We start from the raw sequence: 132,045 nt of genomic DNA on the forward strand, positions 1-132,045 counted from the left end.
CTGAACGGGCCACGTTGGCGATCCGCTTGAGCGCGATCGGATGGCCCAGATCAATCGCGCGATCGGACGGCCCAGATTTAATCGCACGGACGGCCCAGATTTAATAAAAAACGGACGGCCCATATTAAAACAGAATGGACGGCTGAGATCAAAGGGCAAGGGGTTATAAATAGAACCCCCACACCAGACCACAAACCCTAGCCGCCTGCCGCTCGCCGGAGAAGACGAACCAGAAGCCGACCGCCGCCACCCGCCGCCGCATCGGGGAAATTTCCGACCGCCGATCGAGGTAAATTTCATACCCCCGACTCGTTTTTCCACGCTGATTCCTCCTATGGCCAAATCGAAGCCAAAATCCTGGCCAAACGGCCGGAATACGCGGCCGAAGACCAGCGGCGCCGCCGCGCCCCCCTCTCGGTTTTTGCCTCCGACGAGGCCCTTCCCGGCCTCCGTTTGATGCAATTTTTATATCACCGTGATCACCATTCTTTTCTCTACAGGTTGACTGGAGCCGAATCACCAAAAGACGAACCTCGCCGGAGAGCCGCCGCACCCGAGAGCGCCGCCGCCGGTAAGCTCCGTTTTTCCGTATTTTTTGGCCCCCCGAGGGCCTTAGGGTTGTTTTCTCACAGGGACCGATGCGAGTGTGGCCGAAAACAGCCAACCCGAGGCGACTCGCCGCCGCCAGCGGCGGCACCGTCGCCGAAGCACGGCGGAGCCGCCGTGCCGGAGTTGCGATTTGGGCCGAAAGAGGCCCTGGGCCTAATTTGGGTTTTTTTTTGGAACACGTGCAGGTACCGTTAGTGTGTTTCAGTTCCCCGGGAAAAATTCAGGGAAAATTAGGGACGGCCTGTAGGCGCACTGTGAATCGTATTCGGATCCCGAAAACAAGTAATGACTCCTCACCCTATTTCCTATCACGGTATTAAAGTTCAAAATGATAAAACGGTATTTCTTGAATTAACGCATGTGTGAAATTGCTTAAGGTTGCTAATGGAGCCCGAGTCTAGTGTGATTTATGATTTACTGTTATTTGGCCTGTTTTACAGCTTTAGATGCATTATGAGGTTTGATGTGTTCATTTTATAGTTTCGAGTGCATATATTACTGTTTTATTTATTTATGGGTTGAAAGACTGAAGAACTGATACTGTATGTTGTCTGTTTGGCATGAATTACGATTTGCTTTCTTAAATGTGAATTGATGATGCTTATTGAGGAAAAAGGAAAATGAAAGATTGTGTAGACTGATAATTGTATGATGGGGTTAGCCTGACTAGATATCCTGGGAGATGGTGGACGGACCGGGTCCGTAGGGAACCCTACCGGGATTGTGGTCTCACATGCCGGACGGGATATGGAGATTTTATGGTTTTGGCGCCCATACCGGACGGGGTATGGGGACGGCCCGTTTCACCCTTATACCGGACGGGGTATTGAGGTTTATGGTTTTGGCGCCCATACCGGACGGGGTATGGGGACGGCCCGTTTCACCCTCATACCGGACGGGGTATTGAGCTTTATGGTTTTGGCGCCCATACCGGACGGGGTATGGGGACGGCCCTGGAAACTGATTATGAATGTTAAAGGTTAACGGGTAGCGGGACCCCTATGGACCCCCACGGATACTAGTAGGCTAGTAAATGAGAAAATGATATGTTGTATAATGATTGAATTACAAAATGCGTGATAAGTGCTATGTTTTACAGCTTATATTATTCTATGATTGTGATAATGTTATTGTTTTCTTATATTGTTTCATGAATTCCACCGAGGTAAGTGGATGGTAAAGGTTTTATCATAAATAAAAAGGATTTGTTATAAATCATGCTCCATTGGTCTTTTGTGTTTTTCTACCCACCTTTACCTCTGTGACGGTGAGATATCGTGATGTTCTTACTGGGGTAGTGTAGCTCACTCCTTATTTAACCATTTCAGATCAGAAAGACAGGTTTCCCGAACCCGTTCCGCAAGAGGATGACGAAGGGGATGCCTAGAGACTCTGTAGTCATACTCATAGTTTTATTTTCGAGTTTCTCTCTTAGTTAGTTTAATCTTTTATACTTTAAGTACGTTTTTGGTTTTCGTGTAAGGGATGTTAACTGAAATTTTGTCTTCGCTTCCGCATTTAATAATTATAATATAATTTCCATTTTAAATTTCTGGGGCTGCTACAGTTGGTATCAGAGCCACGTTTCCTCGGACCCATCCCTTACACAATAGTGTCTTAGATAAATACTCACCGATATATCGTTACTCAATCATTCCTTATGAATGCAGGTACACGGGAATGAGGAGAGGAAGGCCCCCACTAAACCGAGCGGCTCAGGATAATTCGCTTCGGGAGGATCTTGACAGACTGTATGAGATGGTGGAGGCTCTCATAGCTGCCCAGTGAAGGCAAGAGGAGAGAAGGGAGTTACCCGGACCTCCTCCGCTAGTGCAGGTTGAGCCCCCACTACAGCAGGCTGATCCCGTACCACCCCGGCAGGAGCCTGTTCCTCCACAGTACCAACCGGCACCACAGCCGCGGTACGACCCGGTACCACAGCCACAGTACCAGCAGGCGCCGCCACAGCACTTTCCAGTGCCCCCACCACATCAGCAGGTTCCACCACAAGGTCCCCCAGTTCACCCTCAGCCGGTCCCAGTCCCTCTACCCCGGGACCCTGCTCCTTCCTTGATCGACCCCGACTTCATAGAGAGGTACAGGAGACTGAACCCTTCTACCTTCTCAGGGGGATCCTCGTTCGAAGAAGCCCAATACTGGCTGGCAGAGACTGAGAGAGCTTTCGAGACCTTGGGAGTAATTCCTAAGCAGAGGACTGCCATTGCCTCCTACATGCTGGTAGGGGAAGCGGTACGCTGGTGGGAGCTCAAGCGGGCCACCCTGCCTGTACCAGTTACTTGGGAGCAGTTCCTAGCGGCCTTCGATGCGGAGTATCTCCCTAAACACATCCAACATTTAAAGGAATTGGAATTTGCTCAATTGGTCCAGGGTAATATGACAGTGTCGGAGTATGCCCACAAGTTCCTGGAGCTGGGCCGACATGCCCCGGAGACATTGTTAGATGAGGGCCGAAAGGCCAGGAAATTCCAGTGGGGCCTCCGCCCGGCGATCAGACAGCACTTATTGGTGATGGAGCTCGAGACATATTCGGCAGTCCTAGCAAAGGCGCAGATCATAGAAAGGAGCTTCGACACCCGCCCTCAGCTAGCGGGAAGTTCCCGACCCTCAGCCCCGCTCCGCAGGCTAGCACCTACCATGCCTGTCCAACCCAGCAAGAGGATCTCAACATGCGTCAGAGAAGGTGGATGGAACTCCTCAAGGACTATGATTGTGACATCCTATACCATCCAGGTAAGGGCAACGTAGTAGCCGATGCCCTCAGCAGGAAAAGTGCAGGCACCCTGGCCCATCTGATGGTTTCAGAATGCAGGTCCATTGGGGCCACGCAGCAGGTTCGACTGCGAGATCTGAAGAGGGCCACATGTTTGAGCCATCTAGCAATCCAACCCGAGTTAATCCAAAGAATAAAGGAAGCCCAGTCAATCGACCCCGCCCTAGTAACCCGCAAGAAGGATGCAGAACAGGGAGTGAACTCAGAATTTCAGATCTCTGCCGACGGATTGATTCGTTTCAGGGACAGAGTGTGTGTCCCAGACGACAGTGAGTTAAGAAGAGACATCATGACAGAGTCCCATAGTTCAAGGTTCGCCATGCATCCAGGAAGTACGAAAATGTACCAAACTATGCGACCTCGGTTCTGGTGAAATGGGATGAAGAGAGATATAGCCGACTTTGTATCTAAATGTTTGGTATGTCAGCAGGTCAAAGCAGAACATCAACGCCCGGGCGGGTTACTTCAGCCCTTACCGATTCCGGAGTGGAAGTGGGAACATATCACCATGGACTTCGTATCGGGACTACCCAAGGCACGATCGGGACATGATGCTATATGGGTAATTGTTGACCGACTCACTAAGTCTTCCCACTTCCTGGCCATCAAAATGACTGATCTCTTGGACAAGTTGGCAAGGATGTATATCCGGGAGGTAGTTAGACTACATGGAGTTCCAGTAACAGTGGTATCCGACAGGGATCCCAGATTCACTTCTCGGTTTTGGAATAGTTTCCAGCAAGCTATGGGAACAAAGCTGTCTCTTAGTACTGCCTTCCACCCCCAAACCGATGGACAATCAGAGAGGACAATTCGTACTCTGGAGGATATGCTCCGAGCTTGTGTCCTTGACTCCGGGGGCCATTGGGACGACCACCTACCCCTGATAGAGTTTGTTTACAACAACAGCTACCAAGCAAGCATCGGCATGGCCCCATACGAGGCGTTATACGGGCGTCCGTGCAGGTCGCCGATCTGTTGGGAGGAAGTGGGCGATAGAAGATTGTTTGGCCCGGATTTGGTAGAAGAAACCACGTCCAAGATAGTTAAGATCAAGAAGAACATCCAGACAGCTCAGAGTAGGCAGAAGAGTTATGCCGATACCCGGAGAAGGGACCTGGCCTTTGAGAAAGGCGACCGGGTGTTCCTTAAAGTCACCCTCTTCAAGGGAATTAGTAGGTTCGGCAGGAGGGGAAAATTAAACCCCAGATATATTGGACCCTTTGAAATCTTAGACAAGATTGATACCACTGCCTACAGACTTGCACTGCCTCCTGAGCTCTCCCGGGTTCATAATGTGTTTCATGTATCTATGCTACGTAAGTACAATCCGGACCCTTCTCATGTATTGGTTCACGAACCGCTTCCACTCCGAGATGACTTGTCTTATGAAGAAATACTGGTCAGTATCACGGACCGAGAAAGCAGAATACTCCGCAACCGGGAAATATCATTTGTAAAAGTCATGTGGCAGAACCACACGCCTAGGGAGGCGACTTGGGAATTGGAATCAGAATTTAGGGCCCAATATCCCCATCTGTTTGATCAAGAGTAATGAGGCAAATTTGGGGACCAAATTTCTTTATGGGGGGGAGAGTTGTAGCGCCCGGATCGAGGAGAGAAGAAAAAAAAAAAGCCACGTCGGCAGCCACGTCAGCAGGCCCGGTCAGCAGTCCAGGCCAACCGGGGCCTGCCACGTGGCAAGACCACGTCGCTCCTGAACGGGCCACGTTGGCGATCCGCGTGGGCGCGATCGGACGGCCCAGATCAATCGCGCGATCGGACGGCCCAGATTTAATCGCACGGACGCCCCAGATTTAATCAAAAACGGATGGCCCAGATTAAAACAAAATGGACGGCTGAGATCAAAGGGCAAGGGGTTATAAATAGAACCCCCACACCAGACCACAAACCCTAGCCGCCTGCCGCTCGCCGGAGAAGACGAACCAGAGGCCGACCGCCGCCACCCGCCGCCGCACCGGGGAAATTTCCGACCACCGATCGAGGTAAATTTCATACCCCCGACTCGTTTTTCCATGCTGATTCCTCCTATGGCCAAATCGAAGCCAAAATCCTAGCCAAACGGCCGGAATACGCGACCGAAGACCAGCGGCGCCGCCGCGCCCCCCTCTCGGTTTTTACCTCCGACGAGGCCCTTCCCGGCCTCCGTTTGATGCAATTTTTATATCACCGTGATCACCATTCTTTTCTCTACAGGTTGACTGGAGCCGAATCACCAAAACACGAACCTCGCCGGAGAGCCGCTGCACCCGAGAGCGCCGTCGCCGGTAAGCTCCGTTTTTCCGTGATTTTTTGGCCCCCCGAGGGCCTTAGGGTTGTTTTTCTCACAGGGACCGATGCGAGTGTGGCCGAAAACGGCCGAAAACAGCCAAACCGAGGCGACTCGCCGCCGCCAGCGGCGGCGCCGTCGCCGGAGCACGGCGGAGCCGCCGTGCCGGAGTTGCGATTTGGGCCGAAAGAGGCCCTGGGCCTAATTTGGGTTTTTTTTTTTGGAACACGTGCAGGTACCGTTAGTGTGTTTCAGTTCCCCGGGAAAAATTCAGGGAAAATTAGGGACGGCCTGTAGGCGCACTGTGAATCGTATTCGGATCCCGAAAACAAGTAATGACTCCTCACCCTATTTCCTATCACGGTATTAAAGTTCAAAATGATAAAACGGTATTTCTTGAATTAACGCATGTGTGAAATTGCTTAAGGTTGCTAATGGAGCCCGAGTCTAGTGTGATTTATGATTTACTGTTATTTGGCCTGTTTTACAGCTTTAGATGCATTATGAGGTTTGATGTGTTCATTTTATAGTTTCGAGTGCATATATTACTGTATTATTTATTTATGGGTTGAAAGACTGAAGAACTGATACTGTATGTTGTCTGTTTGGCATGAATTACGATTTGCTTTCTTAAATGTGAATTGATGATGCTTATTGAGGAAAAAGGAAAATGAAAGATTGTGTAGACTGATAATTGTATGATGGGGTTAGCCTGACTAGATATCCTGGGAGATGGTGGACGGACCGGGTCCGTAGGGAACCCTACCGAGATTGTGGTCTCACATGCCGGACGGGGTATGGAGATTTTATGGTTTTGGCGCCCATACCGGACGGGGTATGGGGACGGCCCGTTTCACCCTCATACCGGATGGGGTATTGAGGTTTATGGTTTTGGCGCCCATACCGGACGGGGTATGGGGACGGCCCTGGAAACTAATTATGAATGTTAAAGGTTAACGGGTAGCGGGACCCCTATGGACCCCTATGGATACTAGTAGGCTGGTAAATGAGAAAAGGATATGTTGTATAATGATTAAATTACAAAATACGTGATAAGTGCTATGTTTTACAGCTTATATTATTTTATGATTGTGATAATGTTATTGTTTTCTTATATTGTTTCATGAATTCCACCGAGGTAAGTGGATGGTAAAGGTTTTATCATAAATAAAAAGGATTTGTTATAAATCATGCTCCATTGGTCTTTTGTGTTTTTCTACCCACCTTTACCTCCGTGACGGTGAGATATCGTGATGTTCTTACTGGGCTAGTGTAGCTCACTCTTTATTTAACCATTTCAGATCAGGAATTCAGGTTTCCCGAACCCGTTCCGCAGGAGGATGACGAAGGGGATGCCTAGAGACTCTGTAGTCATACTCATAGTTTTATTTTCGAGTTTCTCTCTTAGTTAGTTTAATCTTTTATACTTTAAGTACGTTTTTGGTTTTCGTGTAAGGGATGTTAACTGAAATTTTGTCTTCGCTTCCGCATTTAATAATTATAATATAATTTCCATTTTAAATTTCCGGGGCTGCTACAGACAGCCCAGATAAAAATTGAATTGGTATAAATAACCTCATCCGCACCCAAACTCTAACCCTAGCCGCCAGAACCCCTCGCCGGAGAAGACAACCCAGTCGTCGGGGAGGCAACTGCTGCCGCCCCCCGCCGCACCGGAACCCTTTCTGACAGCCAAAAAAGGTAAAAAAAAAAATTATTTTGCACGAAATTCAATTTTAAGCTCACCCATGGCTAAATCAGAGTAAAAGAACTAGCTAATTGACCGAAAAACACCGATAAAGTCTGGCAGCACCGCCGCAGGAAATTTCACAAACTGCCTCCGATGAGACCATTTCAAATTCCCATTTCTGTAATTTTTCTACCGTTTTCTTCTCTACAGGTTGACCGAAGGGAAACACCAACCGCAACGTGTGTCAGAGGAGCCGCCGCACTAAAGAGCTCCCCGCTAGTGAGTTTTTATTTTTCCTATTTTTTCGGCCTATCAAGGCCCTTTAGCATGTGTGTTCGCAGGAATCGATGCAAAATCGGTCGAATTCGGCTAAAAAGGTCGAAAACAGTCAACACGAGGCAGACCGTCGCCACGGACGGCAGCACCGTCGTTGGAGCACGGCGGAGCCACCATGTAGCGCCCGGGGAAATTGAAGAAGGAAAAAAAAAGGTGCGTGCCACGTCAGCAGGCCCAGTCAGCAGGCCTGACCAACTAGGACCTGCCACGTGGCAAAACCACGTCGACTGGGGACGGGCCACATTGGCGATCCGCGTGCGCGCGATCGGACAGCCCAGATTAAAACAAAATGGACGCCTGAGATCAAAAGGCAAAAGGGTATAAATAAGACCCCCACACCAGACCCCAAACCATAGCCGCTTGCCCTCGCCGGAGAAGACGAACCAGAAGCCGGCCGCCGCCGCCCGCCGCCGCACCGGAGGGATTTCCGACCGCCGATCGAGGTAAATTTCATACCCCCGACTCGTTTTTCCACGCTGATTTCCCCAGTGGCCAAATCGGAGCCAAAATCCCGGCCAAACGGCCGAAAAATACGGCCGAAAGCCAGCGGTGCCGCCGCGTCCCTTCTCGGTTTTTACCTCCGATGAGGCCCTTCCCGGCCTCCATTTAATGCAATTTTTATATCACAGTGATCATCATTCTTTTCTCTACAGGTTGATCGAAACCGAATCATCAAAACACGAACTTCACCGGAGAGTCGCTGCACCCGAGAGCACCGCTGCCGGTAAGCTTCGGTTTTCCGTAAATTTTCGGCCCCCCGAGGGCCGTAGTGTTGTTTTATCGCAGGAACCAATGCGAGTGTGGCCGAATTCGGCTAGAAACGGCCGAAAACGGCCAACCCGAGGTGAACCGCCGCCGCTTGCGGCGGCGCCGTCCCCGGAGCACGGCGGAGCCGCCATGACGAAGTTGCGATATTGGCCGAAAGGGGCCCTGGGCCTAATTTGGGATTTTTTGGAACATGTGCAGGTACCAGTAGTGCGTTTCAGTTCCCCGGGAAAAATTCAAGGAAAATTAGGGACAGCCTGCAAGCGCACTGTGAACCCGTGTTCGGACCCCGAAACGAGTAAGGACCCCTCACCCTATTTCCTATCACGATTTTAAAGTTCAATAAATGATAAAACGGTATTTCATGAATCAACGAATGTGTGAAATTGCTTAAGGTCGCTAATGGAGCCCGAGTCTAGTGTGTTTGTCGGTTAATTGTTATTTGGCCTGTTTTACAGTTTTAAATGCAGTATGAGGTTTGATGTTTTCATTTTATAGTTTCGTGTGCATATTGTACTGTTTTATTGATTATGGGTTGAATGACTGGGATATTGATACTGTATGTTGTCTGTTTGGCATAAATTACTGTTTTGCTTGTTTGTATGTGGATTAATGATGCTGACTGAGGAAAAAGAGAATGAAAAATTATGTAAATGGGTAATGGTATAATGTGGTCAGCCTGACTAGATATCCTGGGAGATGGTGGACGGACCGGGTCCGTAGGGAACCCTACCGGGATTGTGGTCTCCCATATCGGACGGGGTATGGAGATCTTATGTGTTTTGGCGCCCATACCGGACGGGGTATGGGGACGACCCGTTTCACCATCATACCGGACGGGGTAATGAGGTCTATGTTTTGGCGCCCATACCGGACGGGGTATGGGGACGGCCCTAGAATATGATTTCAGGTGTTAAGGGTTAACGGGTAGCAGGACCCCTATGGATCCCCATGGATACTAGTGGGCTGGTAAATGAGGAAAATATGTTGTGTAATGATTGAATTACGAAAAGTTTGATAAATATTATGTTATACAGTTTATATATATGGTTTCATGATGATGATAATGTTATTGCTTTCGTATATTGTTTTATAAATTTCACCGAGGTAAGTGAATGGTAAAGGTTTTATTATCGATAAAAGGATTTGTTGTAAACTATGTTCCATTGGTCTTTTTGTGTTTTCTACCCACCTTTACCTCCGTGACGGTGAGATATCGTGATGTCTTTACTGGGCTAGTGTAGCTCATTCCTTATTTAATCATTTCAGATCAAGAGGACATCGTTCCCGAGCCGTTTCCGCAGGAGGACGACGAAGGGGACGCCTAAAGACTCCATAGTCACATTCGTAGCTTTTACTTTCAAGTTTCTCCTTTAGGTAGTTTGATCTTTTATATTTTGTGAGCACGTTTTTTGTTTTAGTGTAAGGGATGTTATTCAAATTTTGACTTCGCTTCCGCATTTGATATTTTTAATATACATTTCATTATGAATTTCCGGGGCTGTTACACACTATGCCAGATTTTTTAAATTGGCCGAGTGGGCTCTAGGACTGATTTTTAGTTTATTTAGAACATTTGTAGGTACTATAAGCGCGTTTCAGTTCCTAGAGAAAAATTCAGGAAACTCAGGGACTACTCGTAGGCGCAGTAAAGCGTTTAGCTTTTCGGTGTCAAATCGAGTAAGAACTCCTCACCATATTCCTTATCATAGAATTAAAGTTTAAATAAATAATAATACGGTATTTTGTACAAATTAAATAGATGTGCATAACTAATTACGGATTGCTCATGGAGCCCGAAACAGAAATTGTTCTCTGTTGATTTATTTTACAATCTAAAAGTATGATAGTATCTAATTTATTTATTTTATGGTTTAAATGCATGTATTACTACCTTACCTGACTACTGTTTAATTTGATATTTGAGACATGATTGCATTACCGGATGCATGTTTATTTATTTGTGTGATTATGTTTGATTTGGTAATTGTGACTAAAGGAAAATAGAAGATGGGTGTGATCAAACAAACAGATAGAATAACAGCCTTACTAGATATTTTGGGAGATGGTGGTGAAATGATAAACAGTTATGATTTAGTTTATTGTTAATAGATATGAATTTATGATATGTTCTATGTTGCTGGGTATTCATGAAGTTGTTATCTGTATGGTATTATTGTCTCTATGGGTTATTTTCATAAATTCCACTACGGTAAGTAAACGGTAAATGATTTTGTGATTAATAAACGAATTTATTAAATTTAGTGCTCCATTAGTTATTTTAATTTTATACCAACCTTTACTTATGTGTCGGTGATATAGTGTGATATCCTTATTGGGTTAGTGTAGTTCATCCTTTATTTAACCATCGTGTTCACTGTTCTTTTCTGGTGCAAGTTAACCGAAAGAGAATTTCAGCTGTGAAAGAGGACGGGCAGAGCCACCGTACTTGGAGACCTTCTGCCGGTAAGGTTTCAGTTTTTTGCCTTTTCCGGCAACCGATGCCTCATAACTCATTTTTTTTGCAATTTGTGTGTAAAATTAGCCAAAATAAACCAGGCTGAGGCAAACTATCAATGTGGGGGACGAAGTCGACACCGAAGCACGGCGGTGGCGCCGTGCTAGGACCCTAAAATTGGCTGAAAAAGTTTCAATGCCTATTTTGGCATTTTGGAGTATTTTTAAGATATGTGACGGGTGTTTTAATTTCTACAGGAAAATTCAGGAAACTCGGTACCTAGCGACGCGGTAGAAATTACGGTATTTCGGATACCGATCTAGGGTAAGAATTCATCACCATTTTTTCTATTACGATAAATTTAAGCCTAATAATCAATAATACTGTGTTTTGTGAAAATTAAAAAACCTTAAAAATAATTATAAGTCATTAATAGAGCCAAAATCGGTTAATGCATATTTTACCTGGTTTATTGTTTACTTCCTGTACTGTTTAAAATGCTTACTATTATATTGTGTGCATTACATTACTAGTTTAAATTATTTTCTCAGTTAATTTACCTAACTGCATAGCCCTAATTTATTAATGTGTTTTGCAATAAATGTCTCAATCACATTTCTTGATGTACGTGTCGCCTATTTGCATAACTTACATTTGATATGTAAATATGAAATATTGGTATGTGGCTGGTAATTAGTTAATGGTGTGAATCTATGAATGAAACACTTACTAGGTACCCTGGGAAATAGTAGACGGACCGGGTACATAGAAAACCCTAATGTGAAGTCCTATACCGAAAAGAGTTTTGGAGATATGGTTCACCCTCATACTGGACGGGGTATCGATGCGATGGTGTTTGACATTCATTATAGGACAAAGTGTGGGGATAATCGGTTAATTGACAAATTTGGATATTAGGTTCACGCATATGGAAACATCCATATGGACCCCAAGTAGTACCAGTAAGCAGGTAAAAAATAAAGTTATCGTTCTTATTTATTTGTATTTAAAATTATAATATTATTTGAGTTATTGTCTTTATAGGTCGATTTTAGAAATTCGTAACGGTAAGTGTTGAATAAATGGTTTTGTATTAAATAAATTTATCGGAATTAAGGGTTTTATTAGTTGTTTTATAATTTTTACCAACATTCAATTTTCCGCATTAGTGATTAGTGTGATATTTTTACTGAGTTAATCTAGCTCATCCCCCTATTTAACCATTTCAAATTAAGAAGATCATGATCTAGATCTTGAACAACATGAGGGTTGTAAATAAATGTTACCTCTCAGATCCCATTAGAGTTGTCAACGGAGATTAACTCCATATGATTTTAGTCTTATTTATGTTTATAATATTTTAACTCTTTTCTTAACATTTTCGTAACCCTATTGAGCATATCAAATTAATGTGTAATAAAGGTAAACCACAAATATTATTTGTTTCCGTTATTTTAATATACATTCATTTTTTTAAAGGTTTTAGGTATTTACAGTTGGTATCAGAGTTGCATTCTTCGCATTCATTCTTTACACAAATATTTTATAATAACTAAATGTACCAGTAAATTAGAATTTTTATATTTATAGACACTTAGTGAAGAATATGAATAATTTTAGAGAATTATGAACTCAAAAGTAAATTACTAATAATCTAAATAAAATTTCATGATTTTTTTATTATTGATTTGGCTTTATAGGTTTTCTTACTTATCGTCATCATAAATTTTATTTTATTTTTTTTTTTATTTTTTTCTATTAATTATTCTATTCCATGTCTAATTATTATCCGATATATATTGAATTAATTATTATCAAATTTTTAAATAGTATTATTTGTATTAAATCAAAATATTACTTAATAGTCTAGTAAAAAGTATTTTAGTTGTCACTTCAAAACTAACTATTTAAGATTAAAGTTAATATTTGTAGTCTTATATTAATTTTAATTTTAATTAATTGTCCATATAAGGAGGCCAAAGTGTAGTGAATTAATCTCATAAATAGTTGTTCCGTTACATTGCAAAATTATTTAATTAATATTTATTTTTTTGGACCTTAATTATTCAATATAATTAGGCACAATCTAAATTATTTTTCTCTCACCAATTAAAATAAAGACAAAATTCAAAAATAAGTGTACTATTTAAAATTATTCAAATCGATCATTATGCTATTTTTCCGTTGAAATATAATATATATTCTTAAATTTAGGTCGAATATGCTCTTACTATTGCTATTTAATTAATATTTATTTTTTTGGACCTTAATTATTCAATATAATTAGGCACAATCTAAGTTATTTTTCTCTCACTAATTAAAATAAAGACAAAATTCAAAAACATGTGTACTATTTAAAATTGTTCAATTTTATCATTATACTATTTTTCCGTTGAAATATAACATATATTCTTAAATTTATATCGTATATGCTCTTACTATTAACAAAGTATGTAGCACCACTAGAGATATGTTCATATGGCAAACAATGTGTCCATATACATGTCAAAACACGTGACTTTCTTATTTCTTTCTTCTCCCCGACGTGCATCCTAATCCTTTATTCTTCCGTTCGTATATTAATAATAATATTAAAGTCTGCATCTAATTTAGTTTTTTTATCATTAACTTATAAATAATGTTTCAAGCTTAAACTAAAATTTTTATTTTAGTACTCTAGTCCCCATTTTTGTTTTAATTTTTCATCTTTTTTGATCCAATTTGAAGTTCTAATATTTTAATTACTCTTTCTTTTCATAAAACGTATTATTTTTTTAGTTTTATTTTTCAAAATTTAAGCTTGTTATCTAGTCTGCAAAGTAAAAATCTAAATAAAATATTTAATATTATTGAACCTTAAATAAAAAAATTTAGACTTTTTAACCATGAAATCAATAACAGAAGCTTCAAAGTGGCAATAGTGGTAGGGTCACAATGATTGAATCAAATACTCTATCCAAGGACCACATAGCTCATAGGTCCAACAAGCTGAACCTAACAATTAGATTCATGCAACCTCGTTTGCTATAATTAGTGGCTCAATGAGGCAATTCGCAGATGTTATCTCTACCAATAGTATTAGTTTAATCGATTCATTGATAAAAAAAAAATAAAAAAGAATGATAAAGTATGATTTTGAAAGTTCGATAACAATAATTTTTTACACAGAGTCGATATCATCAAAGATGTCACCTCCTATAATTGACTTCTTGTTAAAAAATGTGGTAAAGTAAAACTAAAAACTCGTTTAAGAAAACAAAGTACGAATAACTTAGATGAATGAAACTTTCACTCTATACACACACACACACACTTAATGAGTGATGTAACAAATTAAATGATTTATAATATTGCTCTCTTTACGTGTAAGGTATCAATATATAACATATATTTATGTTAAATATTCAAATAGTTTATAACGTATATAACATTTTTTTTAATTACTGTAATATGTAATGAAGAATATGGATGCAAAAAAGACAAAAAAAAAGAGAAAATGTGTAAAAAAGTCATGTAAATATATCATATGTTATGAGAAAATTATTTTAATTATGCTATACATATTATTAGTAGTAATTATTTATTTAGATAAACTTTAAAATATCAATTTTTTAGAGATTAATTTAAAAATTTATTTTTAACTTTATCAATATACTGAAAATGTGGTTAATTGAAAATGTAATATATATATTTTTATATTTGTATTTGGTTATAGTAATAAAAAACCAGTCTCATGTAACTTATCTTATTGTTTTTGAAGTTCATGAACTATTTGATATTGTGTTACCAATAACATAATATTTAATATGAAATCTAGTGAATAATATATCAAAGAAATATATTTCTTTTAAAAAATTAAAATAAAAATACATTTTATTTATCTATATAATTCATAATTATGAAATTTAGTAATAAAAAAATAAATAATTATAGTAAGAAAATTATCAGTAATAATCAAATTCATAGATTAAAAAGTTAAAAAAAATTAAAGACTTAATATTTATATCTAAATAATAAAAATAACCATAAATATTGACACAGTCAATTTATCTAAGTTAAAATATAATATAAAATTAAAATCAACATTGTTTTGTACAATTTGGCATGTCCATATTTGCTATCTTGAAAGTCCAATTAATTTATGGTTTGGTTAGAAAAGAAAAATAAAAATTTAATATAAATAATAATAAAATTAATCAAATTAATGGAAATAAAAAATAAAAATATTTAATACAACATAATATAAAAAAATATATTTAGTTTATGGGCCGAGACGTGATGGCCCAAGCCCAAAGCCCGACATAAAGTCGGCTGGTCACGGATATCCATTTATTTCCTAATTGGTGGCAAACTGGTAATTTCCTAAACAACCTCATCCATTATATTCGCCAGTCGCCTTCCTTTCGAAACCCTAGCTCTTCCTTTCACCCTTCCTCTCTCGTATTCTCTCAAATTCCTCTCAAACCATAGTTTCTGTTCCTCTATACTTTCATTAGCTTTCTCAGGAAAATCTCGAGCGAAGCAGAAGCTCCAGTAAAAGAAGCGAACAGGCGGTATGGGCTCCAAATCGAAGAATGAAAACCCTCATTCTGGAGATGGCGCTAGCCCCGGGTTCGTTTCTTTGTATATCTCGTTTGACTTTTGATGGAAATTTAAGGGGGCGGGAAAAGTTGGATCTTTAGGTTTTATAGCTCAACTCGTGTTGTTTGTCGTTTTTGTTGTTACATCTTCCTCCCTCCCTCCCTCCCTCCCTCCCCTCGTTTGGCAAGGTGTATGTTTGTGTGTTCTAATATGTTTTGCTAAAATGGTTTTGCTATCTTCTGTTTATTTTTTTTGCAGTAAGATTTTTATTGGAGGGTTGGCAAAGGATACCTCATATGGTAAGTTCTTATTTACTTTTTTTTTAATCCAATTTTGTGGTACCTTTTTATGTACTTTTCGTCTTATACGTTGAAGGATTGTCATAGGAATATCAAAGTTCAGTTATGAACAGATTTTTAGTCTGTACATTTCCGCGGAGGATCGATTGAGAGTACTTACATTCTATGGCTTATGCTGGTAGCTAATATACATGTTAATGTTAACTTGAGCTTTTTGTTTATTTAAATTTATTGTGTGCAGTTACATTTAATAAGCACTTCGGTAAGTATGGGGAGATAACGGATTCCGTGATTATGAAAGATCGATACACTGGACAGCCCAGAGGTTTTGGATTTATTACATACGCAGATCCATCCGTCGTAGATAAGGTTTTAGAGGATACCCATGTCATCAATGGGAAAGAGGTAATTATTTCTGCGATCTTGAGTTTGACTATCTACATATTTAACGAATAATCTGTCAACGCTGGGAACAGGAATGTGTTAAACTGTGACATCATGTATTTGTTGCTAATTGTAAAGAGCCTAAACTTTTTCAGCATAATTGAGATGGTAGATCAAATTGGAACTTTTCAGGAACTTAGCTTGTTCCTCTATCTTGGTCTCCGCACATGCCTTGTCATGTACTTAGAAGTTGAGAGAGCTTATAAGTTTATTCATTAGGGATAGGAAGCATTATTGTTAGACATGCAGTTGTTTTGTTTTATACTTGATGGTTTTGATCTTTTTTTTTCATAAGAGATTGGTTCTGATCTATGAATTTGATTAAATATTTTTGTTTTTTTATACTTAACTATTATGTATCACTGGAACCTGGAATCTTGGAGCAGGTTGAGATTAAAAGAACTATTCCAAAAGGTGCTAGTCAGTCCAAGGATTTCAAGACGAAGAAGATATTTGTTGGCGGTATACCTTCATCAGTTACTGAAGGTCTGTTGTTAAACAATACTATGCCTTTTTTCAAGAGAACATTAACTCCTGTAAATAGTTCAGAATATATTCTTATTAATTTATGTTTCCTATTGTTCAGAGGAATTCAGGAATTTCTTCTCCAAATATGGGGAAGTTGTGGAACACCAGATAATACGTGACCATGAAACAAACCGTTCGCGAGGTTTTGGTTTTATAATTTTTGACAGTGAAGAAGTTGTGGATGAAATGTTATCAAAGGGAAATATGATTGATATGTCGGGTACCCAGGTGAGCTTATTAAAATGGCGTCCAAGAAGTAATAGTGCCAACAGATTTAGATTTATGTTTGGGTTTGAAGATGGGATATTGCATTTCTTTAAGTTTAGTAGTATGCATGTAATTGACTGCCCATATAGTTGCTTACTAATCAGATGAACTTCTTTAGTGCCTTTTGTATCTAATATTAGGTGGAGGCTGTTACAGGTAGAGCTTCTCAGGAGAGGACTATCATTATAGTTTTCATGGAGCATAACCTAGGTTAACTAAGTTGCTTTGTTGTAGGTGGAGATCAAGAAAGCCGAACCAAAGAAATCCTCCAACCCACCACCTGCTTCTGCATATGGTAGCAACTCTAGGGCTCGTTCTTACAATGATGGCTATGGTGGATTTGGCGGACCCTATGGGGGCTTTGATGGAGGGTTTGGTCCAGGGCCTTATAGGACACCAGGAGGTCTTGGCAATAGGCTTGGCAGTGGTTATGGGTATGGCAGTGGTGGAAGCGAATTCAGTAGTGGTTATGGGGGATTTGGAGGCAGTAGCCTAGGAAGCTACCGAGGTGAATCTTCTATTGGTTATTCCGGTCGATTTGGACCATATAGCAGTGGGTTTGGTGGGGGTTATGGTGGCAGTGGCTTAGGTGGATATGGTCGAGGAGGGGAAGGTTATGGAGGTTATGGAAGTTCAGGCTATGGTGGTGGTTATGATTCTGGTCCAGGTGCTAGTTATGGCGGAGCAGGTGGGCTGTATGGAAGGGGCTATAGTGGCAATAGTCGGTATCATCCATATGCAAGATAGTGTGGAAGCATTTTGATGCAGTTCCATAACATTTCCATAGAAGTTCCAGACAGGTTCCTCTAGATTGTATCATGCACCGTTAGGCACTTCCTCACGAGAACTAGAAGTCTTCTATTATTAGCACGTGGGGAAGCTTTTCAAGATTGGAAGGGCTGTTATATTGTATTTGGTGGACACTAGAATTCTTCAAATTAGTGATTGGCTATCTCCTAGTTTGTTTTTCAATTTAGCTTGTTATGTAGACTATAGTACCTTGGCTGAAGTTTGTTGCTATCTTCTCTAGTTTGATCTAGATAGACATTTTAATGCTTTTAATTTATATTTAGTTTGTCATATGTACATTTTCGGCATGTGGGTCTATTGGTTTAGTTTGATGTAGAGGCAAATGATTTATGATTTAGTGTTACTTTATGAGTGCTTGTTACATAGGCAAATACTTTAGATTTAAAAATTAGAAGTAGGAAGTAATCTAGTTTGTGGAGGGAAAGCTTGGATGCTTATCCTAGTTTTGGTAAGAATTTTTTCACCTTGGCAAAACACTTACATCCCATTTGCATAGGGATAGATCATAAGTTTGCTTTTCTAAGGTTTGATTATCAAATAGTTTTGAAGTGTTGTGCTAGGGGTTAGCTTAGAGCGGTATTGCCCTCTAACCACCCCGATAAGCTTACTCTTGGCCTTTGAATACCTGATTAAGCAGAAGAGTCGTGGTTGTACTTGTTCCTCAAACTGTAACATTATGTCAGTGGTGATTGGATCTTATTGTCAACCATTCTTCAGGGCATATTGTTTTATGTGTTTTTTCTGTTGGATGGCTTCTGCTGTGACAGAAGTTTGCATGAAGCATTTGGGAGCAATTGGGCCCTTTCAAATGGTTGGTTCTTTTTGTAGTCATCTGTGTTGTAAATTTTACTAATAATAATAAAGGTTAAACAAGAATGTCGTTTTCGGGCGCTGTGGAGTTTCTCCTTGTGTTCTTAAGTCGTTTGTACTGTCAAAATTTTCAGCATGGTTAACTCAAATAACATGATATTTGGTTGGAATGAAAGGAAGAAAAAGTCTAGGTGTTGTGTGGAATCGTTGCTTCACTTTCGACCCTTGAATTATAATTTAATTTTTTTAATATTCGTATGTGAGAAAAATTTATTTTGGAAATTTTTGAAGATTATAATGTTATAATGGATTTTCAAAAAATTCAAGTAGAGTGAGGTTAACCCTTCAGCTTTTCAAGTACTATTGGCCTGTTCTTGAGCTTGTGGTTGAGCTAATTTGGGTTCCAATTCTTTGTAGGAGTTTCTGTGTTTCATCATGGAGAAGTAATTTTAGCGATGATTGAACTTTAATTATAAACTCATCGAAACAGAACTATTAATTGAGCAAGGATAGTGATCACAAATTTGACTGTAGGAGAGGAAATGTAATGCAAAATGATTTAAATTGGAAGGTTTCGAGCGTGCGAAGACATTGGTGTGTTTTGTGAATTCGACTTAGTGCGAAGACATTGGTATGTTTTGTGAATTCGACTTCATTTCCAAGAAAAGGAAGAATCATTATTTCTACCCAATGAGTCCAATGGTTCAATTGACAACTTACATTTGATAATGAAACTTCACTCCAAGTGTTAATAGGTTTTTTAGACTAATAACTTTGCTCTCCACAACTACGAACTATTGTCACTAAATTAAGATTCTCTATTTCATACATTTGCAATTATGTTCGTAGACGGTAATTATGCCGTCAAATTCGGCCTACTCAAGCCAAGCAATTATATTTTTCTTGTTCTTTATCTCTTTATTTTACTTATCGTAACTAATAAAAGAAGCATAAATTACTATTTGCCTTCTATTATATAAATTATAAAAGTGTAAATTACTAATATTAAAAAGTAAATTATGCTCCTTTGTCATACAAATTATTTTTATTATTTTTCAAAATTTGCAATTTCTTACCTTTTTTATTATAAGTAAAAGTTCTAATAGAGATGATAAACGACCTATTAATTTCTCCTAAACTCAATTTGGATAGGGTACATAAAAATATATCATTTACAAATTACAAGAAGGTGTAGATAAGAATTTATAAATTCAAAATGGGTGTACAAAGAGTCTAGATTTAATAATTTGTTCATTCTAATTCAGTTTTACCTCATCTCATTATATACATGTATAATTAATAATTGAAGTGGAAACATGCTCACACTTGCTCTTTCGTTGCCCCTTTTCTCAATTTCTCTAGTCACTAGTTTTAAACATAATGAATTTATTTTAAGTTATTATCGGTTCTGTTAATAATGAATTTGTTGTTTGAAAAGTTAATCATAAAATTATTATTTTAATTATCTTTTGAATTATTTGAAAAGAAAGGAATATCAGAGCTTTCGAGCATAAGAAATCAAATTTTTTCGCTATCAATAATAAATGGTTGAATCTTTTTGGGTTTATTGTTATTAGGTATAACTTTAATAGTATTGTTGATTTTACTTCTATTGTAGATATTCTTACTAATCTGTAAATTTTTTATACACGAGTGACATTCATTTGATATTTATTTTTAATATATTTATTTATTTTTATTTTAAAAAATTAAATAAATTTTTTTTATTTACTTTAAATATTAATAAATATAAAATTATATTTTTATTAATAGAGGCAACATGTCCTCCCATGATCATCCCTAATTGCTAAAATTAGTTTGGAAATTGACATTTTGTATTTTAATTACCATTATTATGTAAGTCTTAATTTAGATAATCATTACTCTATTATTTGTTTTTTTCAGTAAATTTAATTAATATTATTCCAACTTAAAAGGAAAATAAATAATATTTATGATTTTTTTAAGTATCTTAAAATTGATTGAGAAAAAAAAAAATAAAAAAAAACAGCATAAAAGATGAAAGAAAAATAATAGAGTTCAAAACTACGACGTTTCGTCGGTCAACCGTAACACGGCAACGAACCAAACTGGCAAACTAGTTCTCTATAAACGATCCGCAGAGAGAACAAAAGCAACCTCAGATTTATCGCCCTCTCTCTTTCTTCTCCGCTCTACTGACTGGTCTGGTTAACCTGGAAAACCAACTCAGTGAGTCAACTCGCACGAACTCCAATCATGGGTGCAGGAAACGGCGATATAAGATATGAGATTTCCCAAAACGCTTATATAAAACTAGTCCTCCACGCACTCAATCATAAGACCAAGGCCGTTAATGGCGTCCTTCTCGGCCGTCTCAACCCTCAAAACGACGCCGTCCTCGAGATCGTCGATTCTGTCCCTCTCTTCCACTCCAACCTCGCTCTCCTCCCTCCTCTCGAGATCTCTCTCATCATGGTCCAGTCTCTCTCTCTCTCTCTCTCTCTCTCTCTCTCACTGTATATGTGCATTTACATATGTTAATTCAATGTTTTTATGGTGTTCGGTTGCTTGATTCGATTAGGTGGAGGAGCATTATGCTTCTCAGGGTCTAGGGATTGTGGGTTACTTTCATGCTAATGAGAGATTTGATGATGTTGAACTCGGCAACGTGGCGAAGAATATCGGCGATCATATTTATCGCTACTTCCCCCAAGCTCCCATTCTCTTGGTTTGTATTGTATTACTTGTTTATTTCAGGTTCCAGGTTCTGTTTGATGATATATATGTGTGTATATATATTGTATTTTATGCCATCTTTGCTTGTTTTTACTGTATTAAAGAAAAACCTAAGCAAACTTCCTTCTTCCATGTGTAGTTAGATCATAAAAAGCTTGAAGCTTTACCCAAGGGGAAAGACCGGAGCCCCGTAATGCAGGTTGGTATTTATTGAAGTTTTTTTACATTTTTCTGTTAATTGCTGAGAAGTTAAGTAATCTTTTGTTTCAATCTTGAATTAATAAACTTCTTAGTACAATTCCATCTGTTGAAAGCTGCTATAAAGGTATATGTAAATCACGAGTAATTCCCCAAATTTATGCTGAAATTTGTTTTGTAGTTTGCATTAGGTTATGGGACTAAGTCGAGTAGATGGTTGGTCTGTAGGGATATGATTATGGACTCAATACCTGTAAGTTAAAACTTTTTAAGTTAACTCAATCGTGTTCAACCCTGAGATCATACCTCTGGTTCCTACTTTCCTTTTCTGGAATTATATGAAAAAATGTAAATTGGTGATTTACATGTAAGGATATAGTCCTTACATCTTCATCCACTAATTCCTCCTCCTTGCCGTCAACCATCTCCCTTCCTCTTGTACCTCCTCCATTATCATCATTGTTATTTTTGCAAGTTCTAGGAAGTATCTGTCCCCACAATGGAAACAATGATTTCAGGAATGTTTAGGTTTTATGGGTTGAGGCTGGGTGTTTTCATAATTTTTGTTTTAATTCAATGGCAATGCGGCTTTAGTAGTCGTGGGATGGTTTATACTTGGAGTTGTGGTAAGAATATGCGGGTTTGTTGGTAGTAGTAGGGTTAAGATTGGCTGTTGGTTTAGGTGTTTGAGCAGAAAACTTCTGATGTGGCATATAGCATTGCAGCATGATCTCAATTTCTTGTTCTTGGAAGACAACTTATTCAAAAGACTTGGTTCAAGCCGCTTATGAAGGTTAAGGTGAAATATTGTATGAAAAGGTTGGGATTCATTTAGGTCATGATAGATTTAAAATCTCAAATTTTATCACTGAGGACATAACCTATCCAAGATGATTTGGGATAGAAAAATCTCAAATTACCAAGGGATCACCAAATTGTCTACATTCATCTAAAAGATGCTCCCATGATATCAGTTCCCTCTAGGTTTGCAACCCTTGAAATCAAGTATTGGCCTTATCTTCTTAGAACAGTGTTGTTAACTCCACCGTTTAATCATTATGAGTGGAATACACTGGGAAATATTTTCGACTGACGCACCCATCCTCCACCAAAGGGGCATATTTTAGTATTAGGGGCATTAGCACCCATGAGATTCCTTCCTGACCCGGAGTGTTACTACCTCCTCCTTATCTCTGGATCTAGGTGCAGGCAATATGCCCTTTCAGGAAGGAATAACAATAGGTGAAGAAATTACATTCAGCATTGGCCCATGGCCACATTATGCTCTGCTATCTCTCCGCCAGAGCTTTGGAACGCTGTATGATACTGGACTGATGCTATTCGTTAAATTCAGTCCGCAGCTTGGTCATTGTAGTGCTCATGACTTCTTATATTTCTGTCATAAACTCTTTACATAATTGGTCCATGCCTTCTGTAGAACCTTCAAGCTGCTGTATCTGTTGATGATCATTAATGGACGCTTCCATTTGCTTTTTAGTCATCACAACCATGGAAGCAAGATTTTCTTCTGAATCGGATGGGTCTGTAACGAGTTGTTAGGGACCTTGGACATTAAGTGAGAAGAGGTGAGAGGCAAATGCGAGGATAGATAGAGTCCAGAATGGAAGAAAAGAAGAAGAAGAAGAAGAAGAAGAGAGAATTGAGAGAGAAATTAAGGTAGTCGATAGACTATTCTTTCAATAATTGCATTAAAATATTCTTGATTGCCCATACATTCCTCACTGTGTAACTAATATCACTATTCATGCTTAAAGAAATGCTGACTATGCTGCAATGTAACTGATAACTAACAAACTCATCGGGATAACCGGTAGAATAGCAAATAGAGAATCTTCAGTTATTAGCAGTAAACTAATAAAACCAAGCATCTGCATTGTGACCTCTGGCTGCTGCTTTTACCCTTCCTGGTCCTGGCATGAGGCACAACAGCAGACCTCTCCGTCTGGTGGGCAACAATAAGGAAACTAATGTTGCATAAGTTTATGCAACAATCTTTCTTATCGGCAATTGCTTTACCATTGTTGATCAAAGCTGTTCCTAGTATATCATTGTTTTCTGTACCATATTAGATTCGTGTACCCTGGGAGTTGGGGAAACATCACCTTCAGTAGCTACACAGACTTCTAATTTCAAACTTGATTAGGTTTAAGTACTTTTGGAAGTAAATTTTCGATGCCACATCCCCTTTTTCATTGTAGCTGTTTCCCTTTTTATTTTTATTTTTTTTAAATGGCTAATATAAGATGGATGGTCTTGTTATCTTGAAGCCAGTTGCGAGTTGGCTGTCAAATGCATATCAGCTTTCTGACAATTTTTCTTGCATTATGCCATGTCATGTCTTTTCGTGGATTAGCTTTACACTAGGGATGCTTCCAAGAACTGGCGACTAGTTGGACCTGGTGGAGGCAGCCAATTAACGATCAAGGAGCCATCAGCTAGTGTTGTTTTGTTGGATTATATTTCAACTGAGAAGTGGCAGAATTTAGTAGATTTCGATGATCACCTTGACGACGTTACCAAGTAAGTATCGTACATCAACAGCATCTTCTTCTCCTGGACCCAAAACCATGCTTGCAGAAATACTCGGAGATGCAGAAGCAGTAATTTTTATGGGTATGGAAATACATTAAGTAACTGAATAAATGTTATGTAATTTCAGGGACTGGCTGAACCCGGGACTCTTCAATTAAGAAGGATTGACCAGGGATGGCTGTCACAGCACTTCTGCATCTGTTTATCAGTGCAGGTGGCTGATATTCTTCTTCCAAAATGTTACTTATTTCCAGGAGAATGGCAAGAAAGGACAAACAGAGGGCTTCTCTTCTTTGGTTATGAAATTTTTGTAGTAATATATTTAAACTATATATGTATTTCATCTTTAAACTCAAGTGTTTTTTATCTGCAGAACACTTTAGTTAATGTGTATTGTTCTTGAAGTCGTGAAAAGCCATTTGGTTTTGATACTTCCTGTTCTAATATTCTCCTTTCTTGATATCTCTAATTCTTCATTGCTTCCATAAGAACTTATACTGAAAAGTAGTTCTGAATCTCTGAATTGAGTGAGAAAAAATCTCAATTATTGTAAATAAATTAATAATATTGTGGAAAAAATAATTTATCCATCACAATGCATCTATAGTTTCCTGTATAAAAGTATGAAGGGCGGGTTTTTAAAGCCACAAAAGAACTGTCGGATTGTAAAAAGCCAAACTTTTGACAAATGCTTTCTTCTACCTCCCACTTCCCCCACTCACTGTCACAGTCACCCACTTCCCATATCTCCATTCCTGATCTTCTCCACAACTTCAACACCCCATTTGAGCTCAAACAAGTTCATGCCCACATCGCCAAAACCAATACTTCTCTCTCAATCCTCCCTCTAACTCGCGTTGGCTTAGTTTGCGCTCTCTCCCCCAGTCTCCCTTACGCCCACAAGATCTTTCAACACATTGGCAAACCCATCACTGTCCTGTGGAATTCTTGCTTGAAAGCCTTAGCCGAAAGCGATTCTCCTGCTTGTGCCATCTTATTGTTCTCGCGGCTGCGCGAATTTGATGTTTTGCCGGATACTTTCACCTGTTCCTTCATGCTGAAAGCGTGTCTCGCCGAGTTGAATGTTTCATGCGGTAGGATTATTCATGGGTATGTCGAGAAACTTGGGTTCAAATGGAATTTGTTTCTGCAAAACATGATCTTGAATCTGTATGCAGAGTGTGGGGAGATGGGTGATGCGCTTTTGTTGTTCGATAAAATGGCGCAACGAGATGTTGTAACTTGGAATACAGTGATGACCCAGTTGGTGAAGAGGGGAGATATTGATCAGGCGTACAGTTTGTTCTTGGAGATGCCGGAGAGAAATGTTAGGTCGTGGACAGCAATGATTTCTGGCTTTGTTCAGTGCAGGAGGCCAGAGGAGGCTGTACGTCTATTCTGCGAGATGGAGGAGGCGGGTTTGAGGGCAAATGAGGTGACTGTAGTGGGTGTTCTCGCAGCTTGTGCGGATCTAGGTTCAATGAATTTGGGAAGGCAGGTTCACGAGTACTCGAAACAAAGTGGGTTTATGAGTAGTGCTCATGTTTGTAATACTTTGATTGATATGTACGTGAAATGTGGGTGCTTGGAGGATGCTAGGAGGGTTTTTGATGAGATGGAGGAAAGAACAGTTGTGTCATGGTCAGCCATGATTGCAGGGCTTGCAATTCATGGACAAGCTGAAAACGCTCTGGAATTCTTCTATAGGATGATTGGGGTAGGTATAGAGCCTAATGGGATAACCTTCATTGGCATATTAAATGCTTGTAGCCATATGTGTTTGATTGATGAAGGACAAAACTATTTCGCTAGTATGACTAGAGATTATGGGATAATTCCTCAAATTGAGCACTATGGTTGTATGGTTGATCTTTTCAGCAGAGCAGGACTTCTTCAGGAGGCTCGGGAGTTTATTGAGAACATTCCAATAGAGGTAAATGGGGTTGTGTGGGGAACTCTCCTTGGTGGCTGCAAAGTTCACAAGAACATTGAATTGGCCGAAGAAGCTACCAAACACTTAGCTGAATTAGATCCTCTAAATGATGGATACTACGTGGTTTTGTCGAATATCTATGCGGAAGCAGAAAGATGGGAAGATGCAGCGAGGGTGAGGAGATTGATGAGAAATCGAGGGATTAAGAAAACACCCGGTTGCAGCTCTATCGAGGTTGATGGAATTATTCATACTTTTGTTGCTGGGGATGACAGCCATCCTCAAAGTCCGAAGATGTTTCAACTGTGGGAAAAACTGCTGGGAGAAATGAAGCAGCGGGGATATGCACCTAACCTATCAGTTGTTCTTCTGGACACAGATGAGGAAAGCAAGGAGAAATTTCTGTACCGTCATAGCGAGAAACTAGCACTTTGTTTTGGACTTCTAAACATTTCACCTAAAACACCAATCAGAATAATGAAGAACCTTCGAGTCTGTGAGGATTGTCATGTTGCTTTCAAATGTATCTCAGCAATTGCGAACCGAGAGATAATTGTTCGCGATAGGAACAGGTTCCATTGTTTTAAAGACGGATTATGTTCTTGCCAGGACTACTGGTGAATATACATTTTATGCGTTAATACATATAGTTTATGTATGTTCTTTTTGCCTCAGGATGAAATTGTTGTTTGTTATTTGTAACACCCACAAAAAAAAAAATAGAAAAAATAAAAAATTTGTGTGTAATTAAATAATTAATAAATATAATTTTTTATTAATTTATTATATTTAATTTAGGATAAAAATGAAGTAAAAATTGAATGAAGATGAAATTGGAAACAATTTTGAAAAAAATGGGTAAAAATTTAGATTTTGGGGGTATTTTTGAAAGAAAAATCGGAAATCAATGGTTAAAGTGCAATTTGGAGAAGTTCTACTGCGTGAGACGTTTGGTCAGCAGTCTCGACGAATCAGGACGCGCTACGTGGCAACGGACGCTGACGTGGTGCCACGTGGGTAATCTGCGTGCCTGTGATCGAACGACCCAGGTCCGTTCCTGCGTGCACGGACGGCCTGGATGCGCTTTCTCTCAAACGCGATCGAATGACTAGATTCAAACGTAATTGGACGGTCCAGATTGGATCTCGATGAACAGTTCAGATTTACTCCCTATTTAATCGCGATCGGATAGTTCAGATCAAATGCAATGGATGGTATAGATCAAAAGCGTACGGATATAAATAACTCCCATTCGAACTCTAGCCACCATACCCCATCGCCGGAGAAGATGACCTAGCCGCCGGGAAGCAGACCGTCGCCACCCGCCGCAGCAACAGAACCCTTTCCGACCGCCAAAAAAGGTAAAAACTTCTCATTTTGTACAAAATTTAATTTTAAGCTCACTTATGATCAAATCGGAGCAAAAAGACCGGCCAATTGGCCGAAAAACGCCGATGAAGCTCGGCACCGCAGCTGCGGGGTATTTAACAAAATCCCTTCAATGAGACCCTTCCCGATTCCTGTTCTGTGTAGTCTTTCCACCGTTGCGATCATTGTGTCTTTTTCTACAGGTTGATCGAAGAAAACACCCAACTGCAACGTGAGTCGGAGGAGCCGTTGCATCGGAGAGACTCGTCGCCGGTGAGTTTTGGTTTTTTGTATTTTTTCGGCCAACTGATATCCTTTAACGTATTTTCTCGCAGGAATTGATGCAAAATCGGCTGAATTAGGCCGCAAATGGTCGAAAATAGCTGACTTGAGGCAGACCGCCGCTGGCGCGCGGTGGAGACGCAGTGCTGGGATTCCGAAATTGGCCAAATGGGCCCTGAAACTGATTTTGGGTTTGTTTGGAACATTTATAAGTACTATTAGCGCATTTCGATTCTCGAAGAAAAATTTAGGGAACCCATGGATCGTCCGTAGGTGCAGTAAACAATTTACTTTTTCGGTCGTCAAATCGGATAAGGATCCCTCACCATATTCTCTATTATAGAATTGAAGTATAAATAAATAATAATATGATATTTGTACAAATTAAATAAATGTGCATAATTAATTATGGATTGCTAATGGAGCCCGAACAAAAAATTGTTCTCTGTTAATTTCTGTTGATTTATTTTACAGTTTAAAAGTATGATGATATTTGATTTATCAATTTTATGATATGAATGCATGAATTGTTGACTTACGTGACTATTGTTTGATTGGAAAATTGAGATATGATTGCATTCCTTGATGAATGTTTGTTTACTTATGTGATCATGGTTGATTTGGAAAATGGAGACTAAAGAAAAACGGAAAAGTTGTGTGATTAAATAAACAGATGGAATGACAGCTTAACTGGATATCCTGAGAGATGGTGGACGGACTGGGTACATAGGGAACCCTACCGTGAACGTTGTCTCATACTGGATGGGGTATGGAGACTTGATAATTTGGCGTTCATATTGGATGAGGTATGGGTACGGCCCGCTTCACCTTCATACCGCACGTGGTATTAAGGTTTAATAATTTGGCGCTCATACCTGACGGGGTATGAGGACGGCTCGTAATTAAGATTGTTAAAGGAAAGGGGTCACATGCAGCGGAGACATCTCTATGAACCCCCATGGATACTAGTAGACTGGTAAAAAGGTGACAGTTATTGTTTAGTTATTTAACGGTGTGTATAGATTTATGATATGTGTAATGTTGCTGATCCTACATGAAATTATAATCCGTATGATATTATTGTCTGCATAGATTGGTTTCATAAATCTCATTGCGGTAAGTGAACGATAAATAATTTTATGATTGATAAATGAATTTACTAAATTTAGTGCTATATTAGTTGTTTTTGTTTTATACCTATCTTTATTTCTGTGTCGGTGATATAGTGTGATATTTTTATTAGAATAGTATAACTCATTTCTTAGTTAATTATTTCATATCAAGAGAACCAGGTTTCAGACCCGATCCGCAATAAGATTGCGAGCAGATGCTATATATTTTATCTTCTCCGTTTATTTCTTGTGTTTTTTTTAAAAGAGTGAATTTTGTAATGTTGTTTAGTACTTTTAAGTTATTGTGTAAGGAATGTAAATTTTAACCCTTTTATTTCGTTTCCGCACTTAAAGTTATTATTTATTTCCTTTGAATTTTCAGAATCGTTACATTATCTTTTATCATTTTCCTTTTTCTTGTTGTCTAGTCTTCTTGAGCATTTATGTAAAAATACAGGATATACAAATTCAAACAAATAGTTTTACTACCAAACAATCAATTTGAAATACATGTATCTGAAAATTCCTGGTCACCTTGAAACAAACTGACGTTATCCATTTTGACATTGATTAGATAATTTCATAAGAAACCTGTCCTACAAATTACAACCGTACATCTTCATAGGCGAAGCTATTAGATTATGCTGTTGTGTAATCGTAATCAGTCTTCTCCATTATTTTATTGACAGGTACAATGCTTCGATAATGAAATCTGAAATCCCTGCGCAGAATATGCTACATCTTACAGAAAACCAATGTCTTTAGCATCTTGATGAAGCAGATCATTTATCATTTGCCACATGTAGACCCAGGTGCAGTAGGACATGCTGCCAAGTCACAGTGGTCAGTGTAGGACATACCCCACCACTCTGGGAAACTGGTATTTTGGAGGGCAAAGAAGATGAGGATTCCCAAGAAGGCAACACCAGCATCAAGAGCAGCAGATAAAATATAGTTGTGCCTAGCCCACCATCCCTTGTACCTTCTGAAGATATAATAGTTGAAGAGTATTCCCACAATTCCCCAAGACCAATAGTGCACTGCTCTAGCTGGTGGCATGCTAATTGTAGCTCCTAAGAGCATGGGCATATGGATGGATTTGATCCATTTTTTCTCAGGATATTTGCGTGACAGCCACCAAAAGGGAACAGGAGCAAGAAGGCCAATAAGGAAGAACCAGTTCATTTCCGGGTAGATGCCTTGCTTTGTGAACATTTTGGCAGGACCAATGACACCCCAGATGACTGAGGCACTGTAGAAAACCGCATCGTTGGGGCATGTCCATGGACTGTCTGGGGGTAACAAAGATGTATCGCATATGTTCTCTACAGTTGAAAGAAGCCACCATGCGGTGCAAAAGTGGATGGTGGTTCCAACAAGGGTTCCAACTAACTGAATGCAACATGAATTCATATGGTCATGAATTTACTCACTGTAGAAAAGCGTCAAAAGTTAGTCATGAAACTTACCTGGACAATGAACATGGATCTTGGAGGGATCTTCATGTAGTGTCCCAATTTGAAGTCCTGAATAAAATTAAGTGCCTGTGACATACTGATATAGCCATAGGTCTTGAAAGTCACGTTGGCGAGAGGCTTCCCTGGGTACATATACCCAATGATCAACTCTGTGATCACATTTAACCCTGGTTGCTGCATATTAGATCCTCATTATGTTTAGTCATCTGTGGAAATAATTTAAAAAATAGAGAGATCTTTCTGTTATTCTTCGCTATGTATCATACCATGTTTGTTGTGGCTTGAATTATCCCTATAGGCAGGGTGAAGAAAAAAGCAATGGCACAAGATAGTAGAACTCCCCACCATGGAAGCTGCAACTGCTTGCCAAAACCTTCACAAGCAAAGATAGCAAGGCCTACGGACAAGATTAAAACTGAATGAAACCACCACATGGGAACGGTTGGATAGTTCTTCTTCATCAGTCTTGTGTGCACATCGTTGAATTTGTTCTTTGCTGTGGTTGATGTTTTTTTCCATGTACTCCAAATCATTCTATACATTGATTATTTTTAGAAAGGAGAGCAAAACTTCCGTCAGAACTGAAAAGGGCACAAAAATTAGAATCTGAAGTAAAAGTCTGTAAATGAATAACTTACTTTCCATCAAAAAGTGCAACATGGGAAATAGTTGATGTCAGAGTGGCGAAACTCAATCCATAAACGAAGGCAAATATAATACTGAGGTAGAGTTTGCTATAATTTTCATAGCCGACTAGATCAAGATCAAAACTGGTTTCATTGAGAACTCGGGTTATATTATATCTGTGACCATCAATGTCATATGTTTTTGATGAATAGATGGGAAATCGCTTGGCTTCGTACATGTTGTTCCAATAAGCAATGGGGACGAGAATGTAGACGAAGACGAAAAACCCAATCATTACATTGGCAATTACAAAGAAAGGCGTAGCAAGAGGGCTACCGAGGTAGCCGGCAATTGAAGCCCAGTCCAGACCAAACGAGAAAAGACCTAGACCATTGACTCCGGAACCAATTTGTTGCATTGTGATGTTCTTCTTCCATATCCAGCAAATAACAGAAAGTGCCGATATGGCTTGAAAGAAGTAAGCTGGAATCACGTAATAAGCAAAACTTGCTATGAACACAATAAGAAAGAATTGCAGTCTGGTTTGTCCTCCCTTAGGTCTCTCCTCTTTCTCATGCAATGCCCTGCAACAAGTTTTCTACACATTGCTCAAGCTTTTGCCACTACACATTTTTAATCTACAAAAAATTGTCATAAAACAAATTGAAAGTACCTGAACAGAGAAACCTGCACCAAGTTTGCTGGCCACCACATATAAGGTGAGTCAACAAGGTATGTCCTGAATACACCCGCCCATCCATAACCTAGCAGCTGAATTTCAACGAGAAAACCGATCAAATCAAGCACAGTCCATTTGAAAATATCTTCTCAGTATTATTTGAGTAGTTTGTGCAAATACCTGAGTAGTTTGTGCAAGCAACAAAGCTGCAATTGCATTCAGTCCGCGATGATAGAAGACCCTGACGATTGAGATAATATGGACGGCATATACACCGAGCGAACCACAACTAGCAAATATGGTGATGAGTACATGTTCTTTTAAAGTGAAGGGTCCAGGATTCAGAGAAAATGTCTTCTTCGTAAAAGGACAACGAAATTTCTTCGTCGGAAGTGTTGCCGCCATGAATTTTCCGATTGGAAGACCAACAATTTGAATGGTAACTGAAGAAATTCCAAGCGGATTGGTTCGATAATTTAAAAATCTGTTTGCAAAAGCAAGAATCACGCACGACACCAGGCCGATGACCCATGTTCTAAACGTCAATGCCGATTCCGTCGGATCGTCGGCGATCGAAACGGTCAGTCTTACCTCCTCTATTGGATTATCATCCACTTCATCCTCTACATGATCATCACCACAACATAAATATATATATGTTTATCTGAAATTTCTGATAAAAACGGTGATTGTCTAATGTAAAATTTAAATTTACAGAATACGAATGATAATCTAATAAAAATTCACACTCGTAAATTTTTATTTTTACTATTTTTAATATATAATCAGAGATAATTTTCAATTAGCGTTCCTATTGCAAAACATATATGTGATATATATATACACATATATATATATATATAGAGAGAGAGATATATATATATATATATAAATACATACACATACATTTCACGCACAAATACATGAATATGTGCAATAAGTTTTCAAAAATCCAAACTCACGTTGATCATCAATTGGAATATTGACCTCATACTGACAGAGATTTCCACTAAATCACCATAGTAGGTGAAATTAGCGTTCCTGTTGCACTGTGATATATATATATATATAGAGAGAGAGAGAGATATATATATATATACATATACATATATAGACATACATAAACATACATTTCAGACACAAATAGACGAACATTTGCAGTAAGTTTTCAAAAAATCCAAACTACGTTGATCATCAAACATGAGAGGTCATCTCCATTCAACAACTGTTAATTGCACGATGAACAAAGATAGATATACGTATACATCTACATATTTCGAGATGATACATAAACTAATACATGTCTGTATCTGAACGTGAAAGATTTGTACCAGGGTCTTTCTGGTTTGCAGGGGGATTGTACTGAGGGATTTCCTGGTCCAAGGAGGTTGCCATTTCCTCCCTCTGTAAAATTTGCCAAAGAAAAACAATGCCCGCAGCAAAGAGAAATACTATCACTACTGAATTTATAGTAATCCTCTCCGCACCATTTCTCAAAATATATTTTACAGTCTGTACACAGGTAACTTCCGTCTAATATTTTTCTACCAAAAAATACTCAAAAACAGAATCCCGATTTTATTTCATACCTAAAAAAAGCAAATTTTAAGCGATAAGAAGTTTGGTCAAATCTAATTCAAACAATAGCAAGTAAATAAAACTGAATATTCATGACTAATGAAATGGACCAGGAAGTTTAATTACTTGTTATTATACAGTTATAATGGAGTGAATATGGACAATATAGTGCAGTAAATTCAACATTCATGTGTCCGCCATGAATTTCGGTTTAGAAAGGGAAAACAAAAGGAAAGACGATATATGCCTAATTTGATAGATACATATAAATATCCTATATATGGACTCATATTCTAAGAATCTCATATAATTAAAATTATCATACTCATAAAAATTTATATGGTGAGATTCATTTCAAGTTTGAAATAGCAAAACTATTTTTCTAGTCTTCGTTGCAGGGATCAGAATACTCACATTTACTTCTGCCTGTATATAGTATACGTACTGACTGTCCATATATATATATATATATATATAAAGGAAAGCCGAACTCCAATGGTTGTAAAGACTCGTTACAATGATATTAGAGAAATTAACAATAACTGACAGTCTATGTTCTTCATACAGAATCATCTTATATGAACTTGGATATAGAGTCTGTAGAACAAAATTTAAGGTGACATGTTTATTCATTTTTGTTCGTTTCCCGTATTAGCTATTTGTTGGCTGAAATAGTTTTATCCCGTTCTTCTTGAATTATTAATAACATCATATATTATTATTTAATTATTTTAATTAGTAAATTACCATTAATAATTTGATTATCGTTGAAAATTGATATAAAAATTATAATTTATTTTATTTATTAATTTAAATTCAAATAAAATTTTATTTTAATTGAATTTAGACTATATTTAAATTTTAAAATATTATGTAATAATAAAAATTTATCTTTTAAGATATTTAATTTATATTTATCTCTTAAATAGTTGTACATTATTTTTTTAAAAAATTAATTTTGATGTAAACTTAGTTAATGATACTTTAAATTTTTAATTTTTGAGTTAGTGAATAGTTTTTTTTAATTATATTTAATTTATGTTTATTTTTTAAATATTATGTAATTAATGAGAGATTATTTTTTAAAATATTTGATTTATATTTATTTCTTGAATAATGATATATTATTTTTAATAAATTTAATTTTAATATAAACATATTAAAAGTATTTTAAGTTATTAATTTTTAAATAAGTAAAATTAATAAAAATTTAAATTTTATATACTTATAAATCCCAACAATTATTTACTATATATGCAATAATATTTTTTTTAGCATACATAACATTATCACAAAGATATGTATGAAATAATCCTTTTCAATTAAATGTAATTTATAACTTATCAAACAAAAAAAAAAAAAAACTTATCACGTGTATATGCCTTATAACTTTTTCTAAAAAGGATGACATACATCTTTATATATGTATATATATAATGACGCACAAACTAATAGGTTTACAAATTTTAGGTAAAAATTAATTAGTATGGGTGAGAGAGTTGAATTTTAAGGGGAGGTTGAGATAGAATCTATTATTAATAATTCTCTATATAATGTATTCGGTATAAGATTAAAATACGAAAACAAACATCAGAAAAAAAAAAACGATCGATAACGTTGTTTAGAGTACGAGATTTTCGTATTAATTGATAAATTATTATAATTTATTTATATTTAAAAGAATAATACCTATTAAATTTATATAATTATTATTTTTTTTATCAATGACATATAAATATTATATATAAGGTATGATACTAAAGAGATTAATAGGTAGGGATTTGTAATTGTTGGTATTGGAAGGACTTATCATAATTTTTGAAATATATATATCCCTATTATATTACACATAAATTATATCATATTCGATGGATATATATTGCTATGGTATTATGTTACTATTTATTTAAATTGTATTTATCAAATTAGGCTTCTAGTAAGTTGCTAATATAAATTTAGTATGTAAGAATTATTGAAAGTAAATTATATGGCATTAATTAATTGTTCTTAATACGCAAATTAGTAATAATAAAAATAATTCAACCCAAGCCCATTGTAAAGCCTGAATTTTCAGCCCAAAAGTAATTTCCTCTCTCTCTAAAACCTCAGCCAACCGTAAAAAGCCACCCTAAAACCCTTCCTCTTTTTCCTCTGTTTCTCCCGTTTGAAATCCCTAAAGTCACAGTCGGCTTCCTCCAGGTTTGAGCGCTTGGAGGTGTTCGTGTCACTTCGTTCGGGCAGAAGCTCAGTATATAGCTGTTCTTGGAAGCCGAGGCTACATCAACTCAAGCTGCTGCTATTTGCGGTTTCTTTAAGCTATTATTCAAACAGGTAAAGTTTCTTTCCATTGTCAGCGTATTGTATGTATATGTGTTTGTGTGTGTGTTTGTTCGGTCACCGGTTAAAGGATTGGACCTCTTGAAGTCATATTATGTTTGAAGTTATGATGCTACTTTTTTTTTATTTAAGTATAGTTGTAACTTGCGGTTTTTTGCTTGTGTAGTTTATCATCTGGACTTTCATGTTCTGGTTTCTAACTGAAAATTTTTCTTAAAAAAACGAGTTCTGGATTTCCGAGAAAAATTTGAAGGGTCTTGTCTGCTAATTCTTTGATATATGCTTGCTTAGCCGTTTTGATTGGGAGAATTTCGAAGATATTTGAACTTGACACAATCAGCTTATTGCTAGGTTCTTTTTTTTTTTTTTTATAGAATTACTTGTCATTTTGTATGTTCTTCTTGATGGTAGAGTCAACGATTTCAGTTCTTTGATTGATTGAAAAAATTGGTGTTGGATATGGGGGGTTGGCATTGGAATAAACCTTTATGATGTTACTGGATATATAATTTGTTCTTTAGGTGATTTTGCTTGTGCTGCATAAAGAGGTAATGTGTCGTCATCCTTATGTGGGTTCTTTGAGGGGTTTATTCGGTCTAACACTAATCAGATGCTTTGGATAGGAATATGATCAGTTTTTTCAATGCTGCAATTTTTTTTCCATTTTTCTAATATGTTATTCCTTGGTTATTATGTATGTTTGCTTTGTCAAAACTAGAGATTATGTGATACAGAAAAAAAGACTGATTTATACTTCTGTCAAGTCTACAATTTATTGAATATTATGGATAAGATTAGTCTATTAGCATTAGGATCTTATTCTTTTGAGTAAGTTAGTTTTCCTTTTATTTTAATATTTCCTATTTGTATTAGAATTATTATTCTTATTATTTTTAGTGTTACTATTCTGATGTTAGTAAGGGTAGTGTTCCTAAATTAGTTTTAGTATTTCCTAATCTAGTTAAGAAAGACATAGTTAGTACTCCTTGGATATGGTTGTAACCTCTTAAGAGGATTCATTCAAGTATTCAATAATATATTTTGAGAGTTTTTTAATTTTCTAAGTCTGTGATACAATTAAGTTCTTGAGTGAGATGCTTAAGATTTCTTAGATGTGATATCTAAGAAACTCTAGTTGTGATGTCTAGGTTTTTATCCTCAAATCCTTAATTGGACAAATCAGTCTTATTTGTTCTACATGAATTTGTATCAAAGCTAAAACAATCCTACATCCAAAATATCACAACCATTCACCTAAACAACCCAGGCTCATTTGTAAAAAGAAAAAAAAAAGAAAATTGCCAAAAAGAATCCCAAAACCCTAAACATTCCAAACGGCTTCCACTCAGTTCACCAATTACTACTCATAGGTGGTTGACACTGCCTCTACCACTGACTTCAGAAGGTCCATTTGGCGTTTCCCAAAAGCCCAACTGCGGAACTCCACCAAAAACTTTGCCACTCACCGATGTAAGCTCTCGCAGCTGCTGCCTTTGAGGATCCTGTACTTCTACTCAACCATCTCTCAGACCGACCTTTGATGTACAATTGCCTCCTTCATTCAAGTTGATCAATTGAAGATAGTCGTATGGTGATCGGAAGCTGGAACATGGACCCCACGCGCACACTCTTGCGAGTGGGAATTTTAATGTTGTGCTTTGTTTTGACTTATAGAACCTTGTTTGACCAAATCGGTTCACCTAGACTAATTTATTCTCTTTTAGACCAATTTACAGTAGTTTAAAATGAGGTATTATTGTCCATTTTTCTTATGTGGCAGTCTCTTTTTCAAAATTTTGTGTAATGGAAAAGGTTTAAACATGTGGAATTATAACGAAGAGAATGAGCCATTAGTCGAGGATAATAAAACAAGTCTTTTTTACAATAGTTAAGCACAACTATGCAGTTCAATCAAAAAGAGATCCAAAATGTTCTTCAATTTCCAAACTATGGAACCCGTGGTGGAAATAAATATAAGAAATTTATCATTAGTGTCGCAAAAATCTTGTTTCAACATTTACAGTGGAATGTCTCAATCTTTAAACACAATCATATCGGCAACCTTGAGGACTAGCTTGGATGGAGAATTCGAGCGTTTTGGTCACTCAGCAAAATTTTGTCTCCATTGTTCATGGTACCTGCAGTGATCCAATCTTGTTTGATGTGGTTCCTTCGATGTTCACACATATTTTTCTAGGTCAACCTTGACTTTATGATTAAAAGGCTCAGCATGATGAGACTACCAATACTTATCAGTTTATGTTCGGCATAATGATTTAGTTTCAAAATCTCTGACTACAGAAACCATGAATGATATAAACGTCCAAAAGGACCTGTAGTCAATGAAAAAGATAAAGAGAAGGAGTTCGTGGAAGTTGAGAACTGAGAAAAACTCTCATGTTTTCCTAAGAGTAAAGATGCTGAGTTTATTCAAGATCTTTCACTGCTAAAGAGAGTTCTATGGAAGTTCAATGCAAGGAGGAACCTAAATCAATAAATGGGTTTATTGATCTTCAACTCAAGGATGAGTTGAGGCATAAATTCGCTATATGTTGATTTCATTTTCCCATCATGATTTCTTACTCATCAACAATTCTGTGTTTCATACCCATCAACTTAAGGATGAAAGTTTTAGTTTTTCATTGACTAGGTGTAGGATTTCCTAATATAGTTAGGAAAAACCTACTTAGCGCTCTTTAAATATAATTTTGGTAATTTTAGGATTTTATTCTTTTTAGTAGTAAATTTAGGATTTCATTCTTTTTAGTAGTAAATTTAGGATTTTATTCTTTTTAGTAGTTAGTTTTTATACTTGTTTTAATATTTCTATTTGTATTGGGTTAGTATTCCTGAGTTTTTAGTATTAGTATTTCTATTTTATTAAGAGTAGTATTCCAAAATTAGGTTTGATATTTCCTAATATAGTTAGGAAAGATGTTTTTAACACTCTTTATATATAGTTGTAACCTTTTGAGAAGATTCATTCAAATAGTCAATAGTATATTTTCTCAATTTTCTAATTGTGTGATACAAATCAAACCTTTAAGCGTAGTGCTTAATATTTCCTAAATGAAATGTTTAAGAAATCATAGGTGTGATCTCTAGATTTTTTATTTCCAAATCCTTAATTGGACGAAGAGGAATCTGATGCACTGGTTGACTGTATCAGTGTTCAATGCGAATTTGGCACACTAGTTTTTTGATTTTGTTGGTCTTCTCCTATTTGCAGGTTTTCACCTAAGCACTTGTGTTTTTCGATTAATTTTTCTATTAAAAAGGATGATCAATTGTGAAGTTTGCCAAAATTTTGGAATGTTTAATGATCAAGTTTCTTGATTCTGCACTTCAGAACTCATGGCTGAGTTTTCTCCTACCAAGGGAGAACAGATGATGTTTGGCAATTCTAAACAAATCAGGACTTGTATTTCTCTCCAATCTACAATTTATTATAATAGTATGGAAAGGATTAGGACTTTGCTAGGATTAGAATTTCATTTATACTCTAAATTCTTGAAAGTATAAGGGGTCATTTGGTTTAGCTTATATTTTTTTCCCTTTTTTTGAATAAAAATGTGTGACTATTAACAAAGCAGTGAAGGGATGCAACCCATATACAAAGATGTACATGTTCAACAAAAAATCAATAAGGTCTCCAAATTCTCACTTAAATGCAGAGGTTGATCCTTAATCGAAATACTTAGGGCCTAAATCAAGAATCCTAATATTATCAAATCTGCCTTCAAAAGCTACTTATCTCTTTCCAAATGGCCTAAAAGGTAGCCAAAAGGATAAGTATAATTGTCTGTTTATTTCTCTGGATGCCTCTCCATGTCAAAAGCTCCTCTCACTGTGCCTACAATGACCCAATTCAGACCAAAAAAGCTATAAACCAGGGACCATAGTTGACATGGTAGCGGATACCAAATTCTTTTACCTTATAAGCTATCAGAAGATAAGTGAAATATATGTTTGGTTATTGTACTTCTATGTGACTTTAAGTTTTGTATAATAATAAGTACTGTTAAAAGAGTGACTATAAGTTGAAAAGTCGATAAAATGACTGAAAGGACCTGTGAAAAAATTTTGGTGTACATTTCCTTGAAAATCATAAAAGACGAAATAGGTCTAATTGCATGGCCTATAAAAGGTAGCCAAAGCGATAAGTATAATTGTCTGTTTATTTCTCTGGATGCCTCTCCATGTCGAAAGCTTCTCTCTCACTGTGCCTACAATGACCCAATTCAGACCAAAAAAGCTATAAACTAGAGACTATAGTTCACATGCTAACAGACACCAAATCTCTTTTAGCTTATCAGTGGACAATGCTTAAAGGTTCATGAACTATAAGCTATCAGAAGATAAGTGAAATATATGTTTGGTTTTTGTACTTCTATTTGACTTTAAGTTTTGCATAATAATCAGTACTGGTAAAAGAGTGATTATAAGTTGAAAAGTTGGTAAAATGACTAAAAGAACCTGTGTCAAAATTTTGGTGTATTTCCTTGAAAATCATAAAGACGAAATAGGCCTAATTGCATGGCTCATAAGTAAAAAGGAAGCAAATTTTGATAGGTTTTTATTTGGGATTATTAGCTAATTCTGGACCAAGCAAATGTTCTTCTGCGTTTTTAACTTTTATTAGGGTTCTCTAGTTATAGTTGGATTAGGGTTTTATACTTGAGCACTACAATGACCTTTTTAATATCCCTTTTAATATCAATCCTTGTTTGAATAATTATTTATAAGAAAATTCTAAATATTGGGTTGTATATGCAATTAAATCTTAAATGTGATACTTAAGAACTTCTCAGGTATGACATGACGTTTTCGAAACTTTATGTGGTGGCTTTAATTTTTCCTACATCATTACCCTGTTTTGAATTATCTATGTCCTTTGCTAGGATGAAGAATGATTTGTTTTTTTTTTTAATTTTTATATTCTAACTCCTTTATTTGACGCTGCAGCTGTGATGGTTGCTGCTGCACTTAATAAGAAAAAGAGCGGCAAGCCACATAAGGCACCATCGAAAAAGAAGCAGAAAACTGATATTTTCACAGGCAAACGTTCCAAAAAGGCTGATATTCAGGATGATTCTGATGTGTTAAGTGAGGAAGAATTAAAGGAGCATGGAGAGTTTAATGGAGAAGAAGAGGAAGGGTCTGATTCTGGATCTGGTTCTGAACTTTTTTCTGATGGAGATGATCCCCTGGCAGATGATTTCCTCCAGGGAAGCGAAGATGAAGGTGTGCTTCTCTCTTTCTGATATTTATATCCTTATTTTTGGTTTTTCACTTTTTTGACAATGAGGTTTGTTTCATATGATGCTGTAGAGCATGATTTGGGTTCAGGTTCAGGTTCAGGTTCAGCTTCGGGTTCAGATTTGGATTCAGATTCGGATTCAGATGAATCTGATATTGAGGCAAAGTCTAGGGCTATTGATGAACAAAGAGCGAGGGAACAAGAAGAGGCTGAAGCTGAAATGCAACTGAATATTAAAGAGGAATCTGATGAGTTTAGATTGCCAACCAAGGAGGTTTGTTATTGTTTATGCTTGTTATCTCTTTTTGAACTGAATTTGTGATTTTGGTGTCATTTGTTGGCATATTGTCTAGCTTATTCTATGTTTTGTTGTAGGAACTTGAAGAAGAGGCACGTCAGCCCCCAGATCTTTCGAATCTCCAAAGGAGGATAAGAGAGAGTATGTACCTTCTTTTCCTTTTTCTTTAGTGGAGTGCATATTAAGACTCAGCATTCTCAATCAATCTTTCCTGACTCAGATTTTAATTATATGCTCTTTCAGTTGTTCGAGTGCTTTCAAATTTTAAGGAATTGAAACAGGAAGGAACCACGAGGAAGGATTACACTGAGCAGCTGAAGATGGATTTGGCATCGTATTATGGATATAATGAATTTCTTATTGGAGTTTTGGTCGAGGTGATTGATTGATTGGTGTTTACGTTCTTTTCCCCCTACTTCCCACCTTCCCCTCACCCCTTCTCTTGTTATGGTAGCTTGTCTAACTCGGTCTCTCCCAATGGAGAGGATGGTAGAACATATTAAATCTGCTTCTCAAAAAAAATTAAAATCTGATTTTTTTTCCTCAGATGTTTCCTGTGGTTGAGCTTATGGAACTTATTGAAGCTTTTGAAAAGCCTCGACCTATATGTTTACGGACGAACACTTTGAAGGTGAATTGCACTTTACTGCATTGAAATTTTTTATGTTTTTGAGTGCATTCTGTGCTCATTTTTATGCATCTCAATCATATTATTCTTCCTTTTGTGATTAGACTCGAAGACGGGATCTGGCTGATGTCCTCTTGAACAGAGGAGTTAATCTCGATCCATTAAGCAAGTGGTCAAAAGTATGAATTATCATATCTGTTTGTTTTCTTTTTTAGGTTGCTTTTATGTTATTGATATATAAAATCCTTGATGTTACTATCATAGGTAGGACTTGTGGTATATGATTCTCAAGTGCCAATTGGTGCCACTCCTGAATATATGGCTGGTTTTTACATGGTTAGTGATCTTTGCTATTTCACTTTCATATTGTTCCTTACCCTTTTTGTAAAAATTTTTTGAGATGGTTACCTATTGTCCTATTCTGCTTGTATACAGCTGCAAAGTGCAAGTTCTTTTCTGCCAGTGATGGCCCTTGCTCCTCAAGAAAAGGAACGGATTGTTGATATGGCGTGAGTTACTACTACTCATTCTGTGCTCTGCATATTGTTTTCTCATTATAACCATATTATTTCCAACTTTCTTTGAAAATAGTATCTCATAAGCGAAGCTAGATATTTTCATACTATGCTTGTCACATTGTAAGTGTTGCTGTAATTTGGGATCTCATGTCATAGCTTTGTGCCTCTGGAATTTTCCCTCTCCCCTAACCTTCAAAACCTGCCTCTTTATGGATTTGCGCTCATGCACGCACCATTTTTTCTAATAAACATTCTAGATTAATGAAATAATTGCTTTTTTTTTCCTCTAGCTTTTGATGTTAACAATTTGTGCCTGTTACAGTGCTGCACCTGGTGGTAAAACAACTTATATTGCTGCCCTTATGAAGAATAGTGGTATGATAGTTGTCACTTGTCCAATTAACTGCATGTTAATTTCCTTATTTAAGTCCCTTCAAAGTCATCTTTATATTGTCAACAGGCATACTATTTGCAAATGAAATGAAGGTGCCCCGGCTTAAGTCACTCACTGCAAATTTGCATCGTATGGGAGTGACAAACACTATAGTTTGTAACTATGATGGGAGGGAGGTTAGCTTCTTGACCAATGACTTCAGTTTTGTTCTGCAGTGGATTTCATAGCTAAGATTCATTGAGATTGCCTCTGAGTTGAGGCATAGGCTATAACATGTGAAATTGCTGCTGCCATACGTCATTTGTTTTATCAATATGCAGCTCATTTCTACTCCTAAATTCATATTTTAATTTGTCTTAAAAGGGTTCTTGTGTATAGGTTCATTGATATGAGTAAATACAAATATTTTTGGGAGCAAACCCTTTCTAACAAGGAATTCAAAAACCCCAATAACGAGTTTCTGTTTCTTTTTTCCTTGTTCTTCCATCAGCTGCCTAAGGTTTTAGGTCAGAACACAGTTGATAGAGTATTGTTGGATGCCCCTTGCAGTGGAACTGGGGTAAGAAGTTCTTTTTAGAATCTCTTATTTCGAACAGGGGCTTCTTTTTATAGTCGATAATATTGAAATGACCTTTACTATATTATTCAGGTTATATCTAAAGATGAGTCTGTTAAAACTTCTAAAAGCCTTGAAGATATACAGAAAAGTGCTCTTCTGCAGAAGGTATGCTTTTTGCAGAAAATGTAATTTAAGGTTTTTTTTTTGTTGGTAATCATGGATATTGTTTTACATTTAAATGGTTAGCAGGGAGTGTAAGCATAGTTTTATTATCTATATGCTCAGAGATCCTTTTTTCTTCTCTGTAATTGCTTTCACTAAAATGCTTCGCTGAAGCAGCCATGCAACAAAATTTTTACTTGGGGAGGCAGTGATGCTCCTCCATAATTGTTGCAGTTAACAAAAGATATGCATCCTTTTTTTTTTCTTGGTTTTGTTGTATTTCTTAGTTAGCATTTTTGTTCTACACGCAGCAACTGATACTTGCAGCAATTGATATGGTGGATGCCAATTCTAAATCAGGGGGATTCATTGTTTACTCCACATGCTCTATAATGATACCTGAGGTTAGTTTATGAGATGCATATGTGTTTCTGGCAGCAGTCTCCTTAACCTGTTCATCTTCAGCTTTTTTCTTTTCCTTTTGGGAGAGTCATCATTTGTGTTGTTTTCTTAGTATAATGTAATATCTTGCAGAATGAAGCAGTAATTGATTATGCGCTCCGAAAGAGGGATGTTAAACTTGTGCCATGTGGACTTGATTTTGGTCGTCCAGGGTAGTATTTCTTTGCTAATCAGCTGCAGATAAATGTTGCTGATTTTCATATCTAATTGTGTTTCCTCTTTCACCAGCTTTATCCGCTTTAGGGAACATCGCTTCCATCCGTCTTTAGAGAAGACAAGGCGTTTCTATCCTCACGTTCATAACATGGATGGATTCTTTGTTGCTAAGGTATTTCCTGAACTTAAAACTGACATCTTTGTTTAAAATTAGATAATTATTCTCCATAATTGCATTATCCTGCTACAGCTGGTCTGGACTGGCAGAAATGAAGTATTAATTTGGCAGACATTGAAATGTCTACATTCTCAATGCTTTAGGTGCTCTTGTCATATGAAACTATTGTTTGATTTTTGAGAGCCATAGCTTTATTTGCTATGTAAGACAAACAGGTTCCTAAAGACTGACTGTTTGTGCTTTCAGCATCTGATGATTGACTAACTCCTTTTTTGTCATTATAAATTTAGATGTCTGGGTGAGTCTGCTTTGTGCATTCACGTATCGGCTTGAAACATCTTTTGGAATCTGGGTTTTGCTTTTGTACCACAGCGCACACATATTAGGCCCTATGCCAATTGATAACTTCCCGACTCCTTTGTTTATGACTTGTTACAGTTGAAGAAAATGAGCAATGCGAAGCCCATCCCTTCACCTTCTGATCCCGTGGAAACAGTAGAGCAGGCTTCCAACCCAAACGAAAGTATTAAACAAGAAAACCCGGGCTTGAATAACTCTCCTACTGAAAATGGGAGATCCAACTCAAATAAGAGCACAGAAGAAAGAAGGAAGGGTCCAAAGAATGTATCTACCAAAAGTCTGCCTACCAAGCGGAAACATAGCACCAAGGGAAAGAAAATGCGCTTAAAGAACCACCCTCCTAGTGTAAATGAGAATTCAAAGGCCTCATCTAGTACCAAAGAGAGAAAGAAAAGGAAATTTCCATCTAGGGAAGAAATATCTAAAGCAAGGTAAATCTTTGTGCCCATGTTTGATTTATTCTTTTTATGTGTGACCCCACAATTAGAAATGGGGGAAGGAAGCAAAGATTATTTTGCATGATTGTTACAAGTTGGATCAATATAATATTTCTATAAGTAACCTAGATAAAATATACGAGTTTAATTATAAACTGAATTTTTTATCAAGTTATTAATGGAAATGTGTGTTATATCGAAGTGTATTGCTATACAAAATAATTTCTTACGAGAAATAATACTAACATGGTATAACTTGTACTTGGGTTAGAAAATGCGTAGCCCTTAGAGATTTTGTTCATTTCTTTTTTTGACCTCTTGCAGAGAAGAGAAAAGAAGAACTTTGAGGGATGATGGTAAGAAGGCGAGGAAAAGCTAACCGAGTAAACAATGTCAGAAACCGGCGAAACTTGGTTTTCCCATTACAGTGACTAAATATGGGGAAGAAGAAATCAACCTTAAAATGTTTTAGTCACTTCAATTTTATATGTCTGTAATATTATTTCACTCTAGTGTAACTCGAAAAAGTCTAAAAAGGGCTCTGACTATCCCTCTACCTCATGATCGGAGGAAGTTGGAGAAAGTTTTGTTTTCTTTTCTTTTAATTACTTAAAAACAATTATGTCATTTTTATTCCCTTACAGGCGTCTTGTTTGGATGGAGGATTAGGAAATTAATATTTTGTTTTGCCTATTCATTTTGTAATTTCTTAAATTGATTTTAAAGGAATAGAAACTAAATTTATATTCTATGTTACTTGAGATATATCATAGTTTGTAGTTAATTAAAAATTAAATTTTATTTAATATTTCAAGAATTTAAATAAATAATTATTTATGTACATCACTGTATAAATTAATTTTTTGTACTTTAAAATTTGTGGATGGTATTTAAATTTTTTAATATGTAATATATATATATATTATAATCGATATTGATTACTTTTTTTTTTCAGAAGAAGTTCGAAAATATCATATGGCATTCGTATTACTTATATATATTGAAGAATATATATTATCTCTTCTCTTTTATCTTCACTTAAACTAAGATAATTATACATTAGATTATATATGGTGACTTTTTTTTATAAGGCATTGAGAGTTTAACGTAATTGAAAATTGGAACAATGTAATGAAAAAAAAAAAAATCCAAAATTATTAATGAATTCCCTTAGAAATTCACTTTAAATTTATATATAAAATAGGAGAGCTGTGAGATTGGCAAAGCAAATTCTAATTTTGCAAATTCTAAATCCAAAATTTGGCATTAAATACTGAACCGGTTCGACCAAACCGACCGGTTCTAAAATCATAAGCTAAAGTTGCTGTGGCGTTGCAGGTCTTCTTCCCGCCCTGTTAAACCCTAAACCCAAGCTCCCATCCCCCTCTTCTACGCTCAGTCTCCCAAAACTCTCTTAACTTGCGAAACAGAGCCAGGGAGCGAGAGACAGAGCTTGAAGACAATGATCGGGCAAGAAGACCAAAAAGAAGAAGTCAACAAGAAGGGATTTTCTATATGGGATTTGCCAGATGTGCCAATGGGAAAACTGCCTCCCCACCTCGAGCTCCAGAGAACTCGCGTCATCTGCAATAAAGATGCTCCTATCCATGTAATACTTTCTTTCCCTTTATATTTTCTTTTTGTTGGACTATTTTGAAATTTGAAGATGTTGAACAGTTTTTGTTGAATCTGGAGCTAGTTAGTGATTTACACGGCCGTTTTAGATATTGACCAGGATTTTTCTTGTCATTGATACCGTGCTTTAGCTGGAATTTGAAGGAAAAGAAAAGAAATTTTTTTATTGTTTTGATTTTTTATTTTCGGGGTTTCTTTTTCTCAGTTTCTTCAAGCTCCGGGGGAAATTTTTTTTTGGATTTAGCTTAAATATAGTTAAGTTGCCTAGACAAGTATAAGAAATTTCCTTTATGTGAATATGTATATTTTCTGTTTATACCAATGGTTGAGGTTTTGGTATAATTTGCTTCTAGGTGGTTAAATGTGAACTAGCTGATAAAGTTAAAATTGGCATCTTTAGGAATAGAGATTAACAGATATGACAATGGAAGCATCAAACTTCCTTAGGTTAGCTTTTTTTTCTTTGCTGCTTATTTGTTTTCTATGAAAAATTTATTTATCTCATAGCCTAATAATGCTTTTGTATCTGCATCTTGTAGACAGAGGGCATAACCTATAGTGGTGCCTACGACTCTATTGAAGTAGACAATACTAGACGACTGAACCATTTCCGTGACAACTTCAGAGTTGAAGTGGTTCGACTCACAGAGGATGATATGGAGTTTGATATGATTGGTATAGATGCAGCAATTGCAAATGCATTTAGGAGAATCTTAATAGCTGAGGTGAGAATACTATTTAACGACCTAGGATTACAAAATCATGGATAGTCATGGCATAGTATGCCCTTAACTTTATGAGTTGTCATTTATGCTAGGTATTTCACTTTGATTAATTGACCTTAAATGCCTTGCTGCACCTATCACAAGACACCCCTTATATATATCAAGTTAGTAGGTCCATTGGGACAGCACTGGTAATATTCATGAATTTGATTGATGTACATGCAGCTTCCAACAATGGCTATTGAAAAAGTTCTCATTGCAAACAATACATCGGTGGTTCAAGATGAAGTTCTTGCCCATAGATTGGGTCTCATTCCCATCAATGCTGACCCAAGGCTCTTTGAATATTTATCAGGTCCAAATGTTTATCAGGCTTTTTATTATTTTTAATGTTTTCTGTGATAAGGATAAGATATGGTATATTTCTGCTCCTCCATCTGTTAGAAATTCCGTTGTGTCACTCACCCCTTTTTCTTTTCTACTATAGAAAATGATCAGCCAAATGAGAAGAATACCATTGTTTTCAAACTCCATGTTCGTTGTGAAAGACGGGCACCACGTCTTACAGGTATAATTATTTCTTTTTCATCCAAAAGTTTTATTCTTTGTGAATTTGATCATGCAATATTTCCTTTTGTTTTTTGTGTCAACTTAACAATGATCTTGAATATAGTAAAATCCAATGAGTTGAAGTGGTTACCGAATGGAAGTGAGCTTATTAAGGTATCTGGAAGCTCTACCTTGAATTCGACCTCAAAACCTGAAACTTACACTTCATTTACTCGTAGTCAAGAGATCATGCCAGAATTTGCCAACAGTCAGATTGGCCCCAAGCATCCTGATATTATTATATCCAAACTTGGCCCTGGTCAGGTGAGGTTTAATTTATTTTGTGCTCATAGTTGTTGCATTATCGGCATCATTATGAAAATTCAGGGGGCCTAGTAACGAATCATTAGTAGTAGTAAAAAAATGTAGAGAACCCTTGTTTCCTAAACTTGATCAAGAAAATAAACTTGGGGCATGCTAATGTAAATAAACATAAAATAGAGCCTTTAATCCTGGACCGAGATCAGGATATGCTAAATCAACTCAACTGCATTCTTATTTCTAAATGAGCTTTGAGCCAGCTACAGCCTTATCATTAGATATGCTGCTCTGGTTCCATTTGTTTACGCATCATGGACCAAGTTTCTTTCTTAAATGGTGATTGAGTAGAAGAAATTTTCTTTCTGATTGTTCAGTTAGAATTGAAATCCTGTGATAAATGTCCAAACTAGTATATAAAACTTGGCTGCATCCCCTTTAATCTGAAAGAAAAGATTAAATCAGTTTATATTGGTCTTTGCCACAGGAAAATGCTTTTTAATTGTCTAAAGTTGATGCATTTTATACTTTCACATGTATAATAGTGAGCTTTCGCAGTTTCAAGTTGTAATAGTGGTTGACTTCTCTGTGTTAAATAGATTTGCCCTTTTTTCTTGGTAGGAAATTGAACTAGAAGCACATGCTGTTAAAGGCATGGGTAAAACGCACGCGAAGTGGTCCCCTGTGGCTACTGCTTGGTATCGGATGCTTCCTGAGGTAAGATCTACATTAGAGGAAGGTTTATTGTGAAGTGTGTTGTCTTCCGGCTTTTAAGTGCTCCTTTTTTTTTGTTTCCTTTCTAAGGGTATTTTAATTCTGGTGTGTAGGTTGTATTGTTGGAAGAGATTGAGGATGAGGATGCCATAGAACTTGTAGAGAAATGCCCGGTTAATGTATTTGATATTGAAGATATTGGTAAAGGTGAAGTGATTTGGTTCCTGTGAAGATATTTGTACGGTTTACATTAAGGAATGTGAACATTACATGGTGTCAAATGGCCTCCTTCTGATGGTTGTCTCACTTTCCTAATTAATCGTATATCACCAAACAGGTAGAAAAAGAGCAACTGTAGCGAGACCTCGGGCTTGTACGCTATGTCGGGAGTGCATAAGAGGTGATGAGTGGGACAAACGTGTGGCACTACGGCGGGTTAAAGATCATTTCATATGTAAGTAGTATTGTCTGTACACTTATTTTACAGCACTGGTGAACAATGATTTGGGTATTGATGTGAGAAATCTATGAGAACTAAATGATGCTAACAATTTAATTTATAGCTTCTACTGATACTATTTCAAGGCAGCTTTTTAACGGGGAATGTTTTATAACAATTAATGGTAGCAATTGAATCTAACTTGTAAGGAAGACAGCGATGGATACAATGATAAACATGTAGAACTTTGGGAAATTGGGGTCAGTATCAAATTATTAACTTCAACATCTGTGTGAGGTATACTATAGTTAAGGTGGTTTTCTGAGTTTCAAATAACATTTCCTCTGCGGTAGTGGTAACTGACTGCTATATAAGGTAAAACTAAATGTGTTCGCTACTGCTTCATTTGGCGTTTCATGATTTGTACTGTTTCAACCTTTATGCAAATACTGAAATTCGACATTATTCCCTGTTGAAAGATATTTGGGTTCTAATTTCCGTTTGTTCTTTACTTTCCAGTTACAATTGAATCAGCTGGGTCATTACCTCCAGAAATCCTGTTTACTGAAGCTGTGAAGATTTTGGAAGACAAGTGCGAATCTTTGATCACTGAAATCTCTTGATGTCTGGTTATTAAGTCTACTAAAAATGCTTTTCTTTTTGGTTACTAATATATAAAATCAAATATAAAATGGCTGTAAAGAGACAGGTATGTGATTTAAAAGATTGTTACACTGATATAACTTGTTCCCTCAATTTTTACCACTGAGGGAAGTTTTTTAATTTTCTCCATTCTCTGATCTTGTTTCTTCTTATTTTCTTTTGGAAAACAAAACCATTTTCCTTCCTTTGTTTATGAAATGAGGAAAAGATTATATGAGGAACTTGTTGCAGGAGAGTGCTCTGGATATTTACATGATAGTATGGAAGTGGAATCTGTGTGTGTATGAAGATCATTACAAGGAATAATACATACTTGATTTTGATTGAATCATTACAATGTTGTTTTGGCAATTTCTCAGTGATTGGTAGGTCCATAACCTTCATGTCACTTTAGCAAGAAATTTCCACAATCAAATACCTAATCAGAGAATATGCCTTATACTATTATTGTCCATAACACTAAAAATAAGCCATAAAAGCTTTAGATGAGTGGCTTGGCTTGTCAAAGTTGGATAATTGAGTTCACCCATTGTCCTGTTTCTCTCATCTTCCTTTCTTTTGGTTCAAGTGGTCCCTCAATCCCTGCATGTATACACCCAGAAAAACAGCTTTTAAATATATTTTCTTTTAAAAAAGAAAAAACAAAACCCTAAATTGGGTTTAACTATTTACCAAATTATTAAATTTTTTTGGTTTATGTAGGTACCATCTGAGCTTGTGTACTTTGATGAACTTTATGTGGCCACCCATATGGAGCATGTTACCAACAGGTGGCAATAAGGACAAAAGCATATTGGTCTGCTGTGCCAGCTCACAGTCCCTATCCTAGTAGTAGAGAAATCAGTGTATACATGTGTGTGTGTGTGTATATATATATATATATATATATATATGTTGTTGATGTTAGATTTCTTCTTGAATGGTAGATAATAGTTTAGCCAGCCATTATCCCTTTTTTTTTTATTCTCTTGTCCAGTGTAAGTATATACATTTAATTATTCATTAATTCAATAAACCCTAATCAAGAATAAGGTAAGTGACAAGGTAGGAAGATCAGGCAACAAGTTTCCAAAATCCTCAATCAAGAATAAGCATGTTAGGTCAATTTTGCTAATTGCTGAATTCCTTGTCAATTAGGACATGACATAAAGCAGCAGCACATGATCTTTTTAGGCAGGTCACTGTACAATTAAATAGTGCTTACAAAAATCTAACTGATCAATTCAAGGACACATATTTATTAGTAAATTATATATATACATATATATTAGTTAGGTCAAAAATATTTGTGTTACTACTAGATATCTTCTGAATTTATGAAATTATTTTAAAATAAAATTAATTAAGAATTTTGTTTATATATTTATTTGTATGGTATAAAATTGATTTACTGTCATTTGTAAGATTTAAATAAAATAAATTATTTATTTTATCAAGATTAGTTTTAAATACTGTAAAAGATAAAGTATGAACAAACAAAAAAATTATTATTTTTATTAATATTTATATCATTACATAAAAAAAATAATTATTCTTAAATAATTAATTAAACAAATTACCTCAAAAGATTAAATTAATAAAAAATAATTAACCTACTTTAGTCACATATAAACTCTAACTTATTAAATTTTGTACAAAACTAATTTTAATAAAAATAAGATTGATTTTACTTAAATTTATTATCTTAAAATTTAAAATTCCAATAATTACAATAAATCCATTATGAGTTTATCAATAAACATAATTAAGAATAAATTTTTTTATTTATTTTGATAATAAAAAAAATTCATTCATCATGTTTACTCAATTAAAAAAAAATTAATGATTATCAAATAACTTTTTTCTTTTAAAAAATAAAATAATCTCTCTGAAAGATAAATTTTTGCATGGTAATAATTAGGTTATATTAAATAATTGTATTATGGTTGATATAACAATGAATGAGCCACCTAGGGGAGAAGAAAATGGCTTTACATTGACTGAATAAGCCACATTATTATTAATTTATGGTTTAATTAACAACTTAATTTCTTTGTTTAATTAATTACTTTCAGAACATAATTAAGAGCTGAAGATAATTATGAGGTCTGGACCCACAAGTTAGGCATTGACTGATTATCTTCATCTTCATATATTCTCTCTCTCCTCATATTTCTCATCATCACACTTCACAGCAACTTTCTGAGCCACTCTCTCTCTCTCTCTATATATATATATATATATATATATATGCAAGAAAGAAAAAAAAAACACTTGGAAGAAAGGTTGATGCCAAGTTCAATTTAACAAACATACTTAGAGATATTTAATTTAATTGTACCTTAATGTAACATTTATAAAATTTATACCTTAAAGTAAGAGTGAACAAATTTAGAGATAATCTAAATTTTATATTAATTGAAGAAATATGTTAATTGTGTTAAAAAAAATACAAAAAAAAAATGTGTGTATATATAGAATTATGTGTGAAATCAGACTAAGATATCAAAATTATACTAAAATTAATAAACTTTATAGTGTATTAACTAAAATATCATATATATATATGTTTTATTTTTCTTATTTTTGTTTATAAATTTTAATTAAAATAACTCAATGTAAGATTTGATTTTTAGTATAGAGATAGAAAAAATTTAGTTGGAGTTCATCATTTGTGAGTGATGGAATCTTGTCCATCTGATTCAGTGGTCACTGCTCATCATGCAATCCATAAATTGATAATCAAAAGGCTAAAAGAAAGAAAGAAAGAAAGCAAGCACTTTAGACTTTATGGACCACAAAATAAGGGCGTGTTTGGTTTTGAGAAAGAATATCAAACTCTAAAATAGGAAACTAAAAAACATATTTAAACAAGAAGAAAAATGAAAAGAAAGAAAAAGAAAAGGCCCAAAAAGAATGAAAGACAGGTTGGAGCCTTTTAAGGCCCATATGTTTGATAGAGACTTTTGTTTAGTGTTGGGGACAAAACAAAATACATTGAAATAATTGAAACTCAAAAGCTTTTTACTTTAGCTTTGACCCCTCTCCTCTTTTCATGGTAGACCCAAGTCCTCCTTTTGACACTCTCAAAGTTTCTTCTTTTACTCTCTCTCTCTCTCTCTCTCTCTCTCTCTCTCTCTCTCCACACATTTTCGTGGAGAGGAGTCCTGATTGACAATTCTTTTATGTCTATCTACAGTGCTGATGAGTACTGAGTAGTGAGTGCTCTTTCTCCCTTTTAAGTTATTTCTTTCTTCTTTTTCATCCACTGCAAAAGCAAAGGCTCTCTCAAAGTTCTGATTTTTGAAGCTATCATCAGGTATTCTTCTTTTATGAGAGATGGGTTCCTTTTCTTCTATTCACTTTTAACTGGTTTTATGATTTGCTCGGTGGGTTTTCTTTGTTTGTTTTTTTTTTTTTTTGGTTCTTTGTTTTTTAGCAACTGGGTCTTTGTGGGGTTTCTGGATTTAGAGAGGTGGGCCAATGTTCTGGAGATCTGTATGAATCTTCTCTTCTTTGTTCTTATCCTCTGGTCTTTTGGCCTTTGCTAAGTGTTTCCTGAGGCATAGAGGAACTACATTTTTCTTGTATGAATTGATTGTTATCTTCCTGTTGAAAATATTCCTAAAAAGTTTGCTTTACAATTACAAAAAAAGTGTAGTGTTTTTCAGGTACATGAATGTCTTTTATTTTTTTCATCATAATACATTAGCAATTTCTTTCTGGGTTTCTAATTGTTTCTCGGGATTATGGTTTACCTCTGCATGATATCCTTGGTACGTGTGTGTTCCTTTTCTCTTCTTTTATGAGAAATGCCTCTGCTATGCTAACTTTGTCTAGTTCTTAAGTTAATTTTGAGTTGTTAAAGAATTCAGTTCTCTTGTTAGTGGCTACTTCATTGGTTGACTATACTTCAACTGTGCCATTTGGGTTGCACGTGATCTTGTCAATGATGCCTTACTAATTTGAATTTAGGTTGATTACTTGGATCCTGTAACTAATAAGAAATAATACTAAACCTGTCTTAGTTTGTGCTCTTCTTGCTCAAACATTTTTAGTAGCCTTTTGGTACTTCTGCCTCTTGAGCTTTCATTTTAGTGTGCCATGGATTTGGATATCTGTGGTTGGAAGAATTTGATTGCATGACAGTTATGCTCTGTTTTGTCAATTATATATTGGTAGGCTTATTGCTTGATGGAGTTGGAGAAGAGATTGGAAATGACTGATTCTGAAGGGAATCATTCCCTGAAGCTTGAGGCTGCGTGATAGGTTCAAACAGTCCAATCTATGTAAGATTTATGTCTTCTAAATGGCCTCAAAATCGGGTGCCAGAGCTACTCCGGAAAAGCAGAGGAAACCAAGTGATAATCAAACATCAGAAGGAAGCTGTAGCCAGCCTGCAGCCTTGCAGGTTACAAAGTCGAGTAAATCAGAGCCAGTTAACCCTAGAAAACTACCTAATAGTGCCCAACAGGTTCCTTCAAAGCCAGTTTCTGTTGCAACAGCTGTAAGTGGAAAATCGGGGAATTCTACTAAACAATTGTCTCTCAATTCTCTAGCTGATGAAATAGGTACAAGTTTATCCTTGGCTAATCTGAAACAAGTGCAGACTTGTATGGATCCTGAAGTGAGTGAGACAAAGGGCTTATCAAAAGGTAATTCTTATCAAGAGAAGAAAACATTAGAGCCTGAAATTAGTCCCACATCAGATGTACGTGCTGAGAGAATTAGCAGCCTTGAAAAGACCAGTGGGAGTGTCAAAGCTAGTGATCAGGCTGATTTTGTTGAGAGTGGGAAGACCAGTATGTGTAGAGGAAGCACAAGCAGCAATGTGAGTGATGAAAGTACTTGTAGCAGCTTTAGTAGCAGTATGAACAAGCCTCATAAAGCAAATGATATGAGATGGGAAGCCATACAAGCAGTTAGAACAAAAGATGGATTATTGGGTTTGAGCCATTTCAGACTTTTGAAGAGGCTGGGCTGCGGAGATATAGGAAGTGTCCATCTTGCAGAGTTAACTGGAACAAAGTGTTACTTTGCTATGAAGATTATGGACAAAGCATCTTTAGCAAGTCGTAAGAAACTGCTTCGAGCTCAAACAGAAAGAGAAATATTACAATCTCTTGATCATCCATTCCTTCCAACTTTATATACCCATTTTGAATCTGACAAATTCTCATGTTTGGTTATGGAGTTCTGCCCTGGAGGTGACTTGCATACACTTCGTCAGAGGCAACCAGGGAAACATTTTTCTGAGCAAGCAGTGAAGTATGAAAACTTTCCTCCTTGTAGTGTCTTTGTTGTTAAATCTCTTAAATGAATTTCATGAGCATTTATTCTTATTTTGGTGCTTCCTTTTCCAAAAGTATCTAGTTTTTGCTAGACCAATTGTGTATCATGTGTTTTCTACGGCTTAAATGTTGTAGATCTATTTTTTAAACATTTATGGGATGAATACTTGTTTTGTTTCCTTTGAATTAGAATTTTGATTTGCTCTATAAACAAAGGCTATGTTTGATGCAAAATCGTAAATTTAGTGGAAGTCTTCTGTAAATCCATGATTAATTCAATCAAGAAAAGATATAAATTATATTAGAAGGCAGAAAATCAAACTCATAATTTTGTATGAAATTGGAACCTTGCATGACAAATATGGATTTAGAATTTGGAATTCGTTATTACAGTTCTACCTGAAATTTTGCATGTGGCCAATTTTTTATTATTTCAAGAAAATTTTCATTATCTTCGAGTTGGATAAAGTGTGGATATGGAAATGAATTCCTCTAAATTTTTTGACGTAATCCAAATCTAGCCTAAGCTCCTAGGTTCTTCCTTTAAAGAATGAGGTAGAGGTCCTTCTTAGTGATGTGCTGGCCAATTCCAGTTAGAACGCTAATATGCCTAGAGTGAAGTTGTTAGAAGTTATTTCAATCAAAACATGAAAAATAAAATGTGATATACCCTGATGAATGAACATGCAGATGTTGATTGAGAAGTCAATAAAACAGGATTGTTTCTGTAGTGTAGAAATCAGACGAAAAAAACCTATCCGGACAATGTTATGCCAGAATTTTCTGATAACTTAGCTGTAAGTGGTTTACATTTACTTGAGGATTTCATTTAGTTTTGTACATAATCAAGCCTATCAATAAGTGTGGCTTGGTATTCACTAAGTATGAAAGTGGAGATAAAGGTTACTTCTGTTAGCTCAGTCCTGATCTCAGACATGAATAGAACGTGATTTACTTTCCCTCGTTAAAGTTAGGAATTCCTGTTGAAATGAGGTTTCTTTTTGTTTGAAACTTAGGTTTCTTAACATTTATTTGTATCTAGTAATAGCTTTTAGAACAAGATTCTGTATTGTTAGATTGTAATGGCCGAAATGCTTTGTCCTGCAAAGAACCTAGGCATACTCTTCCATACCATCCTTTATACTTAAACATAACAAGTTTGATTTTATCTATTTTGAAAAATGTCAATAGAACCTTTCCTTTTTGTTTTTGATAAAATCTTTATTTAGGCTTAGGCTATGCGTGGAAGACATCCAAAATCTCTGTGGAATTCATTCACAAACCAAAATAGTTAGAAGTTATTGAAGTAAAATTTGAGCGCACAAGGAACTCTATGTCAAATTAGAGCAATGGAGTAACTGTATACCTACTAATGAATTCCGCATGAAATCAAGATTTGCTCTGAATATAGCCTGAAGTATGGAAAATGGTAGGAGAAACTGGTAGGAGAATGGTGGAGATAACCTGAATAGTCATGATTGCATTCTCCATCCAATAGTTATTGTAATGATTTTTACATTATTTAAAATGCTTGCTAAATGCTCATTGTTATTGTATATCTTCTTTCTTGCAGGTTCTACATAGCAGAGATTCTCCTTGCCTTAGAATATCTTCACATGCTTGGGATTGTTTATCGTGACCTCAAGCCAGAAAATGTTCTTGTGAGGGAGGATGGACACATAATGCTTTCTGACTTTGATCTCTCCCTACGCTGTGCTGTCAGCCCTACATTAGTCAAATCATCATCGCTGGAGTCTGAACCTTTGCGAAAGAACCCTGTTTATTGTGTTCAACCTGCTTGTATTGACCCTTCTTGTATACAGCCATCGTGCGTTGTCCCAACAACATGTTTTTCCCATAGGCTCTTTTCAAGCAGATCTAAGAAGGATAGAAAACCCAAGAATGAAATGGGAAACCAAGTCACTCCATTGCCAGAGCTTATTGCTGAGCCCACCAATGCTCGCTCGATGTCCTTTGTGGGAACCCATGAGTACTTGGCACCTGAAATAATCAAGGGGGAAGGCCATGGAAGTGCTGTTGATTGGTGGACTTTTGGTATCTTTCTTTACGAGCTATTGTTTGGTAAGACTCCATTCAAAGGATCCGGGAATCAGGCCACTCTATCCAATGTCGTAGGTCAGCCATTACGCTTCCCGGAGTCACCAGTAGTGAGCTTTGCTGCAAGAGATTTGATAAGGGGTTTGCTAGTAAAAGAGCCACAGCACAGATTGGCTTACAAGCGTGGAGCAACAGAAATCAAGCAACACCCCTTCTTCGAAGGTGTGAACTGGGCTTTAATCCGTTGTGCAAGTCCCCCAGAGATCCCAAAACCAGTTCAACTTGAGCAGATTCCGGTCCCAGCATCAGCTAGCAGTAAAACCAGGCCCGGTGCTTCTAAGCATGATCAGAGTAATTATCTGGAATTCGATTTCTTTTAAATTATCTGCAGCAAAGACATGCTATGTCTGTTTCTGCTCTAAAGGGAATATGTAGAGTTTCTGAAATATCGATGATGTTCAAATTATATTAGGGTTTTCAGAGATACAAACAATCACATGTTTCATGTTTGATTGCCATTCTTGAAAAAAAAAAAAAAAAAAGAACCTTTGTATACATATTGTTTTTCTCAGTACATACAAACATCTTTTCTCATGAGAAATAATCCAGTCAACCAGCCGGTGACAACAGCCAATGCAAACATCCACTGTTAAATCCAAAAGTTGGGAGCTTTTCCTGGGAGGAATTCGCAGTGCAGGAAGAGCAGAAAGAGGATGAGTGTCGTGTTGAAAACAAACCCAGTTTCATATGGTAATTATGTGCACTGCAATTGAATTACTTTTGTTGTGACAGTTAATTTAGTTAATCATGGAAACTTTTCTTTCATCTACTTTTCAATAGATTTGGATCTGTGAAGAAACAGAATGTATAAAATAAAATAAAAATGAGTGGTTGAAGGATCATGGGACTGGATTGTCAGATCCAAGAAAAAAGCAGGAGGAGATTTGGTGGAGAAAGAACATGAACCCACCATATCTCCCCCAACGGACCCCCTCCATTTGCCCGCCCTGTAAATTTGGCACATGGTCTTTCCTTACCCAAATAATATCTTCTATACATAATATGTATTTCAGTTTTCTCTTCAAAAATAATTACTGTCTGCATAAACGTGAAGGGTCTTGAAAATATATATAAATAAATTTTATTTTCTCAACCGCTCAAATTTAATTCTAAAATAAATTTATCTTTTATTCTTGTATTTTCCATACCATGCTGTGTTTTGAGGGAAAATATATTTGTAATTTTTTTTAAAATAGTAAAATCATATATATATATATATATATATATACACTAAACAAATTAAATTATGAGTGAAATTATTAAATATATTATATTTAATTTTAAAAAAATATAAATTAATATTACAATTTAATTTGATGTGCACGTATCGTACACAAAAGAGGGACGGTTCATCCACATGGCCACCCGTAATTTGTATGGTGGAAAAATCAACGGATGCGGACATTCTTGGCTTCTTGAATTTTGTTCCACATAAAATAATATGATATAATATATTCAATATTATATTCTACGTTATATATATATATATATATATATATATATATTCTCTCAAGATCAAGCCTCTGCATCTATTCCTTTTATGGGTTTTATAATTATATAGAGCAAAAGTGTTGGAGATTTTTAAAAGAGGTAAAGCAAAGGCCAGTAGATTTGTTCCTTTTATGGGTTTGATTTGGTTGCTCTTTATACTTCTCTTCCTTTTTCTAAATAGAGGGTCAATAATTTTCATACAAGATGAAACATGAAAAATGAAAAATGAATATTTTATAAATTATTTAATGTATTTAATCGTTGTAATCTCATCAACGTATTAATAAATTAAAATTTTAATTTTTTTTAATAAATTATTAAAAATAGTTATCGACAATTCATAATATAATTATAAAGGTAACAAATTATATGTTTAAAATAAAATTTAAATTTGTGAGGTAACACCCGGGCTTAGAAAGTTGGTCGGGATAATTCAATATTAATGAAAAATATATATTTAAAATAATTTAATTTTAATTTTTATGAAATTTTGTTAAATATTTGATTTTACGTGCATTTAAAAATTTTTTAAAAAAATTAGGACCAAAATAGAAATCAGAAAAAATTTATTTGAAAAGAAATATGAAAAACTGGATAAAAACATAATTTTCAAAAATATGGCCACGTGGGATAACTATGTTAGCAGCACGGCGAGTCAGAACACGTCACGTGGCGGACAAGTTGACATCAGTTCCACGCAGGAGCCACATGCCTGGGCAATCCAACGGCTCAGATCGCATCTCGCACGCACGAACGACCCATATTTGATTGCGATTGGACAGCTAGATTTGATCGTGATGGACGATCCAAATTTGCACACGTAATCAGCCTAAACAGGCATCGATCGGACAGTCCTCCTCGCTCCATGTTGACTTAGATGAATGACCAGGAACAGGGGAACCTCTCTTCAGTTGGTCCAAAACCTAGCCGATAACCTTGACCGGAGAAAAAGAAGGAGGGCGTAGGGAAGATCAACCACTGGAGGGACACTGTCGGTGCCGCACTGGAACCACCATCGATGCCAAAAAAGGCAAAAAAAATTTATTCTACTTGGAATTGAATTCTGAACCTCCTAAACCCATATCAGAGCAAAAAGGGTAGCGTGTGAGCTGGAAAATACGAGCGGAGCTCGGTCGAACCGCCGGGTTTGAAACTCGAAACTCCCTCCGATGAGCCCCTTCTCATTTTTCGTTCCTTTTGGTTTTCTGATCATCGTAATCCTCGTTTCTTTCTAGTGTAGGTTACCTGAAGTAAAACCTCGATCGCAAAGGAGAACAACGGAGCTGTTGCATCCGGAGACCCTTCTGCCGGTAGGGTTTCAATTTTCTCCTTTTTAAGCTAATAGAGGCCCCTTAACATTTTTTTTGCAGGTTCCCATGTAAAATCGGCCAAAATTAGTCTAAATCAGTAAAAAACGACCAGACTGAGAAGAACTACCGCCGTGGGTGGCAGAACCTGTAACGACCCCGGAAATTTAAAATGGAATGTATATTAAAAATATCAAATGTGGAAGCGAAGTCAAAAATTCGATTAGCATCCCTTACACTAAAACCAAAAACGTGCTCACAATATAAAAGATCAAACTACCTAAAGGAGAAACTTGAAAGTAAAAGCTACGAATATGACTATGGAGTCTTTAGGCGTCCCCTCCGTCGTCCTCCTGCGGAACCGGCTCGGGAACAATGTCTTCCTGATCTGAAATGATTAAATAAGGAATGAGCTACACTAGCCTAGTAAAGACATCACGATATCTCACCGTCACGGAGGTAAAGGTGGGTAGAAAACACAAAAAGACCAATGGAGCATAATTTACAACAAATCCTTTTATCAATAATAAAACCTTTACCATTCACTTACTTCGGTGAAATTCATAAAAACAATATACGAAAGCAATAACATCATCATCATCATGAAATCATATATAAACTGTATAACATAATACTTATCAAGCCTTTCGTAATTTAATCGTTACACAACATATTTTCCTCATTTACCAGCCCACTAGTATCCATGGGGATCCATAGGGGTCCCGCTACCCGTTAACCCTTAAAACTTGAAATCGTATTCCAGGGCCGTCCCCATACCCCGTCCGGTATGGGCGTCAAAACTATAAACCTCATTACCCCGTCCGGTATGGGCGCCAAAACACATAAGATCTCCATACCCCGTCCGGTATGGGAGACCACAATCCCGGTAGGGTTCCCTACGGACCCGGTCCGTCCACTATCTCCCAGAATATCGAGTCAGGCTGACCACATTATACAATTACCAATTTACATAATCTTTCATTCTCTTTTTCCTCAGTCAGTATCATCAATTCACATACAAACAAGCAAAACAATAATTTATGCCAAACGGACAACATACAGCGTCAATATCCCAGTCATTCAATCCATAATTAATAAAACAGTAAAATATGCACACGAAACTATAAAATGAAAACATCAAACCTCATGCTGCGTTTAAAACTGTAAAATAGGCCAAATAACAATTAACCGACAAACACACTAGACTCGGGCTCCATTAGCGACCTTAGGCAATTTCACACATTCGTTGATTCAGGAAATACCGTTTTATCATTATTGAACTTTAATACCGTGATAGGAAATAGGGTGAGGGGTCCTTACTCGTTTCGGGGTCCGAACACGGCTTCACAGTGCGCCTACAGGCTGTCCCTAATTTTCCCTAAATTTTTTCCTAGGAACTGAAACGCACTACTGGTACCTGCACGTGTTCCAAAAAATCCCAAATTAGGCCCAGAGCCCCTTTCGGCCAATATCGCAATTCCGGCACGGCGGCTCCGCCGTGCTCCGGCGACGGCGCCGCCGCTTGCGGCGGCGATTCGCCTCGGTTTGGCCGTTTTCGGCCACACTTGCATCGATCCTTGCGATTAAACAACTCTAGGGCCCTCGGGGGGCCAAAAAATTATGAAAAACCGAAGCTTACCGGTGGCGGTGCTCTCGGGTGCAGCGGCTCTCCGGTGAAGTTCGTGTTTTGGTGATTCGGCTCCGATCAACCTGTAGAGAAAAGAATGGTGATCACGGTGATATAAAAATTGCATTAAACGGAGGCCGGGAAGGGCCTCATCGGAGGCAAAAACCGAGGAGGGGTGCGGCGGTGCCGCTGGGTTTCGACCGTGTTTTCAAGCTGTTTGGCTGGGATTTTGGCTTCAATTTGGCCACAGGGGAAATCAGCGTGGAAAAACGAGTCGGGGTATGAAATTTACCTCGATCGGCGGTCGGAGATCCTTCCGGTGCGGCAGCGGGTGGCGGCGGCCGGCTTCTGGTTCGTCTTCTCCGACGAGGGCAGGCGGCTAGGGTTTTGTGGTCTGGTGTGGGGGTCTTATTTATACTCTTTTGCCTTTTGATCTCAGCCATCCATTTTGATTGAATCTGGGCCGTCTGTTTTTGATTGAATCTGGGCCGTCCGTTTTTATATCACCGTGATCATCATTCTTTTCTCTACAGGTTGATCGGAGCCGAATCACAAAAACACGAACTTCACCGGAGAGCCGTCGCACCCGAGAGCACCGCCGCCGGTAAGCTTCAGTTTTCCGTAATTTTTTGGCCCCCCGAGGGCCCTAGAGTTGTTTAATCGCAAGGATCGATGCAAGTGTGGCCGGAAACGGCCGAAAACGGCCAAACCGAGGCGAATCGCCGCCGCAGGGTTTCGACCGTGTTTTCCGGCCGTTTGACCGGAATTTTAGCTCCGATTTGGCCACAGGGAAAATCAGCGTGGAAAAACGAGTCGGGGGTATGAAATTTACCTCGATCGGCGGTCGGAAATCCCTCCGGTGCGGCGGCCGGCTTCTGGTTCGTCTTCTCCGGCGAGGGCAGGCGGCTAGGGTTTTGTGGTCTGGTGTGGGGGTCTTATTTATACCCTTTTGCCTTTTGATCTCAGCCGTCCATTTTGATTTAATCTGGGCCGTCCGTTTTTGATTGAATCTGTGCCGTCCGTGCGATTGCATCTGGGCCGTCCGATCGCACGTTTGATCTGGGCCGTCCGATCGCGCATACGCGGATCGCCAACGTGGCCCGTCCCAGATCGACGTGGTCTTGCCACGTGGCAGGTCCCGGTTGGCCGGGACTGCTGACTGGGTCTGCTGACGTGGCCCCCCCCCCTTTTTTTTTTCTTCTTCAATTTCCCGGGCGCTACAGAGCCGACACTAGAGCACAGATTGGCCAAAAAAGTTCAAAAACACTTATTGTGGTCTTTTTGAAGTATTTTTTTTTATATGTGACACATATTTTTTATTTTCGCAGGAAAAATATGAGAAATCCAAGAACTGCCAGGAGGCGCAGTAAAAAATACGGTATTTCGAACGCCAATTTGAGGTGAGAATCTCTCATCCTCCTCCTCATTATAGTAAATTGAAGCTTAATAATTAATAATATTGTGTTTTGTGAATATTAGAAAATTTCTAAAATGAATTATGGTCACCAGTGGAGTCGGTAACTGGTTAGTATAAAATTACATATTTTGTCGATAACGTTTCTATATGGGTAGGGTATGTTTGTTGGTTTGCTGCGTGCACTTGTATTATGGATTTATTGCCCTCTCAGTATTGATTTCCTAATTGTTTCTCTTATTTGCCTATTAATTAAAATAAATGGTCTAATTGTAGCACCCGGAAAGGAGGAGGAAAAAAAAAAAAAAAAAAAAAAAAAAAGGGGGGGCCACGTCAGCAGGCCCGGTCAGCAGTCCCGGCCAACCGGGGCCTGCCACGTGGCAAGATCGCATCACTCCAAAAGGAGCCACGTTGGCGATCCGCGTGGGTGCGATCCGACGGCCCAGATCAATCGCGCGATCGGACGGTCCAGATTCAAACGCACGGACGGCCCAGATTCAATCAAAAACGAACGGCCCAGATTAAAACGAAACGAACGGCTGTGATCAAAAGGCAAGGGGTTATAAATAGAACCCCCACACCAGACCACAAACCCTAGCCGCCAGCCGCTCGCCGGAGAAGACGAACCAGAGGCCGACCGCCGCCACCCGCCGCCACTCGCCGCCGCACCGGGGAAATTTCTGACCGCCGATCGAGGTAAATTTCATACTCCCGACTCATTTTTCCCCACTGATTCCTCCTATGGCCAAATCGAAGCCGAAATCCCGGCCAAACGGCCGGAATACGCGGCCGAAGCCCAGCGGCGCCGCCGCGCCCCCTCTCGGTTTTTGCCTCCGACGAGGCCCCTCCCGGCCTCCGTTCGATGCAATTTTTATATCACCGTGATCACCATTCTTTTCTCTACAGGTTGACCGAAGCCAAATCACCAAAACACGAACCTCGCCGGAGAGTCGCCGTACCCGAGAGCGCCGCCGCCGGTAAGCTCCGCTTTTCCGTGATTTTTTTGGCCCCCCGAGGGCCCTAGGGTTGTTTTCTGACAAGGACCAATGCGAGTGTGGCCGAATTCGGCCAAAAACGGCCGAAAACAGTCAACCCGAGGCGACTCGCCGTCGCCAGCGGCGGCGCCGCTGCCGGAGCACGGCGGAGCCGCCGTGCCGGAGTTGCGATTTGGGCCGAAAGAGGCCCTGGGCCTAATTTGGATTTTTTTTGGAACACGTGCAGGTACTGTTAGTGTGTTTCAGTTCCCCGGGAAAAATTCAGGGAAAATTAGGGACAGCCTGCAGGCGCACTGTGAATCGTATTCGGATCCCGAAAACAAGTAAGGACCCCTCACCCTATTTCCTATCACGGTATTAAAGTTCAAAATGATAAAACGGTATTTCTTGAATTAACGCATGTGTGAAATTGCTTAAGGTTGCTAATGGAGCCCGAGCCTAGTGTGATTGATGATTTACTGTTATTTGGCATGTTTTACACTGTTTTACAGCTTTAAATGCATTATGGGGTTTGATGTGTTCATTTTATAGTTTCGAATGCATATATTACTGTTTTATTAATTATGGGTTGAATGACTGAAGAACTGATACTGTATGTTGTCTGTTCGGCATGAATTACGATTTGCTTGTTTAAATGTGAATTGATGATGCTTATTGAGGAAAAAGGGAAATGAAACATTGTATAGACTGATAATTGTATGATGGGGTTAGCCTGACTAGATATCCTGGGAGATGGTGGACGGACCGGGTCCGTAGGGAACCCTACCGGGATTGTGGTCTCACATGCCGGACGGGGTATGGAGATCTTATGGTTTTGGCGCCCATACCGGACGGGGTATGGGGACGGCCCGTTTCACCCTCATACCGGACGGGGTATTGAGGTTCATGGTTTTGGCGCCCATACCGGACGGGGTATGGGGACGGCCCTGGAAACTGATTATGAATGTTAAAGATTAACGGGTAGCGGAACCCCTATGGACCCCCACGGATACTAGTAGGCTGGTAAATGAGAAAAGAGATATGTTGTATAATGATTGAATTACAAGAGGCGTGATAAGTGTTATGTTTTACAGCTTAGATTATTCAATGATTATGATGATGTTATTGTTTTTCTCATATTGTTTTCATGAATTCCACCAAAGTAAGTGGATGGTAAAGGTTTTCATGTTAATAAACGAGTTTGTTGTAAATTATGCTCCATTGGTCTTTTTGTGGTTTTCTACCCACCTTTATCTCCGTGACGGTGAGATATCGTGATATTCTTACTGGGCTAGTGTAGCTCACTCCTTAATTAACCATTTCAGATCAGGAAGACATGGTTCCCGAGCCCGTTCCGCAGGAGGACGACGAAGGGGATGCCTAGAGACTCTGTAGTCATACGCATAGTTTATTTTCGAGTTTTCTTTCTTAGTTAGTTTAACCTTTTATATTTTAAGTACGTTTTTTTTTTGTTTTTTCGTGTAAGGGATGTTAACTGAAATTTTGATCTCGCTTCCGCATTCGATATATTTAAATACTCATTTCTTTTTTAATATTTTCCGGGGCCGTTACACTAATCATATTTTTCTTAATTTACGTATTATCTATTTGCATGATTTACTGTTGATTGGTAAAAATAAGATATTGATATATGATGTGTGATTGATTGATGATTTGGATCTATAGATGAAAGGCTTATCGAGTACCTTGAGAAAGGGTGTACAGGGGGATATTAGGTTCATGCATAGGGGGATATCCCTATAGAACCCCAAAGGTATTGGTATGCAGGTAGTCTATTATTATTGTTCATTTGAATATGTAATCAAAATACGATTTAGGTTATTGTCTTTATAGGTTAGTTTTGGAAACTTATAAGAATAAGTATGAAACTTATGTTTTTATATTAAATGAATTTATTTAAAAAAATAATTTATTTAAATAGGTTTACAGAACTCAAAATGCAGTTGACTACCGCACAAGTTTTGGTTATGCTGAGTGGAACATATGGATACACAGTGATGTTTCCTAACTAGGGTTGGGATGTGTTTTGATGCAGCATGAAAAAGTCATAAATTATGGGTCCCGATAATTGAAAAGCCATAAAAATAATTACCCCACCCATGATTAGAACTTACCACTATTATTCACACTTTGAAAACTTGATGCCACTACTTATATTGGGAGACTTTTGAGATTTATATAGACCATAAAAGCTTGAAACATATATTCACCCAAAAGGATCACAATATGCATCAGAGACATTGGATAGAACTCCTCAAAGACTACGATTATAAGATCTTGTATCATCCGGATAAGAACAATGTGGTAGCCGACGCGTTTAGTAAAAAAAATGCAGGTATGATAGTTCACTTAATGGTTTTTGAATGCAGGGTAATAGGAACTGCGCAATAGATACAGCTTCAAGATTTGAAAATGGCCACATGTCTGGCCCATCTAACTGTTCAACCCGAACTGATTCAAAGAATAAAGAAGCTCAATTGACTGATACCACCCTAGTAGCTCTCAGGAATAATACAGAACATAGTATAAACTAGAATTTCAAGTATCTGTCGATGGGTTATTTAGGTTCCAGGACAAGGTGTGTGTTCAAGCTGACAGTAAATTAAAAAATGATATTATGACAAAGGCCCATAGTTCAAAGTTCACCATGCATATCGAAAGTACTAAAATGTATTAAAGCATGCGATCCCGATTCTGGTAGAGCGGGATGAAAAGAAAAATTGTTGATTTCATCTCCAAACGCCTTGTATGTTAGCAGGTTAAGGCAGAATATTAACGACCAGGTGGGTTACTTCAACCATTACCAATTCTAGAGTGAAAATAGGAGCGTATCACGATAAATTTCGTAACAGGGTTACATAAGACACGCTGGGGACATGATATCATCTGGGTAATTGTTGATTGACTCACCAAATTCTCTCATTTCTTTGCTATCAGAATAATCGAAACTTTAGAGAAGATAACAAGAATTTATATATGAGAGATAGTCATGCTACATGGAGTTCCAGTGACAGTGGTATCCGATAAAGACCCTAGGTTCACCTCTCGGTTTTGGTCAAGTTTTCAGCAAGTAAGGAGAATGAAACAGTTTTTCAGCACAACATTCCACCATCAAATAGATAAACAGTTAGAACGAACAATTCGTACACTGGAGAATATGCTCAGAGCTTGTGTTATGGACTTCAGAGGATATTGGGATCATCATTTGCCTATGATAGAGTTCACTTATAATAACAGTTGTCAAAAAAGTATTAGTATGACCTTATATGAGACATTGTATGGTCGACTCTTTAGATCGTCAATTTGTTGGGAAGAGAGATAATACGAAATTATTTTGCCCAAATCTTATAAAGGAGACTACAATTAAGATAGGTAAAATCAAGAAGAACATCCAGACAACTCAGAGTAGGCAAAAGAGTTATGCAGACACCCGTATGAGAGATTGGGAATTTGAGAAGAGTGATCGGGTGTTTCTTAAGGTCACTATCTTTAAGGGTATCAGCAGTTTTATGAATAGGAAAAAATTAAATTTTCAGTTCAATGGACCGTTTAAGATCTTGGACATGGTTGGTATGTCCGTCTACAGACTAACACTACCTTAAGAGTTATCCAGAGTCTATAATGTATTTTATGTGTTTATGGTACACAAGTACAACCCAGACTCCTCGCATATCCTGTCTCATGAGCCACTTTCACTATAAGAAAATCTATCATATGAGGAGGTACTGATAGGTATTTTGGACTGAAAGAGTAGAGTGCTTCACAACAAAGCAATTCCCTTTATCAAGGTCTTATGATAGAATCATACAAAGGATAAGGCCACTTGGGAGCTAGAATCGGACTTCAAAGCTCAGTACCCTCAATTGTTTGACCAGTGAGAGGGCGACAAATTTGAGAGATCGAATTTTTTCTTAAAGGAAGAGAGTTGTAACACTCGGGCCTTAAAATTTGGCCCAAAATAATTCAATATTAATGAAAAAAATATATTTAAAATAATTCAATTTTAATTTTTATGAAATTTTGTTAAAAATTGGATTTTGAATGCATTTGAAAGCATTTTCGAAAATTAAGGTTAAAATAGAAATAAGAGAAGATCTATTTAAAAAACAAAAATTAAAAAACTAGATAAAAACATAATTTTCAAAATACGGCCATGTGGGACGACCACGTCAGCAGCACAACGAGTCAGAATACGCTGCGTGGCAGACACGTTGACACCGATTTCACACGGAGCTACACAGGTGATCTGCGTGCCTGAGCAATCCAACAGCCCAGATCACATCCTACGCGCATGAATGAACCAGATCCATTTCTTTTTCAGACGTGATCAGATGACTGGATTTGATCATGATGGACGACCCAGATTTACACACGTAATTGGCCTAAACAGGCATCAATCAGATAGTCCTCCTTACTCCACGTCAACCCAGACGAATGGCTAGGATTAGGGGAAGAGAGGTCAGTCGACCCCAAAACTCTAGCCGATAACCCTGACCAGAGAAGAAGAAGAAGAGCGGCTAGAGGGAAGATCAGCCGCCAGAGGGACACCGTCGCCACCACACCATCGATGCCGAAAAAGATAGAAAAATTTTTCTTCTACTTGGAATTGAATTTCGAACCTTCCTACACCCATATCGGAGCAAAAAGGGCAGCGAGTGAGCCGAAAAATATGAATGAAGTTTGATCGAGCTGCCGCAGTCGAAACTTGAAACTCCCTCCAATGAGCCTATTCCCGTTTCTCATTCCCTTCATTTTTTTTACTATTGTAATACTCGCTACTTTTTGGTACATGTTAGCCGAAGAAACAACCTGATCGTAAATGAGGAATGATGGAGTCACCGTACCTAGAGACCTTTTCGCTAGTAGGGTTTCGATTTTCCTATTTTTCAGCCAATGGAGGCCTCCTAACCTTATTTTTCCTAGGTTCCCTTGCAAAAACAACTAAACTGATCTAAACCAGTAAAAAATAACTAGACGAGAAGAACCGCCGCCGTGGGTGGCGGAGCCAACACTGAAGCACAACATTGTTCGAAAAAGTTCAAAAACACTTATTATGGTTTTTTTGGATACATGATGCATATTTTTTATTTTTGTAGGAAAAATCCAAGAAATCCGATAACTGCCAGAAGATGCAATGAAAAATACAGTATTTCGAACACCGATCCGCAGTAAGAATCTCTCAACCTTCTCCCCGTTATGGTAAATTGAAGCTTAAAAATCAATAACATTGTATTTTGTGAAGATTAGAAAAATTCTAAAATTAATTACAAGTCACCAGTGGAACTGATAATTAGTCAATATAAAATTACCTATTTTGTCGATACTATTTCCATATGGGTAGGGTATGTTTGTTAGTTTGCTGCGTGCACTTGTATTATGCATTTATTGCCCTCTCGGTATCGATTTCCTAACTGTTTCTCTTATTTTCCTATTGATTGAAATAAATGTTCTAATCGTATTTTTTTTTTAATTTATGTGTTGTTTATTTGCATGATTTACTATTGATTGGTAAAAATGAGATGTTGGTATGTAATGTGTGATTGGTTGATGATGTGGATCTATGGATGAAAGACTTATCGGGTACCCTGAAAAAGGGTATATGGGCCCGGTATATAGGAAAAATCCTACTGTGGACATTACCTCAGTCGAACGAGACTGAGAAGTCTAATACCGGAAGGGGTTGGGAAGTATAATTTACGCTTATTACCGGATAGGGTATGGGGACGACCGATCAATCAAGAAATTAGATATTGAGTTTACGCGCATGAGGATATCCCTATAGACCACCAGAGATATTACTAAGTAAGTAAATCTATTGCTATTGCTCATTTGAATATGTAATCAAAATATGATTCGAGTTATTGTCTTCATGGATCAGTTTTGGAAACTCATAAGAGTAAGTATGAAACTTATATTTTTATATTAAATGAATTCATTTAAGAAAGCAAATGGTTTTATTGGTTGTTTTATGATTTTTTATTTCGGTGTTAAGTTTGATATTCTTATTGAACTATTGTAGCTCATTATCTTATTTAATCATTTCAGATCAAGAAAACAAGGATCCAGATTTTGAACAGCATGAGAGTTGCGAATAAATGTTACCTCCTGAACCCCATCAGAGTTGCTCAGCGTAGGTTAATCCTATAAAATTTTTATTTCGTTTTATTTTAATTATTTTAAACTCCTAAAAGGGACATTCCTGTATCTCTATTGAGTATCTTGATTTACTATGTATGTAGCACCCGGAAAGGAGGAAAAAAAAAAAAAAGGGGGGGGCCACGTCAGCAGCCACGTCAGCAGGCCCGGTCAGCAGTCCCGGCCAACCGGGGCCTGCCACGTGGCAAGACCGCGTCACTCCGAAAGGAGCCACGTTGGCGATCCGCGTGGGTGCGATCCGACGGTCCAGATCAATCGCGCGATCGGACGGTCCAGATTCAATCGCACGGACGGCCCAGATTCAATCAAAAACGAACGGCCCAGATTAAAACGAAATGAACGGCTGTGATCAAAAGGCAAGGGGTTATAAATAGAACCCCCACACCAGACCACAAACCCTAGCCGCCCGCCGCTCGCCGGAGAAGACGAACCAGAGGCCGACCGCTGCCACCCGCCGCCGCACCGGGGAAATTTCCGACCGCCGATCGAGGTAAATTTCATACCCCCGACTCGTTTTTCTCCGCTGATTCCTCCTATGGCCAAATTGAGGCCGAAATCCCGGCCAAACGGCCGCAATACGCGGCCAAAACCCAGCGGCGCCGCCGCGCCCCTCTCGGTTTTTTGCCTCCGACGAGGTCCTTCCCGGCCTCCGTTCGATGCAATTTTTATATCACCGTGATCACCATTCTTTTCTCTACAGGTTGACCGAAGCCGAATCACCAAAACACGAACCTCGCCGGAGAGCCGCCGTACCCGAGAGCGCCGCCGCCGGTAAGCTCCGCTTTTCCGTGATTTTTGGCCCCCCGAGGGCCCTAGGGTTGTTTTCTAACAAGGACCAATGCGAGTGTGGCCGAATTCGGCCGAAAACGGCCGAAAACAGCCAACCCGAGGCGACTCGCCGCCGCCAGCGGCGGCGCCGTCGCCGGAGCACGGCGGAGCCGCCGTGCCGGAGTTGCGATTTGGTCCGAAAGGGGCCCTGGGCCTAATTTGGATTTTTTTTGGAACACGTGCAGGTACTGTTAGTGTGTTTCAGTTCTCCGGAAAAAATTCAGGGAAAATTAGGGACGGTCTGTAGGCGCACTGTGAATCGTATTCGGATCCCGAAAACAAGTAAGGACCCCTCACCCTATTTCCTATCACGGTATTAAAGTTCAAAATGATAAAACGGTATTTCTTGAATTAACGCATGTGTGAAATTGCTTAAGGTTGCTAATGGAGCCCGAGTCTAGTGTGATTGATGATTTACTGTTATTTGGCATGTTTTACAGCTTTAAATGCATTATGGGGTTTGATGTGTTCATTTTATAGTTTCGAATGCATATATTACTGTTTTATTAATTATGGGTTGAATGACTGAAGAACTGATACTGTATGTTGTCTGTTCGGCATGAATTACGATTTGCTTGTTTAAATGTGAATTGATGATGCTTATTGAGGAAAATGGAAATGAAACATTGTGTAGACTGATAATTGTATGATGGGGTCAGCCTGACTAGATATCCTGGGAGATGGTGGACGGACCGGGTCCGTAGGGAACCCTACCGGGATTGTGGTCTCACATGCCGGACGGGGTATGGAGATCTTATGGTTTTGGCGCCCATACCGGACGGGGTATGGGGACGGCCCGTTTCACCCTCATACCGGACGGGGTATTGAGGTTTATGGTTTTGGCGCCCATACCGGACGGGGTATGGGGACGGCCCTGGAAACTGATTATGAATGTTAAAGGTTAACGGGTAGCGGGACCCCTAGGGACCCCCATGGATACTAGTAGGCTGGTAAATGAGAAAAGGATATGTTGTATAATGATTGAATTACAAAAGGCGTGATAAGTGCTATGTTTTACAGCTTATATTATTCCATGATTGTGATAATGTTATTATTTTTCTTATATTGTTTTCATAAATTCCACCGAGGTAAGTGGATGGTAAAGGTTTTCATGTTAATAAACGAGTTTATTGTAAATTATGCTCCATTGGTCTTTTTGTGTTTTTCTACCCACCTTTACCTCCGTGACGGTGAGATATCGTGATGTTCTTACTGGGCTAGTGTAGCTCACTCCTTATTTAACCATTTCAGATCAGGAAGACATGGTTCCCGAGCCCATTCCGCAGGAGGACGACGAAGGGGATGCCTAGAGACTCTGTAGTCATACTCATAGTTTTATTTTCGAGTTTCTCTCTTAGTTAGTTTAATCTTTTATATTTTAAGTACGTTTTTGGTTTTTCGTGTAAGGGATGTTAACTGAAATTTTGATCTCGCTTCCGCATTTGATATATTTAAATACTCATTTCATTTTAATATTTCCGGGGACGTTACAATGTAAGAAATGTAAACCCTAAACTCTAAATTGCTTTCGCTTATAATCAATATAATTTGATATTTTCATTTCCTTAAGTTTTGGGCCTTTACATGTGATATTCAAATAAATGGTACGAATCTTAATTAGTAGACAAGCTTGTTGGTGGTGAATTAAATTGATTGACTTTTAGTAGAAGGAAATTAATTTACTTCATGATTTGATTACAATTAAATATTTTAATGAGTCTACCTAAAATTTTAATCATATAATATATATATATATTCAAACATATTTAACGCATGTAAGAAATTTTAGAACTTATTTTTTTAAAATTTTATTTAAGGTTATATTAAATGTTTTTCCATATTTATTTTAGAATTTATATTTAAGTTTTAGAAAACATTTTCTTAATTTTATTTAGAATTTTCTGAAAATTTTATTTTTTTATTTTTTATAAAATTTAATTATTTCATAATTAAAATAAATATAAAATTTCAAATTTTTTATTATATTTCATAAAAATGGGTCTTGTAGAAAAGTAAATAACTAATAATTGTTGAATGAAATCTTTGTCCTTTAGTGCTTGCTTATTTTTAACCCTTTATTATGTCACGTTTTGTATGATCTTTAATTAATAAAAAAAAATCAATTTAATATAAGTTTTTAACAACCGTTTTTATTTATTTATGGAATTTAAATTAATTAACAATTTTTAAATAAATTAATATATGATTAACAACACAATTAATATTAATAATATTAAATATATAGTAAAAAATATTAAATAATTAATTAACAAATTACCCTAATTTGACCCACATAAATGTGGTATGATATGACCACCTCAAAGTCTTGAAAATGGACCCACTAAAAGGAATCATATTAACCTTTTTCAGATTTGTTCACATTGTATGTTTTTGTATCTAACAAAAGTAATATATAAGTATAGAATGCAATTATTTTGGTGTCAACAAAATTTTTATGCATATTATTTATTACTAGTAGGTATTGGATTACATGTTTCAACCAAACTTATCTTATAAATTTTTAGGAATAATTTAGTATATGTTATCATATATTATTGTTTTAGATGGGTTGAGAGTGGATTGATTTAAAACCAAACTCTTCAATTAAATTGAAATAAATGTTATTTAATATGAGTTATATGCTATTAATTTTATAATTATGTTTGGCATGAATAATTTTCAAATTTACTTACTTTTAAATTGTATGTAATTTTTTTAAATAAGAAATGTGATTTATTATAAAGTTTTTATGTCACGTCTGGTTGAAACCTATTAAATTTTATTTTAGTTTTTACATATTAGTTTTTCAATAGGTGAAATTTAATTATATTTTTATAAATTTTATATCTAGTTAATAAACTTTTTTGTAGGCAATTTTGAATTTGTATTATAATATATCAATAAATAGATATAAAAGTAATTAATTCAAATTGAATATAGAATTAATTGATTTAGGATTATAATAATATTTTTATTCAAATTTTTATATTGTATTTTCGTTTAAATTTTAGTTATTATAAATTTGAACTAAATTTTATCGATATTTGACATGAGTCAATTAACTGAGACTTTAATTATAACATAAAATTTTCTGAAACCATCTTTTTATTTGACGAACTCTTTATATGACTCGAGCCATAAAATTGGGAGAGGGAGATAATGCTTAATTGCAAACTATAAGAGGGAGAAGTAAATGTATTTTTCTCCTATAAAACATTTGAGGAGTAATACATGTCTCCTATGTGCAATTTTATCCTTAAATAAAAGTTAGTTGATAAATTTAAGTAATATTATACACCATATAGATGATTTTTACCTATTATATATATATATATGGTGATTGCTTTGTTTTTTTTTAAACAAAAATTTTAATGTTTCACTCTCTTATATTTTCATTACAAAAATCTTGAATCATCACATTAAAATGACCATCTTTCATTGCATTTTTAAAAAAAAAAAATTTAATGAACTATTGATATTTATTATCTTTAATATAAATGACATGAAAAATTGAAATTCACTTATTTTGAATTTTTTTATTTTAAAAAATTAAAAGTTAATCAACACTTAATATTATTTTTTTTTATTAAGAACTTTAATTATAATCTAAATATTTTTGAGATTATTTTTTTTTAGAACTTATTGTAATCTAAGTCTCGAAAAATAAAAAAAGAGATAACAACAGACAATGAATTATAAAAATAGTAAATGAATAAATTTCAATATTTTTTTTAAATACCTTATAAAAGCTTGTTTGTAATTTATTCTACAAACTAATGACTCTCTTGATCAAATTCCAAAAAATTAAAGTAAAAAAATATATATATAATATCTTACCCATTTTATCATGTGAGTTTCCAAAATACGTTTATGATTAATTATGCGAATTTAACAATAAAATCATTGAATTCAAATTGATGTTGTATGCAATATTTATCTTAAAAGATAAAATTCAATTATAATGTATAAATAAAAATAACACATGTAACAGGTAATCGTCAATTATCAATTTTCTTTAGTTGAGATATTAAATTTTAATTATGAAAAAAAAAAAAAAAAATATAAAATAAGTAAAATATCAATATATTCTCAGACACTACTTTACAATTAGCATTCTCCACATGATACATATATTAATAACTATAAAAGAGGCATATACTATGCCTAAAATATATTATCCCAATAATATAAAGTCAACCACTATACATTATCTTTTTTTTTTTTAATTTTATTTTTTAAAAATGCTTGTGTCATGATGATAACAATGAGAATAAATAAGTAGCAATAAATTGTAAGCCAGCTAAATATTAAAATATAAATATGTAGAATTTAAAAAAAAAATTAAAAATTGAGAGAAAAATACAGTGGTAAAGTTGAATTAATGAAATTAAACAAAACAAAATAATTAAAAATGGTAATTAAGAATTTAAAAAAAAAATTATTTTAAGATTAAATCAATTGTACTTTTATCAATTATGATTACTAAATGTGATTATGTAATTTCTGGTTTGACATGTGTTAAATATTAAATTAATGTGTATATATTATTATATGGTGTAGGTACTAAACACATTAAATAAAAATTAATAATATATTAAAAATACAAAATTTAAATTGGGAATAATTTTTTTTTTCTTTAATGCTTTATTAATTTGAGGCATATATTCACCAAAAAAAAGATGCTGTTTTAATAAATACACCTTTAGAATCAAGCTAATTAATCGTATACCCCACATATATAATAAGTTAAATAATTATTAAAATTGTATTTTCAGTGGAAAAAAATTACTAAAAATACATGACCTTTTTTCATGGACCTTTAATTAAAAATATTTTTATATTTTTAAAAAATGATTTCTTATTTTTTTTGTAGGTTATCTTTAATTTCACTATTAATTTTTAATTATTTGAATGTTAAAATATATTAAAATTTTGTTTTTAATTGTGAATCAGCCATTTACAATCAAAATGGAAAGTAACATAATCAAATTATAAAAAATAAAAATTATTATTTTACAGAGAGAAAATGGTTAGATATAAATGGTACATTCAAATTTAAATTATGAGTATATATCATAATTATTAGGTGGTTGATAACTTGACATATTAAATAGATATGTAAATCTGATTTAAAAAAGTAAAATATATAAATGAAAATTGGTAATAAGATAATTAAATTAAATAAGTTAAATAATCAAATTTACCATTTTTTTTTTTTTTAATTTTACAAGATTGAGATGGTAAGATTACCAAACAAACAGAAGCAGGTCAAGACAGATCTCTTTGTCTCTCTCTGTGTCTGAATTAAAAAAAGGAAAACTATTTCCCTCTTGCTTTTAATTAACAAAATTAATTTCAAATCTTACAAATTAGGAACTAGTAAGAGGTAGAAGACAGCATAGGAAAAACTCAAAAGGAAATCCCTTTGATGCAAGCTTTTTTGAGCTATTTATAGTTTTTGTTTTCTTTTCCATTCCCATTTCTTAGAGGAAAGAGCAAAGAGATTAATGGGTACTGTTAATCAAGAAGCAATCAAGCAATTACAGTTTTTGATGGAAGATGGTGAGCTTCAAATTTTCGACTTGGGCATTTCTTTGATGTTCTTTTTTGATCTACCATCACTGAAGAATCTTCTTTTATTTGCTGATTCAATTTATCTTTGAGTTTTGCAGTTGATGAGCCACTGAAAGAGACATTTCAGGTGAGTTCATCTTGAAGTTTATTTTGATCTGTTTTATTTTTGAGAGAGAAGAAGTATCCCGTCTTGGAAATTTGTTTTATTGATTTTCTACTGAGCTGATATTAATGAAGATGATTCAGCTCATTTTGGGTATTCTTAACTTTCTAAAATTTGACTTGAACAACACAGCACTCGAACTCCTCTGTGGACTTGATCTGAGTGTATTATGACCTTCTTTCTGCGATTGGGTGTTTAGTTTTATAGTTTTTTTTCTTTCTCGATCTGGGTCTATGATCAGTGTTTATTGCATGCTTATGTAGTTGAGGGTCTGTGACTCGTGTTGTTAAGAACTTGTACGGTGGTTGTTGAAAGAATTCTTTCTTATTTGTCAGTCTTTTTTCACACAATTTTTTTGGGGAACGTTCACATAATTGATTAAATGAAACGGTCCTTGATTTGTCGCTATGTCGTTAATGGTTGTTGCAGAAACGTTTGATTCTTGGATTCATTCTTCTATTTGGATCTCAATACAATGTAGACCGCGTCTGGAAAGTACTGCATTTAGTTCCTTGGTTTAACTCAAATCATGAATGTAAAAGAATTCTTTTCTGTGGTATGTCATTCAAAGGAGGGGCATGCAGCTTTCAAAATTTTGGTGTCAGATGAAAGCCAGCGTTTAGTTCATTTGACTAGGAATTTACTAGGAAATGAATGAGAATTTGAACTAATGCAAGGAATATAATGATTGTTTTTTAAGTTCTCAAGTTCTGGAAAAATAACAAGTTAACGGCGGCATGAAAGCATCTTGAGCTGTGGAATATATGTTGCGCACATGGGGGAGTCATTTTGAATAGTCTGGATTCTGGTTTTCCAATTATGGTCTCTACTAGTTAACCCCATTTTAAATTTCTGTTATTTTCTTTCTTTCTACATTAATGCTTTTTTGTTCTGTTGCGCCAAAGAATTGTTTCCATGACTTGTTATGGCTCGAGATATTTGCGCCAAAGAATTGTTTCCATGACTTGTTCTGGCTTGAGATATTATATTCTTTTTGGGTTCAAAGTTGTATGTGTTCTTAAGGTTGTAACTTGGAGATGACTAATCCCAAGTTTGTTTGTGCAATGATCTCCAGAACATGCACCATGGGAATGTAGTGGCAACTTTGGTGCGGTTTCTAAAAGCAAGGGAGTGGAATGTCCAGAAAGCCCATAAAATGGTAGATCCATTTATCCTAATATAAATTATTTAAGTCCTAAATAGTCACTTGGTTATGTTTTATTTAACTCTGGATCTTTCAGTTGGTTGACTGTTTACAATGGAGGATACAAAATGAGATTGATAATATACTAGCGGTGAGTTTTTTGTTTTTTGTTTCTACGATTTACTAAAATATCATTTTGTAGTTGATTGTACCTTGAGCTTCTTCTTTGATGTATCTGCATGAGTTGGGGTTTCAGAATTATTATAATTTTTCATTTTCTACTGTAAAATTTTACATTCAGTTTTTTTTACATTTAGTTGGACCTGCACCTTTGTGACGATGCAAAAAGGTAAATTATCTATCTCTTTCTGGTAGAGGGCAGCAGGACCCCCAGATCGTTTGCACTTGTGGGGTTCATTTTCCCATTATAGCACTGCCCCTGGCTTTCTCAACTTGTCATTGGTATCTGGCTAGGTCGGTTTTGGATGAGCTTTGGGCTTAGCAGGCTACATTGAGTGATAAGAAGAAGGAAATATTTATCTCCCTTATCTCCAAGGGTAGCTCGTAGGTTATTTGGAAAATTGGAAGGAGAAAAATTTTAGAGCTTTCAAGATTGTTGCTTTTCCCTCTGTAAGAGTGAGGTGTTTGTGGTTTCAGAGTAGTGTTTTCAGATAACTGTTGTCCTCTCTCTTTCAAGGAGGATTTGGGGAACCTAAGTGGATGATTTTTAAATATTACCTTCTTTTCTAGTTGGCACATCTCCTTGGTACCTTGTTTAATGAATACTTTTTCCCTAAAATAAAAACTTGCATTCCTAGCCTCTGGCAAGGGAGTTTCCACAAATTGCATTCCGTGTGAAGATCTTGATTTTACATAACGATAACTTTCATGTTTGCTGCTTTATGTGGTTGATTGTGTCTCGCTCAAAATCATTTTTAAGCAGGAGCACCACAAACTTTCAGATAGTTAAAGCATTGCATAAGACAAGCCACAAAGTATATACTCTTTCATAAGAACTCCGGAACTAGGGATTGGTGATAAATTTTTATTTCGAGTAGAGTTAATGTACCGCCAAAGTTGGTCCAGCAGTGCCAAGTCAATAATCTTGTCTCATTTCTAAGCACACTTTTCTATGCAGTACTACTGGGCAATACTAAGAATTTGATATTCTCAATTTCAATAATTGGAGTTACAATTTTATTCATTTTAGTTGCATATCCAATCTGGAACTTTTTTATCATGCAGAGTGGTTTATTATTGTTTATCTGATGAACTTTACTGTATATGCAGAAACCAATCATCCCCACTGATCTCTATACAGCAGTGCGAGATTCTCAGCTCATAGGATTGTCTGGTTACTCAAAAGAGGTAAACCTATTTCTACAAGTATTTGTTCTTGGTTTTTGCCCTAGCAATCTGGCATTGGGTTGTTTTCCGTTTCTTTCTTGTAAAAGATACTCCGAGATTTATTCATAATGATGGTCACTAGTTGCATCTTTGCTCCTTTCTCCCCTCATCTTCAAATGAATCAATAGGGTCTTCCTGTCATTGCTTGTGGTGTTGGGCTTAGTACATATGACAAAGCATCTGTAAGTCTATTATTTGTTTAATCTCCTTCAATTTCTTTTTTTCGAATTTAAATGGTATGCTCTATTCTCACACGTGAAAGCTAAATACAGTCAATATTTACGATAGCTCTTCCCTTTTATAGGTCCATTACTATATACAATCTCACATTCAAATGAATGAATATAGAGATCGTGTAATATTGGTAAGTACTAACGCGGCAGAATTGAGATCAATATTCTTTGCGACGTAATTTTCAGGTAGCCTGAAATATAATTTTTGTTGTAGCCTTCTGCAACAAGAAAATATGGACGGCCTATTAGCACTTGTTTGAAGGTTTTGGATATGACTGGCTTAAGGCTTTCAGCATTGAATAACATTAAGGTATCTCTCATTTTCCTTGTCACTCCATATGATGTTTTCGTTCTTCTAAAGATATCCCTTTTGCTTGATAAAATTCTGTCACCATTCTTCTCAATTCTTTGTCACCATTGTATCAAAAGATAATTTTTTTTTGATGAAGGGTATTATGATATACGAATTGGGCTTTCAAGCTTCCATTTAAGGTTTATCTGCCATGAGATACCTATAATGCTAATAGAAACCAAGTTGTTTGGTAATTTCACGAAAGTTCCTGAAAGTAAGGGAGGATAAAATGGAAAGCAAGTAACTTCGCACAAACAAGTTTCAAAAATTTATCTTTGGAATTCTTCCCTTCAGTTTATAAATTCTGGCCGTTTTGTCCCACCACAAGCTATTGGTGTGTTGGAAAATGAGGTTGAAGTGGTTATCTTGCATCACCTTTTTTGTTTTAATATATAAATAGTACATCAAACCCTTCATATAAACTTATATTTTTAAGAAAAGACTCAAGTATATTATTTAACATAGTATCGAAGTTAAGGATTTATGGTTCAAATCTTGGCCGTCACTTCAGCACAAGATAAGGTGAGCCCGCATTTAGCCTTGCAGACTTGTGTATGATATAGGATGTTAATGATGTATGAGTGATAGATTGAGCTATTTCATATCAGATCAAACTTTTAACAGAATTGGGTCAAATCTATTATTTAACCTATTAATAGTCTAGATTTTTTTCTACTAGTGTCCACTAATTTTTCAATGAATGCTCTTTAGATCTTCCATTTCATGGGCAGAAAAGTTCTCTCCTTTTTATTTAAGGTTTTCCTTTGGAACCTATGCAATTCTTATATGCTACTTGTTCTGGTGATGCAGTTATTGACTGCAATTTCTACAATTGATGACTTGAATTACCCAGAGAAGACGGATACATATTACATTGTCAATGTACCGTACATATTTTCAGCATGTTGGAAGGTTGGTAATAGTTGTCTGATGTTCAAAAATAAATTTTAATACTTCCTTTGCAGCATCATTAGATTGTAATATAGTTCCTAATTGGCAGGTTGTGAAACCTCTTTTGCAAGAAAGGACAAAGAGGAAAGTGCAGGTGCTGCAGGGTTGTGGGAGGGATGAACTTTTGAAGGTTAGCCAGATTGGTTTGTTAGAAATATCACCTTGTGTAACCATGCCAATCACGTCCACCTTTCCTGAGATTAGTTCTGGAGCTTGCTCATTAGAATTTGACATTTAATTTTCAACTTTCGTGCAGATCATGGATTATGAATCTCTTCCGCATTTCTGTAGAAAAGAAGGATCTGGATCAGGTCGAAATGCGAGTAATGGAACTATTGATAATTGTTTCTCTTTGGACCATTCCTTCCATCAAGAGCTCTACAATTATGTCAAGCAGCAAGCTATGGAATTTGAAACCACAATACCAATAAGGCACGGATCAGTCCACGTGGATTTTCCCGGGCCAGACCCTCAAGATGCTAAAATTGCAAAGACCATAGAGGCTGAGTTCCATAGGATAGGGAAACAAAATAGGCTTTCTCACTCGATAAATGGCCTTAAAGTCAACGAGTAGAATTAAAGAATATCGACTACACATCCTTGGCCCGAATATTACCAACAAAGCTCAATGCTTTTTGATGGCTGATATCTAGGAATTTCTCATAGATAAGAGTACCTTTTGTACTTCAATTATCAAATATAATAGCATTTGATTGTATCCGCTCGATGCATGTCTTGTAGGAGAGCTAATGTTCGTCTAACTTGACATTGCAGCCGTGGGTTGGAGTATATTTTCCTCTAATTACTGAGGAAGCATTGAAGCATGAGAATCAAGTGCAGGGTTTTACAACTTTAGTTGCTTGTAATAGTGAAATTAGCATGTTCTCCCAGCTTTATGCTGTAATCAGTTAATTTGCCTTCTTTTTTTCTGAGCTAATCCCACTTAGCACTTAAAATCTCCCTCCCTTCAAGTCGATCATCTTCTCAAGGTTGAGTTCTGGAACGTCTTAACTACATTGAACTATACACCAATATATTGTAAAATACTCAAATAAACTTCTTACAATTGCATTTTGAAGACAATTCATAGAAGTCTGAAATATAACCCAAGCATTTATCAACTTGGAAGGCATAATATTAAGCTCATACTTCTCATTTTCTTCCTAGCCTTCAGTTCCTTAATCCTTTAATAAATTTAACTATTTCTTCCTTACCCTTTACCTTTTTCCTCCTCTCTAAGGAGTTCACTCGAACATTGTGACTTACTTAGTTTTGACTGGTGACTAGAGAAGTATCTGTTTCTACATAGAAAGCGCAAATGTGAAAAACATTTGGGCTTACGACAAGAGATTTGTTGTGTGAAATGAATTGAATTTTAAGGTAAAATATTAGATTCTCAGTTTTTGGAGAAGGATTTAGTATTAGTTTCTTTTGACGTGAACCACTGATCTCCTTCATAAAATCATTGAGTTTTCTTCTTGCCATTACAGACCAAATAGTCTTAACTGCTATAACTGACGTTGATTTGTATTTATTGATCTTCCTTTCTTTTGGCCACTGTGATAATAAAAATGAGTATTTAATCAAGAAGGAAGGTCTCTCATACCAAATTGCCATGATTTCTAGACATTGATGTAAAAGCAATAGAAAATCTAGGTATGGAAGACACTGAAGAATATTGAAATATAAGAGAAGAAACAAAGGAATAAGAAAAGGGAAAGGAAACAGAATAAGAATTTAGAGGACTTGCTGGTTGTCTATTGACAATCCTAGTTTTTGTCATTCAAGATCTGCACAAGCTTTCTTCCTATCCCCCTCCACATTTCTAGCCTCCCGCTGTAACAGAAACAGAAATAGAGATAATAGACAAGACCGAATCGAGCATGAAAAACTGCAGCTTGACCATAACTCATAACTAATCCTTTATATTTTAAGAAGAAAATTCAGCAATTAAGAGTAATAGAGAGCAAAATAAAATTGATTGAGTGAACCCCATCAATCCATTCAGCACCAGAAACATTAATACTAAAATCTTCCAGCAATACATATAAACGGCTCTCTGAGACCCTTCAACAGCTCTAATGCCTGCATATGAATATACTAATATACCAGACTTTGTCCTTACAACTAAATGGGGTAGCTTTACAGGGATTCACTCTTCAACAGTAAGAATAATTAGAAACATGACCCAATTAGAAAGAAAAGGAAGAGAAAAAGTTTGAATGAGATTTTAGATTTCATTCTTTTTTTTTCTTCTCCCTTTGGTGGGGCATACTTATCGTTATTCCAACTGACATATAGTACAAACCAGAATTCCCGAAAGCAAATTGAAGCAAAGTCTACAATCTCCACTACATCCAACTTTAAGCTGCTAATATATGCACAGATTCAAACCTCTAGTAGTTCAGCTGTCAAGCTTCCAGAAAACACAGCTGAAACTCAAAGATGGTCGCTTGATTCCCCTGGCTAACATTTCTTACACATTTGCTTACCAATTTTGTACAAACCTTTTCCCACTTCAAGCACCATTAAGAATCTCAGTGTTAATGCATTTCCCTCTAAATTCTTGTTGTGGAGGGGCAATTACAAGATATATAAAAGAATTGATTCCTATTCAAAGCTTTGTCACAATTGTTTGTAGCAGCTATAGGCAAAGACAACTGATGCAGCAGCACAAATAACAGCCAAAGCAGCATAGGTATCATCACGCTCCCAGCTCTCTAACCATGTTGGTGTGAGACATGTCTTCCGTGTGGGTTTGCCACCAGTGATATGTGAAATTGTCTTCTTGGTGCTCTTCTTTTCAGGTACCAATGTCAATGTTGCATCATTGGCAACCGGATTATCTAGTTTATCGGGTATCACAGAGTTTCGACAACAGGAAGATTTCCCATTTTCCTGGCAACAGCCCTTAGCTTCAAATTGAGATCTGCAAACAGCATGTTTTGTCTCATCCTGTGGTTTCTGTGTCACTTCTTTGTTTAATTCTGTATGTACCTGTCCATTGAGTTGGATCCTCAGTTCTTGCGACTTCCTCTGTTGTTCTTCTGACAAACCCATCTGACCCCTAAATTCAGCATGCGAGGGGTTTGATTAATCTAGTAAATATTATCTATAAAATCTCATGTCAGACACAATGGTGAAGAAAAAATAATTACCTCCATAGCCAGTCAACAATTTCTCCTTTCCCAATATGCTGCTCAAGCAATAGTGGTACATCATCTGGACCCACATAACCATACCTTCAAAATATTCATGGAAGAAAAGAAATAACAAAGGCTCAAGTACCAATAAATTGTATAAGAAAATCTCACCAAGAAGAATTATGCCTGTGTAGATATAAATGGATCTAATTTTTTTTTAAAAAAAACTGTTTCTCTTACCAATGCCCAGTGACTGCTCCATTGATGTTGGATCCAAATATAATAACATTTCCTGCATACTTGTGGCCCCCAATGTGCGAACATGGGCTTACAGACACTTTACCTTGAAGACCACGCAGTTCTATCTCTTCTCTGAACCTACTGATCAATGCAGGTCCACAAACTCCACAACGACGATCACGGGACCCATGAGAACATACAAAAACATATGAGCCCTTTAAGGTTTCAGGAGTTCCCGGTAACCATTCACCATCTTTAACAAGTACTTCATCGACAAATGTGTCAACATCAAAATGAGTTAACCTCCTGCATTATTTGCCAATATCAAAATCGTCATTACTAGTTGAATAAGTGAAAGCAACTTAAGAAAAAAGCATCTAAGAAGACTTCAAAAAAAACTCTAACCACCTGTATCTCATCATATCTGGAAATATTAGTACGTCCCCGTTTGATGTCTCTGTTCCATCATGACCTTCACATATTGTCAAGCGGGTCTAAAGCAGAAAAAGACAGTGAAAAGAGTTGACTCAAGAGGCTAACTGAGAAAGTTAGAAAAATCACATTTGAGGAAATAGAAAGTAGAACGTGTAATAGCTGACAGGAAACATTTATATGACATGCTCTTTTTGGTTGCATAACAGAAGGCAACAATTCAATCAAGACAGACACCTAGGATCAACAAAAAAATTGATCGAAGATAGTCCACACACCATTATTAGAACATATCCAATGAGCCATATTTGTATATTTCCACTTACTGTTCTTAAGAACAAAATTTTATATTGACTGATTGACCGTATAACCCAAAGAAGACCCATTCTTCTTGGTGATTTTTTTTTTTGAAATAAAAAGTATAAGTGTATTAACAAAGTAACAAGGGGGTGCCACTAATGTACAAAAGATATTTACATTTCAGTAAGGCAGTCAATCACATACGAAAAATCTTCCACCCTATACAAGCCATGCCCAAGTAAAAGTGACTCAAACAAATGTAGCCATCTCTCTCTAATTTTCCTAATATCACTATGCACCCCATCAAAAGCCCTCCTATTTCTTCATTCCATATAACCCAAAACATAGTCATATTCTTCTTGGTGATTTTAACTATTTTAATATCTGAGGTTCCAAATCTTCAATTACTTAAGATATATTTCATCTCACTGTTGCTTCTGTGACAGAAAGAACTTGCAAATACATGTGGATGGAAGGCAGCTCCTAAAATATATACCACAGACAACAAAAGAGACATCACATGCTTAACAAACAGAACCTGAAAATGCGTGTGGATGCAAGGCAACTGCTACATTATATATGACAGGCAGGAAACAAAAGTGGGTATCACTTTTTAGAAAAAACATGTGTGGATGCAAAGCATCCCACAGACAGGAAAAAAAAAGTAGTGTTGCTTCTATTACAAAAAAAAGAACTTGCTAATACATTTGATTACAAGGCAGCAGCTGCATATCTAACAAAAAGGCAAAGTGTATGTTGCACATGTTTTGATATGTCTTGCAGATTATCCATTGAAAAAAGCTAGAGTTAGTTATTTTTGATGACACAACAAAATGTTACATTAAAAACAACAGTTAAGAACAAGCCAATTGACAAGGCAAACCTGTCAATTGCTTTTCTAAGTTGTCCAAAACATATAACATTTATGAACCACGCTGATTATGACAAAAACACCTTGCCTACATTGTGAAGGCTCATGGCTTTGATTCTTTTAATCAACATCATCTGGGGCATGATAGTAATTTAATTATAGAAAATAATAAGTTGAAAAAAGCAAAACATAATAGTTATAGAACATTAAAATAGAAGCTCAGCGATCAAAACCACCATAGTCTAAGGGTTAAATCAGACTCAGAGAATTCATGAAATATGAAAATAAATGCAGATCAACAATACCAGAAAATATGAGATGATGAGATCTGCGCTGCAATCCCCAGAAGTTCATTACTACAATTGAAACTAATAGTACATTCCGAAACCTTCATATTTGGGAGTTCTGCAGGCCAATATTATTTACCTTTTATGAATCAAATGAAGTCAAATTAAGAAATGCATATTCTTTCTCGGCCTTTTGGCTAAGATCAAGTGTAGTATTTGTTCTTATCAGTTTAAGAAATGCATATTCTAATATGAGTGTTTACTAACCCGTTAATAACCACTACATTTGGCAGGATAAATAATGCACAAAAAAAGACCATAATACCTAAAATCGGCTTTGTTTATTCACAGAAATGAAGATATAATGTCTTTAGAATTATTCTTTCTCCTCTTACAAAACTTCAAGTCTTTCCATAAACTTTGAGCCTCTACATGAAACTTTAACTATAGTAATTACACAATAGAAAGCAAATATTAAGGTACCGCTGATAAAAAAATTAAAATTACAAAAGGATAACTATCAAACTTCCATATGCCTACCAAATGCCCTCCATTATAATAAAACCAGTAACCAATCTTCACATTCTCCAATAACAGCTCCTATAACTCATTGAACACAGTTATAGACCACTAATTATGGATCAAGCACTTGAAACCAACTGGACATCACTGAAACAACACCAATCCACTTAAGTTTCTCCATGTGCACCGCCACTAGGTTAATTGACCAGAACAAGCCACTAAAAAGTAACTTCGACAAAATTTCAAAATAATAAACATCAGCCTTTCTTGAAAAGAAACCCTAAATCAGTTTCAACAACATAAAAGGAGGCCCGCCTGAATCAAAATTGGAGCATAACAGTAATCACCTCCGTCAGATATTGGATCTGCAATTTCACCTTAATCCACTAAAAACTAAACTATGTTACATCCAGATTCAAGCTACTCAAACAAGAAAAAAGAATCCCCACAAAGCCAATTTTCTTTAATTATCAACTAAACCCCAAGAAGGCAAGAAACACCAAATGACAAACCTCCAATCCCTCTTTAAGACACCAAAGAGAAAGAACATTAGATGCAGACTAGATACTAAGATAAAGTTCAATTTCCCCATCACAAAACCAAGTGTCACACAGAAATTAGCTAACAAAACCCCCAAAAAGAAAGTACAAAATTAACCTACCTCTTTCTTCATAGCCCCTTTCTTAGCCGATACAGCAGCAGAGAGCAATCTGGGCAACCGATCAAATTCCGCTGCCTCGATCCTCGGCGGCCACACAGAAGGGTTCTTATAACACAAGAAAACATGCCTCCCATAGAACTCTACGGTCCCAGCGAGTTGACTCAGTCTGAAATCAGGCCGAGTGAAGCCGTACTCCGCGTCGCTACTGCTACACCCGCTGTCTCCTCCACCAAGCAAGCTTTCGCTCTGAAAACTACCCGACTGAGGGTTGGAATCCCCGAGAAAGCTGTCAAGATGGTCGGAAACAGTGATCGGAGACGAGGAAGATGATGGGTTGTTGGCGAACGTTAGTAGTTCGTCTCTATCTCTGGTGCTACCCATGGGTAAGGAGAGAAAGTTGGGATTTTGAAGATTGATACTGACTGATTCTAGAGAGAGAGAGAGAAAGATAGGGAGAGGAAGAGGTAAGTTCCAGCGGTATGGGAAGTGGAGTGCAAAATGACGCCAATAAATTGGACTTGGTCTTCGTTATGTCCAAATTTTCTTTTTGATTTTCATTTTCCCATCAAATAAATTTTAGATCTTTACTCTTAAAAATGGATTGCAGTCTGACTTTTGACATTAATACGTGGCATGCAGGGGAGTTCTTACTATCCAAGAAATTTAATTCTTCATTTTTTGTCAGAACAATAATTTTCAAATCTAAATCTAAACAATTACAATAAAAAATAATAATTATAACTTCAAAGTTTCTAACTTGCAAGGTGTTAATTTGTGATTTTGTCAAAAATTGGATTTTTAAAATAATTTTGGTAAGACTTTTTGTAAATATGTTTAACTTCAGCGTAAACAGCTCGTCAAATGAAAGGAAAAAACAGTGAAGCATAATTACAGAAGAAAAGAAAACTACTTTCATTTAATTTTGCATGTAAATGTATTCAATATAATTAGAGATTATATAATATTAAAGATTCAATTTTTATCATAGAAATGATTTATGGTTTGTGAAGTAGGATTGTGTATCAAATTGCTTTTATAATGGAAGGCAAAGGTTCAAATACTTCTTACTTTAGATAAATATAAAAAAATAAATATAGACATTTATTGCAGTATTTGAAAATCCCTACACACTCGAAAATAGAAGTAATACAAGTAATTAATTAACTAATTAACTCTATTTCACATGCTTGCATGTCTTGAAATCAGCAACAGCAATTGCAGAGTAGGTAGCGTTTTACTGATTGCAAATATACGAGACAGAATAAATGCAAAATCATTTCTGCTACCAAATCATCATTCAATACCAACCGACTTGTTGCATATACAAAGACATTACTTTCAAGTTGATGGTCCATCTCTCCCCAAACAAACCAAGAACTAACTAAACTTTTGATAGAAATCTACCTCTCAAATATAAACAGTCAACCATGTTTTCTCCTCTCCCAGCAGTTTGTAATTGGATGATCAGGCATTCCAAACATGAAGTCACACAGGCTTCTCGCCAGGCAAAAGAGAAAGAGATCCACTTTTGACGAGATTCTTTTTCTTTTGAAATATATCACTGAGACTAGGCATAAGAGCTTTCTTGGGTTTCTCCTTTTCCAGCTTCCGGGAATCGAATAGTTTCTCTGGCAGATTTGGCTTTTGAATCTGGTAATGGTGGGGGGGGGACGGCTCAGTACGCATCTCCATTTCTGCCTGAACTCGGGCTGCAACTTCAGCTGCCTTCTTTCGCTCTCGTTCATGCCATCTTCGCAGCTCTGCTTCCACTGCCTTTTTAGCTGCATTGGCCATCTCTGCCTTTTTCAATGCCTCCTCAGCTGCGGTCTTCATATCCTCAATCTCCTTCTGAGTTGCCTCCAACTTCTTGAGGGCCTCATTTTCGCTCGCTTTCACAGCTTCCACCTGAGCCATAGCAGCAGCCACTTTCATGTCTGCTAATCTAACAGATTCCTCAACTTTCCGGCTTAAAGCCTCAAACTCTTCCCTAGAGACTGTGACCTGGGCACTATACTCTGAGGTCGAGATACGTGCAGCATTAGTTCTCTCAGACAAGGATTTAATCTCATCAAGGGCTCTTGACTCAGCAGCTTTTGCTTCTTCAGCTTCTTCTAAAGCAACTCTCAACTTTTTCTCAGCTTCTTCAAGTGCAACTCTGGTGGTTTTAGCTTCTCCATTCAACTCTCTAGCTTTCTCTTTCATCTCTTCTGCTTCGTTTTTGGCCGTTTCAGTATCCAATGTTAGTTGGCCAAGTGTCCTCATCATTTCTCCGGTAGCACTTCTTAGTTTGGATTCTTCTCCAAGGCATGCTTCAAGCTCAGACTTACTTTTCCGGAGCTTTACATGCAGATTTCCTGCAGTAGATTCTGTTTCAGCTTCCTTCTCTTTCAGTTCAGAATATTCTATCTTCATATTTTCAAGCTGCCGCCTAAGAGAGTTAGCCAACTGGCTTAAGGATATTTTTTCTTCAGCCACCTTTTGCAGTGATTCCTTAGCATCATCCAACTCCGAGGTTACAGTTCTCACAGAATCCAAGTCTGAAGCCTTTGCAGTTTCCATCTGTTTCTTGAGAGCCTTAATCTGATCACATTTTTCAGCCAGCTTTTGTTGAACAATTCTAATATATTCTGGATCAGATTCATGATTCTTCGCAAACAATTTGTTAGCAGCCTCACTCATCATATTTATATAGGATTGCCTCTCAACATCCTTCTCCGCCAAAATTTTTGCTTGCTCTTGCTGGGCTTCAACATATGCATCCCTCACTTTTCCAATAGATTCCTGCAAAGAGGATATTTCCTTTGAGAGCTCACTAACTCTCTCCAAGTTTACTTTGGCTGCCTCTTCAGCTTCAGCTGCCTGTTTGATAGCAGCTACCTTTGCTTCGGAAGTTGCACTGCAATCTTGACGAATTTTCCTTAGTTCTTGCTTTGCAGAATCTAGTTCAGTAAAGACTGTCATATACTGTTCTGTAGTCATTTCTAGGTCCTGCTTTCGAGCACCATCTGATCCAGGAAGGTTTCCAGAATTTGCTTCTTCAATTTGCTTTGCCAGATTCTTTGCTGCTTCTGTCACTTTGATTGCTGCATCCTTGGACTCCTTAACAGCTTTTAGCCTGCTGTTCAGATCATCAACTGTTCTTTTGGCCTTCTCTACTTCCATTAGTGCCTGGTACCTAGTTATCTCAGCATTGTCTAGTCGGTCTATTAATTTCTTCAACTCTTTCTTGGCCAGGTGAAGCTGTGTCACTTTAGCCATTACTCTCTGCAATTAAACAACAAAGAAGTTTAATCAGCATTTGGAACTAATCACAAGCTATACACGATAAAATATTACATGTAGTACCAATAAATAGAATATAACTAAGCCATTTGCACATTCATCATATATTCATATTTGCAATTAAAAAAATATATATGCTGTCTATCCACAATATACATACAAAAGAATGAAACTTCCAAGTCACAATTAATAATGTTCAAGTAACACTCTAACAGAGGCTTTGGATCTTTTTTCTCTTGTATTAATGACTTGGATAAGACCGCTGACAGGAACTCACAGTAATCTGCAATTCCATCCTTGATCTCTCGAAGATGCAAGAAGATACATGCTGTGACTGTTGCAGTTAAAATCCTCAAAAGTAAAATGACAAACCTATAATGTTTAAACTTGACAGAGAAGAAACTCCTAAAGTTCATCTTGGAATTTGTGAGAAGAGAAATGGATACATTTTTAGTGCAACAGAGTTGCATACACACAATTATTATTAGGCTTCAATAGAAATTATAATAGAAAAAGCTACCATGCTAGTATCATTTTTGCATATTCTGCTAGAAGGATTAAATGGTGTTTCCTTGGCAGCATTATTAAAGGGGATGTGCATCATAAATACCCAGGATCAAACCCAAGAACAAGGGAGCATAGAAGGGTATGGTTGTCACTGAGCTAACACTTCTGGAAGAAGTACTAATAGCTTCAATAACAAAAGGGTTATGTACCTAAAGAGTGAAATAAATCAATGAAAAAAACCACATTCTCTTTACATCTGCCAAGGAGAGGAAATTTCAGAGGCAGACTGATAATAAAGAGAGATTTATATAATTTGTAACTCTTGGAGGAAGGTTTTCTTATGACAGAACAAGAACCTTTACTATTGCCAGAATTACTTCAATACATAAACAAGAGTGAAATCCCCTGGTGCCTTGTGAATAATTTTTTTCGTCATGAAAAGGCATTTATCAGGTCTCATAATGGGCTAGCTGTTGCAAGTGATAAAATAGAATTAGAAAATACCTCCGCAGACAGAGGGTTTGCCTTCTTGATGGCAGGCTTCTCCCCTGAAAGAGCACCTTCACCAAAAAGAGTGACAGCATCTTTAACAGACTGAAATGGCGCACTGGTGTCTATCTCTCCAACCTGTACCTTAGGTGAATCTGCTATACTTTGGCCTCCCTTTGCAACCATTTTGTTGTTCTTTTAATTATATATCAGAAATTCACCTGTCAAAGTCATTTAAACATTTCAGCACACAAACAATCCTTCTACCTTAAAATAATGCATTTGAAACAAGTTTTGCCAGTAGCAGAAGTGATAAAGTTTGATTAGTCTGATTTTCTAAAGAAAGTAAAGAGTGATGAATTGCCCATCTTCCTCTAACAATGAAATTGTTATGGAAAGAAGATAATCTAAATTATCACAAGCATTCTCTATTTAACTCCAGAAAGAAAATATAGGAAAAAAGTCAATTTCAACTTTTCAATGTCCAATAGAATTCCAATTTTAGATGGGTGTAAATGCTAACAATAAAGGAGTGGACCTTTGTGGAACGTACAATGAGAACCAAATTCCCAACTTATTAAGCCATTTTCATATGCCAAGATCCAATTACTCTTCCACCGAAATAATCCAACCCCTCAACTGAGATGAAGCAAAAAGACAGTAGAGTAAAGAGATGAGAAAGCTAGCATGACTAGTAAACCTACAAGCTATCTGTGTGGCAATCTGTTTAAGTGAAACATGGTCACCAAGAAAAACAGCATATCAGACAACAGAATAAAATCACGGAAACTGAAAGGGTCTGCCCCTAGAGACAATCTAGGAAACCAGTTCCAAGTCATGAAAAAGATACTTTCGACTGGTGCAGGGAACCTCTATTGTATTCGAGAGCCAAAAACTCCACATGCTCCTGTTTATGAGATTCATTAATGAACAACAAAATAATCTAAACAACCAACTTCAGATGGTAATCACATACACAACCTAATTGCATTCCAAGCAAACATGCAAAGATTAAACACTGGCATCGAATGGAAAATAAAAGGCAAGATGATCCAAACATTTCTACTGGAACTTCCGAGGGACTTAAACAGGTTTTACGAGTGGAACTTGTTTAAGTTCTTTTTTTTAAAATAAAAAAAAAGAACTTAAACAAGTTCCATTCATAAAACAGTTTAGGATTGGAAGTGGTTCAAAGCCAATCTAAGCTAAGCCTATAACATTCTGTCTTGTCAAGAATTTATTATTTTCATACAAGTTAATGAAACAGATTCAGTGAAAACTTTTCAAAATGTTTGAGGAAAAGAATTCCTAAATATGTCTATCAAAAAGGTTCAGAATTTTTCACAAACTCAAGTTTGAGCAATCAAAAATCTATTTGACCTACCTATAATCAGGTCCATCGTAGGCAAAAAATTGGAGATAAAAGACACAGCAGGTTAAATAAGTGGAGGTGTTTTCCAAGAAAAGATTTCTCTACGCATATTATGTTCACATATTATTCATAGAACATGTTACTCCACTGAATCCAATAGCATAGAATTTAGAAACAATTTTATTTTTTAAATTTAATTTGGTTGATTAAAATGACTTATATAGTAAAAGAGCTTTGCACAATAATCTATAAAACAATTGATACAATTTGATCCCTTAACTCAAGCAGAGTACCTCTAGAGTCCACTTCTTCGCCATACTATGATTGAAAGAGAAAATGTGAAGACCTATGTTAAAGCAACCTAAGACTTAATAACAGAAAATAATAGGGTGGGGGGACCAATGGAAGCAGCAAAAAAGAGTTTGAGCCTAGTAGGAAGCTAGTTTCTTTAAGGAACTAATAAGTTCAAATTCGTTAAAGATTTATATTAATTATTTAGATTAGAATTAGAATAAAAAATTGGGAAAAAAAACTAAGATTAAGATTCCAAGAACTATAATTACATTTAGATTAGAACTTGAAACAAAACTAGAACTATGATTCCTAGAATTGTAATAAGAATCTAATTCAATTAGCGTCCCTGTAAATACATCTATTATCATAAATAAATTATACAGCTATTAATTCAAAGAGTTCATCTCTAAAAGATCGGAGGTTCTCTTATACTAGCCTCACTATAGGCCGGCAAGGCTGGAAAAACCGGTCACACTAGCAGGCCCCGTGACCTATCATAATATATCCATGTGAATTATGTGTCCTGTTCCTATAAATATAAAGAAATTCTTCCATCATTGTTCACTAGTGATAGTGAAACAGTGAAGCAGAGTCAAAATAAATATTCTGACCCAACACTGTTGGTGAAATACTCCAATAATTAGGCTTATTAAGTCTTAGAAAAACCAATCCCATGTATTCGCATAAAAAAGTATCTGTGTTATTTCAATCAAGATTTAGAACAAAAATGTACACATCATACTCGACCTGATTGCATAGAAAAACTTCAACACAATAAAGTGCCACTTATCAAGAAGAGAAACAATCTGATTCTATATGTAAAAGAACTAAAGCTCACTGCTACCACTAAAATCAGTACATACCATTGATACAAAAGTATATACGCATAAAGAAAGTCAACGTCATGATTTATTCACCAGAGCCTATTCAAGATGATGCAAAATGTAATGTTGAAAGTAAAATGAGTAGAATTAGATTAGGCTTACAATATCCTTGTCAATTGCTCCACTAGCCAAATGTATCTACTCGCTCCTTGAACAGTGTAGTCTTTTAATCTCTCAGAAATCCAGGTCCAAACCCTAGCTCAACATCAAAGAAAGAAGATTACCTCACGTTTTCCATAACTCAAGACTAATGAAACCCAGAAAAAAAAAAAGACTAAAACAAGAAAAAGAAAACAAACAAAAGAACTTGGTGGGTGAAAAAGAAAATAAAAGAAAAACCAAAACAGCCTACTTTCTAATTTCTTACCCAACAGAAAAACCCTAATCAAACCATTAAAGAATCATGAACAGGTCAAAATGAAAAGAACGATGACCCACAAACACTCCCTTACCAACGACAGAGCCTCTTAAAATCGACGTTGAGAGCGATCCTCTTCACCGATCCCCATCATCATCTTTCTCCAAAAGTAAAGAACTTTCTCAACCTTTATAGCCCTAAAAACAAGACCCATAAAGAAAAATCCTCAGTCGTGCAAGAATATCTGCCAGAAAATTCGGCAGCAAAATTTTATCGCTGAAACCGAAAAGATCCTATCTTCTTGAAAAATGATTTTCTAAAGCTTTTAATCAGGAAAACAATTATTCTGTTTGAAGGAATCAAAAGGTAACTGCTGCAGTCTACAGAGAGAGAGAGAGAGAGAGAGAGAGAGAGAGTATGAAATTCCGAAAGGTGTAGAAGACAAATTTTATATACCCACCAGGGCGATCAGTGGAGGAAGAAAGGTGATTTCCTCATGTTGTGCAAATGACTGCTCGTACCTTATATTTATAGGCTAAGTCATTTACAGAAATACTTAATTTGTAATTTAATTAATTTTTAAACTGGTTTTTTAAGATTATGAATATGTAATTAAGATAATTAAAGATAAAAATTTGATTAACTTTTTAAGATAAGATACTTTAAAAATTTTCAAACTTTTTTAAATATCTAATTATTTTACTGATCAATCTTATCAAAATAATTTGATAGATACAATTACAAAATCTACAGGAATTAATTTTTTAATTATATAAATAAATTGAATTTATATATTTATATATTACTAAAGTGAAAATAATAATTATTACCTTCAATAAATTTTAAATGTCATTTTCCACATAGAATTTTTAATAAATTTTATTATTAACTAAAAAATATATGTTAAATTTAACAATTTTTTTATTTAAAGTGTTAATTCAATTACTCCTGAAAATTAACATAATTATGTGTAATATGAGATAAGAATAATTATTCATTTTAACAAGAATATTTTTAAAATATAAATTATATCCAAATGCACATAAAAGTATAATTTATTTTAAAATCTATAAAATATTCTATCATATATACAAAAAAAAAAGTAATACTGAAAATTGTTATGTGTCTATTTTTTTATTTTAAAAATATTTTTATTTAATATGGTAAAATAATTATGGATTAAAAATAACTATTTATTTAAAATATATAATACAAAAATAAAATTAATATAATAATATATATAATTTGTTTATAAATTCTATAATTATGAAATATTTAAAATCTTAACTAACGTATTTTTGTTTATTTTTATTAAAAAAAATAAAGTTAATTTTACGTAAAAAGAATATACTCTTAAAATTTTAACAATATTGAGAAGCGTAGTGATGTGGGACCCTTGAACCTAAGAGTGCCACGTCAGACTCGTAAAGTTCGAAAATGTAAAAAGATAAAGTGGGAAGATAATGAGAGATTATCGTTTATATTTATCGGCCGTAAAATATGATTAGATTAATTTGTTATATATTTAAGATTATCTTAAAAATAATTCCAAAAAATAAATAAATAAATTATCTTCAAAATTTTTAATTTTAAAATAATGTTTATATATACCAAAAAATTCAGGGGCATTTTTTTAATTTAGAATTATCAATACTTATTAAATCGATTTACATTTTTATTATTTTAATTACTATTTATTATTTCTTATTATTCATTACTTGACCAATTTAGTTATTATAAATGGGTAAAATATGGTAAAAAATTATGCAAATAATTAGATATTGAAGGTAAAAAAGTATATTATAACCATATAATTAAAATATAAAAGACAATTTTTAAAGGGTAATTTTTTTTCTTTTTTTTTTTTGGGGTTATATGTTCAAATATGAATATGGTACAAAAAGGTAGTCCATATTGTGTAATGATATGGTTAGGTGGGTGACGGTGGGCCTTGGAGGTTTTCCTGTCAGGCCTAAAAGAGTGTGTATCCACTCATCTATTGCTTTCCGCCAAAATCTCAAATTCTCAATAATTACCTTCAAAAGTCATTTAATTAACAATATTAATCTATTGTTATTATTTTACTAATTTAATTAAGTAATTACAATTATTTTTTAAATAATTATAATAAATATTGTGAATGCTCGGAACTTAAAAAAAATAAATTCATAAATTAAATGCGAAAGCGATTAATAGAGTTATGATTTACACTACTTATACAATAATTTTGAATATTGAATATAGTTATAGGAATGTTCATTCTAAAAGATAAACGAAAATTAAATAAATAAAACGATAAACGAATAATTAAGCATCTTAAGACAACTTTTACTAGTACTTGAATGAAGTTTGCACAGTGAACTACTCACAACCCTCTTACTGATCGGGATCTAGATCTTAGTCATCTTGATCTGAAATAGTGAGCTACACCAGTTCAGTAAGAATATCACACTAATCACATATACGAAAAACTGAAGATTAGTAAAAAAAATTAAAAAAATAACTAATAGAGCCATTTCTTTATTTAAATACATTTAAAACTTGAAAATATTTATTAAATACTTACCATAACGAGTTTTTCAAAGATAACCTATGAAAACTCATATTCATATCACTTTTTACTTTCACGTATAAGAAAACGAGAAACAATAGTTTTCATTTCGTACCTATTTACTGGTGCCCCTAGGGGTCTTTAGGGGGGTTCCCTCTACTCGTGAACTCAATTTCCAATTTTATGATTGATCGACCGTCCTCATATTCCGTACAGTAATGGGTGCCAAATATTTCATCGTCTCGATACTCCGTCTGATATGAGGATGAACCATATCTCCCAAACATTTCAGATAAGGGATTTCTTAGTCCCGTCCGACTGAGATAATGTTCACAGTAGGGTTCTCTAGGTACCAGACCTGTCTGCCCTTTCATTAGGTAACTAGTAAGTCTTTCACATATAGATATTTACCAACAAACAACTAACAAACTTATACTAATATTTTATATCACATTCACATATCAATTAAATTACATTCATGTTGACGGTATATAACCAAAATAACCAGATAAGTTGATAAGATTATTGAACTATAAATTAAGAATATGTACTATATAAAATTAAATAAGTAGAACAGTACAGAAAAATAAACAAGAAACCAAAATAATTATGAACTAATCAGTTACGGTTCTACTAGTAACTTGTAATTATTTTTAGAGTTTTCTAATTTTTTACAAAAATACAAAATTATACATTGTTAAGCCTCAATTTACCATGATAGAAAATAGAGTGAGGGATCCTTACTCGAATCGGTATTTTGAGACATCGAGCTGTCTACTACGCCTCCTAACGGATATTGAGTTCCTTGAATTTTTTTTTGTGGAATTCTAAATACTCATCATATACCTAAAAATACCTCAAAAAATTCAAAATCGGTATCCAAAACTCATTCTGGCCAATTTTGAGATTATGGCACAGCGGTGTCGTCGTGCTCCAACACTCGCTTCGCCGCCCACGATGGTGGTTCTCCTCGTCCTAACCGATTTTGGTTGTCCCTACAGAAAAACACGTTAGGAGCCTCAGTTGGTTAGAAAATTACAAACAAATCGAACCTACCGGTGGAGGGGACCTGCGGATGCAGCGGCTCTGCCGCTCCTCCTTCACAGCTGAGGTTTTTTCTTTGGCTACCATTTACAGAAAAAGACAGTGAATACAATGATCGAAAAATTACGTGAAATGGGAATTGAGAATGGGCTCATCGAAAGAATTTTAAGCTTTTAGCTGCAGTGACTCTGCGGGGGCTTTGTCTGTGAGTTTCGGCTCACCTATCGTCCATCTTGCTCTGATTTGGCCACATAGGTACTCAAAATCGAATTTTAAGCTGATAGAAATTTTTTTTACCTTTTTTGGCAGTTAGTAGTGGTTCCGGTGCAGCGGCGGTCGACCTCATTCTCCGGTGTTTGGTTTTTTTTTCTCCAGTGAGGGTTGACGGCTAGGGTTTAGGTTCTCGTGTGATGCAAAAGTATTTATAACCATCCTGCATTGATTTGAATCGTTTATCGCGATTGATCTCGACCGTCTGATCACGCCTAAAGGGAAAACGAATCCGAACCATCAACGTACGCGGGATCGAACCTGAGTCGTCCAATCGCAGGACAAGCAGATCGCCAGTGTGGTACCGACGTAAGTGCGTCTTGCCACGCAGTGCGCTTCAATTCATCGAAACTGCTAACTGGGGGGTCCTATGTGGCCAAACTTTCTCTATGTGTACACTGACTTCCTATTTTCATTTTTTCTTTCAAAAACATTCTCAGAACCTAAATTTTTACCATATTTTTCTAAAATTATTTTCAATCTCGTTCATAATTCATTTTTCTCAAAATTTCACATAAATAAAAATAAAATAAAATAATATATTATTTTAAATTAATAATTCAAAAATAAAAACTTTGTCTCTGGTTGTTCTTCGGGCTCAAATATTACAACTCTCTCTCATTTAAAAAAAATTGGTCTCTCAAATTGGTCACTCTCTTACTCAGTCGAACAGCCGGGAATACTAGGCCCTGAAATATGATTCTAGTTCCCAAGTAGCCTCTTCGTGCGTATGGTTCTGCCATATAACATTGATGAATAGAATTTCTTAGTTGTGAAATACTCTACTGTTTCAGTCTATAATGACTATCGATACCTCCTCATTGGATAGATCCTCATATGATAGATCCTCATAGGATAGATCCTCCTATAGTAAAAAGGACTCGTGGGATAGGATGTGTGAGGGGTCCGGGTTGTACTTATGTAGCATAGATACGTGGACACATTATGAATCCTAAATAGCTCTGAAGGTAGTGTTAGTCTGTAGGCGATCGTACCAATCTGGTCTAAGATCTCAAATGGTTCGATGAACTGGGGATTTAATTTTTTTCTCTTACCAAACCTACTGATCCATTTGAAATGAGTGACTTTAAGAAATACTCGGTCACTTTTCTCAAATTCGAAATCCCTCCTCCGGAAGTCCACATAACTTTTCTGTCTACTCTGAACTATCTGAATGTTCATCCTTCGAGACTGTTGATTGGATTGTCTTATGTGGTCAAACTTTTTCTATTTGCACTTTTTTTTTCCAAAATTATTTTAAATCTCGTTTTTAATTTATTTTTTCTCAAAATTCTACTTAAATAAAAATAAGATAAATTAATTAATTATTTTAAATTAATAATTAAAAAATAAAAATTTTATCTCGAATAATTTTTCGGGTCCAAGTATTACAAATATGGTATATTAAAAGAGCAATAGTAATCAAAATTTCACCTTTTTAATAAGAAGGGGATGGTAATGAGCACCACAAAGGCAAATTGGTTATTAGAATGATGATCTTAAAAGTAATTAATTTACTTGTCTTATCTATAAATCTATATATACAAATTTAGGCTAGATAGCTTTGGGTAGGAGATAATTATTGTCTTACTTAATATTAGACACTAAAATTTTTATAGTTAGAATAATAATTAATTTCATTTTTTTTAATCTCTATTTCTTAGTAAAAAAATCATACTTGAAATTATTATCTTCACTCTCACAAGTATTATTATTACACTAGCACTATTAATATTGTTTTTCATCTCCAATAAAATCGTTGTTACTACTGACGTCACAATCATCATTATTATTTTCATCTCTAATAAAATTGTTGTTACTACTGATGTTGTGACGATTATCGTTGTTATTGACACTAATGTTATTATCACTAATATTCTATATATATTTGATGCGTCAAATACCACTGTGATTGCCACCATCAATTATTATTATCACTTCTATCATTACTCTCTATTGCTACTACTACCATCATTTTTATCATTACTCTATATTGTTGCTACTATCATTATTATTATTTATATCCTGACTATTATTAACAAAAAAATCATTACTGTTATACATATTATTACTATTACTATTGTCGTTGTCGATGTCGTCAATGTTATTTTTTAATTCACTAGTGTTACTTTTATTGACATTACAATTATACTCATTTGGTCCTTAATGAGAAATATTTATGTTGATATAATTCTCTATGAGCTTTACAAATGAAAGGGTTATTAGTTCCCTTCATATAACTTATAAAACTAATTATAAGTTGTCAGAATAACCTATACAAATCGTAAAATATTTATTGTTATAAGTATTAACCTATACTAACAATTTTTCTATATGTATGAGTTGATTCTGTATCAAAATCGAAATCACTAAATAAATATTTTATAAAAAAGATTTCGGTGAAACTAAATATTTTTAGACTCAAATTTATTATAAGATTTAATTAAATCAATTCAGTTGAGTTTCATATTACCTAAAATATATCAAGTTATAATTTCATGAAAATATAAATATGTAAACTCTTAGTTTAAAAAAAGAAAATTTTTACCTTAATGAAATTACCATACTGGTAATTATATATGATCCAAGTGGTTTAGCCGTATGAGAATACATTTCTTGGTATTTACAATCATTTTTAGTTGAAATAATCGACGTACACCGCTTGCCTATATGTAATGATGTCACTAAACGGCACCGTTTTGGCTTCGCACGTGTCCAAATCGTTTACAACTCTAACAAGTACTTACTATTTCAAGCTAAAAATTAAATTGAAATGAATTAAATATTAATTTGAGTAAATTCCAAATAATATTAGCGTTTGGTGCCAAAAATTAATTCTTCTAGAACCAGTTCAAGCCTAATATCATTTAAAATGAATAAATATAATTTGGCTTTGGATCTGCTTACCTATGTATAGAATCACGAGTAGTCAGTACACATTTAATAAAGCTAGTTTGGGAAAGAGGCTATATGATATACACATACATACATATATGTATAGACGCATACCCTTTTGTTTTTTTGTGGAACATATACATGCATTATGGCCTTTAATTTGTTTTGTTATCCTTTCTGAATAGTTCATCTATTTTGTGGATAAGTATTTTTAAAAATTTGGGAAATCAACGGACTGTTAATGATATATATCCCTGTGTTTGACTTATGTATATGTTATAATTGGGAGATATATGCATATCTATGCACGTCTCGTGGTGAGTGAATCTACAGAGACAACAAATGGAGAGTGGAGAAGCTGGAAGATCAGGAGCTGGAGGTGTTAGCCTTTTCGAGACAAGAAAGGCGAGAAGTAATGGAGTGAGTTATAAAGTATTTGCCGCGACTATAGGTGTTGGGATACTGCTGATATGGGTGTACAGATTGGTTGAGTTGCCGGCTTCATCAGGTGGAGTTGATGGTGGAGATGGAGATGGAGATGGAGGAGGAGGAAGAAGAAGAAGACTGGCTTGGATTGGTATGTTCTTGGCTGAATTATGCTTCGGGATCTACTGGAGTTTCACTCAGGCCGTTCGTTGGAATGTTGTTTATCGTTATCCTTTCAAGGACAGGCTTCTTCAAAGGTTCTCCGATCTTTTTTTCCTTAAATAATATTTATTTATTTTCTTTTTCGGTATTTCAATGTGCGTACATATATACAAGTGTATATATACGTATGTACTTGGATGTTGTTGGCCCAGAGATGTTGGGATAGAAACCGTGATTGGGTATTTACGATGTTGAATTTTGTGAATATTTAAATTGAGATTTATAATTATAACATGTCGGGGATATAATTATTTAAATTGTGATGTATGATTATAGTTGTATCTATTTAAATATGTATTAAACAAAATGAAACTCGAATTTATTGAGATGTTTTTGTATGAGACAGGTACGAGAACAAGTTACCAGGAGTCGACATTTTTGTCTGCACTGCAGACCCGAAAGCAGAGCCACCATTGTTGGCAATTAACACTATCTTATCGGCAATGGCCTACAACTATCCAACTACGAAGTTGAGTGTCTACCTCTCCGACGATGGTGGCTCCGAATTCACATTCTATGCAGTCTTAGAGGCTTCACATTTCTCAAGATCTTGGATACCCTTCTGCAAGAAATTCAATGTTGAGCCTAGGTGCCCTGAAGCTTACTTTTCCCGACAGTTCAAATCGCCAGCAATGGAGGAACATGATGATCAAGAATGGCTAGCAATGAAGGTAAGTTCAATTGAAAATACTGATTATTCAATAACGTTGCTTTGTATGGCAAATTGATTTGCTTTTCTTTTTTGTTTTGAAGAAACAATATGAAGATATGAAGAACAGAATCGAGTCAGCGATTGTTAATGGTAGTATTTCAAAAGAAATAAGGAATCAACATAACGGATTCTTAGAATGGAACGATAAAATAACAAAACATGATCATCAGCCAATAGTGCAGGTATATATAATAAATGATTGATAAATTCAAAAAATAATTTATAAGCTCAAATAATATTGACCATATTTGGTGATTTTCACTATTGCCAAGCTTATGTTTTCAGATTATCATTGATGGGAGAAAAACAGATGCTGTAGATAATGATGGTTGCCGCCTACCTACTTTAGTATACATGGCAAGAGAAAAAAGACCCTCAGTTCCTCATAACTTCAAAGCAGGAGCAATGAATGCGTTGGTAAATTCATGTTTTTGTGTTTGTATAGTAGCTTAAAGAAGATAATTATATGACAAAAATTAAAAAGAAAAATAATGATTCATCATAAAAAACCACGAACCTCGAATTACAACGGAACTAAACTAGTTTTTTCTTTGTATGACATGGTTTTAATTGCGTAGATAAGAGTATCATCAGAAATAAGCAATGGAGCTGTCATCCTTAATCTGGACTGTGACATGCATGCGAATAATCCCGACACAATCCAAGAAACACTTTGTTTCTTCATGGATGAAGAGACTGGACATGAGATTGCCTATGTGCAGTATCCTCAGTGCTTTAGTAATATCACTAAGAATGATTTTTATGCCAATTCTGCTACAGTTATTCAACAGGTACGTATGACAAACGATAAATAGATCAAAATCTCATATTTATAGACTACTGATTGGATGTTAAAATCTTATACATAATTTCTTAGGGTCTGATTTCTTTTAATCTATGATTGTTTATGTAGATTGAACTTGCTGGCATGGATGGATATGATGCAGCCATCTACATTGGCACCGGTTGTTTTCATCGAAGGGAGAGTTTATGTGGAAGGAAATTCTCTGAGGATTTAAAAGGAGAGTATTTATGGGAGACAAACAAAAAGAATGTTGAGAAAACGGTTGAGGAAATGGAAGAAGAATCAAAAGTTCTTGCTGGTTGTAGCTTTGAAAAGGGCACTCCCTGGGGCAAGGAGGTATGTTCCTTTATATATATATATATATATATATATTTCCATCATTATGGATCAAACTTCTCTTTTTCTTTTTTGCAGATGGGATTGGTGTATGGTTGTCTAGTTGAGGACATGATTACTGGCTTATCGATCCAGTGCAGAGGCTGGAAATCATATTACTATCTCCCAGACAAAGCTGCCTTTTTAGGGCTTGCTCCAAACACCTTAGACCTTAGTCTTATACAACACAAGAGATGGTGTCAAGGGATGTTTCAGATATTTATCTCAAAGTTTTGCCCTTTCATATTTGGACATGGCAAGATCAAACTTGGTGCTCAAATGGGATATTGTGTTTATCTCTCTTGGGCTCTTCTTTCTTTACCTACATTCTACTATGTCATGGTTCCTCCTCTTTGCTTGCTTAAGGGCATTCCCTTGTTTCCAAAGGTAATCACTTTTTTTTTTTTTTTTCATAACCTTTTTCTCCATTTAATTTTTTATTGATCTTAAAATATATAATCTTCAACAACTAATGGACCAATTATTATTACTATTATGATAATATATTTACAAGTTGGCAATGTTCAAAAGTTGGAAGTCGTCCATTTGTATTATTATTACTATTATTACCTATTAATTCTTTGGTTTATTGTTGGGTTCATTGATTACAAAAATTTCTGCCACTCGAATTCTCGTAGGTTTTTGAACCTCTCTTGAAATTGACATCACGTTTAAAGTTTAAAAATTATTTTATGTCTAAGAAGTCGTAATAAAAATTATATAAAATAATAAATTCGATCAGTTTTAACATCATTTGAATTATGTATATTAATCTTCTTTTTCTTTATATATAGATTTACACAATCTTTACATCCAAACATGTTAGATTATAGTGTCAATTAAACAATAGTCCACTGTATCTTATGATTAAATGGGATGGAAGTAATAGTTAAGATTCAAACATTTGACACCTAATTCTAATACTATCATAAATGGCAAAGCAAAATATTTTTTTTTTTTATATAATTTGATAAAAAAGTATAATCTATTATTGTTATATATTGACAGTTTCTTAATTGTCTCAGGTGTCAAGTTTATGGTTCATACCTTTTGCATATGTTTTTATCACCAAGAATGCTTATAGTTTATTGGAGGCCATGAGTTGTAAGCTTACCCTAAAAGGTTGGTGGAATTTACAGAGGATTTTGGTGATTCGAAGGACTACTGCATATATTTTCTCTTTCATTGAAACAATTATCAAACAATTCGGACTATCAGAAACAATATTTGATCTCACACCTAAAGCAGTTTCTCAGGATGTGTTGAAAAGGTATGAGAAAGAGGTCATGGAGTTCGAGAGCTCATCGTCGATGTTCATTATTATAGCAACATTAGCAATGGTTAACCTTTTTAGTTTTCTCAAATCTTTCAAGATCATCATTTTTAGGCCACAATTTGATAATCTAGAGAAGTTAGCCTCTCAATTTGTTTTATGTGGGCTAATGGTTATGGTTAACATGCCGGTGTATGAAGCATTATTTGTAAGAAAAGATAACGGTAGGTTTCCTTTCTCAGTTATGTTCAAAGCCTCTGTGTTGGCTTCATTTGCATGTCTTTGCTTGTAAGTTAGACTCAATTCCATGTGCTAGAGTTTCTATAAATTTAAGATTCTATTGAATGTGGATTTACAAAGAGTACATACATATATATATATATATATATAATTGTTTTTTCTTTATTTTATTTGCCAAATTGCATATAAGTCAATTAAATTATTGATACTATCAAAATCATTTAAAGTTACAATAAAATTGTGTTAGAAAAGGGAGGGGATGGGGGCGAGAGGGGGATGGAGAAAGGGAATGGATGCCTTTAAGGAGGAGATTTGGACTTTGTAATCATAGATGATGACTAGGGGAGAGGTTGAGGAATTAGATATCAAGCATTTTTTTTTTATTTTTTTTTTTACTTTTAATTTTTTAATTAATAAATAATAAAAATTAAATTAATTTTTATGCATAAAATGTTTTATGATATTTAATAAAAAAAAATATCTAATCAAATGTTGTCATGTATCAAGTTTAGTAACATAATATTTACAAATCTATAATTAACTACATATATCATCTATTCAAATCATAGTCTGAAATTAAACATGTACTAAATAATAGATATGGGGATTTGGGTTTAAAATCATTCTTACCCCCGGGATCTCAAACGGTGCTGGTATGTCTCCATAGCGACGTTAAAACTCTTCCACAAAGCCTACACACTCACAACCTATGCACATACACCATTACAAAATCTTTGGAAATGAGAGGTGACAGATACTCGGTTTGGTTAAAGCAAAAAAAGGAAACACTCATCGTGAACTTACCTTGATCATGATAGTGCTTGCAAATGTTAGAGGACCTATCAATTTATATTCCCTCTGCCGCTCACACATTGCCTATCTCTCCTTTTCGGCCGCGCAGATCTCCTTTTTCCTCTCTTTTTAAGTCTCACGACTCTTTCTCTTCTCCTTTCTTCCTCTCCTATTCGTCCCTCTCGCAGGGTTTCTTTTTTTTAAAAAAAAAAAAAATAGGTCCCTTTTATACAGAGTCTGATTAATCGTGATGGTCCAATGGGTGGGTTTAGATTTGGGTCGTTCAGATCATTCTCCTTTGCTCCTCTCTGTGCGATTCATTGTGTGGCAAGATCAGACCCATTTATTTAAAAACAACATATTTTGCCGTTGTCCTACCACGTGGCTTCCTTTAGTTTGTTCTTCGAGACACCTCAACCACTGAGGTGGGAACTTGTGAAATGGTTTTACCCTAAATGGTGACTTTCAAATTCTTCTTTCCAAGTAGAATCCAACTTGGTGATTTCAACTTCTAAGATACGCAAAAGCATGATAATTGATTCTTGACACCTTTAATGGAGCCTGCAAAATGCAATAATTGCATGGATCAACAAAGTTAATTTGTAAAATATAGCTTGCATGGTAGCCAATTTGTGTATATGCTCTTTTTACTTCTTGTTACATGCACTTGCAAAAAAAAAAAAACACTCTCGAAAAAAAAATACAACACATTTCAGAAAGATTTTCACACCATTATGACTACCATGTGAGTAAAATGTGTAGCAAGATAATGAAACATAGGTGAAAGAGGGGTCACCTACACTAAACTCATACCATGTCACTTTTAATAATGTTGAAGCTGTAAATATGGTACTAAGCACTGACCGAATCAGCGAAATACTAAGAAATATAGTTAAAAAGAATCAAGTCATTCATATGTTCCTTAGTATATCGCTGACCGATCTGTACTCTTCACCAGTTTAATTGTTTTATTTAAACATATTATGTAATGGGGAGATGATTATAGTGTTTATAAAGAACATCCATTAGTTTGCTAATAATAAAAGTATATCTAGATTTGAAATGCAACACATTAAAAAAAAATGATAATTTAATTAATGCTTTTAATTTTTTAGAATTAAATTACTGTCCAAAGGAATCATATCTCCCCAAAAAAAATATCATATCATATAAAGAATAATATATCCTAAGAAGAAAAAAGTATCATATCATAGAAGGAATTGTATTTCATAAGAATGAAAGTATCATATCACAATATGATAGCTTATACAATCATATTTATTTTTCCTATATATGACAAGTGATGTGAACATGGACACGTACCTTAAAGAGAATATCCAATCCAAAAACATGAGAAAAACAAACCCAACAATTAAATGATATAATGGTACTTACATCTCAATCCAAGTGAAAGAGGTAATAAGTCAAAAAAAATGGAAGACTTTTAAAGAATTAAATCTCGGCTGAAAATGAAAGATTATGACCAACCTCAAACTACCATTTATTTTCTCCCTAATTTTTCTACAATAAGTTAAAATCTTCTACGGTAAAAAGTTTCTAAAAATGAATATTTTATCTAGCCTAATTAGTTAATTTTTTTTTTAATTTTTCAATTAAAGCAAGATTTAGTTTTTACAATTAATTTATGAGATTTATTTCCTTATATTATCTATGACCTTACTCAACAAATAGACCTTCAATTTCTACTTGTAACCGTTTAAGTTTTAATCAATAAACTTAGGGAGTTTATTTCAATTAAGAGAGGTGTCTTCAATTGATAGGATCAGAAGGAACCCAAGTAGGCCCAGTAAAAGAACGTGCAGCTGGGAAACAGTCAAAACAGTTTCAGTACCTCCACGATCTCTGCACAACTACTGCATCCCACGTTTTCATCAGCATATGCATTTTATTTTTCACATATTTAAATTCAGCTTCTTAATCTTAGAAAGTAATGGTAGAATTTTTCTGTATTTAAATAACTCCAGCATCTTGAATAAAAACAGAGTTGAATTTTACAAATTAAATCTTTGGTGTTCCTCGCTCCAAAAGAGAAAAAAACTTATTTACTCATTAGCAGCATCTGATCGGGACTTATCAATTGGTATCAAAGCTAAATCAAAATGGCATCCAATAAAGAACGTATCGAGAACTTAGAAACAAGCCTCGGCGGTTTGTAGGACAGCTTCAGTCAGATGGAGCTCGCGATGTCGACAAATTCTGCATCATCGAAGATAACCTCAAGCGACTGACCGACACCATCTGTAATGGCCCCGGAATTTTAAATGGAAATGTATATATGAGAAAAATTCTAAGTGCGGAAGCGGAATAAAATTTTTGATTAATATCCCTTTCACAATAATTCAAACGTACTAAACGTATTAAAGAATAAACTAAATAAAGTAAATACTAAAGATGAATGTTATAAATAAAACTATAAAATCTTTAAACATCTGCTCGCCGTCTTCCTGCGGGACGGGCTCGGGAAAGAAGTCTTTCTAATCTGAAATGGTTAAGTAAGGAATGAGCTACACTAGCCCAGTAAAGACATCACACTATCTCACTATCACAGAAGTAAAGGTTGGTAGAAAACAAAAACGACCAATGGAGCATAATTTATAACAAACTCATTTATCAATAATAAAAACCTTTACTATCCACTTACCTCAGTGAGATTCATGAAAACAACTTATGAGAAACAATAATATCATAAACATCATAAGATCATGCACATTCTATAATATAACACATATCATACTTGTGTATTTCAATAATCAGGCAACAAATTTCTTCTTTTATCAGCCTACTAGTATCCATGGGGATCCATAGGGGGTCCACACTACACGTGAACCATTCACATTAGTAACTTAATTCCAGGGTCGTCCCCATACCCCGTCCAGTATGGGCACCAAAACCATAAACCTCAATACCCCGTCTAGTATGAGGGTGAAACGGGCCGTCCCTATACCCCGTTCGGTATGGACGCCAAAACACATAAAGTCTCCATACCCCGTCCGATATGAGAAACCACGTTCCCGGTAGGGTTCCCTATGGATCCGGTCCGTCCACCATCTCCCAGGATATCTAGTTAGGCTGTCGATATTATCCATTTATCAATTCACATACTTTTTTTCATGTTTATTAATCTCAATTATCCAATCAAATATAAACACGTAAACCAGTAATGGACACCAAATAAGGCAACACAACATCAGATTCACAATAATTCAAACTATAATAAATGAAATCGTGATTCATGTATACGAAACCATATAATAAACACATCAGACACCATACTGCATTCAAAACTGTAAAATAAATCAAACAACACCTGACTAAAAAATACATCAGATTCGGGCTCTATTTGCAACCTTACTTAATTATACATATCTATTAATTCATAACATACCATTTTATCATTTATTAGGCTTTAATGCACAATAGGAAATAGAGTGAGAGATCCTTACTTATTTTGGAGTCTGAAATCAGGTTCTTACTGCGCCTACGGGTAGTCCCTAGATTTTCTGAATTTTTCTCTGAAAACTGAAACACACTTCCGGTACCTGCGCATGTCCCCAAAAAACCCCAAATCAGACCCAGGACCTATCCGACCAATTTTGAAATTCCGGCATGGTGGCTCCGCCGTGCTCCGGCGACGGCATCGCCGCCCACAGCGGCGATCCACCTCGGCTTTTCGGCCAAATTCGACCAAACTTGCATTGGTTTCTGTGATAAAACACTCCTGAGGCCCTCGGTGGGCCAAAAAATTTTAGAAAACCGAGACTTACCAGCAGTGAAGCTCTCGGGTGCGGCGGTTCCTCCGGCGCGAGTTGCGATTTGATGTTTCACTCCGGTCAACCCGTAGAGAAAAGAACGGTGGTCACAATGGTGTAAAAATTACATCGAACGAGAACCAGGAAGGGCCTCATCGGAGGCAAAAATTGAGAAAATCTGTGGCGGTGCCGCTGGACTTTGGTGGTGTTTTCCGGCCAATTGGCCGGTGGTTTAGCTCCGATTTAGCCACAAGGAGGTTCAGCATCGAAAAATGAGCCAAGAGGAGAATCCTCCGGTGCGGCGACGGGTGGCAGCGGTCGGTTCCTTCGGTGGCTGGGTTGTCTTCTCCAGCGAGGGTTCTGGTGGCTAGGGTTTGAAGTTGGGTGTGGATGCAATTATTTATAACCTTCCCCTTTTAATCTGAGCCGTCCATCACGATTTAATCTGGACCGTACGATCGCGATTAAATTAGAAATAAATCTGGATCGTCTATTGCGATGCGATCTGGGCCGTCTGTGCGTACTCAAATTTGGGCCGTCCGCACACATGAGATCTTGGCCGTCCATGCGCGCTTTTGATCTAAGATGTCCGTGCGTGGGGGGAACGGATCTGGTGTAGCACCCGGAAAGGAGGAGGAAAAAAAAAAAAAAAAAGGGGGGGGCCACGTCAGCAGCCGCGTCAGCAGCCACGTCAGCAGTCCCGGCCAACCAGGGCCTGCCACGTGGCAAGATCGCGTCACTCCGAAAGGAGCCACGTTGGCGATCCGCGTGGGTGCGATCCGACGGCCCAGATCAATCACGCGATCGGACGGCCCAGATTCAAACGCACGGACGGCCCAGATTCAATCAAAAACGAACGGTCCAGATTAAAACGAAATGAACGGCTGTGATCAAAAGGCAAGGGGTTATAAATAGAACCTCCACACCAGACCAAAAACCCTAGCCGCCAGCCGCTCGCCGGAGAAGACGAACCAGAGGCCGACCGCCGCCACCCGCCGCCACTCGCCGCCGCACCGGGGAAATTTCCGACCGCCGATTGAGGTAAATTTCATACCCCCGACTCGTTTTTCCCCGCTGATTCCTCCTATGGCCAAATCGAGGCCGAAATCCTGGCCAAACGGCCGGAATACGCGGCCGAAGCCCAGCGGCGCCGCCGCGCCCCCTCTCGGTTTTTGCCTCCGACGAGGCCCTTCCCGGCCTCCGTTCGATGCAATTTTTATATCACCGTGATCACCATTCTTTTCTCTACAGGTTGACCGGAGCCGAATCACCAAAACACGAACCTCGCCGGAGAGCCGCTGCACCCGAGAGCGCCGCCGCCGGTAAGCTCCGTTTTTCCGTGATTTTTGGCCCCCCGAGGGCCCTAGGGTTGTTTTCTGACAAGGACCAATGCGAGTGTGGCCGAATTCGGCCGAAAACAGTCAACCCGAGGCGACTCGCCGCCGCCAGCGGCGGCGCCGTCGCCGGAGCACGGCGGAGCCGCCGTGCCGGAGTTGCGATTTGGTCCGAAAGGGGCCCTGGGCCTAATTTGGATTTTTTTTGGAACACGTGCAGGTACTGTTAGTGTGTTTCAGTTCCCCGGAAAAAATTCAGGGAAAATTAGGGACGGCCTGCAGGCGCACTGTGAATCGTATTCGGATCTCGAAAACAAGTAAGGACCCCTCACCCTATTTCCTATCACGGTATTAAAGTTCAAAATGATAAAACGGTATTTCTTGAATTAACGCATGTGTGAAATTGCTTAAGGTTGCTAATGGAGTCTGAGTCTAGTGTGATTGATGATGTACTGTTATTTGGCCTGTTTACAGCTTTAAATGCAAAGTGAGGTTTGATGTGTTCATTTTACAGATTTGTGTGCATGTACTACGTTTTTATTAATTATGGGTTGAATGACTGAAAAACTGATATTGTATGTTGTCTGTTGGTATGAATTACGATTTGCTTGTTTAAATGTGAATTGATGATGTTGATTGAGGAAAAGGAAAATGAAAGATTGTATAGACTGATAATTGTATTATGGGGGTCAGCCTGACTAGATATCCTGGGAGATGGTGGACGGACCGGGTCCGTAGGGAACCCTACCGGGATTGTGGTCTCACATGCCGGACGGGGTATGGAGATCTTATGGTTTTGGCGCCCATACCGGACGGGGTATGGGGACGGCCCGTTTCACCCTCATACCGGACGGGGTATTGAGGTTTATGGTTTTGGCGCCCATACCGGACGGGGTATGGGGACGGCCCGTTTCACCCTCATACCGGACGGGGTATTGAGGTTCATGGTTTTGGCGCCCATACCGGACGGGGTATGGGGACGGCCCTGGAAACTGATTATGAATGTTAAAGGTTAACGGGTAGCGGAACCCCTATGGACCCCCACGGATACTAGTAGGCTGGTAAATGAGAAAAAAGGATATGTTGTACAATGATTGAATTACAAGAGGCGTGATAAGTGTTATGTTTTACAGCTTAGATTATTCAATGATTATGATGATGTTATTGTTTTTCTCATATTGTTTTCATAAATTCCACCAAGGTAAGTGGATGGTAAAGGTTTTCATGTTAATAAACGAGTTTATTGTAAATTATGCTCCATTGGTCTTTTTGTGTTTTTCTACCCACCTTTACCTCCGTGAACTGTAACGGCCCCGGAAATATTAAAAAGAAATGAGTATTTAAATATATCGAATGCGGAAGCGAGATCAAAATTTTAGTTAACATCCCTTACACGAAAAACCAAAAAACGTACTTAAAATATAAAAGATTAAACTAACTAAGAAAGAAACTCGAAAATAAAACTATGCGTATGACTACAGAGTCTCTAGGCATCCCCTTCGTCGTCCTCCTGCGGAACGGGCTCGGGAACCATGTCTTCCTGATCTGAAATGGTTAATTAAGGAGTGAGCTACACTAGCCCAGTAAGAACATCACGATATCTCACCGTCACGGAGATAAAGGTGGGTAGAAAATAAAAATGACCAATGGAGCAAAATTTACAACGAACTCGTTTATTAACATGAAAACCTTTACCATCCACTTACCTCGGTGGAATTTATGAAAACAATATAAGAAAAACAATAACATTATCATAATCATTGAATAATATAAGCTGTAAAACATAACACTTATCACGCCTCTTGAAATTCAATCATTGTACAACATATCTTTTTCTCATTTACCAGCCTACTAGTATCCGTGGGGGTCCATAGGGGTTCCGCTACCCGTTAACCTTTAACATTCATAATCAGTTTCCAGGGCCGTCCCCATACCCCGTCCGGTATGGGCGCCAAAACCATGAACCTCAATACCCCGTCCGGTATGAGGGTGAAACGGGCCGTCCCCATACCCCGTCCGGTATGGGCGCCAAAACCATAAGATCTCCATACCCTGTCCGGCATGTGAGACCACAATCCCGGTAGGGTTCCCTACGGACCCGGTCCGTCCACCATCTCCCAGGATATCTAGTCAGGCTGACCCCCATAATACAATTATCAGTCTACACAATCTTTCATTTTCCTTTTCCTCAGTCAGCATCATCAATTCACATACAAACAAGCAAAACAGTAATTTATGCCGAACATACAATATACAGTATCAGTTTTTTCAGTCATTCAACCCATGATTAATAAAAACGTAGTATATGCACACAAATCTGTAAAATGAACACATCAAACCTCATTTTGCATTTAAAGCTGTAAACAGGCCAAATAACAGTAAATCACCAATCACACTAGACTCGGGCTCCATTAGCCACCTTAAGCAATTTCACACATTCGTTAATTCAAGAAATACCGTTTTATCATCTTGAACTTTAATACCGTGATAGGAAATAGGGTGAGGGGTCCTTACTTGTTTTCAAGATCCGAATACGATTCACAGTGCGCCTGCAGGCTGTCCCTAATTTTCCCTGAATTTTTCTCGGGGAACTGAAACACACTAACAGTACCTGCACGTGTTCCAAAAAAAATCCAAATTAGGCCCAGGGCCTCTTTCGGCCCAAATCGCAACTCCGGCAAGGCGGCTCCGCCGTGCTCCGGCGACGGCGCCGCCGCTGGCGGCGGCGAGTCACCTCGGGTTGGCTGTTTTCGGCCGTTTTCGGCCGAATTCGGCCACACTCGCATTGGTCCTTGTCAGAAAACAACCTTAGGGCCCTCGGGGGGCCAAAAAATCACGGAAAAACGGAGCTTACCGGCGGCGGCGCTCTCGGGTGCGGCGACTCTCCGGCGAGGTTCGTGTTTTGGTGATTCGGCTCCGGTCAACCTGTAGAGAAAAGAATGGTGATCACGGTGATATAAAAATTGCATCGAACGGAGGCCGGGAAGGGCCTCGTCGGAGGCAAAAACCGAGAGGGGGCGCGGCGGCGCCGCTGGGCTTCGGCCGCGTATTCCGGCCGTTTGGCCGGGATTTCGGCTTCGATTTGGCCATAGGAGGAATCAGTGGGGAAAAACGAGTCGGGGGTATGAAACTTACCTCGATCGGCGGTCGGAAATTTCCCCGGTGCGGCGGCGAGTGGCGGCGGGTGGCGGCGGTCGGCCTCTGGTTCGTCTTCTCCGGCGAGCAGCTGGCGGCTAGGGTTTGTGGTCTGGTGTGGGGGTTCTATTTATAACCCCTTGCCTTTTGATCACAGCCGTCCATTTTGTTTTAATCTGGGCCGTTCGTTTTTTGATTGAATCTGGGCCGTCCGTGCGATTGAATCTGGGCCGTCCGTGCGATTGAATCTGGGCCGTCCGATCGCGTGATTGATCTGGGCCGTCGGATCGCACCCACGCGGATCGCCAACGTGGCTCCTTTTGGAGTGACGCGGTCTTGCCACGTGGCAGGCCCTGGTTGGCCGGGACTGCTGACCGGGCCTGCTGACGTGGCTGCTGACGTGGCCCCCCCCCCTTTTTTTTTTTTTTTTTTTTTTTTTTTTTTTTTTTTTCTTTCCGGGTGCTACAGGTGAGATATCGTGATGTTCTTACTGGGCTAGTGTAGCTCACTCCTTATTTAACCATTTCAGATCAGGAAGACATGGTTCCCGAGCCCGTTCCGCAGGAGGACGACGAAGGGGATACCTAGAGACTCTGTAGTCATACTCATAGTTTTATTTTCGAGTTTCTCTCTTAGTTAGTTTAATCTTTTATATTTTAAGTACGTTTCTGGTTTTTCGTGTAAGGGATGTTAACTGAAATTTTGATCTCGCTTCCGCATTTGATATATTTAAATACTCATTTCATTTTAATATTTACGGGGCCGTTACATCTGGACTGTCCAATTGCGCGCACACGGATCGCCCACGTGTCTCCGTCCTGCGTGGCTTCCCGCGTCAGCGTCCCTGCCACACAGCGTGTCCTGGTTGGGCGGGGCTGCTGATGTGATGCTATTTTTTTAAATTACGTTTTGACCCCCAGTTTTCGATGTTCTTTTCAAAAACACCATCATAATCCAAATTTTCACCCTTTTTTTCTAAAATCAATTTCAGTTAAATTTCAATAATAATTTTACCCCATTTTATTCTTATTATTATTATTATTATTTCTATTAAATTAAATTAAATTAAATTAAAACCTTATAAATTAATTATTAAAAATTAAACAAAATTACAATAAAAAAAAAGTTTTGGGTGTTACACCATCACCTCCAACCGAGAAGGTTTTAGTAGCAACACTTCTAGTTAGGCTGGTTACACTCGGCCATCACGCGAAGAAGGAGTTGAGAAAACAGAAAGGGGCCGACAACCATTTTGCTCCAAGTTGGCCAAGCTTGAGTTTTTCTCTTACGCCATGATGGTCTGACATAGTGGTTTAACTGCGTGGAGCAATTCTTCGAGCACCAGGGCACCACCTAGATCAAAATGTGACATTGGTGTCGTACCACCTGGAAAGTGAAGCCAACCAGTGGTGGCAATGGCTTCGTCGGATCTGCAAGGAAGAAAAGAAAGAAATTACTTGGGATGTGTTTGAAGAGGAGCTTTGGGTCCGGTTTGGACCGACGGAGAGTGAAGATTTTGATGAAACCTTATCCAAAATAAAGCATATTGGCCCATTATGAGAATACCAAAAATAGTTTGAGCGGCTGAGTAACCAAGTTCAGGGATGGACGCAGAAGACCTTGGTAGGGATTTTTATTGGTGGGCTTAAATCCGAAATAGTAGATGAGATTAGGATGTTCCAACCCAAGTCTTTGAAGGAAGTAATCAGTCTATTCTTGTAGTGTTTTCTATTCTTTTAATTTCCTAATGATGTGAGTTCCTATGAGTCTATTAATAGCATATTAAGTATGGATGATTTTTATATGATTTAAGTTTTTTATACTTTATGATAATTGTGTGAGTTTTGGGTTACAGCATTGATCATGATTTCTGCATCAACAAGTTTATCCTAGTATTCTAATTTAGATATATTTTTCCATTCAATTAATTAAATTGCAGAAAATGCAATTTTAGGTGATAAAAATATATTATTAAATCAAAGATAATGATTCTTAATTTGAAGAAATTATTTTTGACCAATAACTTTTAACTACGTTAAGGAGAGTTATCTTAAAAAAGAGAGCTTAAATATTTATGTCATTATTTGATAGAAGAATACAAAAGTGGTTTCCTTCTAATGCATACTTAATTCTCTACATTAGATGTCTCAAATGTTCCTTTTTTTTTTAGTAAACAAATTTTAGATTTGATAAGAATCTATGGCTCATATTTTACGTGAGTTTAAGGATGACAACATGGTAGGGATACTATAAAAAAAATATGTTTTAGCAACTGCCCAAGTAATTGTTTAAGAAACATAAAAAGAAGTTGGCTACAACTTTAGCAATGGAACAATAACTATTATTGTATGGAGCATAGCTAAAGAAATTGGTTTCAACTAGGGCATTTTTTTGACTTAATTATATCATCTATGGCTTCACTTCTATTCATTGTAGAAGACAAAACAATCACCACTATTCTGTTCTATTTTGTTCTTTTATTTTTTACTATAAATATTTCACTAGATCAGTAGATGATATCCACTAAGGAATGAACATGAATGAATAAGTGTTGAGAACAGTTTAAACAACATGATAGGATTCATATATAAATTAGAGTTTGAATTCTACTTTAAATAATATATCCACAAAATCTGAACATAACTAATAAATCCACTTTAATAGATGCAACATGTATAAGCATGAGATTTTCATCAACAAAAAGCAAATAGAACACGTTCTCAAGTTCCTTCACTTATGAAATCCTAGTTTATCTCTCATTGAACTCTTTTTTCTATATAACCTGTCTATTTCTTTATATCTTTAGCCTTTTTATCTCTCCTTTAAACGAATTATGAATCAAACAAACCATGAATTTGAGTAGCATCTGAGCACCGACATAGCAAGAAGTAAAATTAAAAGCTCAACTTGGGGATGGCGTGAGCGTTGTGAATAAGGAAAACTCACGGGAGTGAGGGAGGCATGCATGTGTTTAGCAAGAGGAAGCTTGGTGTGGATGCTACATTGGTTTTTTTTTTTTTTTTCTAAAGAAGATGAATAATTTTTCTAAAGAAGATGATCACATAAGAGAGAAAAGTTAATGAAGGAAAAACTCTTCTTCGTATAAGGACACAAGTGAAACGAAAGAAGATGTATAAAAAAAAATGAGCTCTATGGGGTAGGAGTGGTTAAAAGGGTTGTTGACATGACGTTTACATTTGCATCCACATAGATGTCGTGTCAGTAAATTTGAAACGAATGTAACATAGACAAGTCAAGTCATTTCTTAAGTCAACAAATATATATATTTTTAGAGAAAGTTATCAAAAGAGTAAATCTCTCACCATTTAAAAAATTCAAGAGGAATTTTAAATAATTTTATATAATTCAATGGAAAAATAATATTCTAGTCATTAATTAATTAAATTACCAACTATCAATTTTTTTAATATTCATATGCTTAAATTTCAATATTAGCTATCAACAATAGTAGATAATCATATACCCTAAAAATATTAGCCACACATGTGGTAACAAGCAAAAAAATATAATCAATTAATTTTTAATGTATATTAATTTATATAAATATTTTATAAATTAGTGTGGTATTTTTGGTCATCTCTTTGTACTAGTTTTTTTCTCACATTGTATTATTTTAAACATATAAATAGTTTATATATTTATGTAGATAATATTAAAATTTGTGAACTCATGAAAAAATAAAAAATTATATATTTTTCCATTAGCAATTTGTAAAAAGAAAAATACTTCTATTCCTAAAAATCAACAATTTTTTTTTTCATCTATTATCAAATTTCTATTGAATTATTTTTTAAAAAATAGACTCTAAAATATATAATGTTATATAATTATTTCAAAATTTTGTCGACAAAAATATAAGAAATATATAAAAATAAATAAACATATATACGATATATATATATTTAAAATATTCAACACTTTATATTTTTAACAAAATTAAAATCACTTTTAAGAAACTTGACTAATATTTATATAAAAATTAATAGGGAAAATTAAATTTATGTTGTAATTATACATTATCTTATTACTTTATATAAATGTTAACAATTATAAGTACGATTAATAATATATTTTAGATATTACTAAATATTTCATAATTATATACTATTATATATACAATATAATGATTATAAATTTAAAAATATTAAATAAATTAAAATGTAAATATATACTTATGTCTTTATATAGTAACAACAATTACTAGCTTTATGTTTTAAAAAATATATATTTATATATAAGGTATCCAAAATCCAAAGGCCAAGATCCTCTTGTGTAATTTTCGTGTGTGTATATATACGAACAAGAGAGCATATTGTAGGCGTGACCACACAGGATTAAAACCCTTTTGAGACAACCCAAAAAGACATCGAAGTTCAAGGAGTGATCGGACGGAAACTCAAAAAGACAAAACCTCACTTTGGATACGTTCACGTATTTGTAGCAAGTTTATTAGGGTCCGATCTTCTCCTTCTTCTTCACCTTCAAAACCGCTCCTTTTAAATTATCAGTTTCGTTTTCAACGTCAAAAGGTAAAACTCGGTCTTATCCTTTTCTTTTTCTTTTCACAAAACAAATTTCCACATTCAATTCTTTGTTTTTATGGTAAATTTTTATTTTTTTTTTCAATTTCATGTCTGAGAGCTACGAGCGAGAGAACGCTTTTAATTTTTTCTTCTTGGGTTTTAGTTTGATGTGTAGAAAATCATATATTCGATGCATGTAATCCCCAGATTCTTTGTCTTTTGCGACAATTGAATTCTGTTTGTTTCCATGGAAAAGAATTGCTAGCATTAATATTTTCTTTTCTGGGTACTGTTTAATTCTGGGTTTTCTAGCCTATGAGATGTCGATCAAGGAAATTCTGGGTCAAATTTTAATTTTTTGTTTTAGTATATTTGTTTGGCTATATTTTTATGCTTGTATATGTTTTATTAACCTAACTTTTGGCCTACTTTTTCTCAAGGATTTTTACCCTGTATATTCATAGCATTGTTGTGTAAAAATAAAAGAATCAAATCCAAAATTTATATCATATAAAATCTTTTGTAATTTTTGTTTTTGGGGCTTACTGTTTAAATATTTTCATTCTGTGCTAGAAGTTTGATGATTTATCTAACTTCATTTGCTGAGGAAAATCTCCTTTGTGATCAACAGATGAAAACTGGATTACCACAATTCCTTCTTGTGATTTTGCTGGCTCTGTTTTCAAGTCCACAATCCGTGTTTGCAATCAGATTCATAATAGACAGAGAAGAATGCTTTGCTCATGATGTTAAGTACGAGAGGGACACAGTTCATGTCTCCTTTGTTGTCATCAAGGTCGAGGGGGCTTGGCACTATAGTCAAGAAGGTGTTGATCTTGTGGTAAGCTATTTGTTTCTTTTTCCCTTTTCATTAGTTGGATTTGCTACTTCGTGCTGTTTAATTGCATGGTTAGATTTGCTGATTTTGCTGCCATGTTCTTTTAACTGTTAATCGGAGTTTAGCTAATGTTCATTGTTCTGATTTTTGTGGTGCTTTTATGAGGTTTCTTACTTGGTCTATAGGATAGTGGTTGATTTCACTAACTTTCCATCTGCTTAGAAGAACATTCCTCTTCCGGCATTGGGGATACTAGAGTTAATCAGCCTATTTGGTGTTAGGAGTTAAACTTATATATCACACTCGGGGTATGTCTGAAACAGGTGAATTCTTTTAGCGGAATTTATTTAGAAATTTACACTTATGGTTACTATGAGAGGGTAGAGAAATGATCAAAATTGAGTTCTTAAATAATTTCAAGAAAAATGAAGATAACACATTTAAAATTCCTTCAGAATTGATAGAATTTTAAATTTATTGTCTTAATTTTACTTGGAATTTTCTAGGAGATCCCAAAGGTTCTCCACTTCACAAATAAAGTTCATTTGTTCAGAACACTTCTATTGTTTGATTGCATGACAAAGTCATGATTCAATTAAAAAAAATTCTTTATTTTCTAGGAAATCGGCATGTATCCAACCTATGAATGTTTCTAATCTCTAAATTCAATTCCTCAAATTACCCTCTTGCTTCCTATACGAATTTGGCATCAGAGAATTATTTTTCCTAAACAGACTTGTCTTGTACGAACATGTGATGCAACCAAACGTTAGATACAATGTTCAAGGAATCCTATTGTTAGGTTTTATTTCTACGAACACTAGGTGTGATCTCAGTTTAACCCTTAATCTCCTATGCAGCAGATAAATTCCCATTTGTCTTTTGCATTTTCTGATCAGTTCTTTTCTTCATATATTTCCTGATCTAGATACAAAGCATGTTGGAACAAGCTGCACACCAGGACATGTTCATTATAATTTTGCCGACCATAAACCTGAACTTGTGCAAAGTTTTGTTTTATACTTCTACCAATATTTTGTAGTGAGCTAATTAAATTTATTGTGAGAAGTAAGAGTCGTCTAATTGTGTGCTTGCAAAGATTTGAGAGTAAATAAGAATTTGGATTTTGTAAAATTTAAATATTACATTTGTTATTGTAACTGCTATTCGAAAATAGGCATTCCATTCATCAATTTTAGGAACCAATAGTTATCTAAGAGAATTATATAGGCCACCATGGAGGCTCTTCATATGTATATATACATATAGTGGTAATTCTGATCTTGTAGAGAAAGATGACATTAAGAAGCTTAGAGCATGATGACAAATGGCAGACAATAGTTTTAATTCCTGTTAGTTGCCGTAATGGTTTAATTCCTGTGATTCTTTTTTCTTTTTAATTAAAAATCTTTTAAGTTCTTTGAAAAATATTTACCATCATTTACTCTCTACAATCTGAAATCAGAGTGTATGAATAAATTTTCTGATTGACACAATTGATTAGTCTCCACAGCATATATATACAATTCCAGAGGAGAAAACTTAGGAGAAATTCTAGGAGAAAATCTAATCAAATCAGCCTAGAATCCAAGATCCTAATTAGATCTTTATCACTTTCCAGCAAAATCTGCAAATCCTTTTAACTTTCCAACACTCTCCCTCAAGGTGGTAAACGTATATCAATCATATTCCCAGCTTGCATACATTTGATTCATAGTCACTCTTCAGTAGGGTTTTAGTGAGAATATCAGCTTCTTGTGATCCAGCTGGCACATAGGACAATATTATCTTCCCACTTTCAATCCCGGTCTTGATGAATTTCTGTCAATCAGAACATGTCTCATATGATAATGCTGTATGGGGTTGTGAACAGTGAAAATTGCAGGCTTATCATCACTATGTAGCTTCATAGAACCCTCCAATGTGATACCCAAATCTGATAATAGTCTCTTTAACCAAATCAACTTAGAAATGCCTTGCGCCATTGCTTTGTGTTCTGCTTCAGCAAATGATTCTAGTTACTACAGTTTGTTTTTTATTCCTCCATGTTTCCCCAGAGCTTTGTGCAATAACCAGGAGTGGACTTATATCTTCAACTGATCCTGTCAATCAGCATCCACAAATCCCTCTGTTTCTCGGTTGTCATTCTTTCTAAACAAAAGTCCAATTCTGCTGTACTTTTCAAATACCTTAGAATCTGATCAACAACGTCTTGATGTCTCTTGGAAGGAGCATACATAAATTGACTGACCACACAAACACTATAAGCAATATCAGGCTTAGTAAGTGAAAGATAGTTCGTTTTCTCAATGAGACGTTGATACCTTTCTTTTTTTGCAGGAGGATCATCCTCAGAAACCTTATGTTTCCAATTCTTTTCTAGTGGTATGCTAGCAGGCTGCATCCTAGTTTTCCTGTTTCCTTTAATAGATCTAGGATGTATTTTCTTTGGAAATTGAAATGTCTGACTTGCTTCTGGCTATTTCCACCCCAAGAAAATATTCAAGTTTGCCAAGTTCTTAAACCTTGAATTCAGACTGCAGTAGCTCTTGAGATTTGCTATCTCTTCAGCGTCATCACCTGTGATCACCATATTATCAACATACACTATCAAGATTGACTTCTTCCATTCTTAAACTGCTTAATGAATGCAGCCTGTTGTTGTTTGTATCCGAATTGCTTCATAGCTGTGCTGGACTGGGTAAACCAGGCTCTGGGAGATTGTTTTAACCCACAGAGAGATTTTTTTCAGCTCACAGACAGATATTTATTTGTCTACCTCCTCAAATTCAGGTGGAATAAGCACATTTGACACATCCATTTGGTGCAAGTCTCAATCTAGATTAGCTGCCTTAGATAAGAGAACCTTGATAGAACTCAGCTTTGCAATAGATGCAAAGATTTCTTCGTAATCCAGGCAGTAGACTAGGATGACCTAGATGTTTGTGCCATAAAAGAACAACAGAGTTAGATGAACTAGAGACAGAGTAATATAGGTGCTTTTGGTGTTAGAGAAGAACCGAGAAGGTAGTAGAGACCATTTTGTTCCTTGGCATTGCCAATCATCTTCCCCAAAGATAGATTCTGAAAACTGCCATGATCGTGCAGAAAGGTTACCATACAATCTTTAGTTAACTTACTGACAAAAAGAAGGATATACTGTAAATTAGGAATATGAAGTGCTGATCTTAATTAAAGTTTACTATAAACATCTCAGATCGTAGCCACTCTAAAGGTACTCCCATCAGCCAAACTGACTTTTATATTATCAACACATCTTCTATAATTAGAGAAACCAATGAGTTAACCTATCATATGATCCAATGCACTAGAGTCTGCAATCCATCCATTCAAACCATCCTTTTTTAAAAAAGATGGCTTACAGGTTATTGGGGATTAGTTGGCCGATGGCTGAGTTGGTTAAGAATGAGATTTGGTCCTGGAAGAGTATTAGTGGTGGGAAGAAACATGTGAGTCTCATTCCCCTTGCCATATTTTGGGTGGTGTGGGAAGAGAAAAACAGGAGAGCTTTCAAGGAGATGGAAGATGAATTCTGTAGGGTTAGAGATAGATAGTTCAGACCCTGGGTTTTTTTATTATGGATCATCTTCTTTATTTTATGAGGATTTGGGAATCTCATTGATGCTCTGATTGACATGTAAATATTTTGTCCATGGATTAACACCCCTTGGTGCTTGTGAATTTATGAATCACATGGTACTTTTCATTTAAAAAAAAGTACTTTGTCGTACCATTGCTGCCATGGGTGTTGCAGTTGAGGATATATTGTTTTTTGTTGCCCAAGAAGGGTCCTCAAGATCTCGATATGCTTTGGTAAATGCGGGCAGCACTTGGTTTCTTGGTATCTGCAGCAGATTTGGCTACATGGCAGAAAGATCATTTTTCTTTGGATTTGTGGTTTCTAGTCTAGTTGTTTCCCACGGATTTCCAAAAAAGTTTCTTCTGTGTGGAATGACTTTTTACAATGCTCACACCACAATTTATTCTCTCTTGAGTTTCCCATGGATATCTCAACAAGTTTCTTATGTGCGGAATGACTTTTTATAATGCTCACACCACAATTTGTTCTCTCTTGACCTTGGACCTTGGGTGTTAGAGGAGTATGAGTGAGTAGTGGCGTGTGCAGAACCTTGTGATAGTTCTTCAAGGCCTGTGTGCGAGATTGTGTTCAACATCACTTTATTCCTGTTTTCTTCCCGTCTAACTTCCAAGAAAGCTTCTCGGAGTGATGGCAAGGGTTTGGTTCGACGGATTCTTCCCCGTACTTCATCCAAGTCTTTGTTTAAACCTTGAAGAAAATCAAAGACTCAGTCTTGCGTGGAGAAGGGATTTCACTGTTAAGATAACACTCTTTCCCTTTTCCTCGTGCATATAACAACACAAATTGAAACCACTAACAGAAATTTGACCCATTCGATTTGTGGTGGGTAATTTGCAGCAAGTGATTCACATCTGACAAAGAAAAGGGAATTATACTGCTGGTGTGCCTTGCAAAAATACTGGATGATTCTTCTGAGGATGGTGGTTGACTCACATCAGACATGTTTGTGGTGGAGGAAATAAAAAGGTTACGGTTTTAGGTTTTCTTGAGCCGGCAAGAAACCAGGCTCTAATACTATGAAATCAGAGTATATGAATGAATTTTCTAATTGATACAATTGATTAATCTACGGCATATATATATAGAATTTCAAAGGAAGATCTAGTAGATATTCTAGGAAAAAATGTATTCATATCAGCCTAGAATCCAGGATTCTAATAAAAAAAGGAAACATGCTAGAATAAAAAAAACTTTGACTAGGATTCCCTTAAATCTGGAATCCTTGTTACTTTCCAACACAATCAAAGAGTTAATTATACTTTTCATTTTGTATATCAACCAAATCATGGTGAATTTGTGGAGTTCAGAATTTTGACGTGAATGTGTGGTTAAAGATGAAAACTCCAACCTAACTCAAACCGAATCCTATGCATTTCTTGTCTGGACTTTAAACAAGAAGATATAGAAGTTTGAGGCTAAAAAATCAAAATTAAGGAAAAAAGAAAAAAAAATCAGAAAATAATAGCCTAAAGAACTTATAATTTTTTATGATGATAAAGACCGAACGAGTTCTTAATTGTCAGAGAAAGATATCGGGACCAAATTGTAATTAGGCGAAACTATGGAGGATAAAACTGTAATTTGTATTTAAAATAGTTCTATCTGGGAACTTATTTTTGTTTAGTGCAGAGAAGCGATACTAGGCTATCAGAAGTCATTGAATTGGTAGCTTTTCTCAGCCTGCATTTTTTTTGCTTAATCTGACCTTGAAAACAGTGGAGTTTAGTTTACCACGTAAGTTTCATTGTTGCAACTGATGAATCTCCTATTATTAAGTCATTGATCATGCAAACTTCTCTATTATAAAGTCATTGATCAAGCAAAATTCTTTTAATTGCTAGGTGAAAGGACCCGGTGGAGAACAGATTCAAGATTTTCGTGACAGGATAAGCGAGAAGTTTGAGTTTGTGGCTAGTCATAAAGGAGTCCACCGCTTCTGCTTCACTAACAAATCTCCATATCATGAAACTATCGACTTTGATGTACATGTTAGCCATTTTTCGTATTATGAGCAGCATGCAAAAGACGGTAAACCTTGCTTATACATTTTTTTCCTGTTACTGAATCTCCTGGACCCTTCAATATTTAAGGAAACTAAATGTTAATGTCCTCTATACCTGCAGAGCATTTTAACCCTTTGTTAGAACAGATTGAAAGGTTGGAGGAAGCTCTTTACAATGTTCAGTTTGAACAGCATTGGCTCGAGGCTCAGACCGAACGGCAGGCAATTGGTGTGTATTTAATATCTATTTGTTTTGATAATTTGCTTTCCTTTATAGACTTCTACATTCCTCAAACATCAAATGAACCAAGGGGATATAAAGGAGATGGAATTTAAAGTCCTTGATTCTCTATATACAAGATTGATAATCTTGCAATGGCAGAAATTCATTTTTCCATGCTGGTTTTCTCCCTGGTAAAGTAGTGATTAAGTCATGCTAGTTTCTTATGTCCATGAAATTGTTCCTTGATTGGTTAGCTGGTCTTTTTAATTTTCTAGTTTATCTAAGCTATGCCTGGAACAAAATACAATGTTATGAGGTGTTCGCATGAAATTGAAAAAATAAATTTCAAATACTGCCAATATTGATAAGATTTGGAATGCATTATTTCAACTCCACATAAAATTCTTTATAGATTTGATTTTTATTGTTTTAAAAAATATTTTCATTAGTTTGTAATTAAATTAAGTGTAAAGTTACAAATTAGTTCTTCAGAATTTCTGAGTTTGTTCTGGACAGGCTCCACTTCTTTTTACAGAAAAATCCAGTGCATCTTACCTAATGAGTGTACTTATACTGTGAAGTCTGTAATTCTACTTCAATTTTGTGAAAATTACTGGAGATATTTAGTGGTCTCTCTTGTTTCCCTGCCCTTGGAAGTTAAAAGATTACCAAACATCATTAGTCGAATATTATATATCATGCATCTTGGTGATCATACCATATCCTTCTATCTTTCCTCTCATTGCCCTGAAAAGAAATAAGACGAAAACCATTTGTTTGGTTAGGTAGGAGTTGTAATTAATAGCCTTTTTTTTATATTTAAATAGTTTATTGTTGTTAATTATGTCTATATATTAACACGGACTATAATGTGCAAACCCTTTAGGCTAAAAGCATGAATCAGGCCCAAGTCACCCTCTAGTTTTACTACCATTTTCAATACTGGATTGTAGTCAGTTATCTAAAAAACTAAGCTGATAGGAAAGAGTTTAATATATTATTAAAGTATTTACTCTAATTACACGTTCTTTTTGAATTGCAGTAAATGAAGCAATGGGCCGAAGGGCACTTCATAAAGCCTTGTATGAATCTGCAGCTCTTATTGGTGCTAGCATTCTTCAAGTTTACCTTCTACGTCGTTTGTTCGAACGGAAGATTGGGATGTCAAGAGTTTAGCTTTAGATCTTACATGTACTGTTTACTTGTGGGAAAATGTGGCTAGCTATTGTCTGTGGCATTGGCATTTTAAGTCGATCGAAGGAAAACCATAAACAGAAACCATGATTTTGTAGACTCTGACTCTTAAGAATTATATATTATCATGGTTTCTTTTCTTTTTGGTATTAAGCTGGTTTCTAGTGCTTTCAATACATACAGATTCATATGTTTGTTCCTTTCAATATATATAGAATTTTAGCCCTGTTGAACTCGGCGTTTTATCGCTATTGAAAGACATTTCCCTTAGTCTTTTCTAGTTAGATGTCAAGTGTGTAAGTGAAATGTTAGACGACAGAAATTATTATATTTAACCAGAGGATAGTTTAGTCTTGTTCTATTGGGTTTAGGCATCTCTTTGAAAAGAATGGATATGGTTTTTTTTGTCAACCGAACATGTATAACTAAGAATTGTTACTTCTCAAGTCCGGGAATGAAGAATGTAATCTCCACCTTCAACTTGCTCTGTTGTCATTTTTATGCAGGCATAAATAGTTAAAAGGTTGTATTATTTTGATTAGTGAAGAATAGGCAATCTCAGAATCAGCTATCTCGCAATGTTTTGAGATCGGTTCGCCTCTAGCTTATACATTGTGGAAATAATAAGTTCTATTACAGTATAATACCGAAGTTAAAAGTTTAATATTTAATTTTTTTAGTTGCGGCACTTTAGTATAAATAATAGATTTCTCATCCTTTCTTATCAGCATATGGCACAAAGGTAGGGCAACTAATAATCACAGATATTCAAGTGATCTCTTACAGAGAATTCTGTTTTCCAGAGAGGAAAAAGAAAGTGTACTGCACAAAGAAACCCAATTCACTGATACAATCAGAAGAAAGAATATGTCACAAATAAGCTCTACAACATATAGTATTTGATATAGCAAGGAAAGCAAGAAAATAGCTTGGCATCTAACAAGAACCAACCAAATAAGAACATATAGCTACAGTAATTTATCTTTTTTTGCTTTTCTACCCCACCACAACTCAATTTTACATCACCCAGAAAAGGAAAAGAAAAAAAAAAAGAAAGAAAGAAGATAGTCTAGCAGGACCCTTCATAGCTCTGTAGCTCCCAAACTTCTAGAGATATTTGGTGGGGACTTTTGCATACGAACATTTTCTCCCGTGGAAGCTCACAAGACAGGCAGGAGCTCGTCAAGATTCTGCAGACGGGGCTTGAATGCAGCAAAGCCATTTTCTCTGAAAATTAGAAACCACGAAATTTCTAAACATAACTGCAATAGTTCACTCCCATCAAAAGATGGAATACGAAGATGCAAGTGAAGATCACCGTGAACTGATAAGAAAAGAACTGAGAATACAATTGAATAATAAAAAAACCAACTTACTCCAGGCTGTGCTTTGCCAGGATCTGCTCCAGGCTTAGCCTGAGGATCAGCAGTTTTTGCTGGTGATTCAGGTTTTCCCCCTGTTTTCTTCTCATCTCTAGCCTTGTTAAAGATCACAGTAAATCCTTCAGCTGAAGCTGGATCATTGACATCCCATTCGCCAAATTTTGGCAACGGGCGACCCTTTTCCTGCCGGCAAGAAGAAAAGGTTAAAAGGTTGCGTACAGAGGGCAGCCAAGGCTTCAAAGCTGTATTAACTAATACTTGAAAACTGAGGAAGAGGGGCACTATATATTTGACTGCAGTAAATAACTATCTAGATCTACCCAGGTAATTGATAATATAGGACATTCTCCATCTAATTATGAGGTTTTAGAATACAAGAAACAAAACAAGGTCATCAAGTAGAAAGCACAGAGCCCTGTGCTAGGAGCAAAGAAATTGAGACTCATATGCTTCTTAATTAAAACAAGGTCTGTTATGTGTCTAAAACACATTGGATAATTGCAGGATATGCCAATGACAAAATACCAATTCTAACATTTCTTTTCCTGTCAAGTTTCTAAAATAAGCTAAATGAAGTCACTGTATGCATCACACAGAGCCCTTTTTACCAGTAGAAAAAAATTTGCAAAGGACAAGGACTACTTCCAAATAGGTAATCATGATTGTGGACAATTATCATTCTAATAGATTTCCATGCAAGCATACACAAATTTGTCAACTCATTTTTCTAAGCATAGGAATCCATAAAAAATATAAAGTGTAGTACATTATTGGCATTTCATACACATTATCTCAGCTTGGAGTCCAACAACCAAAAGTAGCATATTATCCAATTTACTATTATCCATCTTCTTGCTTACCTACCTACTACCATGATTGCAACATCTCTTCTAATCTGCCAATTATCTATCAGAGAAGCCTTCACTTATCAATTTGGGTCAACTTTATCTAAAATCTACACCTTAACCTAGGCATGGGATAAGCAATAAGAGATCATTTCACTTCAAATCCTCTTTCAGAACCAAAATATGTTGAAATCAGACTCAGAATAGGTTGAAGGAAAACCACTGGCTGGTTGCTCATTAATCATTATCCTGTTCAATATACTAAATTGAAGCATTGAACTTTAACCGTAAAATTCCCAGAGATAGATAAGAATATGCCCTTTATAGATTCTCAATTTTCCCCAACTATGAACCTTGAAATCATATATCTTGCTTTCAATAACTTAAACTTGTTTCCAACTTTCTACCGACTTCTTGCTTATAAACTACTTCACACCATCGATGTGGATGTGTTTCCAGGAACTCAGGAAATTTCTTGTTTCCTAGCGGACCAGTTCCCAGCAAGATTACATCGAAAGGAGGGCGCCGGGGTGAATGAGCCACTTTCTGTCAGACCATTTTCAAAAATCTGAAATTGCCGATTATGGACAGACATATTCAAACTTGAATCTCCATAAGATTTAAATGCGATGTAGTTCATCAATCACAGACAAATAATGCACAAAACCCGCTTCAATTAACAAAGCTACCAAAAAAAAGGAAAATAAGAAAATTTCACTTGCTATAAAACTTTAAGAATTGATCAAAGATATTTCATCCTCAAATTTGAAATTCATAATAAATCCACGAGAATAACAATCATCGAATCGACAAAAAGAACATGCACCAAAAGAAAATTCGAAGAGACATAATCAAATCAACAATTCGATCAGAATCGAACAAGAGAAGCACAAAGAATCATCACATACTAACATCTAAAGGCACAAATTGAGAAATTACATACCGACATGAATTCTGGAGAGAGATGAGTATCAAAGAGAGAGAAAGACGGAGAGAGTTTTAGAGAGAATCAATGGAGGAGAGGTTAGAGAGAGAGCGAAATTTGGGCCAAGATATGGGCCTGTGTCGGAATATGAAGGGAGCGAAGTTTTTGGTGCAGTGCCTGAAACAGTTTGTTAACGACGTTAATATGACGGTGACGGCGTAATTACGTGTCTCTTTAGTCCCTTATGTCATTTTAACGAAAAACCGAGTAAAATAAAATAATTGTTGAGTAAATTAAAATTTTATTTTTCGAGATTTAATTCTATCGTAATTAAAATTATAATAGTCTTATAATTGACGATCATATAGTCTTATGATTCAATTTTATATTATTTAATTCTTATTATGTCATAATAAAATTATGATTTTAAATTTTTATTTAATTTTTTAATTAATTTTAATATTTTATGTATTTGTATTTAGAATTAGTGTAGTTTAAAAAAAATAATTTTATCACTTTTTCATACCCATTATTGCGTCAAATGCAATAATACAAAAGTTATAATTAAATTATTTTAATAATTTATAGTTTAAACCGACTTATATTCGTTTAAATTGAAAGCAATAATAATTATGATGACGTGCAATTGCGTAAAGAATAGAGACGTGAGAAAGTTAACGGGACGGAATGGGGAAGTGGCAAACGGCGTGATCGGCGAGGAGATGTTGGGTTAGACGGAGGCAAAGGGTGCAAATGACTTGCTGGCACTGTTTTAAAAGCTGAGATTTACGATGAATTTAATGCCTTATTTATTATTATTATTAACAAAGTTGATTTTAATGAATGAATATTTTAATAAACATTTTTAAAATATTAATTTGGTATTAAGTACATATTTTTTTTTTCTAATTAGTATATTAAGAATAAAAATTTCAAGTATAAAATAGTAGATATATGTATGGAAGTACAAAATTATGTATAAATGGTTCCTTTTAAATAATTTTTAAAGAATATTTTTTTAGAACATTCAAAAATCAATATTAAAAAATATGAAATTTTTTTTTTTTTGGGTGATAAGGGTATTTCTCTTCTAAATTTTAAAGTTTTTCTAAATTATTTTGAAAATTCTTTCTTTCATATTAATATTGAGGCATTTATTATTTGAATTATTAAAAAAAAATTGAATTCAAATAATCAAGTATACTTTTTTATTAATTAATTATAACATAAAGATTAAAATTTGTTCTTGTTATTATTTTAGTACCATAATTTGGAGTCATTTAACTTTTTTTGTTCTTATTTGGTTTCAAAAATAATGACGAAATTAAATATTTTCTACTAACTCGAGATTTAATTATAACAACAACAATATAATAAACTTATAATTATGGAACTAAAATAGCAAACAACATAAAAATTGAAAGGAACTAAGTAGGCCACATTGTTAAGTTATAGAAAAAAAGGGACTAAATATTTGGTAAAAAAATCCAACATTTTTGGATATTAGTAGAAAAGGACAATCATTCTTTTTAGTTTCAAGATGTCACAAGTAATATGGCCTTGTCATATATATATATACATATATATATATATATATGTATGTATGTATGTTACTTATTTTTTTGGGGAGTCAGCATTCATGTCTAAAATAAACAAAAGGGAAATTGTTTTTACACAAATTTACATGTTAATTTCACACATGGAAATCAAAATTTTGTATTGAATAGTGTTAAAAGATCTGTTTCCCACTCTTAAGTACATACATATATATATATATATATATATTAAGAGTTAACCAGAAACAAGAAAATAATTTGTGGGTGTGTTTAGAAATGAGTAATTTTAGTTTCAAAGTTGAGAGCAGCATCAAGTCTTAAAATTAAGATTCTTTTTTCTCTTCTTTTTTGTCCTTTCAAATTCCTTTTTTGTGAGGAGATAAAACAAGAAGATGAGACTAG

At 35.9% G+C, this 132,045-nt stretch overlaps 13 protein-coding genes, 1 long non-coding RNA gene and 1 pseudogene across 22 annotated transcripts; 11 read left to right on the top strand and 4 right to left on the bottom strand.

Annotated features, from left to right (window-relative positions):
- The first annotated feature begins 15,333 nt into the window (after positions 1–15,333).
- Positions 15,334–18,138, top strand: LOC110820663 (RNA-binding (RRM/RBD/RNP motifs) family protein). The gene is made up of 6 exons (XM_022050219.2): positions 15,334–15,550; positions 15,779–15,819; positions 16,061–16,224; positions 16,650–16,749; positions 16,850–17,019; positions 17,293–18,138. Exons 1-6 carry the CDS (start codon positions 15,495–15,497, stop codon positions 17,803–17,805), a joined length of 1,044 nt encoding a protein of 347 aa, XP_021905911.1. The 5' UTR covers positions 15,334–15,494; the 3' UTR covers positions 17,806–18,138.
- Positions 18,139–20,798: 2,660 nt separating this feature from the next.
- On the top strand, positions 20,799–24,578 carry EMB2731 (ER membrane protein complex subunit 8/9 homolog). Its single transcript, XM_088218755.1, has 5 exons — positions 20,799–21,135; positions 21,242–21,388; positions 21,536–21,595; positions 23,969–24,135; positions 24,275–24,578. Exons 1-5 carry the CDS (start codon positions 20,917–20,919, stop codon positions 24,303–24,305), a joined length of 624 nt encoding a protein of 207 aa, XP_088074881.1. The 5' UTR covers positions 20,799–20,916; the 3' UTR covers positions 24,306–24,578.
- A 537-nt stretch (positions 24,579–25,115) lies between these two features.
- LOC110820788 (pentatricopeptide repeat-containing protein At2g29760, chloroplastic-like) lies at positions 25,116–26,738 on the top strand. The gene is made up of 2 exons (XM_022050375.2): positions 25,116–25,257; positions 25,326–26,738. Exons 1-2 carry the CDS (start codon positions 25,230–25,232, stop codon positions 26,699–26,701), a joined length of 1,404 nt encoding a protein of 467 aa, XP_021906067.2. The 5' UTR covers positions 25,116–25,229; the 3' UTR covers positions 26,702–26,738.
- A 2,584-nt stretch (positions 26,739–29,322) lies between these two features.
- Positions 29,323–33,093, bottom strand: OPT1 (oligopeptide transporter 1). Its single transcript, XM_022050200.2, has 7 exons — positions 32,958–33,093; positions 31,807–32,249; positions 31,621–31,718; positions 30,959–31,531; positions 30,587–30,854; positions 30,312–30,494; positions 29,323–30,234 (listed from the first exon to the last, which is right to left on the bottom strand). Exons 1-7 carry the CDS (start codon positions 33,019–33,021, stop codon positions 29,632–29,634), a joined length of 2,232 nt encoding a protein of 743 aa, XP_021905892.1. The 5' UTR covers positions 33,022–33,093; the 3' UTR covers positions 29,323–29,631.
- A 2,228-nt stretch (positions 33,094–35,321) lies between these two features.
- LOC110820656 (26S rRNA (cytosine-C(5))-methyltransferase NOP2B-like) lies at positions 35,322–45,646 on the top strand. The gene is made up of 18 exons (XM_022050201.2): positions 35,322–35,535; positions 40,507–40,785; positions 40,873–41,075; positions 41,177–41,240; positions 41,343–41,476; positions 41,647–41,730; positions 41,832–41,906; positions 41,992–42,063; positions 42,163–42,236; positions 42,568–42,620; positions 42,706–42,815; positions 43,130–43,198; positions 43,289–43,363; positions 43,672–43,764; positions 43,895–43,974; positions 44,051–44,150; positions 44,595–44,947; positions 45,278–45,646. Exons 2-18 carry the CDS (start codon positions 40,512–40,514, stop codon positions 45,330–45,332), a joined length of 1,968 nt encoding a protein of 655 aa, XP_021905893.1. The 5' UTR covers positions 35,322–35,535; positions 40,507–40,511; the 3' UTR covers positions 45,333–45,646.
- Positions 45,647–46,274: 628 nt separating this feature from the next.
- On the top strand, positions 46,275–50,952 carry RPAC43 (RNA polymerase I subunit 43). Of its 2 annotated transcripts, XM_022050100.2 has the most exons (10): positions 46,275–46,562; positions 47,128–47,313; positions 47,539–47,668; positions 47,801–47,881; positions 47,987–48,186; positions 48,802–48,897; positions 49,008–49,101; positions 49,232–49,348; positions 49,853–49,925; positions 50,699–50,952. In XM_022050100.2, exons 1-10 carry the CDS (start codon positions 46,416–46,418, stop codon positions 50,823–50,825), a joined length of 1,251 nt encoding a protein of 416 aa, XP_021905792.1. In that variant the 5' UTR covers positions 46,275–46,415; the 3' UTR covers positions 50,826–50,952. The 2 variants fall into 2 exon arrangements, with proteins under 2 accessions (XP_021905792.1, XP_088074882.1); XM_088218756.1 differs by lacking the exon at positions 50,699–50,952 and having other exon boundaries at positions 46,278–46,562; positions 49,853–50,133.
- Positions 50,953–53,023: 2,071 nt separating this feature from the next.
- Positions 53,024–57,881, top strand: LOC110820647 (serine/threonine-protein kinase D6PK-like). Of its 3 annotated transcripts, none has more exons than XM_088218757.1 (3): positions 53,024–53,294; positions 54,158–55,243; positions 56,840–57,881. In XM_088218757.1, exons 2-3 carry the CDS (start codon positions 54,285–54,287, stop codon positions 57,702–57,704), a joined length of 1,824 nt encoding a protein of 607 aa, XP_088074883.1. In that variant the 5' UTR covers positions 53,024–53,294; positions 54,158–54,284; the 3' UTR covers positions 57,705–57,881. The 3 variants fall into 3 exon arrangements, with proteins under 3 accessions (XP_088074883.1, XP_088074884.1, XP_021905879.2); XM_088218758.1 differs by lacking the exon at positions 53,024–53,294 and adding an exon at positions 53,435–53,751; XM_022050187.2 differs by lacking the exon at positions 53,024–53,294 and adding an exon at positions 53,435–53,646.
- Positions 57,882–76,495: 18,614 nt separating this feature from the next.
- LOC110820819 (Sec14p-like phosphatidylinositol transfer family protein) lies at positions 76,496–81,955 on the top strand. The gene is made up of 11 exons (XM_022050416.2): positions 76,496–76,764; positions 76,875–76,903; positions 78,015–78,098; positions 78,181–78,234; positions 79,374–79,451; positions 79,619–79,672; positions 79,795–79,854; positions 79,938–80,033; positions 80,886–80,987; positions 81,076–81,156; positions 81,283–81,955. The coding sequence occupies exons 1-11, from the start codon at positions 76,710–76,712 to the stop codon at positions 81,598–81,600; spliced, it is 1,011 nt and encodes a 336-aa protein (XP_021906108.1). The 5' UTR covers positions 76,496–76,709; the 3' UTR covers positions 81,601–81,955.
- A 1,222-nt stretch (positions 81,956–83,177) lies between these two features.
- On the bottom strand, positions 83,178–87,987 carry LOC110820719 (uncharacterized). The gene is made up of 5 exons (XM_088218761.1): positions 87,483–87,987; positions 84,818–84,903; positions 84,410–84,715; positions 84,185–84,268; positions 83,178–84,093 (listed from the first exon to the last, which is right to left on the bottom strand). The coding sequence occupies exons 1-5, from the start codon at positions 87,861–87,863 to the stop codon at positions 83,652–83,654; spliced, it is 1,299 nt and encodes a 432-aa protein (XP_088074887.1). The 5' UTR covers positions 87,864–87,987; the 3' UTR covers positions 83,178–83,651.
- LOC148266526 (U2 spliceosomal RNA) lies at positions 86,477–86,582 on the top strand (annotated as a pseudogene).
- A 757-nt stretch (positions 87,988–88,744) lies between the features above and the next one.
- LOC110820809 (weak chloroplast movement under blue light protein (DUF827)) lies at positions 88,745–95,218 on the bottom strand. Of its 4 annotated transcripts, none has more exons than XM_022050404.2 (6): positions 95,129–95,218; positions 94,763–94,865; positions 94,413–94,505; positions 92,314–92,399; positions 91,776–91,981; positions 88,745–90,746 (listed from the first exon to the last, which is right to left on the bottom strand). In XM_022050404.2, the coding sequence occupies exons 5-6, from the start codon at positions 91,944–91,946 to the stop codon at positions 88,968–88,970; spliced, it is 1,950 nt and encodes a 649-aa protein (XP_021906096.1). In that variant the 5' UTR covers positions 91,947–91,981; positions 92,314–92,399; positions 94,413–94,505; positions 94,763–94,865; positions 95,129–95,218; the 3' UTR covers positions 88,745–88,967. The 4 variants fall into 4 exon arrangements, with proteins under 4 accessions (XP_021906096.1, XP_021906095.1, XP_021906094.1 ...); XM_022050403.2 differs by having other exon boundaries at positions 92,299–92,399; XM_022050402.2 differs by lacking the exon at positions 92,314–92,399.
- A 6,316-nt stretch (positions 95,219–101,534) lies between these two features.
- Positions 101,535–105,586, top strand: LOC110820598 (cellulose synthase-like protein E6). 2 transcript variants are annotated; one of them, XM_022050108.2, is made up of 8 exons: positions 101,535–102,111; positions 102,423–102,747; positions 102,830–102,970; positions 103,074–103,205; positions 103,367–103,579; positions 103,702–103,929; positions 104,008–104,355; positions 105,108–105,586. In XM_022050108.2, exons 1-8 carry the CDS (start codon positions 101,771–101,773, stop codon positions 105,531–105,533), a joined length of 2,154 nt encoding a protein of 717 aa, XP_021905800.1. In that variant the 5' UTR covers positions 101,535–101,770; the 3' UTR covers positions 105,534–105,586. The 2 variants fall into 2 exon arrangements, with proteins under 2 accessions (XP_021905800.1, XP_021905799.1); XM_022050107.2 differs by having other exon boundaries at positions 101,546–102,111; positions 104,994–105,586.
- Positions 105,587–110,671: 5,085 nt separating this feature from the next.
- On the top strand, positions 110,672–115,263 carry LOC148266527 (uncharacterized). 2 transcript variants are annotated; one of them, XR_015818689.1, is made up of 4 exons: positions 110,672–111,084; positions 111,295–111,365; positions 111,598–111,694; positions 115,042–115,263. It is a non-coding gene; the product is annotated as an uncharacterized LOC148266527 (long non-coding RNA). The 2 variants fall into 2 exon arrangements; XR_015818688.1 differs by lacking the exon at positions 115,042–115,263 and having other exon boundaries at positions 111,598–112,684.
- Positions 115,264–118,855: 3,592 nt separating this feature from the next.
- Positions 118,856–127,205, top strand: LOC148266528 (transmembrane emp24 domain-containing protein p24beta2-like). The gene is made up of 5 exons (XM_088218762.1): positions 118,856–119,062; positions 119,688–119,897; positions 125,358–125,544; positions 125,640–125,747; positions 126,784–127,205. The coding sequence occupies exons 2-5, from the start codon at positions 119,688–119,690 to the stop codon at positions 126,915–126,917; spliced, it is 639 nt and encodes a 212-aa protein (XP_088074888.1). The 5' UTR covers positions 118,856–119,062; the 3' UTR covers positions 126,918–127,205.
- Positions 127,206–127,758: 553 nt separating this feature from the next.
- Positions 127,759–130,244, bottom strand: NOI (RPM1-interacting protein 4 (RIN4) family protein). The gene is made up of 3 exons (XM_022042415.2): positions 130,106–130,244; positions 128,312–128,500; positions 127,759–128,162 (listed from the first exon to the last, which is right to left on the bottom strand). The coding sequence occupies exons 1-3, from the start codon at positions 130,109–130,111 to the stop codon at positions 128,118–128,120; spliced, it is 240 nt and encodes a 79-aa protein (XP_021898107.1). The 5' UTR covers positions 130,112–130,244; the 3' UTR covers positions 127,759–128,117.
- Positions 130,245–132,045: the final 1,801 nt, after the last annotated feature.

The sequence above is a fragment of the Carica papaya genome, chromosome 4 (assembly GCF_054855325.1).
Source record: "Carica papaya isolate Zhongbai chromosome 4, ASM5485532v1, whole genome shotgun sequence".
NCBI classification, from domain to species: domain Eukaryota; kingdom Viridiplantae; phylum Streptophyta; class Magnoliopsida; order Brassicales; family Caricaceae; genus Carica; species Carica papaya.

Excerpts from the sequence above, each read along its gene's own strand:
- LOC110820663 (XM_022050219.2), top strand. The coding sequence starts at position 15,495 with ATGGGCTCCAAATCGAAGAATGAAAACCCTCATTCTGGAGATGGCGCT. Across the intron at positions 16,225-16,649 it reads ATGTCATCAATGGGAAAGAG|GTTGAGATTAAAAGAACTAT; the intron begins GTAATTATTTCT and ends ATCTTGGAGCAG. Across the intron at positions 17,020-17,292 it reads TTGATATGTCGGGTACCCAG|GTGGAGATCAAGAAAGCCGA; the intron begins GTGAGCTTATTA and ends GCTTTGTTGTAG.
- LOC110820656 (XM_022050201.2), top strand. The coding sequence starts at position 40,512 with ATGGTTGCTGCTGCACTTAATAAGAAAAAGAGCGGCAAGCCACATAAG. Across the intron at positions 41,477-41,646 it reads TTATTGGAGTTTTGGTCGAG|ATGTTTCCTGTGGTTGAGCT; the intron begins GTGATTGATTGA and ends TTTTTTCCTCAG. Across the intron at positions 42,621-42,705 it reads TGCCCTTATGAAGAATAGTG|GCATACTATTTGCAAATGAA; the intron begins GTATGATAGTTG and ends TATTGTCAACAG.
- LOC110820809 (XM_022050402.2), bottom strand. The coding sequence starts at position 91,946 with ATGGTTGCAAAGGGAGGCCAAAGTATAGCAGATTCACCTAAGGTACAG. Across the intron at positions 90,747-91,775 it reads CAAACCCTCTGTCTGCGGAG|AGAGTAATGGCTAAAGTGAC; the intron begins GTATTTTCTAAT and ends GTTTAATTGCAG.
- NOI (XM_022042415.2), bottom strand. Across the intron at positions 128,163-128,311 it reads CTGGCAAAGCACAGCCTGGA|AGAAAATGGCTTTGCTGCAT; the intron begins GTAAGTTGGTTT and ends TCTAATTTTCAG.
- RPAC43 (XM_022050100.2), top strand. The coding sequence starts at position 46,416 with ATGATCGGGCAAGAAGACCAAAAAGAAGAAGTCAACAAGAAGGGATTT. Across the intron at positions 48,187-48,801 it reads CCAAACTTGGCCCTGGTCAG|GAAATTGAACTAGAAGCACA; the intron begins GTGAGGTTTAAT and ends TTTTCTTGGTAG. Across the intron at positions 49,349-49,852 it reads GGTTAAAGATCATTTCATAT|TTACAATTGAATCAGCTGGG; the intron begins GTAAGTAGTATT and ends TTTACTTTCCAG.
- OPT1 (XM_022050200.2), bottom strand. The coding sequence starts at position 33,021 with ATGGCAACCTCCTTGGACCAGGAAATCCCTCAGTACAATCCCCCTGCA. Across the intron at positions 32,250-32,957 it reads TGCAAACCAGAAAGACCCTG|AGGATGAAGTGGATGATAAT; the intron begins GTACAAATCTTT and ends ATGATCATGTAG. Across the intron at positions 31,719-31,806 it reads TGCTTGCACAAACTACTCAG|CTGCTAGGTTATGGATGGGC; the intron begins GTATTTGCACAA and ends GTTGAAATTCAG.
- LOC110820788 (XM_022050375.2), top strand. The coding sequence starts at position 25,230 with ATGTTTCATGCGGTAGGATTATTCATGG. Across the intron at positions 25,258-25,325 it reads TGCGGTAGGATTATTCATGG|AGTGTGGGGAGATGGGTGAT; the intron begins GTATGTCGAGAA and ends ATCTGTATGCAG.
- LOC110820819 (XM_022050416.2), top strand. The coding sequence starts at position 76,710 with ATGGGTACTGTTAATCAAGAAGCAATCAAGCAATTACAGTTTTTGATG. Across the intron at positions 76,765-76,874 it reads ACAGTTTTTGATGGAAGATG|TTGATGAGCCACTGAAAGAG; the intron begins GTGAGCTTCAAA and ends TGAGTTTTGCAG. Across the intron at positions 81,157-81,282 it reads GGAGGGATGAACTTTTGAAG|ATCATGGATTATGAATCTCT; the intron begins GTTAGCCAGATT and ends ACTTTCGTGCAG.
- EMB2731 (XM_088218755.1), top strand. The coding sequence starts at position 20,917 with ATGGGTGCAGGAAACGGCGATATAAGATATGAGATTTCCCAAAACGCT. Across the intron at positions 21,389-21,535 it reads CCCAAGCTCCCATTCTCTTG|TTAGATCATAAAAAGCTTGA; the intron begins GTTTGTATTGTA and ends TTCCATGTGTAG. Across the intron at positions 21,596-23,968 it reads ACCGGAGCCCCGTAATGCAG|CTTTACACTAGGGATGCTTC; the intron begins GTTGGTATTTAT and ends TTCGTGGATTAG.
- LOC148266528 (XM_088218762.1), top strand. The coding sequence starts at position 119,688 with ATGAAAACTGGATTACCACAATTCCTTCTTGTGATTTTGCTGGCTCTG. Across the intron at positions 125,545-125,639 it reads TGAGCAGCATGCAAAAGACG|AGCATTTTAACCCTTTGTTA; the intron begins GTAAACCTTGCT and ends CTATACCTGCAG. Across the intron at positions 125,748-126,783 it reads GACCGAACGGCAGGCAATTG|TAAATGAAGCAATGGGCCGA; the intron begins GTGTGTATTTAA and ends TTTGAATTGCAG.
- LOC110820647 (XM_088218757.1), top strand. The coding sequence starts at position 54,285 with ATGGCCTCAAAATCGGGTGCCAGAGCTACTCCGGAAAAGCAGAGGAAA. Across the intron at positions 55,244-56,839 it reads TTTTCTGAGCAAGCAGTGAA|GTTCTACATAGCAGAGATTC; the intron begins GTATGAAAACTT and ends TCTTTCTTGCAG.
- LOC110820719 (XM_088218761.1), bottom strand. The coding sequence starts at position 87,863 with ATGGGTAGCACCAGAGATAGAGACGAACTACTAACGTTCGCCAACAAC. Across the intron at positions 84,904-87,482 it reads AAGGGGCTATGAAGAAAGAG|ACCCGCTTGACAATATGTGA; the intron begins GTAGGTTAATTT and ends TTTCTGCTTTAG. Across the intron at positions 84,716-84,817 it reads CCAGATATGATGAGATACAG|GAGGTTAACTCATTTTGATG; the intron begins GTGGTTAGAGTT and ends CAAATAATGCAG.
- LOC110820598 (XM_022050107.2), top strand. The coding sequence starts at position 101,771 with ATGGAGAGTGGAGAAGCTGGAAGATCAGGAGCTGGAGGTGTTAGCCTT. Across the intron at positions 102,748-102,829 it reads AAGAATGGCTAGCAATGAAG|AAACAATATGAAGATATGAA; the intron begins GTAAGTTCAATT and ends TTTGTTTTGAAG. Across the intron at positions 104,356-104,993 it reads GCATTCCCTTGTTTCCAAAG|GTGTCAAGTTTATGGTTCAT; the intron begins GTAATCACTTTT and ends TAATTGTCTCAG.